This window comes from Balaenoptera ricei, chromosome 13 (genome assembly GCF_028023285.1).
Source record: "Balaenoptera ricei isolate mBalRic1 chromosome 13, mBalRic1.hap2, whole genome shotgun sequence".
In the NCBI taxonomy this organism is placed as follows: domain Eukaryota; kingdom Metazoa; phylum Chordata; class Mammalia; order Artiodactyla; family Balaenopteridae; genus Balaenoptera; species Balaenoptera ricei.
In genome coordinates this window covers 2,348,335-2,461,080 of record NC_082651.1, presented here as the reverse complement: position 1 = coordinate 2,461,080, position 112,746 = coordinate 2,348,335, and the positions used below count along the sequence as shown (strand labels likewise).

Below are 112,746 nucleotides of genomic sequence, written 5' to 3'. Positions count from 1 at the left end.
CCAGGGAGGAATCAAAAATATTACCGCTTAACCACTGGGAAAAGAGCAAAATAAATGTATCAGTAACCCTAGGAACGTATACAAATAGTAACAGAAGTAATAAAGAAATGAAGTAAATCCATGGCATTGACAGTTTAAAATAATTTTGAGTATAAGTGAAGAAACAGTCATTTGTAGTCACTCTATATTTCTTTTTTCTGATGCTTCAGGTGTTTGAGCTACTGAAACGAATATGCCTTGCAAAATTGGTTATTATCATTTGACATGTTTTTAGACATAAAATTGATCAAACTTGTAATCAATGTTTATATTCTCAAGAAACACTGGTTTTCTAAATTTTATATTAAATATATGAATTTATCAAATTGAGCATTAAACAAATAGTAATGAATATTCTACTTCACACACTTTAAAGAACGTATTAATTGTTTCAGTGACTGTCTGAGACCTTTTTTAAAGGGAGAGCCTGCTTTGTTTTCCCACTTCTCCCCTTGCAGACCCCTCCTTGAGCTGACGGGGTGGAGGGCAGGGTGTCCCAACCTCCCTCCTCAGCCTCTGTCTGAAAGGAGTTAGGACTTTAGTCCTCGGCGCTGGAAGCCAGTGGGGTCTTCCTTTTCTGACATGAGGCTCTCAAGTTTATCCACATCGAATTACAGTTAACTCCAATCTGTATCAATTTACAATTAAATCAGATGTGCAGTCATACTTAAGAAACACCATTACGATTTTAATGAGGCATTGATTTTTATGGAATAGATATTTCACTGCAATGCCTCATTCTCAATTCCTGTTTCTTCCACAAAATTGTATTTTCACGCAGAATAGGAATAAACACCTTTTCCCAGGAGTATGGTATTTGCTTTCATGAGTAATAAATTTGTTGTTTTTTTTCCCTCTGAGAACTTTTCTAGGCTCTCTACCCAGCTACTTTTTTTTCTAATTAATTAATTTAATTTTATTTATTTTTGGCTGCGTTGGGTCTTCGTTGCCACACACGGGGTTTTTTCTCTAGTTGCGGCGAGCGGGGGCTACACTTCATGGTGGTGCGCGGGCTTCTCATTGTGGTGGCGTCTCTTGTTGCGGAGCTCAGGCTCTAGGCATGCTGGCTTCAGTAGTTGTGGCACGTGGGCTCAGGAGTTGTGGCTCATGGGCTCTAGAGCGCAGGCTCACCAGCTGTGGCACAGGGGCTTAGTTGCTCCCCGGCAAGTGGGATCTTTCTGGACAAGGGCTCGAACCCGTGTCCCCTGCATTGGCAGGCAGATTCTTAACCGCTGCACCCAGGGAAGCCCATACCCAGCTACTTTTGATGTAATGATTACATCCATATTTTTACTTTATTTTCTGATATTCTCAACAATGGTTCTGAAATACACCTGGCTTCAGTTGTTGAATGGATACAAATTGATGCTCCCGCTGGAAATGGGTACCCATAAAATGGCAGATGGTGCGATGGGTAGAAATATTTGTTTTCTCCTCCAGCAAGTTGATTCAGACGCCACTGAGAGCAACTTTAAAGAAAAGTTGTGCTCACTTTTTCATTTGTAGGTTTTTATTCCTGGGAGAAGGATAAGAAAAGATTCCAAGTGGTGTTTGCAACAAAAGAAAATTCAGCATAGAAATGTGACACTCTTTCCAGATTGGGCAGTAATTGGGGTCATACTCATCAGGGGAGCATGAAACATTGCTTAGAGATCACTGGGGGAAACAGGTCCAGGCCTGAAGTCCAAATATGCTCTGTAATTGTGTCTCATCATTGTCTCATTTAATGGTCTAAAGACATCATGAACGTTTTCTCTTTGCCTTTTGAAATTTCTGGGTGCTGTCCTCTCATTTTATAAAAAAGTGATGCATCAAGAAATAAGATGCAACAGCTCCTTGGAAAGAAAGCTACTCATTCCTTCCTGCGGTTTATAGTTATCAAGCACGTTTCATGACCAGGAAGGGGCCTGGCCCCTGGGGTCACAGGGATGGAGAAGGTGGGAGGCGGGCAGTGTCCCTGTCACCATGGTAGCGTGTCTGGACCCAGGAAGATGGCTCTGCATACGCGCAGCTCCTTCAGGCCTGTCCCTCATGGCGCCTCCCTAGCCTGTGCTGATTAGCGTGGGGGAGCATTTCAGGACTCAGTTCAACAAGTGGGGGGCAAGACTTTAACTTTCCAGGGGTGGAGGAGGCCACCAGACGTGAATACGTGGACGGTCCCAGAGAGTTAGGGGGAGCAGAGAGGGAGGACTCCAGGGGTGGTTGACAGGCACGCCGGACGGTCACACTGGCTTCCGGGACCGGCTCCACCAGGTTAGGAAGGACCCTGCCCACCATCACTGCGGAGGTCAGCAGATACCTCTGTTGGCGACATGCAGCCTAACAAAGTGTCCCCCTTACTTCCCCACGTGAACTTGGTGCAGGCGAAGCCAAGCTACACTTGAGTGACCCTTGCCCCCGTGCAAAGGGACCCGGGTCCCTAAGGAGGAAGGGGTGAGGCCAGGACCCGCTGGCTGACGGCCTCCCGTTCTCTGTCTGGGGTCCACTGGCCTCCGCCTGCACGCCGACCCCTCTGGGCAACTCCTCAGTTATCTTCCCGATTGTCAGGGCTGTAGCACCCACGCTGGGAATAAAGAGTCACCCCCGGGACCCGATGTCATGGAGTCAGCGGACGTGCTTTCTGGGAAGGTCAAGGAGGGGTGGCTGGCAGAGGATGGCTGGCGTCAGACACAGAAACCACAGCCCCAGCCTGCTGCTTGGCCACGCTGACCGACAGCCGTTCGGAGCCTCTTCCAAGGGCAGCTGGTGGTCCAGAGCCTCCTCGTAAGCATTTCACAGCATCCCGTGTGGTTCTCCAGGCAGCTGCCCGCTGCCACATCCACACCAGGCATCACGTAGGGGAGAAGGGTCAGAGCACTGTCTGAGCCAGCAACAAGCCCCCCTCCTGCTTCTTTGGGGAATCTTCTCCCTTTTGGACTCTCCTTTTATTTGTGATGTGATGGCCGGCAACAACTTCCTAGCCAGGCTCTTCAGCCTCAGTACTTGTTTTTCTCTGTTTTGTTGCCTCCGTCTGCCCTTAGACAACGCTCCTCCTTTTCACCTGGGGCTTGAGATCTTCTCCCACACCTGTGTCCGTCCCCCTGGAGTGGGCTGCTCCTGGCCCCACCAGGAGGTCACCACTGAGGCCACCTTTTTGTAAATGTCAAGGAACATCACGATATGGAAAAAGGAGTTCAGCAATTTGAAAACGAACATGACTGAAGACTATGTGCTTCTGATTGTAGGAAAAGAAAAGGACTCTCCTGGGAAATCCATGCTGTAAGAAGCTTTAAGAAGAATGAATGAACCACTGCAACGGCAGGAGCAATAGACGCTCCATGTCACAAATCAGGGCAAGAGACTAAATGCCATAAATGTAATGTGTTTTTCTTAGAACGTTTCACCTGATGAAATCTGCATGGCTTGGCATGTCAACACTGGGTTTCTAGGCTCAGCAGTTGGTGTGGATCTGTTCTAACCAGCAAGACTTACACCAGCAATCCAGACACGACATCTTTGCCGGCTCACGCTGGTCCCAGGCTGCCCAGAAGAAAGATCCAAGGACTTGAGTGACTGGGGTCACTTTTTGGGGGTGAATTACATGAAATGACAGCTTGCAGATGCCTCCTTTTGGAACTGAAATTTACATTGTCAAATCGCTTTGATATTGCAAGGTGGGATCTTAATATTTAGCAAGTATTTATAATCTACATTATTTAAGCAAACACCTACCTGTTTTCCATAAAACGAAGATACTGAAGAAATCAAACACAGTGAAACCCAAGGCTAAGTCCTCGTGCAGGTCATCACTTGCTCTTTTGTGCTGTCGGCCGAGTCTTGGTCACTGTCTACGACCACATAACTGATGGAGTAAGGTCAAGAGACTCAGAGCTGAAATGGGAAATATGATCACTCGTGTAACAAGGTTCAATTTGATACCGACAGTTCTTGGCTTCACTGCACTACAAAATTCCCTTATTTAATTTCCACATCACATTTTCTCTTATCTAACATAAAATTTAAAATGTCAGTGTACAAACGGCCCAGTTAAATGTCATTTGTGTTGACTTTGTCTCAAAAATAACTTAAAAAGGAAAATACCAGACATAGTCAACCAATGTTAAAGTAGGAATCAGAGGCAATGTGCTGCAAAGAAACCATGCAAATTCCAGTTCAGTCCAGTATGGAGAACACTGGCAGTCCCCTGTATGTTATGTACACGCACATGTGCATGTGTAAATATTTAACACATATTAAACTCCGCCCAGTCGTCAAGCCTACCCATGCAGAGCACATTAAAATGGAGAAACCGTTTGTCATTGGAAAAGGAGCATAAAATGGCGTCTGCAATATCTGTAAGGTATATGGATCTTTATAAAGTCTAGTGATAAATATGAAAGAGGCAGGATGGAGTGAAGTGTTCTCAAATTCAAATTACTTTAAGTGCACAAATTACTAAGGCTGGGCCGACGTATTTCCTGTTCGTTTTCACTCACACCGTCCATGAGTTACAGTGACAGTTTGTCTGAGAAGCAGAGGATTCGCAGAGCGGTGATAAAGTCCTCCACTGTCCCCAAATGAGTATGTACCCGACAGAGCTGCATCGTCCTGGCCCCTCTCCTTTTTATAACCATAGGCACAATGGATGATTTGCTTTTAGTTACTATTTTTGTGCATTCAAGATAGATATTTTTTGGAGGGGGGGCTGGAGGATTCGATTAACCCCTCAATAAGCCTTCACATATTTTTATAAAATTGTTTTAAAATTATAGTAGTTGGTGCACATAAAATGATACCTGGAGTCTGCACTCGTTTCTGTAAGTCTTCTGATTTGATCTGTGGAGTTGGCATTCTGAAGCTAAGGAAATCGTTCTGTCCTTTCCAGGAGCTCTGATGATTGTGACACGTGCTTCTGCTTCTTTAAGAGATGCTTTCAATCGTCCTTTCCTGTGGCAATTCTCCCTTAGGTACCAGGTCTTGGAACTGTTGTTTGAAAGTTCAGTAAATTAAACCTGACCTTGAGTCGTTACCCTCCTTAAATCTGACATTCCTGTTTAGGACTCATCACTGTTTGTCAGTGTTTTTAGAATCAATGAAGTAAATGACCACGTGTCCTAATGGTGGAGAGCGGGCGGAAGTGGAAGGGAAAAGTTTGGCAAATGCAAGTTTCTCTCTGCTGATGAAATGAAATTCATATTTTATGAAATTAAAAAAGTTTTCTTTGCCCATTTGGGCCTCCCCCCCTCCCCGTTAGTGTGTACTGTGCATCTGCATTAACCAGACCTCCTTAGGGGATAACACTCCTTCTCAATCTCATAAAGGGTCACAACTCCTTAGGAGATAATCTTCCTCTTTCATCTCATAAGGGGTCAGGATGAGCCATACTCTTTGTACCTGTAGGTCTCGAATGTATAAACTCAATAATCTGTCATTTGACATGTGACCCTTTGTCTCAAAAGCTTGTGTAACTGTGCTTTGACCTCTAATGGGCGGAACAGTCCTCAGGGCCTTCTGAAAGACTGTCTCCCGCAGTCATCATCCTCAGGTTGACTCGAATACAATTTTCCCTTTCTTTCTTAGATTGACGACTAATTTTTTTGTTGACACTGGACTTGCATGTTCAGTATTCCTGAAGGTGGGGATTTGGGTCTAAAAAGAAGGAGCGGGGGAAGCCCAATACGAGAATTGCCTCCGAAAATATATGTGTGTGAAAGCACACCAAATGGTCCTATAGGGTGGGGCTACATTTAAATTAATCTCTACAACATCTCCTAATAGCCTAGGGTTCCATTTAGAAAGCTTTTAATTGCAAAGTAAATTTTCTTAAGATTGCTGCATTTTGGAGGAAAAAACTAAAAATGTTTTCTGAGTATCTGTTAGGATCTGGAATTACAAGTCATTGTGGTTCTACATTCCAGAGAAAAGATGCAATGCAGCTAGATTATTCTCTCTCTCTTTTTTTTTTTTTTTTTTTTAGATTCTTTTCCCATATAGTCCATTACAGAGTACTGAGTAGAGTTCCCTGTGCTATACAGCAGGTTCTTATTAGTCATCTATTTTATATATAGTAGTGTGTATACGTCAGTCACAATCTCCCAATTTATCCCTCTCCCTGCTTATCCCCTGGTAACCATAAGTTTGTTTTCTTCATCTGTGACTCTACTTCTATTTTGTAAATAGGTTCATTTGTACCCTTTTTTTTTAAGATTACACATATAAGTGTGATATCATATGGTATTTATCTTTCACTTTCTGACTTACTTCGCTTAGTATGATAATCTCTAGGTCCATCCATGTTACTGCAAATGGCATTGTTTTGTTCTTTTTTATGGCTGAATAGTATTCTACTGTATATATATGTGCCACATCTTCTTTATCCATTCATCTGTTGAGGACATTTAGGTTGCTTCCATGTCCTGGCTATTGTAAACAGTGCTGCAATGAATATTGGGGTGCATGTATATTTTTGAATTATGGTTTTCTCCAGGTATATGCCCAGGAGCGGGATTGCTGGGTCATATGGTAGTTCTATTTTTAGTTTTTTAAGGAACCTCCATACTGTTCTCCATAGTGGCTGTATCAGTTTACCTTCCCACCAACAGTGCAAGAGTGTTCCCTTTTCTCCACCCCCTCTCCAGCATTTACTGTTTGTAGATTTTTTGATGATGGCCATTCTGACCAGTGTGAGCTGATACCTCACTGTAGTTTTGATTTGCATTTCTCTAATGATTAGTGATGTTGAGCATCTTTTCACGTGCTTTTTGGCCATTTGTATGTCTTCTTTGGAGAAATGTCTATTTAGCTAGATTATTCTCTTGAATGACTAGGAGAAAAGCTGATTGTATTGCTCTTTGAAAACACAAAATGTTATGGAAATGCTGAAGAACAAAGAAAATGATGCTACTGATTCTGACTGTAGTTTTGATTATTATCAAAACTTGACTGACAAGTGATGAAGGTCAGTGAGCGGTGAGCATGGAATCAGAATTTGCTGATGGTGAGTTTCCATTTTAACAAAGAGCTATACTTTGGACGTGTATTTATAGGGCTGACTGTATTTGATAAGCTTAATAACTCTGATGAATTTATAGAAGAATGAGGAGCTAATACATGAATATTAACAATATGCCATTTAAAACAATCCATGAATTGAGTTTATTTTGTCATCTCATTTGAGTAAAACTTCCATGTCAAGAATAATCGTCATTCTCTATTTCCTTGAAGGAACATGCACCATTGCGTCATTTAAAAGTCCGTCTAGTCACTGACGTTTCACTTTTTCAGCAGGAAAATGTGAAAAACGTAAGAAAAATTCTTCCTTAAAAATATCTGAATGGTAGAATCTAGGTGGTAGATATATAAGTGCTCACTGTAAAATTCTTTCAACTTTGCCGTAGGTTTAAAAATGTTTGTAATAAGATGTTGGAAAAATCTGTCTATTCTTAAGGCTTTGTAACCACTATTGATCTTAGACCCAAGGGGTCTTCATAGCACCTGGCCAGTCTAAAGCAGTAGGATGTCCCAGAGTGGAAGATCTCCATCAGCTGCCCCCCAAGACCTCTTTCCAGCCCAACCCCTCCCCTTCACGCCCCAGATGGGAGGCCTGGCTTCTTCTGCGCTGTTTTCAAGCATGGCTTTATGATGGAGTCTGCCCCCTTGCTGAGGCATCTAGAAAATTAGAAATTTGGTTCTCAACATCAAGTTGAAAACTTCTTCCTTCTTGGTTCTGAATTTATTTTGTACTTTAGGACAGCGATTCTCAGCCTTGGTGCCACAGACCTCTGGGGGCAAATCATTCCTTGCTTTGGGTGTTGTTGGGCGTTTAGCAGCATCTTCAGTCTCTACCCACTAGATGCCAGTGGTACCCGCTACCTGTGGCAACCAAAAATGTCTCCAGACGTTGCCAAGTATCCCTTGGGAGACAGAATCGCCCCTGGTTGAGACCCACTGCTCTAGAGCAATTCCGAGAATTTTTTAAAAAAGTGAAATGCTGTTGAGTAGTTGGTGTGTAATTAATTTTTTAACATAAAGCAAGAGGTTTACTTTTATTTGTATTAAGTTGTATCTGGTTGATCTGGATACATCATCCAGCCCATTGATGTCTCTCTGACTTGCGATTTGTACTTTGTAAGCTCTCTCTTCCTTGGCAGGACCGTTAGGCAGGCTGACTTAGCTACCGCTGCTTCTGTGTCAGTCCGGGTCCCAGTAGAAAAGAGATGGCTTGCTCACTGGTAACTGAGGAAATTTTGATACAGGAATTGCTCTCAAAGATAGAGGCTGGGCTTCAGAAATCAGTAAGATTTTTTTTTTTTTTTATAGTAGCCAAAATGTGGAAGCAAGCCAAGCGTCTATTGAGGGATGAATTGATAAAAAAAAAATGTGGTCTGTACATTCAATGGAATACTATTCAACTTTAAAAAGGAAAGAAATTCTGACACCTGCTACAACATGGATAAATCTTTTGTTTTTCCTTTTTTTTTTTTTAATTTGAAGTATAGTTGATTTACAATGTTTCTGCTGTACAGCAAAGTGATTCAGTTATACATATATACACATTCTTTTTATATTCTTTTCCATATGGTTTATCACAGGATATTGAATATAGTTCCCTGTGCTCTACAGTAGGACCTTGTTGTTTACTCACTGTATATATAATAGTTTGCACCTGCTAATCCCAAACTCCCAATCCTTCCCTCCTTGGCAACTACAAGTCTGTTCTCTATGTCTGTGAGTCTGTTTCTGTTTTATAGATAAGTTCATTTGTATCATATTTTAGATTCCACATAAAAGTGGTATCAAATGGTATTTGTCTTTCTCTGTCTGACTTACTTCACTTAGTATGATAATCTCTAGGTCCATCATGTTGCTGCAAATGGCATTATTTCATTCTTTTTTGTGGCTGCGTAGTATTCCATTATATATATATATATATATATATATATATATATTCGCCACATGTTCTTTACAACATGGATAAATCTTGAGGATATTATGCTAAGTGAAATAAGCCAGACATAAAAAGACACATACTGTATGATTCCACTTACATGAGGTCCCTGGAGCAGCCAGATTCATAGAGACAGAAATGGGAAGAGTGGGTGCCCGGGGCTGGGGAAGGGACTGTGGAGTTATGTTTAATGGGTACCGAGTTTCCATTTTGTGAGATGAAAAGCATTCTGGAGACGGATGGTAGCAATGGTTGCACAGTTACGTGAATGTGCTTAATGCCACTGAACTAACTGTTCTGCTGCCTTTGCTCCTTCTCAAGGGTCAGTTGGCTACTGTTTGTCACTGGGTCTGTGTCCAGGCTCTCTATCCTGTCCTGTCCATCTGTTTGGTCCGTTCACGAACACCAAACTGCTTTGATTATGTAGCTTTACAGTACATCTTGAAGTCAGGTCCCACTGGTCCTTGTTAGAAGCTTTGGTTTCTTGTGTAGAGCTCTCATTTCATTCTTTAAAAACTCTGAGATGACCACAGGGTGCTTGGTGCAGCCTCTTTTTTCTTAGCTTATTTCCCACTTTTTATTCCATAGTTAAATTCCTTGTAGACGTGTTGCTGAAATTTTAATTGTGGTGCCCGCCCCTACCTTTACTGCATGGTTATCTCTTCATGGTCAGTTAGGAAGGCAGGTGCATTGTCGGAATGGACGTGTCTGAGCATGGCTGTCGTGAATGATCTTGGACGACCTCAAACAATTTCCTGTATTTGCAAAGGGCCAGCTTGAACGTGGCGATTTAGCATAACCAAGTGTAAATCGGCAAACTTCTGCAGATGAGCTGCAATATATCCTATTTCCTCTTTGATAGTTGTATTTCATAATATATAATACTATTATTATTTAAATGACATCATACATGTTCATAAAATACTATTACATACCTAATGTTAATATAGACAAAAATCAGTGATGTATTCAAATTTGAAAGGGATGGAATATGAATCTAATTTCTGGGGCAATGACAAGATGGGATCAATAAAAAGTTCCAAAGATGGCATCACTTCATTGATATATATTCCATGTTACTCAAAATAGGTCCCGCAGTTTTTGAGACACAGATGCAGATGCTAGAAAAGCCTGCTGAGATTTGCATTTTAATATTTCCTGAAGATTCAAGTACATCCAGCTAGAATTTGCAGGAAGAGACTTTCATTTGAGCTATGATTTATCCAATGGTCTCTAGGCCTTCAGTGTTAATAATTGTTTTGAACATTGCTGTTCTCTCTCAAGTTGCCTTTTTAATCAGCGTTTGTACAGCTGCATCCTCATAGCTGTTTGTCTGTTGCTCTTTCAAGCTGGAACATTTCAGGCCCTCTCTCTTTTTATTTTGTTTTTCAGAGTCAGCTTTGTGTTTGCAGTGTCAAGATTTACATTTGAAAGAGACAGGCAGGGAAAGGAGAGAAGATAAAAACCCTCTTCTCAGAGACCCCTCTTTTTTTTAATTGAAGTGTAGTTGATTTACAATGTTGTGTTAATTTCTGTTGTACAGAAAAATGATTCAGTTGTATATATATATAATATTTATATATATATATATGTATATTCTTTTTTGTATTCTTTTCCATTATGGTCTATTTCAGGATACTGAATATAGTTCCCTGTGCTCTACAGTAGGACCTTGTTGCCAAGGGGGAGGCGAGGTGGGGGAGGGACGCACTGGGATGGTCAGGGGTTAGCAGATGGAAACTATCACGTAGAGAACGGATGAACGACCTCTCATTTTCTTTGCGATGAATTTCACAGTGAGAAGGATGTTGGGCACTGCTCCTTTTCACTTCTGGAAGCTTTCAAGAGTGTGATTTTAACAAGGTCTTGTTTTTCTTATTTTCTTTTCCTTTTTTATAAACATGAACGTAGCTGGGTTAATTTTTTCATTCTGTCAAGTGAACATGCAGGACCAATGCCTGGGTAACATGCTGCAGAGTATTTTCACAGGGATGTCACCTTTCAGTCCCTCAGGGTGACCAGGTGTGCTTTAGTGAGTGATGGCGTTGCTTCTAAAGGATGCCATTTATACCACTGACAGCATGGATTTTCCTATTTTTATAACAAGAGTTTTCCAGCTAGTGGAGGTAGTGTTTTATCCTAATAAAATTAATATATCATGGGAAATTTCCGATTGTGGGAGTGAAGTGTCTTATGCAAGGGGCACCTCTTTTTAAATCTGTGCAACTAAGGGGATGATTCTGGTCACCAAGGTGAGGCTCACTGGAGGCAGAACAATTTTGGAAAAAAAGAAAGTTCTTGGGTTCAATTTTTTTTTTAAATAAATTTATTTATTTATTTTATTTTTGGCTGCATTGGGTCTTCGTCGCTGCACGTGGGCTTTCTCTAGTTGCGGCGAGCAGGGGCTACTCTTCGTTGCGGTGTGCAGGCTTCTCATTGCGGTGGCTTCTCTTGTTGCAGAGCACAGGCTCTAGGTGTGCGGGCTTCAGTAGTTGTGGCGCGCAGACTCAGTAGTTGTGGCTCGTGGGCTCTAGAGCGCAGGCTCAGTAGTTGTGGCGCATGGGCTTAGTTGCTCCGTGGCATGTGGGATCTTCCCGGACCAGGGCTCGAACCCGTGTCCCCTGCATTGGCAGGCCGATTCTTAACCACTGCGCCACCAGGGAAGCCCAGGTTCAATTTTGATCTGTTAAAATTGTGCAATGGCAAAGTCAAGAGGGCAATTGAATATATTCCAACTCAAATTAGGTTAGAGATGAAGATATAGGAAGAAATAGCACCTAGACAACGGCGCTGATGTGGTAGTGGATAAAACCACCCAGGGGCAGAGTGTAGAGTCACAAGAGAGGTCCAGCATTGGAGGAGATCCAGAGTTTCATATGGGCCAGAGGAGAATCAGCCAAAAGACTGGGGGGTGGGGGAGGGGGCGACCAGAGTCAGGAGGAAGGGTGCAGCTGTGTGATTTCAGGAAAGCCAGGGAGGAGAGCGCTTCCAGGAGGAAAGAGGCGTCCTAAGTGTGACGGCTGCTGAAGGTCCAGGTTGAGAATGGCAAAGCGTCCCCAGGCTTCAGGAGCAGCCGTGAGAGCCAAGATGCAATGTCCTGGGAAGTGCCTGAATGGTGGTCAAGGGGAAACTCTCAGAGACAGTCACCTGTGGGGGAAGGAGAGTGAGGGGTGGTGACTGAAGGGGGGAGGGGGTCAGGGGAGTGGGTTTTCTAAGCGATGAGAAAGATTGAAGTAGCTGTTGGGAGACAGCTCTTTACGGCTCTCTCAAATGTCTCATGTCTGCAAGCAGAGGCATTGGCTGCCTTTGCTCTGAACTGTCTGAGTAGTGAAGAGCTTTGCAAGGTGCAGCATTTTCCTCTGAGCCGAGGGCAGATCTGTCCAGTGACCACTAAACAAGGTCATGTCTCCCTCTGGGACAAAGCTCACGCAGGCTTCATGCCCATCGTAAAATACCTGGGTTCCTGCAATGCATCCTGTGATGAATGCAGGTGTTACCTGAACCTCTTCACCTGGCCCTGTGAGGATCGGGGCTCGGGGAACAAAGGCGAGCAGGCCAATGGTTATGCTGCCTGCTGTGCTCTCAATGATAAAATCATTTGTCTTGGACCCAGGAGTTTGTGTCTTCTTGCATCATCTGTAAAACTGTGGTGAGCTCCTTGTTTGTTTGTAAGACGGTCCTAGTTATAGAAAGGGTTTGGCATTTACTACTTCAAAGAAATAATTTTCCCTCGAAGTCTTACGCCAGTATATGTGTGTGTATGTGAACTTCTCATTTTCCGCCAACCGGATTACTCTGAAGGAGGCTCTCTTTCATGTATATTGCACATTCTCTCTTGAATTAACCCTTCAGTCACTGTGGAAAACAGTATGGAGGTTCCTCAAAAAATTAAAAATAGAATTACCACATGATCTAGCATTTCCACTTCTGGGTTTGCATCTGAAATAAAAGCACTAGCTCAAAAAGATCTCTGTGCCCCCATGTTCATTGCAGCGTGATTCATAATAGTCAAAATGCAGAAACAATCTAAGTGTCTACCAGTGGCTGAAAACACACACACATATATATATATAGATAGACATATAACATTTTCTTTATATATATGAATATTATTCAACTATAAAAAGGAAAAAAAATCTTGCCATTTGTGACAACATGAATGGAACTTGAGGGAATTAGGCTAAGTGAAGTAAGTCAGAGAGAGAAAGACAAATACTGTATGATCTCACTTATATGTGGAATAAAAAAGAAAGAAAGAAAGAAAGAGCTCATAGACACAGAGATTGGTGGTCGCCAGAGGCAGGGGCTGGGGGAAGGGGGTCAAAAGGTACAAAATTCCATTTACAAAATAAATAAGTCATGGGGATTTCATGTACATAGTGACTGTAGTTAATAATACCATCTTACATATTTGATATGCTAAGAGAATAAGTTTTTGAAAGTTCCCATCACAGGAAAAAAATTTCTAACTATTTATAGTGACAGATGTTAACTAGGTTTATTGTCGTGACCATTTTGTAATATATACAAATATCAAATCATTATGCTGTGCATCTGAAACTAATATAATGTTATATGTCAATTAGACCTCAATTAAAAAACAAATCTCCAAATCAGAATACCCTAATAATCCTGATCCTGCAAATTCATTTCCCCCACAAAATTTATCATTTTCCTTGAACTGAGAAGTACTGTCATAATTTTCAGAAAAATAAACTTTTTTGTTCATTTTCATTCAGAAAAATCAACCATTAAAATTATTTTTGCTTTCAATTTGGAATTTAAATGAAATTTTAAGAATATTTAACCTAACAGAAATAAGTTTTAAAGATAAAATATGCTTTAAGATAATTCAAGTTCATATACATTGATAAAATAATTCCGTGACTGTCTTGAAATAAAAACCATTATTTCTCCTACTGGTTCCTTGGCTGATGCTTCTGTTGTACAGATCTTCCTCAACTTACCATGGGGTTACGTCCCAATAAACCAATGGTAAGTTGAAAATATCATAAAGTGAAAATGCATGTAATACACCTGACCTATCAAACATCACTGCCTAGCTTCGCCTACATTCAGTGCACTCAGAACACCTAGGTTAGCCTATAGTTGGGCAAAATCATCTAACGCAAGGCCTATTTTATAATAAAGTGTTGACCATCTCGTGTAATTTACTGACTACTGTACTGACGGCGGAAAGCAAAGTGCTTGTCTGGGTCCGTGATGGTTGCATCTGTCAGCTGTCTCCTGGCGTGGTCGCATGGCTGGTGGCGAGCTGGGGCTTGCCACCCAGCATCGGGAGGAAGTGTCTTTCCCCATATTGCGGGCCCGAGGAAAGCTCAGAATTCAAAATTCGAAGTAGTTTCTACTGAATGCGTATTGCTTTCGCATTACTGTAAAGTTAAAAAATCGTAAGTTGATTTTTCTTCCTTGTGAAAAGTATATTCAGTCACTCAGTAATACTGATTTCTGTTCAAGAATCCTATAGGCGAGTTGGAGAGAAAAGATGAACACACAGGAGGAGAGGCAAAGAATTTTACCCTGAAAACTGGTTGGTATAGCGTGCTGTAGGATCTCAGAGGGAAAAGAATCAACACAGGGTAGTCCTGGAGGGCTTTACGGAGGAGGTGGGAATCGAGCTTGTTCTTAGCGGATGGTTAGTATTGGAGCAGCTGGAGAGGACAGAGGGAAGGCGTTGTAGATGTGGAACAAGACGCATAAAGCGAGGAGGTGAGCAGAGCGCTGCGTGCTTGTCCCAGCCAATCCTGATGAACTCAAGTGATTATTCAGAACCGCTCCCGTGGGGTGTCATCTCCATCCTCAGGGACCCCAGGAGTGGAGGCAGAGGACAGGTGGCGAGGAACGAGCGCAGCCCTGTGCCACGGGGAAGGTTCACCCACTGCTCCCGGATGCCGAGGGGGAGGGGCTCCGTGGAGGAAGGGATGCTGAGGCGGGGCCAGCGCCGCACAGATGCAGGGAATGGGGGGCGGGGCTGGTGTGAAAGCTATTAGAGCTCAGCCCCGCGCGTGCGCACAGAGAGAGGCGGCCCCACGTGGACCCCTGCGCAGGCGGACAGGCAGGTGGAGAGGGCCAGGCCAGAGACGCACGCCCAGTGCTAGGGCGCGCCCCTGTATTTCATTAATCCTTTAGCGCTTCCCTTAAACAGGTCAAATCCCTCGCCCCCAGTCTGGGGGGTTTACCGATTTTTGTGGTACCAGAATTCTGCTGAGTTACTAAAAATCCATTTCCAGTTTATAGGAGCGAGATACGAAACAGCTGTCACTCAGCCTTTCTTTATTGACTGAGGAAGTGAAAAAAAAGCCTTCAGAAAACAGAGGAGAGGAGGAAGAAATTGCATGAATTCTTCAAACCGTAGCCCTTAGAGACAAAGCCTTTTTCCTGCTCCACTTTCCAAGTATTTGGTGGAGGGTTTAGGAGGTGAGGTTTTGTCTGCTTCTATTTCATTTTCCCTGAGTCTGTTTGACTTGGGTGCTAGAGGTGGGCTGAGCTGGTAATTTATGCTTTTGGAAGAACATCAAACAGACCGCAAAGTAGCTCATTCCCTTCCGTCTCTGAAAGGACCAGGCAGTTCATGAGGATGGGCCTGTGGCTTTGATGTGAAGCAGGGAAATCTTAAGGAGTTCAGGACTTTTCAATACAGAGAATTTTTCAGAAGGAGATCTAGTTCACAGTTGTGCTGTGAGTGATTCTAAATAGCAAAAACAGCTGGACCATCAAGGCTGCTGGATCTGAGAAGCACAGCTTTAGACGTGGATGGAGGTCTGTGTGCTCATCCCTAAGGCCCCCTCCACCTCCAGACCCCTCCCCGTGCTAGCCGAGGGTACTTTGTTATGTCAGTGTCTCGGGCTGCTCGGGGCTGGTACTCACATCACGGGAGAACTGGCCACCAAGACGCTACCTTGGAGGCCCACAACTTGGGGCAACCGTCCACTGCGGCTTGGAGAGTGGAGATCGCCTAGCTTCCCGACACTGGCTGGTTTCTTGAGAGATGGTAACAGCTGAGACTGTCAATTCAGGGCTACATCCAGCTGTGAATGACAGAAATCTGATCTGGGGCGGCTTAAACCAATTAGGGGTTACATTTCCCCTGGAACGAGACGACCAGAGGCAGCATCCCAAGGCTAGTCCAGAGATTCACGATGTCATCAGAGACTCAGGCTCTTTCCGTTGCTCTGGTGACCTGCGCGGAGCGGGTGACGGGCTTGTTCCCTGTGCTTAGAACGTGGCGTCTCTGCCTGCAGCGTCGGGCACCATTCCTGCGGGTAGGAGGAGTAGGGAGCCAGCACGCCTGCCAGCAACCTCGTCCACCCAGCACTCCCACCCTCACCCACCGGCCAGGACTGCGCCTTCCCTCCTGAGGCAGGCTGGGAAATTGGGTGCCTTGGGGGCACACACCAGTGCCCCCCAACAAAACGAGGCGGACACAGGGAAGGCAACTAGCAGTGTCTAACAACAACAACAACAACAACAAACTCACAGAGCCAAAGGCAGGCAAGAGGGAAACAAAAAGCAAAACCACAAAACCCTCACCTAGCAGATGTGGCCATCAGAGCGGGGGGGGGGGGGGGCTCAGCGAAACACTTGGGCGGGGAGAGGGCTGCCACTGAAATTTAGCGGGTAAAGAAGTCACAGCTTTCGGGCAACAAAAAGGACCAGGAGCAATTCAGAGGATTTGATTAGGTCAAAACAGAGGTTTCTCGAGCCAAGACACATGATTTTTAAAGGATTTATTTCATAAAATGCAGGAGAGGATATTCACGTTACTCAGAAGAACTGGCTAGAATTTGAGTGTTCCAGAAGAGAAAAGAAGGATTTGGGGCGGCGTGTGGAAAGGGTTTATCACCTCCCAGGTAGGATGAACTTCTTTGGGAAATCCTGAATCACAAAGAAAATCTTATAAAAACCAAGATCTGGACAGAAAAAATTACTCACAAGGACAATGGCCTTGGGGAGACATCTGCAGGACCAGAAACCAAAAGGTGGTGGGTTCACACCTGCAGGCCTCACCTCCCTATCCTGGTGGGAGTGAAAAGGGCTTTTGCAGATGTAAAAGGATTCCAAGAGGATATCATGGAATATATTTAGGGAAGTACACTAAATCAGATCAACTGCTTGTTTCATAATTATGAGAAACTAGAAGTTATGAAGATTGTGAGTTTAAACTAGCAATTACAGTAAAAGTAAATCATTGAGGGACTTCCCTGGAGGTCCAGCGGTTAGGATTCCACGCTTCCAATGCAGGGGGCACGGTTTGAACTAAAATCCCACAAGCTGCACAGAGTGGCAAAAAAAAAAAGAAAAGAAAAAAAAAAAGAAAAGAAAATCTTTAGAAACTTCCATTGATCATTAAAGGTGAAATAAAGTGAAAATTTCAGTATTGCTCTGAGATGTTTTTACAACCAGTTCAGTTGAAGCTTCCCACCTAAATCAATGGGACCGTTTCTTCATATGCTCAGATAAGAATTCTAGGGATTCGCTGTGACAAACATTCAAACAGAGAAAAAGCCCTCAAATTCAGGGTGAATGAAGAGCGCTAGATTGCAGAGGTGTATGGGAGAAAATGCAAATGCAGAGTTTAAAGTAAGTAAAAGACGTAAGGGAGAAACATAGGGGAAAACAGTTTCACATTCATCTGCTGGTGTTTCCCGAAGACCTGGTCCATGTGAGGCAGGGAACAGGGGCAGGGAAGGAGAGGCTGAAGATCAGGGAAATTCAGGGGCTTGTTGATTGCTAGTGACCCTCGACGTGGGGTTCTGGAGATCCCACTTGTGGGGTTGCATCTGGGGAGCTGAGAATAGGAGCAGTGATGGCAGAAGATGCAGCAAGTGTAGGCTTTAACCCACAGACGATGAAGGGCGAGTGTAGGGCACACCCGCTACCGCAGCCCGCACCAAGTCCAAACGACACTGAGAGAACACGGAACTCTTTCCGCTGAGCCCACTCTTAGCCTCAAAGTCCTTCGAAACACGTGTCTCCAGGCAGCCCCTACTAATTGGTCAGAATTGGCACAGAAGATGAAAGATTGACCACAGTTGCTATAAATGATGGGCAGCCACTGAAGATGAGAAGTGACACAAACACATCTTTGTCTTCACTACATTGGTCCAAACTCATGGCATCCCACTTTCCCATCAAATGCAGATGTGCTGGCCTCTGCCTATTCGCCCTGGGACTGGTCCTCCCCCTGCTCTGCTCTGCGTCCCAGGGAATCATATTCCCCAGGTCTCCCTGCCTCTGGCATTTATGCAGGTTCAGCCAGTGGGAGGCGCCTGCCCGAGACTGGAGGGCAGGTGGGGGGGGTGGGCGTGATGCCAGGGTGTTTTCCCTCCTCCCCTCGGCTTTGTGGCATTCCTGGGAGGGACCGAGTCCCCTCGATGGGCCTGGGCGCCCCGGGAAGGCCCCGGCTCTGTGGGCTCAGCTCTCACTTGCTGGCCGGCTGCAGTTCTGGCCTCTGGATCCTGGACCCCATCCCTCATCCCTCTGGCCCAAGGAGGGACAAACCACCTGGTTTGCCTGACCACCCACGCTTTGGGTCCTCAGCTCTTTTACTGCCTGCATAACCGATTCACAAAGTTCAATGCCTCTGTTTGAAATGTCTTCTCGATGACCCCTGGCTGATGCACCTGTGTCATTCCCCCCCTGTCTGGATCCCCTTTCCTCTGTGCTCACCAGCAGGTGACCTCCCATCACGCGTCAGTACTGAGTCTATCAGTGTGTGCAGTTGTGGGCCCAGGAGAAGAAGGATGGATTAGGGGCAAGAACAAGATGGAGGCTGGACTTGAGAGAAAAAGGCTTTTCCGTCCCCGTTGACATTCCAGGCAGTGGCTCTGGACAGCGTCCCTCAGTGGAAGTTTCCTTCTGAAGACACGATGCTGTCACCTCCCCCCCACTGGCCCAGGCAGGCTGGAACTGTGCACGGTGCTCTACATTAGCAGAGAGAGCTAATGAAAATCTAGAATGTACTGGGGAAAGGACTTCCCATTCCTCTAATCGATGCCCATTTCACAACTTCTTGGAGAGAGACAGAGTAGTGGGCACCGTGGTGTCAGCTCAAAACTGAAAACTGTCTGTCTCTCTCCCTCCACCTCCACCCGCTTATTCCATCACAGCTGGAAAGGGTCCGAGAAAAAGGTAACAAAGACAATGGCCTAGACGTTCTTCAAGTCCACCTGGAAATTTTCCTTCTGGTTAAAAAAGCCCACAGGAAGGACGATGACCTTCTTCTGGTATTGTGTTTCCTTCTGCGTCTCTGCACGGTTCCGATTGTGTGAAGATAACTTTTTAGTGGATTTTGAGGCACCTCAGATTTTATTCGGTAACATATAGAAATGTGGTTTCTAAAAATTCATTATCCCTAAAGGATGAAGTCGACGATGTCAGCTGACTTTGATTTTAGGTAACAGTGAGTAGTTCTGCTACCTCAACTTCTGGAACGATCCTTCATATCTGCAAATTCTCTTCTAAATCAATTATTCTCCATGCAAGAATAAGTTTTTTATTTTTCATTTTAGGAATAGCATTTCTCACTTAATAGAGCTTTCCTTGTCACACGCATTCTTCCCCCTCCCCCCCCCCACAATCAGAGGGAATAGGACCCTTGAAAGAAGAAAATCACATTTGTCTGACTTGTCTCCTGAGGGTACTTCTACTTGGTGTGGCTCAAGGACAAGGGAGCTCCTGCTGAAGGTCTTATTGGGCTGAGGAATCAAAGGTCAGAATTTGAATATTGGAAAAAATTCAGTTTATGTTTGCAAAATTGAATTTGAGATACTTAAAGCTATTAAATAACATGAAAGAACTAACTTTGTATATGTTATGGTTAAAAAGGTCCCGAGTTGTGTGTGTGTGTGTGTTTTGTTTTGTCATTGGGCTTTTTTTTTTTTAAGTCAAACTGATCAGGTTTTGAACCCCAGTCATTTTGCCAACATCTCAAACATCACATATTTGCTTTTCACACTCATTCTGTTAAATTCTTCTGGGATATACAGCCAGGTGTCTGTGGGAATTTGAATCCAGGGGGAGGGGGGAGCAGCTTGTAGGAGCCTTTGTAACTTTATTAGTAAAGGTCTTTCTCCCTTCTGTTCTTTTATCCACTTACTGGACATTAAAATATTGACATATATCATCAACTTCAAAATAGCTGATGATAGTTTCAAAATAGCTGATGGTAGTTTCAAAATAGCTGATGATATAATGGGTTCTTGGGTTTCTAAGTTTTCCTTCCCATTCAGTGGGTCCAGGAGCCGACGTGGGAATCGCTCCGGGTACTGAGGAGAACTAGTCCGAGTACGTGTCCTCCTGTGGAGCCAGGAGAACAATTACAGGAGGGGCTGGGGCCCCATGTCAACAGCTGCGAGGGGAACTCGGGTCCACAGTCCCACAGACCCTTTACTCGTGACCCCCCCTGCTCTGACCAGAGCACGAGAGTGATGTCCTAGGGCCCCAGGAGTTGGCCATTTTTTTCACAACTGTATTCAGGCATATTTTACACATCATATAACTCACCATTTCAAGTGGACAATTCAGTGACGTAGTAAATTTACTAATTTGTTGTCCAGCCATCACCATAAATCAGTTTTAGAGCATTTTCATCACTCTAATAAGGCCTCTTTTGCACACAGGTAAGAGAGCTTACTGGAGTCATGAAAATATCATTAAATAGACTTTGAAAGCATTAAAAATAATTGCATTATATTTCACCTTATTGATGATCATAATTTATTTAACCATGATTAACATTTAGATTAACATTTTGTGATAATACATGTAATGATGTGATGAATATCACAGTTTGTAAATATTTGTGTGCATTTCTTAATATACAGCTAGGAGACATTTCTAAAAGTGGAATTAGTGAGCACTGATACTGTAAAGCAGAAAATTATAAAAGCTGTGGAAGTCTGAACGAAGAATAAATGTAGTGCGAGGGCCTTTTCTTACTGTGGCTTTTGGCAACCGTGTCAGGAGGACAATTATTTTCCGTGACGGCCGACATCTGCTGATGGAGGAGGAGCTCTCTTGCCCCCATGGGTCCTAACGGGAACTCGAGGTGGTTCTGGGAGGTTCTCTCTGTGCTGAAGTCTCTGCTGCCAGGAAATCAGTTCCTGGGGAACTGTCTGATAAGCTGTGCAGCCTGACCGTCCCTTGACAAAAGCCACACAAACGGGCTAAGGTCTGGGCCAGAGCGGGCAGCTGTGACTTCTTTACCGCACTTGCTCGTGTGTCTGGTATTCAGTTTTTAGAAGACACGGTTTATTCCCTGGGCCCTGGTCCACCGTGAGGTGGCATCACGGGAGAAGCAGGCCTCCGGGATCAGGAAGTGCGGGGCGCTCCTCAGACCTGCGGCCGGCCCGGCGCACAGACTCTTCCAGGCTGTTCAGACACTCGGCTGCGTCCCGCCCTAGAAATGAGGAGATGACAGCTGACCCTTGGCGTTGACGGGGGATCAGGGAGCGTTTGGCAGAAGAGGGAGCTGAGACGGCCGCTTCCTTTCTCAGCAGTGGCCGGTGCCACGTGTCCCGTGGTGGGGTCTGGTGGGGCTGCGAGGGCAGGGTGGGGGGCATGACCTTAGGATAAAGCTTGAAATCATTCCTCCCCTCCATCCTAGCCAGCAGGGTCTCCGTTTGTTTTTTTTTTTTTAATTGAAGTATAGTGGATTTACAAGGTTGTGTTAATTTCTGCTGTACAGGAAGATGATTCAGTTACACTGCACATACATTCTTTTTCATATCCTTTTCCGCTGTGGTTTATTACAGGATATTGAGTACAGTCCCCCGTGCTCTGCAGTAGGACCTTGTTGTTTATCCATCCTATATAGAATAGTTTGCATCTGCTAACCCCAAACTCCCAATCCATCCCTCCCCAACCCCCCTCCCCCTTGGCAACCACAAGTCTCTAGGTCTGTGAGTCTGTTTCTGTTTTGTAGATAAATTCATTTGTGTCATATTTTAGATTCCACATATAAGCGATATCACACGATATTTGTCTTTCTCTGTCTGACTTACTTCACTTAGTGTGATCATCTCTAGGTCCATCCATGTTGCTGCAAATGGCATTATTTCCTTCTTTTTCATGGCTGAGTAATATTCCATTGTATATATGTACCACACCTTCTTTATCCATTCCTCTGTTGATGGATATTTAGGTTGTTTCCATGTCTTGGCTATTGTGGATAGAGCTGCTGTGGACATAGGGGTGCATGGATCTTTTTGAATTACGGTTTTCTCCAGATAGAGGCCCAGGAGTGGGATGGCTGGGTCATATGGTAGCTCTAGTTTTCGTTTTTTAAGGAACCTCCATGCTGTTCTCCATAGTGGCTGCACCAACTTACATTCTCACCGACAGTGCAGGAGGGCTTGGAGAGAAATGTCCTATAACATCAGTAGCCAAACTTGTCTGCACTGCTGGTCGTATATCCAGGGATTTCGGTTAAAAGTTTGGGGGTGAAGAATTGTAAGACACTGAGTTCAGGAGCACTGGCTCTGCCCTGACTCAGCTGGGTGAAGTGGGTGACACAACTTGTGTCCATGGGGGAGCCAGGGTTGGCTCTGAACCGACGACCCCAAGCGTGTGTCTAACCACACAACAAGGTTTGCTCCCTTACAGTAATAATTCAGGCATATATTGAAAATTATAGACTATGAAGAATTCCTATAAATTCTTCCAGAAAGCAAATCACATATATTGATTAACTTTCCCGAATTCTCAGCATCATCTGTTAATCCCTTAAAAACAGTTCCTTCTTGATAGGAAGATAATGGGGGCAATAAAAACACACCTTACAGCTTCGTTAGGAATTGTATGTTTTGTCTCAAGCCTCTCCTGAACTTCTTCCACTGACTTAGGTGATAATGACAACCTGAAAAGCATACAGCATGGAGGCAGGGACCAAAGAATCCCAGGCAAGACATCCGAGCAGATATTCGGTTGGGATTTAAAATGAAATGGGAGAATCAGTGAGCTAGAAAACAGCCAGGGAGGCTGTTGACAGCCTGAAGTTTGCAGCTGCAGCAGCAGGAGGGGGGGCTCAGAGGGTGGGTCTGAGCCGGTGAGTCTGGGCCAGAGTGAGGAGTGGCAGGATGAGACAGGACACAGCAGCCTTCCCAGGCTGTGAAGTGGGTGTTGGTCACGGCGTGGTACCACCGCCTTTTGAGGGAGTGGACCCACTCATCCTTCAAGAAAGGACTACAGGAGACAGAGTTACTACTGCAGTGACGGGGCTCTTCGGAATTTAAGAACAAAGCGTGGTATGATTTTCCGTGTTGAACTATCGTATCTTGAAGTTCAGAAAAGAAACCATCCAGTTGATGTGGCCCCAGTGCACTAAACCCGCAGGACGTGCATGTTGGCTGCTCAGTTGTGAGAGACTTCCAACATTCTTTATTCAATAGCAAACAGTAATTGTATGCTCATCCTGTGCCGGGTTTAGAACGATTTTAGTTTTCAAGTTGTTTACGCAGAAGGCAGGTAAGAAAGAAAGCAGGGAGACCAGTTAGAAGGCTCCTGGAATATTCCTCAGGAGAGAGAGAGGTGGCTTAGACCAGTGGGGATGGTCAGGACCTGACGAAGTTAGGAGACCGACAACATTTGCGGAGGCGTTGAACATGGGAAGTGAGAGAAAGATGATTTTGTCGGACAAATAGAAGAAAGGAGATTGTATTCATCAAGATGGGGGTCTGCGGGGGGTTTGGGGGAAAAAGACTGAGATCAGCTTCAGATATGTTAACTCTGAGGTCCATTCAAGGAGACATGTCAGGGGAATTCCCTCGTGGTCCAGTGGTTAGGACTCCGCACTTTCACTGCCTGCCGAGGGCCCGGGTTCAATCCTGAGTCAGGGAACTAAGATCCTGCAAGATGAGGTGCAGCCAAAAAAAAAAAAAAAAAAGACATGTCAGGAGACACACGAGCCCAGAATCCAAGTGCTGAAGAATCAGTTTGGGAGTTGTTGGTATTTGGAGAGCATTTCAGGCTCTGAGACTGGATACGATCCCCTAAAAAGTTACTCAAGTTAGTATCTGAAATGTCTGTTGAGTAGATCCAAGAAAAATGAAAAGACGTGTTAACTTAAAAAAATTATTACCAGAGGAATAATAAAGACGGAACTTATAACTGGCCTCGTGAGAGAGGTGGGCAGATTTGTAGGAGACTGGAGCCGGGATATTCCCTAACCCCCAAGACAGACAGTGATTGTCTAATTCATGTCTGTGCCCCCGAAGTGTGGCAGAATGCCTCAGTGTCCATTCATTATCCCACAGATGAATGGACGAGTGAGTGGGTGAATGAATGAATGAATGCAAGCCTGGTGGAAAGGCATCAGGCTTCCCAGAGACGGTGCTGGGCTGCCTGGGGTCCCTGGGTGTAGCCACTGGGTGTCCCCGGCTCCTCCTCGCCGTCTTCACTGGATGTTTTCTCGGCTACTTAGGAGCATTTCTTTTCCTTCCTTCTTTTTTTTTTTTTAAAAACATAAGCTGATTCTTTATTTTATTTATTTAAAAAAATTATTTAATTTATTTATTTTTGGCTGCATTGGGTCTTTTTTGCTGTGTGCCGGCTTTCTCTAGCTGCAGCGAGCGGGGGCTACTCTTCATTGCGATGTGCGGGCTTCTCGTTGCGGTGGCTTCTCTTGTTGCGGAGCACAGGCTCCAGGCGCGCGGGCTTCAGTAGTTGTGGCACGTGGGCTCAGTAGCTGTGGCTTGCCGGCTCTAGAGCGCAGGCTCAGTAGTTGTGGCGCATGGGGTCAGTACTTGTGGCACATGGGCTTAGTTGCTCCGTAGCACGTGGGATCTTCCCGGACCAGGGCTCGAACCCGTGTCCCCCACGCTGGGAGGCGGATTCTTAACCACTGCGCCACCAGGGAAGCCCTTATTCTCTCTTTAAATGAAGCCCTGAGACGCCTTTAATTCAACCGGGCTGCTGCTGCAGAGCAGTTTTCAGGCGAAGGAATCGGGAGTCTTTTATTTGAGAAAAAATAAACCGTCCTGGGGTATCGCTTTGTCACCAGTCTCAGAGGATGGCCGAGGGGACAGCCACACCCGGGGAGGACCAGCCCCACCCCTACAGCCCTACTCACAGGGAGAGGTCACGATGCCCTCCGTATGCAGGTGCAGACCCGGCCACCACTGCCCCTCTGAAACCCACCCCCTTCCCTCTGCGTCTGCATCGGGAAGTGAGGACCGTTTAGGGGACTGTTGCCTGGAGGGCTGGCGGCGGGCCTCAGCAGCCTGGCTTAGCTTGCTGGGACACACCTGGCTGAGCACCTGGCCGGGCGCCTTCTGGGCTCCCCCCGAGGCTGGTTCACTGAGCGTCACCACCCCAAATGTCGGTGCTGTTCCCGTAGCCTGACTGTACAGAGAAAGAGACCCCTGGGAGCTTACGTGGTTTACCCGCTGACACGCTGCTGGTGTCGGAGCAGGTGTGGACAAGGTGCAGGGTCCACACAACAGACCCAGAGTCTCTGTGGTTTGGATGCTGAATCACTCGCACGCTCTCTAACTGGACATTTTGTTGTTCTGTTATTTCCCTGGACTGTAAGCTTCTAGAGGTCAGGGACCCTTGCAGGACACTCGCCCTAGAGCTGGGGGCGCCACCTGTGCTAACGGGAGCCCCACAGTGGTCACCTGGGCACCCACCTGGCCGGGCGCTCCATCCTCTACTGCACTGGCATGGAACCCCGCATGGACCGCACTTCCCAATGGAAAGTCCTCAGGTACCGCGATCCCACTCCTCCAGGGAGGGTGTCCCTAAGAGCAGGGACCCGCGCTTTCCGTCTGCCAGCCTGTCTCTCCTCCTGACAGACCCTGGGGGGTGACCAAGCACATCACCCTCCGTCACTGTGTCCCCTTGCTTTTCCTGGCTTCACAGTGTTGGCCAGTGCGGTGTCATGGGAGCGAGAGAACAAGGAAGAGTGTTCTATTTGTTGACACTTAATTTTTAGCTCTTCTGTGAGATCTCCAGAGAACGGAGACTTTGTGTTTCTCTCCTCCGAATGCCCTGGCAGATAGTATAATACCTGGTGCACAGGACATGCCCAATACTTATTTTTTGTATGAATGCTTCACACAGGCACCCACGTACAATTTCTGGTCTGTTCAATGCTGATGGTTATTTTCCTTTTCTTCTCTGATATGTTCCCTCTCCATTGTGAGTGGCAAAAACCCGTATTTTATTCAGGAATTTTTTTAAGAGTACAGTTAAGAGTAAAATGATTGAAAATGAATCCAAGGCTAATGCGCTTAACTGAGACACATTTCATAAACAGTATAAATAATGCCTCCCAGCAAATTTAATAGTCTATCACCTATCGTTATAAACTGTGGCATTTTTTTTTAAACTTTTTCTTTTTTTTTTAAATTTATCTATTTATTTTTGGCTGTGTTGGGTCTTCGTTTCTGTGCGAGGGCTTTCTCTAGTTGTGGTAAGCGGGGGCCACTCTTCATCGCGGTGTGCGGGCCTCTCACTATCGCGGCCTCTCTTGTTGCGGAGCACAGGCTCCAGATGCGCAGGCTCAGTAGTTGTGGCTCACGGGCCTAGTTGCTCCGCGGTATGTGGGATCTTCCCAGACTGGGGCTCGAACCCGTGTCCCCTGCATTGGCAGGCAGATTCTCAACCACTGCGCCACCAGGGAAGCCCTAAACTGTGGCATTTTTTAATTGAAGTATAGTTGATTTAGAACGTTTTATTAACTTCTGCTGTACAGCAAAGTGACTCAGTTATATATATATATATATATATATATATATATATATATATACACACACACATACACACACATTCTTTTTCATATTCTTTTCCATTATGGTTGTTTTTTTTTTTAATTTATCATCTTAGTCTTTTTTTTTTTTTAATTATATATTTATTTATTTATGTATTTTTTGGCTGTGTTGGGTCTTCGTTGCTGTGTGCGGGCTTTCTCTAGTTGAGAGAGAGCGGGGGCTACTCTTTCCTTGCAGTGTGCAGGCTTCTCATTGAGGCGGCTTCTCTTGTTGCGGAGCATGGGCTCTAGGCGCGCAGGCTTCAGTAGTTGTGGCGCACAGGCTTAGTTGCTCCGCGGCATGTGGGATCTTCCCAGACCAGGGCTTGAACCTGTGTCCCCTGCATTGGCAGGCGGATTCTTAACCACTGCGCCACCAGGGAAGCCCATCCATTATGGTTTATCACAGGATATTGGATATAGTTCCCTGTGCTGTACAGTAGGACCTTGTTGTTTCTCCATTCTATATGTAATACTTTGCATCTGCTAACCCCAAACACCCACACCATCCCTCCTTCACTGCCCCTCCCCCGTCCCCATCCGTCCTATGTGGGAATGAGATGGACCGTCCAGCCTGGGTGACTCCACAGCTGCACGTAGCCCGGGAGGCCGCCCAGAAGCCAGCAGAGGAACTGCCCGACGGACCCTCGCAGGGGGAGGAACAGCACACGGCTCCTGTTTTGAGCCATTATAGCTTGCTTTGCAGCAACAGATAACTGATACACCAACAGTGCGAACGTTCAAAGAGGGCAGAAAGCTGTGAAGAAGAGAAAACAAATAGGAACCGAGCTGTTTACAACACTCGTTGCTGCTTTATTCCGTTTAGTGAGAGTTTGTGTGTATGCTCACCAGAGTCATTGCGGGATGAGTAACAGCTCCCTTGGGGCAATAAACCGCAGGCGTCCTGACAGCAGGTGCTGACCCTCGTGTGGGGACAGAAGGACAGAAACAAGAAAAAAAGAATCCCAAACATAGGGACCTGGGCTTTCTTATTTCATGAAAGAGGATTCCTGCCGAGTTTTGTTTAGAGAGCCTTGAAAACAAATCATCACCACAAAGACATAGTTTTATTTTACCTAAAAAATTTAAGCAGATGAAACGTCCCTGAGAAAGCAACCGTCTGCAATGTTTAGCATCCGTGAATGTTCTCTTCTAGTAATTATTTAGATATATTAGACTGAGGAGATCAAAATATAAAAATAACAATAACACCAGCAACAACTTCACTAGGTGTCAGGCTCTGTGATAAATAATTTACATGCACTGCCTAAATTAATCACTGCAATAACTCAGTGAGTAGGCACTGTTATTACCTCTTGCACATATTTTGCACATGAGGAAACGGAACTTCAGAGAGAACAAGTAATGTACACAAGTTCGCATAGCTAGCACAGGAAGCAGGCACTGACTTTGCCTTTCTAATCAATAATGTGACCCCAGGTGCTTGCCACAGGGTTTGATTGCAGTTGGTGGTGACATTGCTGGGTGCTGGGTGATGAGCTAGCCTGTAGTGCTGCGAATATCTGGGGGGCTCTGATCCCCTGTCATACCTGGATCACATAATTGAATAAACACAAAGCAGGACATGGATTTTCTTCTCTGACCAGCCACGCTGTCAAAGCCCATCTCTTCCCACTAGAGCACAAGACCTCCTAAGTATTTTTAAAATTTGCTTTTCGTAATTATATTCAATAGATCTTTTAAAAATGTGTAAAATGAAGTACAATTAAGATAAGTAAGATCATAAGATATAAACCACCCATTTTCCCACCATGCAGAGATAATCGCTTGTTCTAATTATTTTGGCATATTAAAATATTTTTAAGTCATCTGTGTATTTACGTATGGCTCATATATGTGCATATGTATATAAATGTGTAAGTAATACATGCGTATGTATGTGTACATACATGAGAAAGACATTTTAATATACAGTTTCTATCCTATTTGTTGACCTTAACATCATACCATGCACTTTCTCCTATCTTATTGTCTTTTTAGCCATGGTTTTCATAGCTGTGTGGAATTCCCTGAGGCTTTGTACTCGATGGTGTGTCAGCAAAGTTGGGTTGTAGAAGAGTGAAGGACATTTCCTTGGAAATACTATGAATTCATGGCGGATGTCCCCATGTCTTCGGCATAGGGCAAGCCCCAGTGTTTATCCTTGGAATTCATTTTGTTCCTTAGACAGAAAGGTTAGGTGAAACAATTACAGACTTTGGGTTGAGAGGACCTGAACTCAGACCCTGCTGTGTCACGATGAGCTCCGTCCAGTCCAAGGCTCCTGGGGCCTCAGTTTCCTTGTGTATCAAATGGGGGTGACGATCCCTCCCAAGGGTGTTGTTGAGGATTCATGGGATCACACTGGGCCAGAATCTGCTACACACTGGGTGTTCAGCGCCAGGTTCAGTGCTGATTCCTTTTTCCAGATTTCTTTTTCCTTGGGGAAGGGTGAGGGTGGCTGGTTTTCAGATTCTGATTATTTGTCTCGTGACGACCGTTAAGTATGGTGGTCTAGTGGGCCTGGCAGCTCAGTGGTGTCCTAGTGGCCTCCTTCAAGCAGCCGGTGACACAGAAGCATCGCAGCAAAGTGAGTAAGGGCTGTGGAACCAGCTGCTTGGATTAGATCTTGCTCCTGTCATGGACCAGCTTTCTAATTTTTATTAAGTTATTCTGCCTTCCAGTCTCTCGGAATCACGAATACCCCTTCTATCTCAAATTTCATTTCAACGTATCAATATAACAAAATGACTGAGATATTTTACATTCATCTTTTCATGCTAAGTCTTAGAGATCCAGGGTGTTATGTTACACTCCACGTCTCAGTTCTGATGAGACTCAGCTGTTCCGTATCCTCCGGTGGCGTGTGGCTACTGTGTTCACAGCACACACCGAAGGGTCCACTAGTTTAATGACAGCATTTTTGTTTGTAGTGGTTCACAAAAGACAGGTGCATCTCATGCTGAATGATGTCTTAGATTAGATGAAAAATGGTAGTTTTCACCTTGTGTTGAGAAGGGGATTCAAGACAGAAATTAAGTTTAGTTATGGAGAAAATAAAGTTACATTTCTTTTTGTTGTAACCATTTTTAAATGGGAAGAATAATTAGTTTGCAATGTTGTGTTAGTTCCAGGTGTAGAGCAAAGTGACTCAGTTATATGTATATATTCTTTTTCAGATTCTTTTCCATTATAGGTTATTACAAGATATTGAATATAGTTCCCTGTGCTCTCCAGTAGGTCCTTGTTGGTTATCTAGTTTACATATAGTAGTGTGTATCTGTTCATCCCAAACTCCTAGCTGATCTCTCCCCTCCCCTCCCGAGTCACATTTCTTCTACCTATTTGGGGGTGTAGTTAGATGACAGCTGTCCAGGTCCCCCTGCCTGCCCGTTATTCCGGATGAGCTCCGAGTCAGCCTCTCTGGTCCCTAAAGAGAGGCAGCGGCTGTACCATCTCTGCTGGCTCTTCTTCTCCTGGGGCCCAGCGTGGCCGCCAAGGCCTCCGAATGTCTCCTCCGGGTTTGCCAGTGCCCTGCTGGGCTCCTTCCAACCGGCTTCGTAGATGAGAACGATCCCCCATCCCTTCGTGCCAGCATCGCGTTAAAGCGGACGAGGGCCACGCGGCTCTTCTAACCTTCTTTCTCCTCCACCCTCCTGGGTGCCAGCAAGGCAGCCGTGACAGGAGAGGATGTATTTTCAAAGTCATTGATTTTTCTGTCCCTTTGACTTTTGTGATCATTTCACACCTCGTGTCTCATTTTCCAAGTCTGCTCCTCCAGCATGACACTGTGTAGTTAGGACGGGAGCTGGGAGTGGAGTTGATGGGTGCCATTCCCCTGTGCTGGCTTTTCTCCATGCACATCAGACCTCCTCCTTCCACTGGGCTGTGACAAACACAGAGACTGGCTTCTGATCGCAAGATAGAAATTGCCCTTGACACATGCTGTTCAGATACCTGTTAGTGTTCTGGGGATTTAGAGAACTCTGTTTGCTCCATAAATTTCAAAGCACAATTTCTCAAAATATTCAGAGTATAATGAGCCTCCCAGAGCTGGGTCCGTGGGGTATCTGAGAAGCAGAGCAGCACCTCAGGGAGAGGCTGCTTTAAGAAGCCCGTCCACAAGGACCTGCTGGAGAGCACAGGGGGCGCTAAGCAAACATCTGTAGTAACCTATATGGGAAAAGAATCCGGAAAAGAATGGATATATGTATATTTATAACCGAATCTCATTGCTGTACACCTGAAACTAACACAACACTATACTCTAACATAAAATAAAAATAAAATAAAATAAAATAAAAAGCCTGACATAAGGGTTGCAAGTGGGGGCTTTGAGTCAGACGGGGACCGCAGGCCGGGCTCTGTCATTTCCTGGCTGTGGGATTGCAGGCTGATGAATTAACCTCGCTGACCCCAGCTTTCCTGAAGCTAATATTATACCTACCTTACAAAGTGGTTTGTGAGGACCACCTACCCGGCATCTGCCACAAGGCTTGCCTAACTAGTCTCATATACTGTACTTACAATCGGGGCTCTGCAGATCCTTTCCGTAAAGGACCAGATAATAAATATTTTAGGCTTGGCGGCTATACGGTCTCTGTTGCAACTGCCTGACTCTTTGTCTGGCGCAGCCACGGCCAGGATGTCAACACACGAGCGTGGCTGCGGCCCAATAAAACTTTATTGACAAAAGGAGGCGGTGGCCACCGTTTGCCAAGCCCTGCTCGGATGAGGGGTCAGCGGAGGCTTGCTGCCGGAGGGCCTCCCTCCTGCTGGATTCTGTGCACCGGGGGTTTCGTGAGCACAGCACGGAGCGCCCAGGGCCGTCACCCCGACGCGTCGCCAGCCTCAGGCAGAGGTACTCAGCCCCCCTGCTCCTCTGTTTGCTGCCACGTCTCCTGTGCACACACCTCGGTCCCGGGCTGCCGCATCCCGGCATCCTTCCAGGGCCCCATCTTCAGTCCTTGTGAATCCGGCCTGCATTTTAATTACCTGGAAGCAGGCATCTTGCAGCTTGCGGGGAAAGAAAAATGATGGCAAGCCAAGGTGTGGGTGTCCCCTCGGAGCCAGCACGTCCTGCAGAGGGGGTTTAGGGCCCCCGGCTCCCCAGCTGCTCACATCCTCCCTCACACAGAACCCTGGACGCTCCCCTTCAAGGATTCTTCACATTCTAACCGGAAACAACAAACCTCTGGGAATTTCCTTCTAGGAGCCTAATTAACTGATTTGCCTTCACGTGGCAAGTGTGAAAATACCAGGGCTAATGTGACATGGTAGTGGGTGAGTCTTCCCTCTAATAACTTCTTTATATTCTCTAAGACTAAGAGCTCTGTCACGCTGGCAGCGTCCCTCAAGGCAATAAGTTACTCAAAATGCTGGCCTACCAAGTCAACATCAGGACCTGTTAGCCTAACTTTGCCTTTTCTGCTGGATTTCGCCGTGGCCTTTCTCCTGGTCTGGCAGTGAACCCTTGGGTGAGGAAAACTGACCCGACCTCTGTTTCAGGCCGGGCTGTGTCCACGCTCAGAGTTTGAAGGCCTGCTGGTATTACTTTTTTTTACAGTCTTCCAATTAGGTCTCAACTTTGTGCCATTTTTTTTTCTAGGGGTGGCTCACTATTTTGTGCAACTTCTACAAATTAAAACAGAGAAACTTCTAGACAAATGAAAGCGTTTTATTTACAAGAAAAAAGCCTGTACACTGTGTACACGTAAAAATATACAAAACCAAACTAGAAAATTTCAAAGTGTTAAAATGTGTACAAACACTTTTAAAAGGTGACTCCTGGAAAACCTCAAGCCTTAATTCATTTGAAGAGTACACATCTCAATTTTAAAAATTATCATACAAAAAAATTGCCAAAGCTGTTAAAAAAGTTCACTGGTTTCCACTGGAAAAACTTCATAAGGATTTTTATCTAGAGTAAAACAGGCTGTGTGGTATCATAAATGTTAGGTTTTAACAGTTGCAATGCAGTTAATTTGTGTGAAACCTACCAAGTAAGAAGACTATTTTCCATAGAACCAAATAAGTGTTTCTTCCCCTAATCTTGCAAAAGCCATGAGCTGTAGATCAATTACCCATCAAAGGTCAGAGTTCAATTAGACTTCTGGCAATGATACAACCTTCAGGTCATAGTTCTACCCTCAGAGCACCTTTTTAATTTTTCTGCCAGACTTTTTAACGTAGCCAGAATGTGTGAAATATGAGTGCGTGGGAAGACTGGATTTCTGTTTGACAGAAGGATATGTAACATTTGCTTACTTCTCGTAAAAAATTGGTGTTTGCATAATTAAAACAAAATTTATTGTAAAGGTTTCAGAAATAAAGTTTGATGAAAAAAGACAATATAAAAGCAACCATGTGTGTAGATACGTATATATACAATTATATAACTATATCTACATGCACACTTTTTATAACAAGAGTAAGAACTATATCAATACCTTTAATTCTTTAAATTCCATTAGCCCAAGCTAATTTGTTGGATTTCTTCTTACTAAAAACGCTTCATTCACTTAATAAAGCAAGAATCAGAACTTACAGTTTAGTTCCTTGAAAGATAAATACCTTTCATTTACCAATTGTGTAAAATAATTTACCAATTGTGTAAAATAATGCCCGAGAGACAGAAACATGCAGAATAATTTCACAAAGGAAATATCTGGAGTACAAAGCACGAGTTTGAACTCAGGTACACTTTCCCTAAGCACTGAATTTCTACATGCAGCTGCCCTCATCAGCTGTGGAACCACTGGGCAAGAGTCCTAAAGGATCAGAAAGTGGGAAGCCGACACAGACAACCTGAGTGAATATATGCAGACCCTATCTGGCCTGTGCATTCAGTCACGTGTTTCTCGATAGTCACCCCACCTCCTGGCTCCGTTTCTTCCCACAGCTAAGCAGCAATGAGACCAGGTCACTTTGGCCACCAGTCTCAACCACGCACGGTGCCTTGATCTCTAAGAAAAAGGCTGGAGAGAGCGAGCTTTCATTATGTCATTTGTGCACACGAAGTTCCTCCATCACCTACCGTTACTCACGTGAGCCCGATCCCACTGCCGCAGCCAGATGGGACCTAATTAATTCAGTGATTGTAAGTGGTCCTGCCCGGAAGGGTCAACCCACAACATCAGGTATTAATCTGTTCCACCAGAACGAACCGGCTCGTGATCATGTAACAGAGTAACCCGGGGCGGCTTTAAACACTTGATTTCATTTCCCAATTTGGAAGAGGCTAACGCTTATTTCAGCATTGCTTTGTGCAAGTGCTACGACTACCATGACAGAGGATTACTGGGGAGCCCAGGGTGGATTAAAGGTCCGGCTGCCGGCCGAGGGCGAGGGACACATGGGGAGGATGGGGCCGAGGTTCCTTGAGCCCTGCGTCCCGCAGACGAGGGTAGACCCCGGGACCGAAAGATGAGCCTAAGCCCCTCGCGGGCCCTGAGGGGGCAGGATGCTTACTTGCAACTCCTACCTGCCAACCCGCGGGCCCTGTGCCCTGTAAGGCGACACACAGGACCAGCGCTGGCGTCCCTGGGGACAGTGAGGGTGCCACACCTGTTAGACCTTCCGCTTGTGCCTGGGGAAGGACCTGGGTGCAGGTGAGCTGTTATTCTTGGTCCGTGTTGGTTTCACTGTGACAATAGCAGCAACAAAAGATCAAGTGCAGTTACCTGGAGATGTAAAGCAACGTGACCTCCTTCAGTCCTGAGAGTGAAGAAAAGGGCCACCTAATAATGGCTTCGGTTTATCAAACGTCCCTCCTCAGCAGAGGGTGAAGGGTCTGGAAGAGGCGAAGCCCGGAAGAAATGCAGCTGGGCGCCGTTCCCTGTAACTGCTCCACGGAAGGTCGGGTGTTTATTGCCGTCGTGGCATTTGAGGGCTCCATCAGTGTCTGGGAAGCACTGCCTCTTAGGGCCGATCTCGTTCATACTAGAAGCAGCGGCACATCAACTAAAACCTCCGAATACTTTTAAGGAGTTAAACAATTTAAACTTTTAAATAGAAGAATTGCCCAGCCCACGTTGTAGTAATACGTGTACCCCATTTTCTCAATGTTTAGCAGACCTTGGTTCCCAAGGGTCTTTAAGGCCATGATAAATCCAAAACTTTTAATTAAATTTTCTTTACTGTCTTCAATCTTATAACCTCGGTGACACTGAAAGTACGTTTTTAAAAGTACATGTGTCACAATAAAGGGTATCAATACTTAAAAGCTCTTTGCAGTGTTTTCTGGGGCTTTTGAACTTGAATATTTACATTGACCCCCAGTAAATTTTCTTCCACCTATGCTCTCATGCCACCAGAGGGGGCCGTCCTGGACATAAGGAGGCCGGTAGGGAAATCCAGTAGGAAGATTATTACAGAAACTTCAGTGTCGTGGGCCTCTGAAGGCAGAGCCTGGAGGGTCCGGCGGGGGGGGACCAGGGTGGCTGGACCGCTCACCCCGTATCAGCCACTTCCCAGCGCCCAGAGTCACCAAAATGTTACTCACCGGACACCGGACAGGAGCACGCTCTTTCAGGAAACCAGGAAGGAAAGTGGCCTGGCCACATCTGCTCAGACGTAAGCCAATGCGCTGAACAGAATTCCCATCCCTTCTCACAGATCCGGAAGCAAAGCTCTCAAAGTGGGCTTCTAGTGGATATTGTCATGACTAAAGTTTTTCAATGACACCCTCCTTCACTATAACAATAAGCTGTAGGAGATGCTTGGGACCCAACCCAATATCTGCTGAGTAGACCAACCAAACAGCCACTCTTGCTCAGGAAAAAAACCAATCCCGGAACACAAAACCTTGTGCAGTAAACTCTCCTGACGTTCACACAACTGCGAAGGAGAACATATTTAATTAAGCTGCTATTGTCATGGCCAAGAAGTCTGAACTGTACCACTGAGATAGGTTTTAGTTATAGATTGAAATTGCATGTTTGACTAAGGTATTCCAAAATGTTTCCGTTTCACTACATTTACAGCCAAAAAAAAAAAAATTTTTTTTTGATGTATCAGTGACAAAAGTTGAGATTACAACAAAACCAACTGATACAGCTAACACGCTGGGATGACAATCTTTCGCTGCCTCTCCCTCTGAAGCACATATTCATACTTATTTTCCTGTTTGTTAAAGAGCGATGCTTTCACACAACTGTATTTAATTACATGGCTTTGTTATGTTGCTGACATAAAACAGGTCTGGGAAAACAAGGGTGGGCTTCCTAAACATCTGTCTGTAGGAAGAATCAGTGAAAAATCAGTGTATCACCGTCAGGATCCCAATAGCTGATATTAACCTGCAAGAAAAAAGCGTGAGAGAGACAGGTGTGCATCCCCAGAAGCCCAGGGTAAAGCGAGAGGCTGGACGCCACCGCCCACATCCCCGGGGTGTCCTAATCGTCAGCGCCTGTGGTTACGAAGGCTGTGGGGAGGGCTGGCGGGTCAGGAGGCCAGGAAAGCTGCGGCCCGGGGCCGTCCTGCCCTGGGCTACCCTGCAGCCCCCGGTTTTGCATTCACCTGCCAGGGATGTTCCTGTCCGCCTGGGGGCGTTGCTAGTCAAGTAAGGAAATATTGCAGGAAAACAAAGTGCTTCCCCTGTGCTGCTCTTCCGGGTTGGCTTTTTCTTGGACTGCTCAGGAGGAAGGCTTTATGGTTTTAGAAATGTGTCTGATACACAAAGAGCAAAGCCTTCGGTGGCAGCTGGGAGCAGAGATGGGGATGCCGAGGGCTAGAAACCCCTCGAAGGATATACCCGCGGCTTCCGCTGTTAGTGTAAACATGCCTGGGCGCTAATGCAGACGTTCGTCATCAACTCTAGGCTCTTTCATGACAAGTGCATGTACAAGTGGCACAGTCGATGGGACATGTACTGTCCCTCAGCATGGGTGCTCCCAGGTACAAACTGTGTCATCCATCAGGTGTATCCCTGACACCTGCTGCTGAAACCAGCCCTAGGAAAGAGAAGACTAGCATTCTGGAGCTATTTACCCACTTGTTATACATTTGCTTTTTTTCTAGCTATTCTTTACAAAAGTTTTTTGCAACTTTCTAGTTTATTTCTTTGAGTTCCATTTCTATATTCAAAGCAGTCGTTAATACTCAATGGCTTAGAAAGGGAAGGAGCCCCGTGGCCACCACGAAGTCACAGCTGGCGACCGAAGGCCGCGCCACCTCCAGGGCACCTTCCAGCATCTCCGGGACTCGGAGCCCGGCCAGCCCCTCAGGCTCCCGGCGGGCAGCGCACGGCCCGCAGCCCGGGCAGCACGACCTTGCCCTTGCGGTGCAGGTCGCCCTGGGCGCCCGTGTTGAGCCGCTGCACCAGCAGCTTCTCGTAGAGCAGCGGGTGGTAGGCGCCCAGCGTGCAGGCCGCGTCGTAGTAGGGCTCGTGGTAGTGGCACAGGTCCGTCTGCCGCACGGACGGGATGTACTCGTACACGTGCACCTCGCCGCATAAGCTCATCATGAGCAGGATGCCTGCGGGAGAGACCAGAGCCGTGAGCGACTCGGGAGGGGGTACGTCAGCCCTCGCGCTGCAGCCGGATTCTGCGCTCATGTCTTCCCTGTCTGCGCATCTCTCTGCCCTTCTGACCGTGACGTCTGTGGAACTGTCTGTTTACAGTCTGTCTTTCCCACCAGACAGCAGAGGATCTGAGGGTCAGGGCTGGGCCCCATCCATCTTTCTGTCACTAGTGGCGAGCACAGTATCTGGTGGAGAGTTGGGGGCCCATGCTTGTTGAATGACTATAAGACCTGCTTTCTTGCTTTTTTTAAAGGTAAGGTAACGAGGTGGGGGACGTCTTTGAAGGGCTGGGGGTGGAGGGGCACGGCCGGGGCAGGAGATTCCTGCTCTGTGCCCCCTTCCTTGTCGGCTTCACCTTGTGGCTCTAACTTCCAGTGAGTGGCATGTGTGCAGTTTGGGGGCTGGGGGCGTGTTAAGACGTGATGCTATTAAACATTCACTTGTCCAGTTGACCACTGGGGGCCCAGGAATGAGAGAAGAAAAGACAAAGTGATCAAACTTAAGGAAAGGACAGTCAGCGCCAGATCTGCATCCCCAAGTCAGAATATCATGTACCACCTTCGACATGCAGGTCCAACCGATTTGCAGCAGGAGCACTGTGATATACCAAAGAGACGCATGTTATAAAAAAAACTGGGGCTTCCCTGGTGGCGCAGTGGTTGAGAGTCTGCCTGCCGATGCAGGGGACACGGGTTCGTGCCCTGGTCTGGGAAGATCCCACATGCCACAGAGCAACTAGGCCCGTGAGCCACAACTACTGAGCCTGCACGTCTGGAGCCTGTGCTCCGCAACAAGAGAGGCCGCGACAGTGAGAGGCCCGCGCACCGCGACGAAGAGTGGCCCCCGCTCGCCGCAACTAGAGAAAGCCCTCGCACAGAAACGAAGACCCAACACAGCCATAAATAAATAAATAAAATAAATAATAATTAAAAAAAAAACTGATGCTAAAATAGTTGCTTAAATGAAAGAAATGGAGACACAGAGTTCAAAATTAATATTAAAATTATTTTTCTCACTGGAACTATCAATATTAAAGTTGCTTTCATTTCTTTTTTTTTTTTTTTAATGTTCAAAATAGCTATAAAACCATATGATCATTGAGCAGATCTCGTTCTGGATCTATGCTAAAGAGCGTTCTTTTCCTAGCTCCACCATCATCTTTGTTAACATTCTTTAAACTTAAAAAACATACGGACTTCCCTGGAGATCCAGTGGTTAAGACTCCACGCTTCCAATGAAAGGGGCGTGGGTTCGATCCCTGGGCGGGGAACTAAGATCCCACATGCCGCATGGCGCGGCCAAAAAAAAAAAAAAAAAAAAAAACCCCAAGAGGAAAACAAAAGAAAAAAAAATATGCTTAGTCCTTTTATGAAAGGATATCCCTTGTTATGAAAAACACATGGAGTCACACAGTTAGCTCCTGTTACAGACAAGGTTTCTCTGCAGAGGACAATCGTATTTCTAATTGATCAACTGTGCGTGCATCATGAAAATCCCCACAACGGGAGAAAGTCTGGCACGAGGGGCCCAGGGGAGCAGTGGGAAGGGCCTGGTTTTGCCTGGGGATCCAGAAGGGTCCCCAGGGAGGTGAGGCCTGAACCCGCAGGTACCACCTTGGGCAGGGCGGGGCGGGGGGAAGGAGGGGAGGGGAAGCAGAAAAGATGACAGAGAGGACCCTGGTGTCCTGTTGAGAAGACGTCAGGATGTGCCTTGAGGGCCACGAAGTTGCTGTGGCTGAGAGTAAACCACGCTCCTAACGAGAGACAGAGATTCTTCAGGTCAAGGTCTAGGAAGCGACGCTGTTCCCAGGAGCTGCGTCGGAACTTCAAGTCCCTGGTCAGTCCCCCTCTTCCTCCCAGTTCTGCCGGCTCCCTTCTCCCCTCCCCGTCCGTGGGCCCGCCCGCCCGCCGTGCCCGTGATCCAGGTGGAGCCAAGAGAGGACCGAGGACCAGCACCTCCTTCCTCAGGTCACCGAGGGGGTGGGCACCAGCCCGCATGGCACAGGCGATGAGATCTCTGCCTCTTTTGTTGTTTTTAATTCTTTTTCAAATTCTTTTCCCACTTAGGTTATTACAGGATATTGAGCAGAGTTCCCTGTGCTATACAGTAGGTCCTTATCGGTTATCTCTTTTAAATATAGTAGTGTGTACGCGTCAATCCCAAACTCCCTAACTATCCTGCCCCCTCCTTCCCCCGTGGTATCCCTGCTCTGTGTACATTTCTCCTCATCCTCACAAAATCTCCCATGAGGAATTGACACAGTGGATGAGAAAGCCATGTGCCCAGAGAGTTACATTCGTTTATTCCCGTGACTTTAAACCTTTGATGAGCAAGGCCGCCTCTGCCGTGTGCGTCTCTGGGTGAGAGTCACAGGCCTGTGTCTGTGGAGCCGAGGACGCTTCAGTGTTTGCCCATCAGGGCTCGCGCTGGCCGCCCGCCCTCCCTTCCCTTCCCTGGGCGTGGCGCGTGGCCAGCTGTGCCCAAGGAACCACATCAAAGCATCCCAGAATCCTTCACACCCTGAACATCTTCCCTCCGTATACTTATTACAACAGTTTTCCTGCAGCGCACTGAAGAGGCTTCAAGGGTATCTTTTTCTTTTTTTTAAATAAATTTATTTATTTATTTATTTTTGGCTGCATTGGGTCTTCATTGCTGTGCACAGGCTTTCTCTAGTTGCGAAGAGCGGGGGCTACTCTTCGTTGCGGTGCGCGGGCTCTAGGTGCGCCGGCTTCCGTAGTTGTGGCATGCGGGCTCAGTAGCTGTGGTTCGCGGGCTTAGTTGCTCCGCGGCATGTGGGATCTTCCCGGACCAGGGCTCCAACCCGTGTCCCCTGCATTGGCAGGCGGATTCTTCACCACTGCGCCACCAGGGAAATCTCCTTCAAGGGTGTCTTTTGCACAAAAGCTTCTGATAAATGAGCGTGGAGCTGTGTCTAGAAACCACACTTCCATTACTGTCAGCCCAGAACACAGCCTCGTCCATGGGGGCTGCGACCGGTGTGCACTAGCTGTCGCCTTTGCCACTCTGGTCTCCAAGTGCATGCCTTTCAGAAGCCACTGTCATTCCTGCGAGATGCTGTTGTCCTCCCTCGAGAGCAGTTCTCAGCCTTCAGCGTGAAGGGACGACCTGGCAGCTTGTTAAAATGCAGATTCCCGGGCTTGTCCCTGTCCCTAGAGACCTGGGCTCCCTGGTGTATGTTGGGGTCCAGGAAATGGAATTTTTTTTTTGGCCGTGCCACGTGGCATGTGGGATCTTAATTCCCCGACCAGACCAGGGATCGAACCCATGCCCCCTGCATTGCAAGGGTGGAGTCTTAACCACTGGACCACCAGGGAACTCCCAAGGAAACGAAATTTTTAACAAGCATTCCTAAACTACCTGTGGTGAAGGGCCATTAAAAAAATTCCTATCCATCACAGACCAATACTTCTGTAAAATACACGAACAATGAACTACTAGAAAAATGATCACATATTAGGTTGCCATGCTATGTCAAATTGCTATAAAGCCTTCCAAATACTTTCAGTTTCTACACTGATCTAGTCGTAGACTAATAACAAACGTTCCTGGACCAATGCTGGTCTGCTTACCACGCTTGGAGGACCAGGCTGGTCTCACACACGTATCCTTTGAAAAACTCTACCGTAAGGATCCCGGAGGTGTCTCCTTAGTAGCTGACCATTCTGCATGTTAGACAACTAACCTAGAGTTAAACTGCTACCCACACCCAAGTAAGAAGAAGTTTGAGTAATTTTTCTAGATGTCCTTGCTATCTACTTGGCTTCAAAGGTCTACTAAGTGCTCAAATCTGGTTATTGTTTTCTGGAAAGTTTTCCAGAGGCAAGGTTTCCTCTTACTGTTAGTGAACTACTATCAATACATTTTAAATCACGTATTTATTGAATAGACAATATAGATTTCATCATATGACTGGGCAAAAAGTTATGGTTTCACTGTAAGTAAATAGGTATATTTTTGCATTTTCATATATAAATACTTTATATATTTTTTTAATTTATTTATTTTTATTTATTTTATGGCTGTGTTGGGTCTTCGTTTCTGTGCGAGGGCTTTCTCTAGTTGCGGCAAGCGGGGGCCACTCTTCATCGCGGTGCGCGGGCCTCTCACCATCGCGGCCTCTCTTGTTGCGGAGCACAGGCTCCAGACGCACAGGCTCAGTAGTTGTGGCTCACGGGCCCAGTTGCTCTGCGGCATGTAGGATCTTCCCAGACCAGGGCTCGAACCCGTGTCCCCTGCATTGGCAGGCAGACTCTCAACCACTGCGCCACCAGGGAAGCCCAATACTTTATATTTTAAAGTGACTTCTAGAGCTTCAGAAATACTGAAATTTGCTAGGTAGTTCACGGCTGTCCAAACTGAAGGCTGACAGAGGTTCAGGAAGTGTCTTATTTTGAGTTATCTGTGTACGTCCTCCTGGTTTTTGCATCTCATTTTGTGCTTCCATATGAACTTGTGGGTTCCTATAACCATGAGCCTTGGTCCAGAGCACCCTAAAATGTAAGCTAGAGCCGAATCTGCTCTAAGTGATTAAATGACAGCCAGCTGTAGTACTGATAACAGAATCGGTATGGCAGCACCTTCAAAGGGAAGGGAAAATCAATTTATAACTCATTGGTACATGTGAAAGGTGGACAAGATTTATGAAATCAAAGGTGGAGGATATTTTTTCTTATTTAAAATTTTTTTTAGACAGCATGGTCATTTCATTTGGCATACGTATACTCTGCTTATTAATTTATTAAGGCCGATATCACACATAAATTTGAGTTTAGATTCAGACTCTATCATATAATAAATACTGAAAATCATTATTAAATGTGGTTATATCTGCACATTACTTTTCCTAGGAGTTAAGAGTACTTAGTCACACACAAAACCCTGAAGATGAAACTCCTTCATGTATTGCAAAGGGGACCTAGGTGGACCTCAGTGTCAGGAGGGGTATAACAGTCCTGGCACAGCTCGGGGCATGTGTGTGGGGAGGAGGGAGTGCGGGACCTATAGGGTTGGGACCAGAGCTGTCAAGCACGGTTAGAAGCCTTTTCAATTAAACTCACACATATTCAACTGGGCACAGTGCTGAAAACTGGGGATTTGGAGAAAGTTTCTTTAAGGAAAAAAATAAGTAAACCCAACTAAAGAATGAAACTTTAAGTTTCACAATAGGTGGCAAGCTCATAAGCTACAGTTCTTAGGACAACTTGGAGAAAGCGTCTTAACTACTGTACTGAGAACAGTGTCTGAGCACTGCCACCAGCATCTCTTCTGACGTGCTGTGATGCTGGGTCCTGTCATCCACAAGTGACGTCAACACCAGCACGTGGTCCTCAGATGTTCTCTGAGGTACACTGACAAGGTACCGTGCTGGGAGGCCCCAGCTTACTTCTGGGTTTGATGATTTGCTAGGAGGACCCACCAGACGCAGCACATAGCCAACGATTTATTACAGGCCTGCTGTGCCTGGCACACACCAGCATTCCAGACTCCAGAAGGAAGCAGGTGCTGGGCGTGGACCCACTGCCGCATAAGCACCTGGGCACAGTGACCCACCCTGGCACTTAAGGGGGCCTCCCCAAACCCAGGCTTCCAGATGCCAGCCAAGGGTCAACCCTGCAAGCAGGGCTCCCAGCCATCGGCAGTCAGGCCTGCCACGGTGGCTCTTTTCTGCACAGATGCCGTATATACCTGGAAATTCACAGTATCACGTTAGCTCCTAATCATTTCCCCATGCCAGGCCGACACGGGGAATTCACAGCTGGTTATGCTAAAAATGTTTTTTTGTGTGTTTTTCATTTCCTTTCTTAGGACTGCTCAGGATTACCCAAAAAGCGAAACGAATACAAACCATCTAATGCTGTGCTATTCAGTAAAGAATTTTTTTAAAAAATCACTTAAGGAACTTTTATGTTACATAATTTTGTTTATGGACTACCAAAAAGTAACTGCTTTCATCACTAATAAAATTTTACTGCTTTCAACGTGGAGCCAGACTTTTTGATGGGCGGTTCAGTACTGAGACACTTTTTAATGTATTTTTCCAAGCCAATCAAAATGGGCATGCAGCCAGTTCTTAAAAATCTTTGACCATAATTCATAATTCAGTTAATGTTAAGCTTTTTGGCCAGTTTTTACAAATGAGGAGGGATTCATTTGAAGAAAAAAAAGTGCAAATTTTCCTGGGCAATTATGACTCAAGAGGCATTCATTTGCCAAATGACAGGTTTTAAAATATTGTATAATTCAATATAATTATCAAACCAATTAAAAAGCATTTCCACTGGTCTTAATAAAATGTCACATGATATGACTCAGCATAACAAGCAGTATGTACACTCATTTATTTGTCCAAAACCTGGATAAAAAGCAAACTTCCACTCATGTTCAGATGATCACAGATCCTGAACGAATGAGGTTCCCCTGTAAAACTCTACTTTGCATATATACAGATGCCTTTGATACGTGTCAGAGTCCAGCAGAGTTTAATCACTGAGCCTTTACCTTAATTGTGCTCACACGAAAATCGTCTTACTTTGCACCTGGCAAAATATTTAAAGTAACAACACCCCAAATCGTTCACAGTAATAGAATTTTTTCCTTGATGAACGGATCCTTTTAACGTGGAGCAAAATAAGCTATGGATATAAACAGAACCTAATGCAAGTGACGGGAAAAATACTGGCTTTCATCCATTCCAGGTAACACTTGAACATAATTCATATGTGAGGTAAACTAGAAATTTCTGAGCATGTCCAATAAAACACTGCAAAACATGTTTCTGAATGACGGGTGAGGGTGAAAGGTTAAGTGTATTGAATATGCTGATCTAATGGAAATCTAGCAGCTATTCTGTGGTTTCCCCATAAATTCATCATAAGACAGAAAATTATGAGAACTATACTTAAGATTATTGAAGGAGCACAAATGACATTTTAAGTGATAATTCCAGAAAACATCTGTAATTAAAAGGTGGTTTGGAAATTTGCATTTCATGAAATAAAATAATTTAAGAAGCATCTACTATATTAAGTAAAATCATGTAATGCATAAATAATACTTGAAAGCCAAGTTTTTAGCTCATTTATATTGTATTATTTGATAAGGATTCACTATTTACAGGGAAATGTAAAAAACTGTTCCTGACCAACATAATGTGATTGATTTTACACACTCATAGATATGGATGTTAAGCGGCTTATTAGTTTGGGTTAATGTGTCATTATTTTGTGTTAACATCTGAGTTTGGATGATATATTGGAAAATTAGAACCCCAAACTCAAAATAAAATGGAAAAGAAAGGAAGTTATGACCTGTTTTTAAGCATATTATTCTTGTGCATGTATTAACTAGGCTGAAATTACAGCGTTAGCATCTGTGAATTCTAGAAACATTCCTTATGATATAATCAGTAGAGGTAGGAGGAGGCATTGGGGGTTTGTACACTAAAGGCCTTGTCACCTGTAGGCTAGAGGGGTCCCCGCTCTATGCTGCTGGTCGGGCCGGTGCACCAGGCCCGTCTGCCTGACAATGCTCAGCCCCGAGCCCCGGGGGGTGAAGCTGGGCCTCCTGCTTGGCTGGAGGCCCCACTACCTCAGGTGGCAAAACCATCCGGCCAGGCTGCAGGACCCCAGACGAGCTCACGGGCCCTCTATGACAACATCCGTCTGTATGAGAGCTACACCGAAACAATGGGATTCCAAGGAAATGATTCCCTATCCTCAGCCAGGCCATGGTGCGGTCAAAAACCACCTCCTAGTACCAAAGAACGAGAGAAAACCTCCAGCATCCAACTGGGGATGAAAGAGAAATGTCCCTCATGTGTGAACAAGCAGCTCCCAGCGGGCTGAGGGTGAGGGCCCTAACGAAGTGAAGGAGTTGTTCCAGAGAAGCTGGTCCATGGAGCATCTAAATCGCCTGGATCCACGCTCCTTCCTTCTAATTTTAAAAATACAGGTGCAGTGCCGGAGGGGTAAGAATCCCTTCACTGCTGCTCTGGAGAAGCGGACGGTTCACGGCATACGCCTCTGATGCACTTACTATTGTAAGGCTGTCCTTCTGTGACCCGGGAGGACAAATATGGCCTCTGGTCAGAATTCAAAGGAAAAGCGGTAAGTCAGCACTTTCCAACAATGATCGACACGCCATCCCCTTTGCTCGGCACTCATACTCCTGGGAATTTATCTTCAGGAAATCTGATTGATAATCGCAAACAGCTTGTATCACGTGTGTCCCCACCCACAGGGCGCAGTGTCCAGTGGGACCCTGATACCTTCTCCACGAGCTCCCTTTTCATCCTTTTGCGGTCAGCACGATGTGGCAGTGCTGTCCTTTACAGCCTTCCCTGTGGTGGAGACGGTCTCCGTCTACACTGCCTAGGACTGAACCACCGGGAGCACATAGCTTTGAGAGTTTGAAATGGGGCTCGTGCACCCAGGAAGAGAAGTTTTCCTTTTATTTAATCCTAATTAACTTAAATCTAAGCAGCCACCTGTGGCTAGTAGCCGCTGTACTGGACAGGACAGTGCTAGAAAATAATAACGATTGCGAACGGCCTGATAAAAAGGTGTCGTTATGACTCCCTTTTCTCCCAGGAGCGCAGGGACTTTCCCACGAGTAAGTGACTCGCCCATGGTTGGAAACCCAGTGACAGCAGAGAAGGACTGTCGCTCAGCCCAGCCGCCACCCCTGCAGTGACATCCAACGGCAGTCCCCTTCATCCCGGAAAAGATGCCACCCAGGCAAGCAGCAGCCCCTGAAAACTCCAAACAAACGCTCAGGAAATAGCTGTGAAAGGAAGCTGTCCACACGTGACAGGATTTCTTTCAACACATGAGGAAATAGTGTTCTCCAGCTACGACTATGTCAGTGGAAACTTTCAAACTGCACGTCGACATTAAGGGTACCTGACAGCCCTCACTGGTCTCCCAAGCTCTCGCTGTAATCAAATATCGGCCACAGGAATTCACGGGGAGGCACGGATGGGAAAATGGCTTGATCAGATGGCCGCGTCCTGTTATGCTGTCTCAGCATCATTCCACCCCGTTACACATTCTTCCCTAAATCCGCAGGATTCCGTGAAACCGCACAAAAGATACAGCACTTAGGATTTCGCAAAGTGACTTGGAAACAAAGCATCTTGACGGCACGACATAAAATGGGTGGGAGGAGCTATGCTTGAGGAAAATAGCACGCAGTGTCGTTAATCTGTCTTGAATTCTGCGTAAAATATTTCACATTATAGTACCTCGAACAGGCGTCAAAACCCACAAGCCTCGCTTCGGATACTCCTGCGCCTTGCATCGTTCACCAACCCGTGTCACCTCCACAAATGCTCCTTTAGTCATGGGGACCTACTGTGCACCCGAGTTAAGGTGCAGGGTGGAAATTCATCCAAGTTAGGGTGGAGAACATTAGCAGTGGTTTATGGACAAAGTTACTATCTTCTGGTTTCACTGCAGCTTTCATATTGCCAAGGGGATCTAAGACCTCCCTTAATATTACCCTATTCAGGTAAAACCAAGGAAATGTTGGGGCAAGAGGCTGAAACACAGGAAAAGAAGTGTGTTAAGACCACAAACTTGTGGATCGAAGCCTGGCTGCAGAAAAATACACAAGAGCCAAGTGTGATGCCCTTGTTACAGGAAGTCCATTCTCAGATCGCAGCTGGCGGGTCTGCTGGAGAGAGTGGGACATGGCCCTAGAATCCGGCTACTCAAAGCCCAGACCTACCAGGAAACTTGCAACGTCTGGGGTGTGGTCCTCTGGCCACAAACTCCCATCCTCGATCCGGGCCCATATCAGCAACGTGCACGCAAGTGGGTGGTGGGTCCCGGGTGGCCCTGGGGTCTCCAGCCCTTGAGTCTCTCGGTGACCCACAGAGAGTCCCCAGGCCTCCACCCTGAGAGACCGCAGCTTCGATTTCCTGTCGTTGGAACACTTGCCAGGAGCCCTGAGCTTCCGTCAAGGGTCCAATTCCCGTGAGGCCACCGCCTGCAGGCACACGGTCACCAGTCCAGCTGAGCCGGCCTCCCAGCCGTCCCCACCGAGGGGCCAGGCAGGGGAGTGAGGCCACCCCATGACGCAGCTGAATACCTGCAAGTGACCCCACGAGGCCTGTGGAACGAAGGGGTCACCCAGCCGGGCCCATCCTGACCCACCCGTCACGAGGGAAGGTAAAGCAGTTCTCGTTTCACCCTTGGAAAGGTTGGGCTGGGGGAATTGTTACGTGCCCATTGGAAACTGGGACAGTGTCCTTGTGCCCTTTTCAGTTCATCTGTGTTCCCTCTAAAGCCACCTTCTAGGTGCTCTTATCATCTAACATGAATGTATACTTGCTAAACCCTCAGCCTCACCCCGCCGCCCAGCCGTCCCACCTTCTGGCATCCGCCTACCAAGGAAGCCCGAGGACGGCGGGTTCGGCTGGATCTTCTCCTTCGTGTTCTCCTGGATGATGTCCCAAAGCTGCCAGATGAACTTGGGGTGAAGGATGTAAAACGGTTGGTCTGGGTTTCTCTGACGGTGCTGAACATATGGAGTGAACAGGTTGTAATCTGGCTTCTTGTACCACTAAGAGGAAAAAAATAACACAGTCAGAGGACCACGCCGGGAAGAGGAAGCCGGGCAGCGCCCGCCTTGGCGGGTATTTAGAGGCTGAGGGGCCGGGCTGGGAGGGGATGCGGACCCCCTCTTCTGCAGGCACTTCTGCACTGGATGAGGGGGTGAGTACAGAGGTGGGGTCTGGCCTGGGGGACTGGTGCCTTATTCTTTAGTAAAATGAGGGAGAAGGGCTAGGGCGGGGTCACTGGACTTTTCTGGAAAGGGCCAGATAGCAAACACATCAGGGTTTTAGGGCCATAGAGTCTCTGCTGCAACTACTGGCCTCTGCTGTGTATTTACTTGGAAAGCAGCCACCGAGGGTACAAGATGAATGGGCGAGGCTGTGTTCCAATAAAACTTTATTTACAAAAACAGGGGCAAACCAAAAAAAAAAAAAGAAAAAAAATAGAAAAAACAAAAAGAAAAAAATGAAACAAAATCAAAAAAACATGGCCGGATGGCCCACAGCCGTAGTTTCAATCACTGTATTTCAGAAATATGTTTTCCCAATCTAATCTCTAGCGCAGAAAGATGTCAGTAATCGCCTGGGTTTCGGGTCGGGTCTGGGAGACGGATGGGTGGGCACAGGGGACTCTGGAGCAGTGGAAAGATTCTGTTCCTTAATTGTGGTGCTGGATGCAGGACTGTATACACTTGCTACTACCCATCAAAATGTGCACTTAATCGGTTACACATAAATTACTGTAAGGAAAAAATTAACAATAAGGTTGATTTAAAAAACAAGCCTTCAGAAGTGTCTCAGGTGCCACCGAGAAATGGGATTTGGAGGTGTGTGGGGAGAGGCTCGGCTCATAGGGCTCTGACAGTCCTTTCAAACAGACACCTCGGGCAAAGATGGGCTTGGATGAAGATCCCAAGGAAGAGTCCCTGGTTGAATGGGGTCTGTGGCTTTAAAAATTTTGACAAGGACGGGCCAGATCATCTTTAGTGAACTGTGCCCCCAAACCCCGGGGCAGGGAGAGGGAAAGCAGGGGCACCCCGGGGCTCGGAGTCTGCGCCGTCTCCCCCAGACCCTCACACAGCAGAATCAGAGCCCGTGCCCCTGAGAGCAGCCAAGCCTCTGTGCCCACGTCCATCGGTTGGACAGCCCTGTGCCCTGGGCTGGGCTGCTTCCCGTGCAGGAGGGAACACGGGCCAACAGCCGGAGGCTCTCATGGGTCCACCAACAGCAAGAAAGCTGTCAGAACTTACAACTACAGAACCTCAGGCTGGAAGGAAGCTGACAAGTTTAAATACCCAGTTGATGCTGGTTCTCAGGAGATGGTGTGTAGGAGAATCAACCAGAGAGCATTCTCGAAAACACACATGGGGGACTTCCCTGGTGGTGGCTCAGTGGTGAAGACTCCGTGCTCCCAATGCAGAGGCCCTGGGTTCGATCCCTGGTCAGGGAACTAGATCCCACATGCATGCTGCAACTAAGAGTTCACATCCCACAACTAAGGAGCCCACCTGCCGCAACAAAGACCCAGTGCAACCAAATAAATAAATAAATAAATATTTTTAAAAAACAACAACAACAAAAAACCACACATGGAGGCTGGACATGCTCGGATTCCTGGGAAATGGGCTCTGACGGATACTCTGAACAGTGATTCTCCAGATGATGCTGATGTGAACTCCTGGCTGAGAACAGTTATAATCATGCCGGCTATGTGTCCAGCCTCCGTCTTAGGACGCATGGTGACAGAATGCTCCTTCCAGAGGGACCATCGACTGTGGGCAGCTCTCCTGGATAGTTACCCCCTGGTGGGGCTGAGATCTGTTCCCACATTAGTCTTAGGAAGCTGGCATCCTCTCGGGTCACGGCAGAACAAGTCCAGAGACACTGGCACAGCTGACAGCATCGCTCACGGGGCTAAATCGTAACCGATCTTCCCAGCCCCCTTTCAGAACAAGTGCGCTGACTCTTCATGCCAGGTTTCACCACAAGTAGAGAGGCCGTGAATGTATTGATAACTTGCTTTTATTTATATATATATATATATATATTTAAAACTAGCTTCCTTTTTTTTAAAAAAATTAATTAATTAATTAATTTTTGGCTGTGTTGGGTCTTCGTTTCTGTGCGAGGGCTTTCTCTAGTTGTGGCAAGCGGGGGCCACTCTTCATCGCGGTGCGCGGGCCTCTCACTATTGCGGCCTCTCTTGTTGTGGAGCACAGGCTCCAGACGCGCAGGCTCAGTAGTTGTGGCTCACGGGCCTAGTTGCTCCGCGACATGTGGGATCTTCCCAGACCAGGGCTCGAACCCGTGTCCCCTGCACTGGCAGGCAGATTCTCAACCACTGTGCCACCAGGGAAGCCCCAACTTGCTTATATTTTGATGGCTAGTAATAACCTTGTTTACACTGTATCGTATAAGAGTAAAAAGATTTGGAGGCAGAAGCCAAGAGTGGCACACTCAGGAAAAGCCTGTGACACGTTCCATTTCAATAATAAGGGTTCACTAAGATTAGCCTTTCTTGCCAAGAACTTCCCATGTATTTCAAAAAGTCTTGTAACTACTTGAAAGGTGATGTAACCGTCTCACAATGGAAAAATTCGGAGTTTAAGCAGCCCAACCTCTGGTGTCGCTAGGACTTTCTGAACATCTAGACATTGTACATTTGTTTTTGTTTTTGAAATGCTCCAGAAAAACACTTCAGCATCAGAGGGACTTTGCTCAGCAAGGGTGCTACTGCAACCAGGACTCAAACTGTGTGAACGTTATGTGAATTTAATTCGCACCCACACTCGGTTTCATTCTGCCTGTCAAAGTTTAATCCCTGACTCACTCCCATTATGTATCAGTCAAAGGCCACTGTCTGACCCTCAAGGGTAGGGGCACCAAGGAAATACTCACCAGGTGAAGATTTGCAGAATAAGGAGCTGGGTCCCAGGCCACCAAGATGACATCTTTATACAACGAACTGTCAATGAAGTGATGCCTGGGGTTGGTCAGAATCTGCAAATACATAGCAGAATCATTTCAAAACAAGGGTTTGGGCCTTCACAATTATATTTTAAAAAGAGGTAAAAATTTTAAAAAGAAGTTTTGGAGCAAGAAAAAAGAATAAATGTTCCTCAGACTTTCTGGGGGGAGGGAGAGAGGCAGGCTTTACACGCTAACACACTCAGGAAATATTTAGACAAAGGAGGGCTTTCTTTTTTAAGAAAAGAACCAGGGATTTCCCTGGCGGTCCAGTGGTTAGGATTCTGGGCCTTCACTGCCGAGGGCCTGGGTTCAATCCCTCTTCGGGGAACTAAGATCCCGCAAGCCACGTGGCGCCGCCAAAAAAAAAAAAAAAAAAAAAAGCTGCACTGGAGTCATCTAGAGGCACGAGCTCCTGATGGAACTCCTGGCTGAGTAAGACCCCATCAACGACAACTGCCCTCACTGGCCACTGGAGAGACAGCTGCAGGCCTAGAAGGACGGGGTTCTTAGGCACCTGCCGAGTGCCAGCCTCAGGACAAACTGGGCCCAGAGGCCAGGAGACGTGAATCCACCCGGTATGACTGTCCCCCCTCTGGGCCACTCTCTGGTCCTGAGTGAGTCCTTCAGTCTCACCGGCCAATCATCACCTTTTGTCAACTATAGTCTGGGGGGAAAAGGATGCATTTGATTTGCTTCATTTTTAAGATGGAATTTTCCCACAGTTTTTAAGATGCCCTCTTTTCCTTGGCATTTTAATATTTCTGAAGTTAGGGTGTATCTCACAAGGGACCTGTATTTTAATTTGCTGGGGCTTATCTCCTCCTCTCTTAAAAGCTCTCGTCAGACAGATGAGGAATCTTCAATCAGTGGCGTCTCTGAATTCAGGAAACCGGGGCCTGTTTCTCACCTCGGCAGGCTGCGAGCCCAGAGCCCGACGAAGAAAGCTGATCTTTGGTTCTGCAACAAACTCACCATAAATCGCTCATCACCCCATTTTTTTCTATACAGTTTGGAACTCTAGAAATTTGTGCGGTTTGTTCTGAGACTAATTTTGCTATGAATTTTGGAAAACATTCTTATTGAGAACATACAAAAAAGAGATATTTTCCTTTTTAAAATGTTCAAATAACAAAGTAAAGTTTCTGAGCTGTTCTTCTGATGCTTGAATTCTGTTCCTTTGCTTTTCTCCCCTCCATCCCCATGATTTACTCTGTTTACCTTTCTTTTCCTCAGTTCACAAAATGCAATATGCTACATATACATATTTGTACCTCTACTCTGATTTTTCCTTTTGATCTTATTTACTCTTTTTTCCTACTCACAGGACACACGAATTCCCATTTCTCTGCATTTTCCCGCCCTAATTCTTTATAATTACAAGACCTTTAGAAATAAGCAAGGCCGTGGTCATGGATAACTGGGTGATTTCTCTTCATTCACCCAGTTAAGCTATTTACCTATAAAACAGTCCACCGTGAAAACAGTCCACCCATCTTACCTGGGAATTAATGATGCGGACGGTGGTTTTATTTCCAACATCCTTCTCGTAGCCACGTGTAGGAGCAGAGTTAAATCTCAAAACTGCATCATGGGAATCTGAGGGCACATAAGTGACAAACTTACTTCTTTTTTTCCCTCTGCATAAAAATCAGCATAATCTAGGAAAATATCTTAAAGCAAATCTTTCAATACCTGAAGCTAACTCGACCCCAGTAAAATTCAGATACCCACACACACACTGTTTGGCATACTATTTATTTAGAATGAGATCCTGGCTGGGGGCAAATAAACATAAAAACATATCAATCCATTACAAGTGGTCCTATATCATCTAAGTTATATTTAGATACTTGGTATGTGTTCATGGTCTTTAAAGACATGCTTTACACAGGAAATTTCAAGACATACGTGTGTATCTAGACTGCTTTGTGGAGTCTAATGTGTTTCCCAGAAACAGGGCTGAAAGCAGAGTTAATCAGCGATAGGGAATTTCTATGCGTTTTCTTCAGCTTCAAAAACCCCATGCACGTTCCTAATTTAACTTGGAGCAAACAACAAAGCCTGTCTGTGAGAGAGTGAGAAGTGCGATAACGTATCTCTGATTTGTCAGAGAGCCTTGTAGGTCCACGCTGCATGCACTGTGGCCAGAGCCTGCACCAGCCCCTAAAGCAGCCGGCCTTCTTGCGCATCTGCCATCCCTTCTGAGGGTCTCCTTGGGAGGAGGCATGCCATGTCAGCGGGCATGCCAGCATTAGAACCACATTACGAAACAGCCTGCCCTTCTCCACAAGCTCAGAACTCAGAAGAATTTGGATGCCAGTTTTGGGCATCAAAATCACTATACTTTTGGAACACATGCCATCCAAAAATCCTACAACATTCTTTTAGGGGAAATTTTCCAGGAGTCGGCAAGCTATGGCATATTTTAGTAAATAAAGTTGTACTGTAACACAGACTCACTGGTGTTTATCTGTCGTCTGTAACAGCAGGGTTGTGACAAAGTCCCTATGGCTCACACAGCCTAAAACATTTACTACCTGGCTCTTAAAAAAAAAGAAAAGAAAGGTTTGCCAATCTCCAGATTTGACGCGATCTATGCTTTGCGTAAATGATGCCAAAACCCCCCAATACTTCCAATTTTCTTTACTTCACAATTTAAGCACACATTTGCAATTTGGGTGCGTAATGATTTGCCTTATTATTTATTATTATTAAATAGTATTTTATCATAAAAATTCAAATGATACTTGAGCTAGAAAAGTCAGGTCACCCACAGCAGTGGTTCTCACTTTTTGGTCTCCGGATGCCTTTATACTCTTGAAAATTACTGACAACCCAGAGACCTTTTGTTTATCTGGATTACAGATTTCAGAATATATCACATTAGTGAGTAAAACAGAAAAATTGTAAATGTTTATTTATTAATTTATCTGTAAAATAACACATTTTTATGAGAAATAACTACATTTCAAAAAATCGTGAGAAGAAGGGCACCGTTTGAAATGTTTGCAAATCTCTTTAACGCCTGGCTTTTTAGAAGAGTTGGTTTCATATACCTGTTTCTCTATTCAATCTGCTGCAATATATTGCTTTAGTTGAAGTATATGAAGACTCAGATATATCGCTGAAAATGGTGGGAGTATTTCAAGAGTCTTTCCAGATGACTAGGAATATTCTCCTCTGATACTTCATCGTAACTCCACAAGAGCTAGTTTCTGAAAGGTTAGTGGCAGTGTGGAATGTGAAACAGTATCAATTTTTGTGCTCTGTTACACTAAAATCCATTAGTTAATCTTGCTCTTAAAATGGATGATTCATCAAGAAAAACAAACGACCCAGTCAAAAAATGGGCAGAAGATCTAAACAGATGTTTCTCTAAAGAAGACATACAGATGACCAACAGACACATGAAAAGATGTTTAACCTTACTAATAGAGAAATGCAAATCAAAACTACAATGAGGTACCACTCATACAGGCCAGAATGGCCAGTACCCAAACGTCTACAAATAGGAACTTCCCTGGCGGTCCAGTGGTTAAGACTCTGCTTCCACTGCAGGGGGTGCGGGTTCGATCCCTGGTCGGGGAGCTAAGATCCCGCATGCTGCACGGTGCGGCACGGCCAAAAATTAAAAAAAAGAGAAAAGTTTACAAGTAATAAATGCTGAGAGGGTGTGGAGAAAAGGGAACCCTCCTACACTGTCTGTTGGGAATGTGAGTCGGTGCAGCCACTGTGGAAAACAGTATGAAGGTTCCTTAAAAAACTAAAAATAGAGTTGCCATATAATCCAGCAATCCCACTCCTGGGTATTTATTTGGAAAAGACAAAACTCTAATTCGAAAAGATACACGCACCCCAATGTTCACTGCAGCTCTATTCACGATAGCCAAGACATGGAAGCAACCTAAATGTCCATCGACAGATGAATGGATAAAGAAGATGTGGTCCATATATACAATGGAATATTACTCAGCCATAAAAAGAATGAAATGACGCTATTTGCAGCAACATGGATGGACCTAGAGATGATCACACTAAGTAAGTCAAACAGAGAAAGACAAATATATGATATCACTTATATGTGGAATCTTTAAAAATGATACAAATGAACTTATTTACAAAACAGAAGTAGACCCACAGACAGAAAACAAATTTATGGTTACCAAAAGGGGAACGGGTGGGGGAGGGATAAATTAGGAGTTTGGAATTAACATATACACACTACTATATATAAAATAGGTAACCAACAAGGACCTACTGAATAGCACAGGGAACTATATTCAATATCTTATAATAACCTATAATGGAAAAGAATCTGAAAAAGAATATATTATGTATGTATAACTGGATCACTTTGCTGTACATCAGAAACTAACACAACATCGTAAATCAACTATTGGGTTGGCCAAAAAGTTCTGTAAGCTGGTATGGAAAAACCCGAATGAACTTTTTGGCCAGCCCAGTATATTTCAATTAAAAAAAAAAAAAGGATGATTCAACCATGTATATTTTGTAACACTGTGCAACGGTCATTTGGAAGCCATCAGTTCAATAAGTAATGCAGATCTTTCAAATATTGAAGCATTTCATTATAAAGTATCAAATATCATTAATGTCACCATGGATCTCATCACTTTTTAAGTTTGGGAAGCTTCCGAGCTCAGGGTTGAAAGCTTTAATTTTATCATTGGCAACAAACACTGTCAGTTATTTTCCTAAAAGTGAGGGCTTACTTACTTCCTTTTTGAGAAAATATCTGCCAAATGTCCAAGTCTAAATTACGTATGTCTATCAGTCATCTGTTTCAAGTTTGTGTTTTGTGACAAAAGCGGCTAGTGCCACTCACAGCTCAATCACATCAGTGACCTTCCATCGGGGGTTGGTTTGCAGAAATGCTTTCATGTTATTTCCCATTTGGTCTTAAAAACACATGTACTTCAGAGACTGAACTCTAATAAAACGAATCATTTTTACTGCTTCATTAAGGACATCCATACGTGGAACTGGCATGCTTTGCTTTCACTGCTAAGCTTGGCAGGAAAACATTCCGTGGGGACTAGTACAGTTGGGTACCACTGCCTTGATCTGTGCTAAGAAGCAGTTTTATCCACTATTGCTCCTGCATCATCCGTTCCGATGTCAACAGTTAAAAAGACCTCTGAGTACTATGATGAAAATTGTTCTCACCTTGTGAGCCCCTGAAAGGATCATGGGGGCTCCAAGTGCAAGGCCAGACACTATATGACCTGCTCACCTGGGGCAACTCTCCCATAGGCAGGGAGTGAGGGGGGGGCCCAGACAGTGGGGTGGCCTCCTGGCACTCAGAGGTAACCAGGATGGCACCAGGGCAGGAAGCAGGATGCTGGTACTCCTGGACCAGTTCTCCCACCGAACCACGCCACCCTTAGATACGGCCTCCGTCTAGAGGTAAGGTGAACAAACTGAGAATGCCAAGCAGTGGGTACATTTCTAATTGATTACGTAGAAATTCCTAACGAATCATATCACCCCGGAAAATGTCCCAGCTTTTAAAAGCTGGTGTTCTACACTGAGGTGTGTTTTAAGCCTTAGAACAACTTGACAAAGCACAGGGCGCAGAAAGGTAATCTAGGTTCACTCCTTTGGAAGTCGTATGAGGCTGAAGAGTTAAAAGCCAATTTCATGGAGGACACAGAGGGGTAGGTAGGGACAGGGCTGCTGTGGATGAGACTGAACTTCCCCCAGCTGGCCGGGAGAAGAATGCACCAGGATGGGAGGGGACGTGTGGGGAGGACGAGCTGAGAGAGTCCGTCACGTGGACACATTCGTAAATGTGCACCTGGCTGTGCTTCTCCCAGATAACCACCTTCAAAACTAAGCTGTCCATTCACATTTACGGAGGGAGGAACGGATCAGACAGCCGGCACAGGGGAAGAAAGCAGAGCGTCATTTTTGGAGACGGCATTTCCAGGCTGGAGCCATTTCACGTTGACCTTGAGAGCAGAGCCAGCCTAAGAGCATCATTGAGGAAGGTGAAAACCCTGCAAGGAGCAGCCAGCCAGAAGGCGGAGCAGCGCGAAACCCCTGCCCAGCCCTGGGCACTGCATCCCCACCTCCCCCTTCCCTTCCTGAGCTCAGGAATCTGCAAGGGCAGCCAGTGCCTTGTCTTTGGGGAACGGGGAATGGCCTGCCAAAGAGACGATTCTCCTCTCTCCCAAACCCACCGCCCTGGTCTGTCTCGCCTCACTGGGACTCCTGCAACGTGCTTACTCCCATCTAGGCTCTGCAGCAATCTTTCCGTAAAGAAACACTGACCCATCACTCCTCTGCTTCAAAGATTTCAGTGCCTCTGCACCACGAGGCCAAGGGGCCGGAGCTGGAGTTTCTGGGACCCAGACTGGGGTTCAAAGCCGGCTCTACCCTCTGTGTCTCTGGGTACCTTGGTTTCCTTACCCATAAAACAGGAATAATCGTGTCTGTCACTTGGCATCGCAAGGCTTGTTCACAGATAAAAGCATTGAGGATGAGACCTTCCCTGCAGTAAACACCCTGTAAGTGGTATCTATTATTACAATCATTATGAGAAGTCTAATTTCTGGGGAATGACATCCAGGAGCAAGAGGCGGCTGACCTCCTGCCCCCCCCCACCCTGTCCAGCTTACCTGTCTGCTCCCCACCCCCAGCCCACAGTGGTCCCCAGCCCTTATCACCCACACACTGCGCTGTTTCTCATCCAACTGCTCTGCTGGCCTTTGGCCTGGATTCCCCTCCTCAGACACCTGCCCTCGCGGCGGGGCGGGATTCCGCGGTCATGTCCTCTGTCTGTCTGTCTGCGCATCTTTCTGTCCTTCTAACCGTGATCCTGGAATTGTCTGTTTATAGTCTGTCTTTCCCACTAGCAAGCAGAGGATCTGAGGGTTAGGGCTGGGCCCCATCCATCTTTCTGTCACTAGCGGCGAGCACAGTATCTGGTGGAGAGTTGGGGACCCATGCTTGTTGAATGACTACATGACCTGCTTTCTTGCTTTTTTAAGGTTAACGGGACGCCAAATCCCAAGCTCGCTATGGGAAGATGCCCCCTCCCTACACAGCCTCCTCCCTACCCTCCCATTTCCCACACACTTCCCAGAATCTGAGTTTCAAGTAACAGATCCTGACCTCCCATTCAAGGCGACAGCTGTAAGTTCAGAGTCCTTTTCTCATCTGCAGTGTGTTTCCACGGGATTGCTGCTAGTGATCTCACTACCAGATTATTATTATTTACAGGAATGGGTGAAAAAAAGATCATCTCACCACTCTAGAAAAGAATGTTCCATGTTTCCAAAACAGTTCAGTTTGCTTTTCAATAACATATTCAAAGTGGAGGTGTTTAAACAATTACAAGGTATGACTCAGTCTAACAGAACTGGGGAAACAGGACAGCACTGCCCAGGGAACGGCCAGCAGAACCACTTGCAACCCTGGCGCCTCCCTGGTCCCCTGGGGGAGGGGCAGGGGCTGAGCCCTCAGGAAGGGCGGGGAGGGGGGGCAGACAGGGGGCAACCCGCAGGAACTTTCCTAGCTCTGCCCTCAGTTTTTCATAAAACCACGACCTCGTGCAAGACTTCGAATCTTCACTTAGCCAATTCACAAGTAGATGCTTAGGGGTGAAGATGAATTTAGCTAAATAGTACAGCATGCCCGGTTCCAAGTTTCCCGAAGGACTCTGCTATGTGAATTTGTTCTCATTAGGAGAGGTGTTAACAGCTGTGTGTTGATAAGCCTCTGTATGTTCAGGAGAGTTGGAAGGAGAGATGTCAGCACATGGCAGGCACAGGGGCTGATGCTGAGAGATGCCAGCTTATAAAAAAGCGAGACTTCTTGTCTTTACAAGTTGAATTGTGTTACGTTACATACTCTTAAAAAGGTATCGATAGCTATAAAATTGGATTCCAAAGAACAGAGGCAAAACACTAGAGAATTTAAAAAATTTTCTGAGTGTGTTTGTTCTTCAGTTACCTTTCTACGATTCTAATCATGAACCTTTGTAGAAGTGCAGATGCTATCAATTAAATGTGGATACTAGAAACTAACAAAGATATAAATGACGTGCCATGTTCCCCAGAAATGTGGAATTCCCAGTGTCTTTCACACTCTCTTCCAAATTCTGAATAGAGGAGAGTTTACAAGACTCCGGTCAGGGGTCAGGGATATTTACACCAGAATAAAGAGCAAGGGAATTCTCCCAGGCAGGTGAGAGCGCGGCAAATGTGCAGCTATGATGCGGTGGGGCTTAAAACAAAGCAAAAAAACCCCCAAAAAACCAAGAGCAAGTCACCGCCTGCTTTAAAGCGTGCTGCTTAAATTCCTTCTTCCATGATTAATCATGGTCCTCGGAAACCAGAGAGAAGTGTGGCTTTACTTGGCCCTGGGGGCCTCTGAACCAATGCTCCTTCCTAATTGGTAGCAGCGGCTCGACTCGGCTTTGGCTGCAAGCTTATGTGACACACAGACAGCGTGATTACGAGTCTGCTTAATGTCAGCTCGGGGACACTGGGACCCCAGGCTGCAAGTTCAGACTTGGGCCTTGTTTTTTCAACTTCTTAAAACTTTCACATTCAGCCTCATTCCCAAGAGCCTGTGGGAGGAGGTCTGGGCTATGCAACCTGATGATAAGGGTGTCACCCTATTTCAAGATGGCTCTGGAGTATCAGCCACTCTTCTTCTTCTTCGAGGACACGGAACAATGAATGGGCCCCTGAAACAACGATTCCTTTCTATCAAGTGGGCAGTGCCCCCTGAAGGTCACGTCCAGGTCAGCTACGAGCTAACACCATCCACCTGTGAGAATGTATGTTTTACATCTGGCCTCAAGGCAGACGCTGTGTCTGATCCGCACTTGTTTTCTTGGTACATAGCACGGAAGCCAGCACAGAGTAGACGCTACACGCGTGTTTGCTAAATGGGCCTAAAGGGTCACGGGTGCAGCACCCGGATGGGCTGGGCGCTGAGGGGACTCAGGGGCGTTAGACTAGCCTGCAGGTTCCTGGGGAAGAAGGGCTTCTGCATCCAGATGCAGGAACCCTCCCGAGCTGCCTGTCTGCCAGCCTGCCCCGCAGATTTGGGGCTTCAGGCAGCAACATCAACTCTTATCTGCATTTCCAGCCAGCCTACCTTCCCGCCCTGCAGACTTCAGATCTGCCAGCCGCTAGGACGGCAGGGGCAAGGCCTTAAAGTAAATCTTTCTCTCTACACATATCCCACTGGTCTGTTTCTCTGGAGAGGCCAGACTAACAGGGCTGTTCTCCAGGGCTCAGGCATGGACTTGAAGACAGTTCAGAAGGGAAGATGGAAGCCCAGGCTGCGACTGGTTATCTGCCATCCTGGAGAAGGCCCCTGGGAGGCGGCTGGGACCCAGAGGCTGGGTGTGTGCCAACCTTGGAGGTGACGGTGCCCACCGGATCAATGCTCTCACCAGCTGTCGGGCTCTCCGCAGAGCCCAGGGACAGGGATTTTAGTCCTTGAGCGAGTTAAAATGATCATCCTGCAAACTCCTCTTTGGAGCTGCCCCCTAAGGCTCGTCGCCAGCGGGGTTTCCCCTGCTGTCCTTTCTGCTCCCCCATAATCCTGCCACGTTAAGGGTTCATCAGGGGTGCAGGCCCGGCTGGGAGCTGTCAGTGCAGAACGTGGGCTCTGCAGGAGGTGGCTCCTGAGACAGGGGCGGTGAGAGGGCCGCGGGCTTCCCCTTCCCGGGCCCCCAGCTCCCGGGAGGATGCCCGTCTCTGCTCCGAGTCTCCGCAAAGGAGACCTCTGCTGGGATTCCACCCGCCGAGGCTCACTCCGTCCCAGGGAAGGAAGAAGACCTAAGACCTTCCATTAACACAGTGCCGGAGCGGCCACCCTGGGGGCGGGGGGCCGCGGGGACCCACCTATCTCTTCGCCCAGGGACGAGTTGAGGATGGCGCCGGCCGACGTGACCACGGCGCAGGTCCGGAGCCCGCGCGGGAGCAGCCGGCCGAGCGGCACGGCGGGGACCAGCGCGCGCCAGCCGAGCGCCGAGAAGGGCGGCTCGCTGCCGTCCAGGGTGCGCAGCCGCACGCGGCCCCGCAGGGCGCACAGCAGCTCCGCGCGGCTCCGCCCGGCCGCCCGGCGCCCCCGGAAGCGCACGCCGTGCTTGTTGGCGCGCAGGTAGGCGCCCATGGCCTTCTGCAGGCGCGGGTGCAGCATCCGCGCCGACGCGTCGCCCTTCCAGAGCCGGCGCAGGAGCGCCCGGGACGCGGACGCGTACAGCCGCTCCCCGTCCTCGCCCACCCCGGGCGCCGCGCTCCGGCTCTGCCTCCGGGCCCCTCGCTTCGCCCGCCGCCCCCGGGCCCGGCGCGCCGACCGAGCCCCCTCCGGGCCCCCCGACGTGCCCGGAGCGGCGTCCTCCGGGGGGAAAGCGCTTTGCGATGTTCTCCCCGTCTGGGGCGAAAGGAAGTCGTCTTCATTTTCAAAGCCGTCTGGGGCCCACGCCCGCAGGTCGCCCGGCGCCGCGGGCAGCGGGCCATGCGGGTGTGTGCGGGGCAGCCCCCTGCGAGCGTCCGTGCCCTCGGGCAGGCCCTCCGATGCGCCCATGATGGCCCGCTGCCTTCCCTGCGCCGGCAGCAGCCTCCTGGTCTCCAGGAAGGAGAAGGAGCTGGGCGCGGGCTGGGCAGGGTTGCTGTCGGTGAAGTACAGGAAGACCACCAGGAAGAGGAGACCCCAAGCGAATATCCCGCAGAGCGTTCCTTGTCTCCATTGCTTCAAGTGTGGTTTCATGGCAGGTCCGCGGGGTCAGCACCTGGCGTCCCGAGGCGGCGGGAGGCGGGATGGACCTGAAAAACAGCCGGGTGTCACGGTGAGGCGCGCGGGACAGCGCTGGGGACGGTCTCTTTAGAGGGTCTCGGGAGGGTTAGAAGGGGCATCAGAAGCCAGGATCATCCGGAGCTTCGGCTAAATTCAGGGGTCATATGCCCCCCACCCTCATCACGTCTGCAAGGCAAGGGGTCCCACTGAGGCAGGACGTAGATGGCCTCCCCCCCCAAGGTAAGCAAGTGGAGATTTGTTCCCTGTGGCCCGATACTCCCAGACGAGAATAGCAGGACAATCGACACAGGAGGCTGGGCCCTGCCCAGACGGAAGGTAAGAGACCACATATTCCTCATTCTCGAAGTCAGGAGACTTCCCTGCCTAGAAAGCTCCTTGGAGGTCAAAAAGGGAGTGATGTCAAGTCTACCCATAGGCCTCTCCACTAGAATCCATCTCGGCTAAGAGATGCACACACACACGGGGGGGACCCTGAGATATACCAAATACAGACTCTCACCATGAGCCTCTGAGATATACCAATCGCTCTCACCATGATCCTCTGATGGAATAAGAGGGACAAATGTCAAAATCCTAAACACGGGAGGAGATGAGAGAGCTAGGTGAGCCTCCAACCGGGAAAGGGTGAGGAAGGAGGCTGAGATGAAAGTACAAGAAACAGAGTCAGGGAGAAGGGCCCTCTTCTCCACTCAGTAGCGCAGCCCAAGATCATCGCTTCTTTGTTACTCAGGTAGCAAGCACAGTGCTTGGCACTAAAGGAAACGACAAAATATCAGTAAGAAACGCACCTAATGCGGCTGATAGCAGATCACGAAGTTGTCATGGTCGCACTTGCTCTTTTCCCCGTCCCTATATGAGCCAGTCTTCACAAGGGGCCTTTCCTATCAGTATGGAGGGTCCTCAAAAAACTAAAAATAGAGTTGCCATATGCTTCTGCAATTCCACTCCTGGGCGTGTATCAGGAAGAACTCTCATTTGAAAAGATACATGCACCCTTATGTTCACAGCAGCACTATTCACAATAGCCAAGACATGGAAACAACCTAAATGTCCATCAACAGATGAATGGATAAAGAAGATGTGGTACGTGTATACAATGGAATACTACTCAACCATAAAAAAGCATGAAATAATGCCATTTGCAGCAATATGGATGCAACTAGAGATCATCATACTAAGTGAAGTAAGTCAGAAAGAGAAAGACAAATACCGTATGATATCACTTTTATGTGGGATCTAAAATACGACACAAATGAACTTACCTATGAAACAGAAACAGACTTGCAGGCATAGAGAATAGACTTGTGGTTGTCAAGGCGGTGCGGGGAGGGAAGGATTAGGAGTCTGGGGCTATTAGATGCAAACTATTACATACAGGATGGATAAAAACAAGGTCCTACTCTATAACACAGGGAACTCTATTAAATATCCTGTGATAAACCATAACGGAAAAGAATGTGAAAAAGAATATATATGTATAACTGAGTCACTTTGATGTACAGCAGAAATTAAACACAACAATGTAAATCAACCATACTTCAATAAAATTTTTAAAGAAAGAAAAATAAAAAAAGAAATGCACCTAAGCTTTAGGAATGCAAGGAAAGCCTCAGAAAAGGACAAACATAAGGAATGCAAAGTGAGCTGCGGGAGCTTTAAGCTGTGGAGCCCAGAGCCCAGCACAGGCCGGCCCTGAATAAGTACTGTTGAAAGAATGATGTGTGTGTGTGTGTGTGTGTGTGTGTGTGTGTATGTGCGTTGGGGGTGGGAGCTGTGTGTCTGCAGATGTGCACAGCTGTGTGTTGGTGACGGTGTTGGAAGAAGTGGGGAGACCATCTGGGGGAAAAGCAGGCTGGGAAGCTGCCCCTTCCAGACTTGGGGGTGGGGATGGGGGCCTACTGGGAAGTTGGGGCCATGTGCTGTGTGAGAAATGGGGAGGAGGGAGGTCTCTGAGCAAGGCAGGGAGGTGGCAGGGGCTTTCAGGGAAGTGGGGGGCAGGGAGGAAGTGGGGTAAGGGGGGCCTCAGCAGCAAGCAGACATTCTGGAAGCCCGTCTGATGGGAGGGGCTCGCAGAGGGGACTCCTCCCCCACCTCCACAGGCTGAACGGCCTCCAGGAAAACCAGGAGGCAGGTGAGGAGAAGGCCGTAATGCAAGGGCAGGGGGTTTTACTCAGATAAGAACTGAAATCAAAGTGGGTGATCCCCAGGTCCGTGTAGTCACCTGGGGAAGCTATACACCGTCTCTGGTGGAAAAGAAGATGTGCGAAAGTGAGAAGCCCACATGCCTGTTACAGATGGACCCGGTCCTTTGCCCTCTTCCCATGGAGAGGTGAGTCTGTGTCTCCCCGCCTTGAGCAGCGGGAGGGCTCTGACCAGGTACCAGGCCCAGGTCCAGCAGCTTCCACGTCCTGCCTTTAAAACGCTCACAATGGGGGAAGTAGCCACCAGCAAAGACAGACGTCTCTCTCACCTGAATCCACCATGCAGTGAGGAAGCCCAGGCTAGCCGCGTGGGAAAGGCCACGTGGACCGAGAGATGCCCAGCCAAGCCCGGGCTGTCCAGCTGTCCCAGCCTCTCACTACCTTGGACTCCAGCCCAGTGGAGCGTTCAGATGACTTCAGCCCTGGCCAACCTCTGGCTGCAGCAGCACGTAAGACCCCAAGTGAGAACCCAGCGGAGCCCAGTTAACCCACAGAACCAGAAGTGATCATGACAGGTCGCTGTTCTGAGCCACTAAGTCTCGAGCTGATTTGCTGCATCAGAAACGGTGACTGGAGCAATGCCAGATGAGAGGAGCCCAGAATGCATCCAACGGTCTAGCCTCTCCGAGGGGTTATGTGAAAGCCACATTCGGTGACCTGTTTAAGTTATGGCTACTTAACAAGTGTTTGCTTGACCTCGTAGTCACGTGAAAGCAAGCCTGTAGGTTACCCTCGCAGCCATACATCAAACCCATACACAGAACATGGTCTCACCAAGCCAGAAACAACGATGCCAAGAAACAAACATACAAGAAATAATGCCAGGGGCTTCCCTGGTGGCGCAGTGGTTAAGAATCCACCTGCCAATGCAGGGGACATGGGTTCGAGCCCTGGTCCGGCAAGATCCCACATGCCGTGGAGTGATTAAGCCCGTGTGCCACAACTACTGAGCCTGTGCTCTAGAGCCCGCGAGCCACAACTACTGAGCCCGCGTGCCACAACTACTGAAGCCCGTGCGCCTAGAGCCCGTGCTCAGCAACAACAGAAGCCATCGCAATGAGAAGCCCACGCACCGCAACGAGGAGTAGCCCCCGCTCGCTGCAACCAGAGAAAGCCCGCGCGCAGCAACGAAGACCCAACGCAGCCAAAAATAAAAATAAATGAATAAATAAATAAATAAGAAAGAAATAATGCCAGCAGTTTACTTGCTCCGTGCCAGACCCTGTGCTCACTTAATGCTTTTCCTGGATTATCTCATTTGGTCTTCCCAGCACCTAGTAAGGTAGGAAATACTGCGATGTCCATTTTATAGATGAGGAGGTTGAAGCCCAGAGAGGTTAAGTAACTTGCCCAAAGCCACAGAGATACCAAGCAGCAGATAGCACATAAAAACCCATCTGCTCACACTTTTACCACTAAGTTCTGATTCCATCTGACTGTACCAGATGAGGCCATCTATTCTAAATACGCCTTCTTAAACTGTCTGTGGGGAAGGATCATTCTCCCCCTAAATTGTCGCAATCTGAATACCTTCACATTTCCATTCCTGACCGTCTCGGCAATGTCCCCATGCTGGAAAAGCTTCTCAGGGCTCACCAAGTTCTGTCCATAGCTCATCAACGAGCAGCGTGCAGGCGGGCACTGCCTGGGGACCACACTTTGAGCAGCATCTGCTCAATGATCTTCCTAAACCTGTCCATTGAGGAGCCAGTGCTTCAAACCGTGATGCTCCAGCCTGACCATCTAAAAGCTGTTTCCGGGATTTCAACATTTGTATTAGAAATCACAAAATTACCCTTAATAACAGTTATCCTGCTTCCCCCCCAGCTGAGTGCCGTGCAATACAGCTCTGACACCAGCCACTGCAGTTAGCGGGCACCCCACGGGGAAAGGACTCAGTCCCACGAGACTGACCCCGCTTCCGACACCAGCCTGAAGCAGGGTCCCCAGGCCACCTGCGCTTCTTGCAACGGGGAAGAGCCAAATCTGACTACCTGTTGGCTCCTTTTACTTTCACCTTTGCTTTCTGCTGCCTTTGTTCACTGAAAGGAGACTGTACACAATGGCCTGCCTTGGGGAACCCCGCCCCTCTGCCTGAAGGTTAAACCAAAGTGCCTTTGTCCAGGGAAACATCCGGACCCTGTCCACCTGCGGATGGCGGCAAGGAACAAGAAATTAACACATCCCCTCCCCGAGGCTGGCCATTCCAGGGGATATTTGCAAATCTTATGGTCTTTGTACTTTACTTCCTCATCTCCTCCCCCTCTCTGTTCTATTGAAGAAACTGGCATCCAAACCCCGATAAGATGGTTATTTTGAGATGCTAGTCTGCTATCTTCTGGCTCTGCCGACTTTCCGAATAAAGTCGTATTCCTTGCCTCAGCACCTCATCTCCCAATTCATGGGCCTGTTGTGCAATGAGCAGAGCAAGCTTGGACACGGAAACATTCTGACTGTGTAGCTACCAATTTGGGGGCTTCCCCATGACACCCTCAGGTTTGAAAATTTGCTAAAAAGACTCGCAGAACTCAGGAAAGCGCTAAACGAATGATCACGGTCCTTTGGGAAGGGATACACAGAGTTCAAGGTCTGGGTGGGGGTCATCCCAAGGGCAGAGGGTCCATGTCCTCTACCCTTGGTGTTGAGGAATGTCACCCTCTTGGGACATGAATGTGTCCACCAACCACAAAGCTCTCCTGAGCAGTGGACCCCAGAGTTACGCTGGGGTTTCATTAGGTGGACATCACTGAGCTAACCGTTGGCCATGTGACTGAATTCACACTCCAGTCCCCCTCCCATCCCCAGAGGTCAGGCTGGCCCAAAGCCCCTCATCACAGGGTTTGTCTTTCTGGTGATCGGCCCCCATCCTGGGGGTCACCAAGAGTCACCTCATTAGCATAACAAAGACACTCTTATAAGTCAGGAAATTCAAGGGTTTTAGAAGCTCCATTCCTAGAACCGGGACAAAGACCAAATCATTATACCACAGCAAGGCTGTAGTAGCTAATTTAAAAGGCAGTCTTTCTGCTTCTGGCTGGAAATCCTTATTACCTGGCTGCCTGCACTGAGAACAGCTCTGAGGCTTATCCTGGCGGGTCACTAAAGAAGAGGAAACGGAGGTTTCTTATTCCAGCATTCGCTTGAGAGACTATTTTTAAAATCTCAAAGTGAGGCGTGTACCCAGGGCTGGGGTGGGGGAAGCCTTGACCTGCCGGGAGGAGCCGGGGGCCAGCGCACCCTGGGCCAGCCGACCCCCAGCTGCCTCCATCCAGTGGGGTCAGGAGGCCCCGGGAACTGGGCTGGGAGGGGACCTGCCACATCTCAGGGCAGGACTCAGAACATCACACACAGAGCCTGCTTTACACGGAAACGCCTGGCTCCCAGCCGAAGGCTCGAGAAGCTGTTTCCCTCGTGGGGGGATGAGAGACATGAAAGGGAGCGAAGTAATGAGAGGAGGTGCGGGCCACTCAACGGGAGGAAAGGAAAAGCCCTGCAGGACGGATGGGGCTGTGAGGGGCCAGGACTCTGGGGGAGCCGGGGTCCCCTCCACCTGGTGCCCCGGGAGGTGGAAAGGGCAGGGTCTGTGAGGCCTTGAACGCTGAGAAAAGAGCAGCACACCAAGGCACAGGATGCCTTCTGGTCAGGGGAGACTTGCCTGATGCTCGGCGTGGGCTCGCAGCCTGCGCTCCGGGCGAGGCTTCAGCTGTCAATAACACACAGCCTGCCCTGCACCCTCTGTCACTGCAAACCTCTCCTGTCAACTGAGGGAACATCCTCCAAATCGATGAAATCTCAAGGCAGCGCAAATCCTCTGCTAGCAAAATGCTGTAGGAATCATAACATGTATCATGGCCCCAGTCACCAGCATTTTTGCAAAAATCCAGGACACAGAGAGGTGGAGGATGCCGTCCAAGTCCGAGCCGTGGACCAGTCTTTTCCTTAAAGTAACCGAACAGCCTAATGGGAAGAAATGTTGGATAAACAACAGAAAAGACACACCTTTCCCCACTAGTGTAGCACATCTGAAATGCTGTAATGATACAGCTCAAACAGGTAGCGTCTGTTACACTTGCCGCTCCATCCCATCATCAGCAGGGGGACAAAAATTGCATCCGGGAGATACAAATAGAGGCCCCCAGGCGATGATGAAAATGGGCCCCCGATCGATCACGGGTTCATGCAGCCTCGTCGGGGATGAAGACAGTGACTGAGGCTGCTGAGGTCCTGCCAGGTCCCTGGGAAGAGGACTGGCAAAGTTAGATGCATCGTCTGTGCCGTGTGGCTTTCTCGTCTCTCCCATAGCAATTCCCAACATTACCACCCGGCCGTGCTAGGGCATAGATTTCAAGTGGATGCTCTCTGCCTATTTGAACCAATTTTCTCTGATCCCACCTTTCCCCACTTTCTGTTGCCTTTCTAGCCAAGCCTCTAGGAAACCTGTACAATAACACAGAGACAATGATTAGAGACAAAACAAAAAAGTGACCCACTGCTAGAAATCATTTTGATGGTTCTACCTGCTCTGGAATTACGCTGCCCAAATCTTGGACACTAATTCTCAAAGAAATGCGTCCCACTGCTGCATTGATGTTCAGAGGAGCGTGAGAGTATTTAAATGTTTCTTCAAGTCATTCAGAAAGAAATCACATTCCCCAAAAGGCACAATTTATGACAAGCTGTCCAATGAAATTATGAAATGTAAGCACCACCACAGACAGACATTACGTACGATGCAGCTGTGGATTAATACCTTCTTATTTTGTTAAGGGTTAGGAGAAGTTACTTCTGGGCTCTGCCATTTGAATGATGTGCTTCCTACACCCTGAGGTTGACAAGCTTGGTCACTGGTTTTCTTGAATGTAGAGTTTTTTTTTAACACACGTTGATTGATGCGTCTGCTACAACTGCCATCTGGCCAGCTTTTCTCTTGGTTGGAGAAACACTCGTGCCTTTTTTTGTGTATAGAAGTTGTCTCAGTGATCTTAAATCTAAGTATTTGTTTTAACTCTGAAATAATAGTAAACAAGATTTAGTGTGTGAGCTATAGTGAGGCACTCATGGGTCTTAATAGCCTTCAGGAGTCATTTTCTTTCAAGAATCATTTTTCTAAAATTAGCTCTCATCACATGTCCAAGAACACACTTGGCCTGCAGAGCACGGGGAGGGTGCCGTCCCAGCCTCTTTACCGCCTCAGGGGGGTCCTTTCACAAAGGACCCAGTTTCTTTTCTTTTTTCATTTTCTATAAATGTAAGGAGTCCTCAAGGCCACTAAGGGTCCACCCCCTAGTGCATTATCTCTCCATCCCAGCCCATTCTTAAGCTAATGTCTACAAGAACAGAAAGAAAAAGTCAGCAGGGTCGAGCAGAGCTCAGCGGTGGTGGGAGGGTACCCCCTTCTCTGCACCTCCCGCCTCAGCAGGACTGCAATTCATCCTCCGGAAGGAAAGGGCAGCCCCACTGCTGGCGGCTTCTGGCCAGTCTTCCCGTGACCCCAGGCCCCAGAAAGAATGGAGCAGTCCCGGATGGGAGGAAGGATGCCGCAAGGGCTGGACCACTTGAGGGAGGTCGCTTGGCAAAGGTGTAAGTTACAAAAAGCAGTGCCAGGCTTTCCCTTTGTTCAGAATTTGGATGCTGGGGCAATGTCAGTGCAGGTGAGTGTGAGCTGCTTGAAGCTGTGTGAGCGGCTCCCAGCGAAGGTAACTGGTGTCGTGCAGTCAGGTTAGGTCAGGTCGGACTGGGTTGCTATTATGAACGGTAGCTGTCAGGGTGGTGGACCAGACCAGCATCACTCTCGGCCATCACCAGGTGCCCCCATGGGCCAGACACTGCACCCAGGGCCTCATCTACACTGTCTCATTTTAATTCTTCATTTTTAGTTTAATCTTTATAACAAACTCCTTACAAACATTATTATTCTCATTCGGCTCTGAGCGGTTCCTTTCCTGTACATTGTTCCAAAACCCTGTCTTTTTGCACTATATCTTGAAGCCAGGGAAGGTGCACCATGCTTAAAATTTTAATGAGATTTTTTTCCCTTTCTGCCACAAAGTAGCATGCTGAATTTCAGCCTAGCTCCCTGCCTTGATAATAAAATCCCGTTTTCCCTAACATCCCTCTTTATGTTCACTGGATACACTGAGCCTCCCAGGTGGGCCTCAGAACCACACAGCTCCACACTGGCGGCCACCGCAGACAGCTTCGCCTGGCACGTCAACCATGCGCCTTCTGCCCAGTCCGAAGGGGAGGCCGGCTCCCTGACATTGCCAGAGAGGCTCCAGGTGTGAAGGCTCACGATCGCAGGGGATTTGCTCTCTCGGTAGGAAGACAAATGATGCTTCTGACTGCTTCCTCTGTCCCAAGATGGGTGAGTGTGCAGAGGAGCGACCAGGACCGAAGTCATCCTGGGCTGCGTCAAAGAGGAGGGGACCAGAGGTGGACACTGAGGGACAGCGCGGTGTGGGAGGGGTTACCCACCTCCAGCCAGGGCCGTACCTGCGCCAGGGCTGCCTGGTGAGCAGACGGGTGACCAGGAGCGATGGGATCTGCAGCCGGACAAGGAGGTGCCCTCTCCTTGAGGCCCTGGGGCCATCTTTCTGGGTCAACTGGCCAGCAGTCCAAGGTCTGCCCTCGGGTGGCAGGGCAGACGGGAAAGGGTTTAAAAGGCAAAGGCTCGCACAGGCGAGCGGCCCTGGGCAGCTTTCAGCTTTCGGGGCTTTCTGCAGGGAGGCGGCAGGCGCTAGCCGGGCAGGGGGCGGCGTTCCTGATGCCCGTTACTGGCTGTGCAGCGGTGCGCAAGCTGCCCGCCAGCTGGGGCCTCTGGCTGCTCAATCACAGCCGGCTGCTCCGGACACAGTGGTCTGTTTGTTTTACGATGATTATCATTGGAATATTTACACTTTGTACCAATCATGTGCCAAAAAGGCTCACGGCTGAAGCAGTAAACTCGCTTCACGCTCATGCTGAAGAGTCAGGATGGGAGACTGCATACCTGCCACTGAGATGTACAACTTTTCCCCCGATCCCTCAAATGTAAGCGGGCTTCGCAGCGGGAGTGTAGGTGTCCGGCAGGTGGTTCTTACAAGGAGGCCTCCGTGGCAGCAGAAGCCCCCTTCCTTAGGAAGAGCGGGCCCCCACCCCTCGTCCGATAGGTGTCCAGAGCCTCACTGTGGGCCGGCAGGGAGTGGGGTGCAGTGGTGAGGGGTGCTGGCACCACCCAGGTGGCAGCTCAGGGCCACCGTCCCCGGTCCACACTGTGCGTGTTGGACTCTACAGCGTGTGGTTGACCAGAAGGCCCTGGGATGGGAGAGGCTGTTCACATCCTCCCTGTCACCTCGGGTAATCCTTTAAGCCTCAGTTTCTTCATTCAGCGAGTGTCATACACAGCCTGATCCTCGTTGGTCTACGAGACTTAGCGCAGTGACTGGCTCACAGCGAGAGCTCAAGAAATAGTATTTTTCAGTCCAGGTTTTGGATCTCTGTAAAAGCAATCCAAGCCTGGATTTCCCTGTATGAGTATTGGTCCCATGTGTAGACCCTCGAGGGTTCACTGGTGGGCATCCCTTAAATGACCCCAAATGGATGTGCCCTGGTTTAGACAAACACCTGGCCCCGATCAAGCTGATAAGCACTAAGTGAGCCCCCCAGTAAACCCCCTGCCTGGCGTTTCGGTCGTAAAAAGTAGACCCATCGTGGACTGAATACCTGATGGGCATCTTCTAATGGCTTCGTCCTGCTCAGAAGTTTATTGTAATTTATGCGGCTGTAATTCAGCAAATAGTTACTAAACCTAATGTCAGATTGAATAGATATCACCTGATTCTTTGCCCTTGAGGAAATAAAGTACATTCTTGGGGAAGCATTAGATTTAAATTCTTGAGTAGCAGACGAATGAACGAAAAGTACACTGAAGATTCAAAATCCAAAATCTCTCTGCAGTCTGGAATTGGGGCATCTCACAAGAGCCCAGAGACGAGAGGGTGCTTCGGAGACCCCCCTCTCGGGAGACTTCGAACACCCCACGTGGCACTTGAATCCCGTCAGAAGGAAAGTGTCTTATGTGGGCAAAAGCCGCCTCTTAAAAAACCAAGCTCACTGCTCTAGCTCCATCTCCAAAGACCAGCGCAAATAAATCTCAGAGAAACGTTGAGGGAAAAACAGGAGCTGCAAAAACAAACACAGCACATCCTACTGTTTATGTAAAATCTGACAACCCGATACAAGCTGCAGCTAGAAGCTCCTCTGAGGAGGGAGGGAAATAGCTTGGGTGAGAGGAGGGGGCAGATCCTGAGTTATCACTCAAATATGTCCTGTCTCATAAAGACAAGATCTGGAGGAAAATGGCAAAATATTCACATCTATTCAATCTGGGTACCAGAAACTCTCTTACTATTTTCTCTATTTTACGTGGATTTAAAGTACTTATGATTTTAAACATAACAAAAGTTGTCAACATAAAACTTGTCCTGAAAGTTGTAAAAACAAGAAGGAGAACTCATTAATTGTGTTTATATCTATGTCTCTATTTCCTAATCTCTTTAGGTCATGATTCCTGCTAATACATCAGCACAAAATAGAAATCTAACATTGTACGCTGGATGCCAGCTTTGGTTAAAACTTTCATGTGACAATGTTATCAGTCTGCAAAAGAAAAACTTAAAGCTAAAGTGATTTACGAAGGCGTAAAAGAGCTCTGAGCTCACAGTGGGCTGGGAGAAACACATTAATTTTTGTGTTTTAAAACACATATACACACATATCACGGAGTCAAATAGAAAATCAACCTGAAGATTTAATATAAAACATGAGACTTCAAAGACAGTTCTCAGTGTGGAGCTTTCAACTCTGCCCTGTGAGCTCCAAAGCCACGTTCTCCATCCGCAGAGCCCCCTGTGCAAAGGTGTGAGGGGCTGGAGTGGACTCAGCGGACATCAGGGCAACCCAGACATGGTTCGGATGTTTTCCCTCTAGCGTGCTTCTCCAGTTTTCATTCTCAAGACCAGTAAAAAGTTTCCAGGTTATGAAATCATTTCTGAAGTTTCTAACTCTGAGGATTGGCCACTCGTTACAGCACACCCTAATTGTCACCCACCCTAGGTCACGGCCAGTCACTGGGTCACTGTGCCCATGTCAAGAGCCGAACAATTGTTTTTGTATCTGGTGCGTGTGTGCCCACGAGCACAGCGCTGATCTTCCATTACTTCCTTCATTCGTAAATTCCACAGACATCTGGACACCTGCTACGTGCTGGATTCCAGGTATACGATGCTGAGCAAATCAAAGAATAAATCCCCCCTCGCTGAGCCTAAAGTGATTTGGGAAAGACAGACACCAAGTACATAAGTAAGTCTGGCAGGACACTGTGCATCCTAACTGATTGTTTCCACGTTCCCTTTTGCCCCTGACTTTCCTGCCTTCACAGGGACAAACAGAAGACTTCCCATGCCCAAGGATGACTGTCACAGAGGAACCAGGAGCCCAGTACGTAAATTCTTGGAGTTTAAGTTCAAAAGCTGTATTTCAAGGGGTGGGGAAGGGGAGGACAAAAATTTGGAAGGATACTTGCTGAACCGGTTTTCTCTTGCCCAAGGGGAGATAAAAAGTCTCTCTGGGCTGATGGAAAAGGAGAACGGGGATTGAAACAGAAGAATGAGACACGTGTGCGTGTGTCTGTTTATTGAAGTCTAGTTGACTTACAATATTGTGTTAGTTTCAGGTGTACAGCACAGTGATCCGTATATATATATCTCTATCCCTATGTGAATTGAGTAGAGTTCCCTGTGCTGTACAGTAGGTCCTTGTTGTTTATCTATTTTATATGTAGTAGTGTGTATCTGTTAATCCCAAACTCCTAATTTATCCCTCCCCACCTTCCCCCTTTGGTAACCGTAAGTTTGTTTTCTATGTCTACGGGTCTATTTCTGTTCTGTAAATAAGTTCATTTGTATCAGGTTTTTAGATTCCACACATAAGCAATATCATATGATATTTGCCTTTCTCTGCCTGACTTACTTCACTCAGTATGGCAATCTCTAGGTCCATCCATGTTGCTGCAAATGGCATTATTTCCTTCTTTTTTATGGCTGAGTAAGATTCCATTGTATATATGTGCCACATCTTCTTTATCCATTCATCTGTTGATGGACATTTAGGTTACTTCCATGTCTTGGCTATTGTGAATACTGCTGCTATGAACATTGGGGGTGCATGTATCTTTTCGAATTAGAGTTTCATCTTTTCCGGATACATGCCCAGGAGTGGGATTGCTGGATCACATGGTAGTTCTATTTGTAGTTTTTTCAGGAACCTCCATACTGTCCTCCATAGTGGCTGCACCAACTTACATTCCCACCAACAGTGTTAGGAGTGTTCCCTTTTCTCCACACCCTCTCCAGCATTTAATGTTTGCAGATGTTTTGATGATGGCCATTCTGACCAATGGGAGGTGATACCTCATTGTAGTTTTGAGTTGAAATTCTCAATTAATTAGCAATGTTGAGCATCTTTTCATGTGCGTGTTGGCCATCTGGATGTCTTCTTTGGAGACAGAGTGGAACTTTTAAATGGAGATTTCATGTAGCTGGTTGCTTGCTCTCAACCCTCCTTTCTTCTTCCCCCTATAAGACACGTGCGGTCTTGACCTCCACGAGGTACACGGCGTGCGTGTCCCGCTTGTCTCTCTGACCTCACTTCCCACACTTGGCCCCATGTTCCCAGGGGGCCCCGAGCCCCAGGAGGCAGACCTATCTTTCCTAAATGCTTAGCCACTCGGGGAACGTAAAGAACGAAGGACTGGGAGACCAGGGCTTCAGGGCACAGCTCAGATGGGGGGCCTGGGGAGGTCATGTGCAGGCAGTGAGGTGTTAGCCCAGGACAAACTGATGTTGGGAAGTCAGGTACCTAGCGGCCAGGTGCATCACACACCGAACAAGAGCTGTGGAGGCAGGGCGGGGAGGAGTTGGCACGCTGAGAATTGAAATCTGGGTAGCCTCCGGGTATATCACAGACCTCCCATAAAGTTCAAACCACCTGTTTCTTAATCTACACATACACCGGCTTCTGTGAAGTATATTAACAAGAACTTGTGAGAAACACTATAATTTTAGTGTCTTCATCACATCTAATGACAGCAGTAAAATGCAGTGGGTTTCAACCTCCCCGTGCGAGCTCAGTAAAAACCTTCCCTCACAGATAGTTTTAGCTAAAACCGAACGACATACAACTGAGATTTGGGAACTCAGACGTATGACTTCTGGAAGTTCATTTTGTGACATATGGAACCAGGAAGAAGAGAGAAAAGTGAACATAATAATATATCCACACTCCCCAGCCTTGACTGATGGCTCAAAAGTTTTGCAGGGCTTCAGCAGAACGGGGTGGTGGCACCGAGGATGCACCCACGCCGAACGCTGGAACCCGGACCCGCCCTGGGGAGAGGCCTGCCCAGCTCAGGAAAGGTCAGGGGCAGAAGTTCAAGGAAGACCAGAAGGGTGAGACCACAGCTGTGGCAAGTCACCAGAATGTGAACCGAAAGCCAACTAGGATGACAGGGAAACAGTCCATCAAAGGAGAGGAAGGATGCTATCTGAAAACTGCGAGTTTCTGAGGTGATGGATGGGGTCACATCATCTGAATCCTGGTTCAATATCTGTGCCAAACACGTAATCTGGGAATCTCCCCACCCCCGCCCATCCCAGCCCCTCCTCCTGCTACTGTAATTTCTCTCTGGCCTGGAAAAGCTTTCTTCTAGCTTTCTTCTAATTCTTATTTAAGTCGTGGCATATAAGCTGCCTATCCACTCCTGATGGGAATTCACACACACACACACACACACACACACACACACACACACAATGTACGAGCAATTATTATATGTCCAGGCACTGTGCTAGACGGTGGGGATTAAAAGGACAATACGACACAAGTCTTATTCTCCGTGATTCTACAATTTAGAGAGAATAACCGCTAACACTGTCTTCATGATGCCTGTGTCAGCCAAGAGTATTTCATTATTAAGTGGAAATGATGTTCATTTCTTCTTCTTTCTTACTCTATGTAAATACACAGGTACTATTATAATTAGGGTCTCTGTTTCTACTTTCCATACTAAGTGAAAGTTCTGTAGCAGAAAAAAAAAAAATCACTGCTCCAACATTTATTCACTCCTCAAACATCTCTTGTAAGGCACACTCTGACCTAAGATTATTAGCAGTCATACCATATTAGTACATGCAGCTTAACCAAGACGCCAGCACCACGGCCCCACGGTAATCAAACAGCTCCAATCTTTCCTTTGCCTCTCCCACCAGTATGCGTTTGTTCATTTTATTTCTGCTCTTGGCAAGATTTAAATAAAGGCTTATTTCTTTGTTCTACAAATGTTTGCAGCAGCTATGTTACAATGACTTAACACAGCATTAACTCCAGTACAAATATACACTCCCAGATTGCTTTTTGAAAAAGGAAAATGTTTACGATCTTTACCACAGAAACACTGAATTCATCCGCCTAAAATTTATTTAAAATGTCAGATGAGTTTGATAAAAATCTGTATCTGGAATTCATTTCTGAACAGTGTACAGTTATTACCTTGAATTCAAAGAAAAAGAATACACCCCAGAATATGTTCTGGCTTTCTCAGAATGTCAAGTTCAAGTTCAGCCATGTATGGCTCCTGTGGGTCTACTCTGCTTTACAGGCTAAAAAAGCACTTCTCACTTGGTTGCCCTTCTCATTTTACCATAAATTTTTAGTCCCACTTCTACAGTAAAACGAAGTATCAGTTCTAAGTGAAGACAACTGAGAAGCGTGGACTGAGATGAATGCAATTTTATTATCCTTTACATTTAGTGCCTTTACGCGGGTACTAAACAGGTGGGTCACATAAGTAGAACGAGGTTCTAGAGGAATGCAGAGCAGGTCAGGAGAGAAAAGTGACTCAACACTTGAGAAAACACATCATTGAACTACTTTAAATCTAATTAATTTGATGAATAAAATACATTTCTATTTTACCCACCCCCAAATAGACGAACACAATGATAGAATGATGAGTTCATTGTTCACAATGTAAATGTGTTGTTTGTCCTGGAAAAGCCACAGAACATGAAATTCGTGCTGATAATTTTTTCCCCTCCATCCGGGAGACTTGGGAGCTTTCACAAAAGCTGGGGGAGACCTTACAAAAACTCCCACTTCCTCTCTTTTGCAATGAGGTACCCACGGTCTGGGGACACGCAGTGCGTTATCTGTGGCTACAGAGCTGGCTGGTGGTGGACAGAATGAAAACACAGGTCCCCGGGCTCAAGCTCACACCCTCGTTCTGTCTTGTTCTCTGTCATTAAGAGATGGAAATGGATGGAAATACCTAAAACCCACAGAAATCTCTTCTACTGGCATTACACTCCTTGTCATCTAATGATACTAAGTAGATCGGATCATGGATTTTACTTCCACTATTTTATAAAGTTCAGTAGCTGAACAGAATGCTGCGGGAATTGAATAGGAGGAACATTAAGAATCAAATTACTATGCTGTAAAGTCTGTAGAATCATCCCAATGGAGCTCCAGACATCTTGGGGAGCCCAGGTGGTCCCCTGTTCAAGGCACGATGGTTCTGAGGTTGGCCTCGGAGCAGACTGCCACGAGGTGGCATCCAGGGCACATGGGCAGGACTCCTGGGGCCTGTGTCCCGAGGAAAACACGCTGGCAAATGGGGAGAAGTGTGGGTCCCCCAGGTGCTATGGCAGGACCTGTGCTCCTTAATAAACCTCTGCCGTCTCTGTTCTCTCAACTGTAAGATAAGGAGTAACGACCGCTCTGAACATCTCACAAGGTGATCGTGGGGACAGATGGAGACTGGGTGTCACAGGGATGTGAAGCTGGGAAGAGCCTTATTATTACTGTGTGTGTCCTCTCTTCCTGGTGGCGAAGACACTGAAGTTAGAACGACATTTCTGTGTGTACTGTTGCACGTATGTTAAAAATGAAACCTCCTGGGTTCTGCTCCAGACTTGCTGAACCAAAATCCCAGGGGCAGGGACCAGACACCTGCATTGCAGAAGCTTCCCTTTGGATGTTGGCCCTCGGATGGGCTGTGCGAGTGAGTGAAATCCAAAGGCAGGAGAGAGGATGGGCACTGCACACTTGCCCCACCGTGCGGTCAAGAAGTGGTTCGCAGAAAGCCCCAAACCACCCACAAAACTACCCACAGAACTACCCACAGAACTACCCACAGACGCCTGTCTGACCACAATCTCACAATCCCCGTCACCTTTCCCCAAACCAGCCTCCACCTTGACACCTGCAACCCTGGATCCCACACGCAATGCCCGGCTCACATCTAAGTGCCTCTGCAAGGGCTGTTTCCTCTGCAGGAAAACTGGGGCTGTCACCTTTCAAGAACCAGCCTGGGCATCCTTCCCTGGCCACTTTCTGTGCTACCCGGCGCTGCACCTGTGCCTGCCTCTCCTACAGGCAGAACCAACAGCGGGACTCTCCATGCCTGATGCACAGATAAATGAATGAAAGGAAAAAGAGAGTGTAATTATACTTAGAAAAATTTTCCCAGAGCGCTGAACACTATTACCTTTGCAAAACATATTCAGATTTCCATTCTACCGAAGAAAGATGTTAAGGAGCTGAGTCACAAACACCTAAATTCAAATACTTTTCCGACATGCATTTCTTCACTGATAAGCTGTATAAATAAGGGCAAGTTATCCAACCAGAGACCAGGTTCCTCCCCTGCAAGGCTGAGGTACCGTCATACAGCTCAGCCAGACTTTCAGAGGATTTTCATTAGATTCTATACCAATCAGTGTACTGCCAGGCAAGATGCTCCAAGAATGTTCATCCCCTTTTTCCTTTTTCCCTTCCCCACACTTTCTAGTGGGTTCTGGAATAGTCCACAATAGACACAGCTTGTAACAAACCTTCCTAAAGGAACTTCTCTAAATTTCATCCCCATTCAGTAATGTGCTGATAACAGTTTTAAAATTGGCTCTCGGGGAAGGGGGGTGGGGGGAGGAGACCTGATTTTTAACATCTGCCCATTTCTGTGGTGTAAGTATTTCCACCACGGCCAATTCCAAACTACTGACGTGTCGTCACTGAACTCAGAGTTGGGAAGAGATGCACAGAAGCTCATCTCAGGTCAGTGTTTGTATCACACGGATGCAAATAGATGTAAAGGACTCCTGGAAGAGAGAGGACAGAAAATGTGACGAAATCATTAGGAACTGATGAGTTTTGAGAACTGACTACCTTTGTTTTTCATATAATTTAATCAGTGGCTCACAAAGTTCCGGAACATTGACAAGGGAGCTGCAGCAAACTAGGGCACCTCACCCCACCCAGAAAAAGCCGACTGTGCACAGTGTTTACGCCAGGGCACCCTGTTGGAGGGCTTTATACACGCGGGGTCCTTTAAACAAATGCAGGAAGTACGAGTTCAGACCTTCTACGTGGGTGCGATAACGGCTACAAGACAGCCGGTGTCTGTATGGCGGTGACAGGTGCACGTGGGCAAAGCCCCGGCTGTGGGTAGAGGGTCTCCAGCTCTACCGCTGCCAGGGCCCAGGCGACAGGACGGCGATGATAAAGCTGGTTTACTGGTGCCCATCATGTCCTGTTGTATACACTGCTATGTCTTTGCTTTTATCTTAGGTCCAGCCTCCTTGCAAGACTGGACCTAAGATAAATGATGTCCAAGTTTCAGGACCCACGAAGCCTCTGAGGCTCTCACTTTGCAGGTGAGAATGCTGAGATGCAGAGGAAGAAGCCAGCTGCCACGGGAAAGGAACAGGGGCTGGAAGCCGGGTCTTGTACTTATATGAAACCACTTGCTCTTCAAAGCACTGAAGGCGCTCCATTTTATTCGCTGTTCATTTGTGCAGACACTGACTCATTTCCAAAGGGCTAATAAGATTTATCCTCCGTGACTTATAGAAGCCTCTGTGCGGCCTGCTCGGTTCTGGACGTGACACCGAGTGGCCCCGGCTGCATCTGCACCAGGCCATCTGTGTTTGAAGCCTCGCTCGGCAGTGGAAAGGGTAAAGCCCACCAGGGGCCAAGTGTGCCACTGTGTCAGCAATAAATGGAGTCATTAAACCTGAGGACAGCCTATGAGTTATAGGTACTATTAGTGCCTCAATGTTACAAAGAGGAGACAGAGGTTAAGAATCCATCAGACATCACTAGGGCCGGCTTCATGGGCACGTGGCTGGTAGCCCCATGGGAACCCACGTGCAAAGAGCCAGCCTTGGTTCTCTGCTTCCCTCTCACTGTCTTGGAGTTCTTCACAGCTGTGTCTTTGAGTCTGTGTGTTCTAAGTGAAGCTGGATGGGAGAACGGGACCACGAAGCATGTGCTCCAGCAGAACAGACGTGCACAGCACGCGTGTCCCACGTGTGACCACCAACCCTTGCTGCCTCGTCCACATACAGCAGCCATGATGCCCCAGGAGCACGGACCCCCGGGCGCCCACTGTGCACGGCAGCTCAGCAAGACTCAGAGTGAGTGCACGGTGACATGTCACCTCTGTAACTAAGTGGGGGACCCCAGAGCCCCGGGAGGCCAAGCTTCCTGTTAGAACCAGAGCTTGCTCCCAAAGTGGAAAGAAACGCGATCGACCAAGGGCCCGTATCATGTCCTTTCTTATCTCCCTTGGGGTCCCTCAGCCAGCCCGCTGTCACATGGCTGGTAAGTGGCAGAGTCAGGATGTGAGCCAGGTTGACCTCACATCCCGTTGGCTTTGGTAGGATCTCCTTCAGCCTCCCTCGAGGGGCCGCGGGGTTTGCGTAGTTTCGGAAAATGTTGTGATTCCACCGTTAGCGATCTGGACATCTGACCCTTATGTGTTTACCCCCTTTGACTTTTTTCTCTTTTTTCTTATTTTCTCTGCATCATTGAAGCTGCATTTTCTCCATTCACTGAGCAAATCATCACTCTGACCCAGGAACACACAACTATGTCACCCAACGGAGAATCAGCAAAGCGTCTACTTTCAGAGACAAGGACGGCTGAGGCATTTCTAAAAATCCTACTAAAAACAAAGAACTGATGAGTTTCATGTAACTTCAAAGTCTTTCTGCTTCTTTTCCCCAGCACTTCATTACCTGGTCAAGGGGCTGTGTTTCATGGCAGGTGGAATCTCTCCAAGGATGAGGGCAGGGCTGGTGGGGAAGGGGGCGCTGCTGGATGAGCACATGCTGATAGGCAGACATTCATTCCTCCTCAAAGGGGGCTCGTTCGGGTGAACACAAACGTGGGTGCGAAGCAGCGGGTGAGCATTCTGTGTGCTTGGGTCCCACAGAGGCTCAAAGTCTGGGAATTTCCACCCCACGACCTCTGCGACCCGAAGACCCCCCCCACACACACACACACAATGTAAGTTACATTGTATGTGTGTAACTTACACCACACACAATGGGCTGTAAGTTACATCAGCTGTAAGTCATGCCCCTGGGATAAGGTGTTGCATAAGAAGGTAAGGAAATGACAAAACAACAACCTGAAACCTTTAGGAAGGTGGCCTAAAGCCACAAAAGCCATAAAGCATTTGCTGGTCATACAGCTAATTCCATGTCCTTTTACCACTGTATAGCGATTGTGTTCTAGTAAAAATAGCTACAGATGTCACCCTTGGGCCTGGTGCAGACGTGCTGATGGACACGTAAAACTGCTGCTTGTCAAAAAAGACCCAGATCATTGACTCTCATTTTACAGAGGAGGAAACTGAAGCCCAGAATCTGGTTAACTTTTTCCTGCTTTGTTATAACAAAAAGTAGAAGAAATCACAGACATAGATGTAAAACACAAAACTGTAAAACTCCCAGGAGATAACACGGGAGAACACCTGGATGACCTTGGGTGTGACAATGACTTTTTAGGTACAACGCCGGAGGCACAGTCATGGAAAGGATAATTGATAAGCTGGATTTCATTAAAATTAAAAACTCCTGCTCCATGAAAGCAACGTCAAGAGAATGAGAAGACAAGCCACAGACAGGGAGGAGAAAATATCTGCAAGAGACACATCTGATAAAAAACTGTTACTGAAGTTATACAGAGAAATCCTAAAGCTCAACAATAAGAAAATAAACAACCTGATTAAAAAATGCGCCAAAGACCTTAACAGACACCTCACCAGAGAAGATATACAGACGACAAATAAACCTATAATAAGATATTCCACATCCTATGTCATCAGGGAGAGGCAAATTAAAACAACCATGAGATACCACTGCACACCTACTAGAACGGCCAAAATCCAGACACCACCAACACCAAATGCTGGTGAGGATGTGGTGCAACCGGAACTCCCATCATTGCTGGCGGGGACGCAGAATGGCGCAGCCACTGTGGAAGATGGTTTGGCAATTTCTTTCAAAACGAAACGTAGTCTTAACACACGATCCAGCAGTTGCACTCCCTAGTGTTTACCCAAAGGAGTTGAAAACGTACGTCCACACAGAAACCTGCACACGGATGTTCACAGCAGCTTTATTCATAATTGCCAAAACTTGGAAGCAACCGAGATGTCCTTCAGTAGGTGATGGATAAAGAAACTGTGGTCCATCCAGACAGTGGGATGTTATTCATCACTAAAAAGAAATAACTATCAAGCCATGAAGAGACATGGAGGAACCTTACATGCGTATGACTAAGTGAAAGAAGATGGTCTGAAGAGATTTAAGTACCATAGGGTCCCAACTAGACGACACTGTGGAAAACACAAAACTACGGAGACAGTAAAAGACCAGTGGCTGCAGGAGCAGGTGGGTGGGAGACGGGGGCGATGAAAGGGCAGAGCACGGAGGATTTTTAGGGCAGCGGCACTACTGTGTGTGAAGCTATTACGATGGATACATGTCCTTACGTGTTCGTCCAAGCCCATAGCATGTACAAGCCCAAGAGTGAGCCTGAATGTAAACCACGGACTTTGGGAGATTATGATGTGTCAGTGTAGATTCATCAATTGCAACAAATGTACCATTTGGGGGGATGCTGATAATGGAGGAGGCGGTGCGCGTGTGGGGCAGGGGGTGTGGGAAATCTACATTCTGCTCACTTTTGCTGGGAACCTTAAGCTGCTCTAAAAGTCTTTTAAAAGAGCAGAAAAGAGAGGAGAAAAGAAAAAAGAATAAGACCCATAAATACCCCCAAAGTGGAGGCCCTGGAATCTGAGACTCGGTCTGCTGGCTCCAGAGCCTGTGTGTCTTGCAGGGACCGCCCGCTACAGTTTACAAAGGGCTTCCCTATACTCTCAACTCAGGGCCATGTGGATTTCAGATTAAATGTCCAATTCTGACCTCCGTTACACTGCAAAGAAACTTCTCGCAGGTCATAAATTGTGAGCACCTGCCGTAAGAAAGCAAGCATCTGTGTACAAGTCCCAAGGCAGAGATCAGCCCCTGGAATCCCCCGGCCGCGTCTCCACAGAGCTTGTGTTGATGCGGATGCGATGACGTGACGTGTCGGAGAAAGACAGAGAGAGAGGCAAGGACAGAACCCAGGACGAAAAGCCTCGCCCACCCACCCTCAGGGTAGAGTCTGGGGGCTTCAGAGACAATCACAAGAAGCCAACTTGCTTCTCTTCTTAAGAAGGAAATTTCTAACCTCAGAATGTACCTGTTCCCACATGTGTTCGTTATGGCTGAAGAGCGTGAATCAGGGAGTGGGTGCGGCAAAAAAAAAAAAAAAACCCTATGAAACGCAGAATTCTTGAAGGAGAGCCATGCATCCCTTTCCGAGACACCTCAGCCACGGGATAAAGAGTCGGTGGGTGGGGACTTGCCCGGTGGTCCAGTGGTAAAGAATCCACCTTCCAATGCAGGGGACGCGGGTCCCATCCCCGGCTGGGGGACTAAGATCCCACATGCCGTGGGGCAACTAAGCCCGCGCGCCACAACTACTGAGCTCTCGCGCCTCAGTGAGGGAGCCCGCATGCCACAAACTACAGAGCCCGTGGGCCACAACTAGAGAGAGAAAACTCGCGTGCCACAACTAGAGAGAAGCCTGCGCACCACAATGAAAGATCCCGCATGCCCCAACGAAGATCCCGCGTTCTGCAAGCAACTAAGACCCGATGCAGACCCAAAAATAAAGAAAATAAACAAACAAATAAATAAATATTTTAAAAAATCATTTAAAAAAGAAAAAAAAAAGAGTCGGTGGGTGGAGCTCCATGCCCGATGGCAACAAGCCCGTGTCTGCCATGAAAGGAGTGTCTTTGATTCAACAAATATCTACAGGAGGAATCTTCCAGCCCCTGGCGACACAAAGGTAAATTAGATAAGCTCCCACATCTAGGAATGGTCGGTGGGGGGGCGTTGGAGAGGGTCTGGGGAGGTGGCCAGGATGCCACAAGCATAGGACGGCCCACAGGAGATGTGAACAGCGCTGAGACAGTCCTGGGGAGGGAGGTCCCAACTGACGCCCTAGGGTTCTGGATCTGGATCAGGGTCTGGGTCAGGATCTGGATCTGGATCTGGGTCTGGAAGGTCACCGTCCCGCGGGGGCGGCGGGGGAGCAGGGGAAGGCGGCCGCGTGTCCGGAGCTCCCTGCGCACAGAGCTTTGCCCCTTCCACTCAGACACTCCGGGAAATACCAAACCCAGGCAACTCTGTTCATTTCCTCCGGCAAACAGAAAACACATTCCGTCTCCTCTTTTCCTCCAGAAGCCCCCAAACGACACTTGCCCTTTGAACTCTGTGATAACCGTTCTGGTCCCGGGAGCCTGCTGAGATGGGGGCAGAGGGACCCCTCCGCCTGTTTTCTAGGTCAGGGAGGGAGAGGCTGCGTTTACACAGGGCCGACGCCCCTGCCGCCGTCTCCCCTCCCTGGGCAACTTCAGAGCTGTCAGTCAGACCCTTCCAGAAGGTAGAAGAACCCTGGGGAGGGAAGAAAGGATCTGTTTGCTTTTTAGTGCTTCTCATTAACTCAACTGAGAGCCAAGGCTTTGCTCTCAGCAGTGCAGGGATCTGAGGCTGAAGCTGAAGCCCCCCCAGCTCCGGGGTACCCCGCTCCCCGACACCTGTGCCTTTCCCCTTCCCGACACGCAGGAGGGCTAGACACAGCGGGTGCCGGGCCTCTGCGCCTGGGAGACAGATCACCCTTATTCACCTGTTTGTCAGGACTGCGCTGGGGCCGCCTCGCTTGGAGCCAGGTCCCCCTTTGCCTGGTGTGGTCGACGGGCTTGGGGTGCCTGTCAGGGGGCCCGTCTGCAAAACGGCCAGCGGGGAGGGGTAGGGAGAGCCACCGGCACAGGCACCTGGGGGTGTCACTCAGCCGCCGCGTGACGAAGAATCCTCCCGACGGCCCCACAGTGAGATGCTCCACCTTTCACCCGGCCGAGACCTGAGGCCAGTGTGCGTATCACCTCCGCCCCCGGACTCAGAACAAGGCCTTCCTTTCCAAAAACAGAACGGGCACGATTATTTTGGTGAGCAAACTGAATGCTTCATAGTAATTCACTAAGAGGGCTTGAAATGTTGAAATTTCCACCTACTTCAGATATTCCTGACATGTAAGCAAGGGAAAGGCAGGACCGTTTGTTAGATCTGAGTTATTCATCATCAGTTTCTCGGAGGCCACAAAATCGTCTTGACTTTGAGGCTCCCTGCCTGAGAGTAAACGTTCTCAAGGAGTCTAAATCAGTTGGAAAAAAGAAAACCAAACAAATAAACAAGCAAAACAGCTAGCCCGGTACAGAGGTCTAGGCTGAGTTCGCACCCTCTCCTAAAAGCTTGGGATCCACCAGAAACCAATTTCACTATCCGACGGTTCTGAGTCCCCAGAAGAGCACAAGATAAGCTGGGTGGGTTTTATCACAGGGTTAGGCCTTCCTGGCTGGCACCAGAATTCCAGAAACCTGTAACAGAATGTTCTAACCGCGTCCAGCTATCAAAAACCTTGCGCAGAACGACAACATAATTAAAAAGTGCAGAGAAACCCACCGATAATGCACACGTTATTAAGCTGGCACAGCGTGACTCACAAGGAAAATTAAAAGGGCTTGAGGGTGTGCAGAGAGCTAAGGTCCTTAAAAATGGAATACTTTTCACAGATTTTTCACATTGTAATATATTACCATAAATATCAGTAACACCTGATGCTCTGGGACCCAACCCAAAAAGCCTCCTCTGCCGGGTGTGTGTCTCCAGGACACACCTTGGTCTGTGAGACTTTGTGGAGACCCCGGGCAGTGGGGGGAGGGTGTCACCAGGTGGAATGCCGGGTGTCACAGCCAGTGGCATGGCGGCTAATAGCCAACACACATGAAATCATTAAAATCCACTTAACTAGATGATGAAAGTGATTGAAAAATTATTTCCTTGGGTGAGAGGAAAGCCACACTTCGGTTCCTCTCTCTTCATTTGCAAGTGATATCCTGTATCTGAAGCATACGTAAGTGGAACAAGAGAACAGTTCATTCAAATGCCCCATGTATTTGACACTCCATGTGCTTTCATGAAATTACTGCAGTGTTCTACTTACCACTGAGAATCACTTGAAGTCCCTAACTTCAACCACTGGTAACTTTTTTTTTTTTTTAATAAATTTATTTTATTTATTTATTTTGGCTGCATTGGGTCTTCGTTGCTGCGCTTGGGCTTTCTCTAGTTGCGGCGAGCGGGGGCTACTTTGTTGTGGTGCGTGGGCTTCTCATTGCAGTGGCCTCTCTTGTTGCGGAGCACGGGCTCTAGGCGCGCAAGCTCAGTAGCTGTGGCTCGCGGGCTCTAGAGCGCAGGCTCAGTAGTTGTGGCGCATGAGCTTAGTTGCTCCGCGGCATGTGGGATCTTCCCGGACCGGAGATCAAACCCCTGCATTGGCAAGCGGATTCTCAACCACTGCGCCACCAGGGAAGCCCACCACTGGTAACGTTTTTAATTTTAATTCTAGGATGGGCTCAGAGTAAGGGAAAGGGTCCCTTTAATTAACTGACTCACGCAGGCCTGCCCCGAGCTCTCACTTGACCTTTTGGGAGAGAAACGCCCAGCGCTTAGCACACAGAGGATGAGTCCAGGATGATCCTTTGAAAATACAGGAAGCGCCATCTAAACTCTAGTGACCCAAATGCACGCTGTCCCTCTGTCACTGCAAGGTGCCCTCAGCCTGGGTGGAAGCGCCGGCAGGTTAAGGTCACGGCCACGTCTGACACTCACGGCCACGTCTGACGCAGGGGAGGGGAGGCACAACACAGCACCACCCTCGGCTTCCCACCAAGAGTGTGTGTTACCTTCCCCACGTGCACCTGGTGGGTCTGAACTCAGGGTCAAGGCACTGAATTTAGAATTTTTCATAGAGAGTTGATATTTTATACTTTCCCTTAGAAGGACATTTTCCAAATTTTAATATCTCTTCACAGGTGACTTGTGGGCAGGCAGGAAAAAACACGGCCCCAACAGAAACACCACCGAGCCCATCACTGGAGAGCCGACTTGTTATCACACCAGGTGCTGATAACATATGTGGCTCTAATTGTTAGAATTTGATACATTTATGAATCGGAGACAAGTGCTTTTATAAACTCTCCCTGGGCAGATCCTACCCAGTTTATTTACTAATTACTGACCAGTTACACATGTCCCTCACTTCTGAATGCTTTGTTAAAAAAAAAAAAAGAACAAAGATACTCAACTACGTTTGCGATAATTATGAAAAGAAAGGTGAATTTCAGGTTTTCTCTCTGAGATTCACAGAAGCATAAAATTAATACGGTTGAATGGTTTGACTCTGACTTCCTAACATAGCTCGTAAATGTGCTTCTCCGAAGGGATGAACTGCACCTCGAAAGATAATGTATGTACAGAATGGTCCACCTGATGCACGGTCCCTCGTCCTGACAAGGTCCTGTTTACCACTGGATCGCTAGAACCGAGGGAGGTATGTACATGGGGATTCAACTTGAAAAAAAGACATAAGATCCTGCCCTTTCTCTATTTTCAGAAATCATGTTTAGGGAGCGGATGGTGGTCCTTTCAATCTGATAGGATTTCAGCTGCAGTCAGTTGACATGGATCAAGCATGTGAGCTCAGTCTGTGGGGTGTGTTAAGTGCTCTGGATGCAGCTTCAGGGCTGCCTGCAAGGACCTCACAGTAAGGAGGAGTGAGAGAGGTGTAGACGGAAGGGCCCCACTCATTCACTGTGTGTGTGTGTGTGTGCGCGCGCGCACGTGTGTAACGGAAGCCTTGGTGATGGAGGGAGAAGAACCGGGGTTGTCCTTACATCCAGCCTAATGTGGTCGGAGCCTAAAAGTGGGAGGGCGGAGACCATAAGCCGGGGGCCAATCCAGAAGCACACGATGCTCTAAACATCCCAAACTGTGTCCTGGAAGCAGTATGGGCGCCTGGGGCAGCTAAGGAGAGGGGAAGGTAGAGCTTTGGGTTTGTCCAGTTAAGGACGATGGACGGGGGTGCAGGAGGCGAGCAAGAAGGGATGAGACACCTGTGAAACAAATCCTAAGACAAAATGCTCCTTCCAAAATGCTCCTGCAGGCTTCTCCACTTTTCTGTAAAGAATATGATAAACACCAGAGGCTGAAGCCTGAGACACCCTTTGCCCTCCAGATACGGTAAAGGCCACCGTCTCCATCAGGAGGGAGATTCTGGCGGGCACACGAAGCGGAGTCATGCATTTTGAAGCCACTGACGCAGCACATGCCCAAGGGCGCCCTGTAGAAAAGCCAGCATTGTCGGGGGCAGGTCCCTGCACACCCTCTGGGCGCGGCTGCCCCACACCACCTGGCTCTATCGGCATCTGGCTTTGGGTTTAAGCCGATCTCTTTGGCTTTAGGAAAATCCCGAACTTATACAATACAGTCTGAGTACATCAGCTCTTCATGAAGCCATCTGCCTGTTACCCTTTTTACGTTTAAAATCACATTTCAGTTACTTATTCTCTTCTTTTCTACACATTTGAAGATATCATTCTACCTTTTCTTTACATCCCTTTGAACTTGAGTGTCTGGTGCAGTGGAAACCTCTCTCAAAGTTGGTCCGGGTACTCCAAGTACAGCCCAGGCCACTGAGAGCCTGTACTGAGGTTTCAGATTTTTCTAGTTTTTAGATTTTTATTTATTGTTTCCAAGTTGCAGTGTAGACTAACTCTGTGAGGACAAAAAAACCTGAAGAATCTATAGAACTTTAATCTTCCATGTCTTGTGGAAATTTCCTTCCTTCTTTCCTTCCTTCCTCTTCCTTCCCTTTCTTCCTTCCTTCCTTTCCTTTCCTTCATTTCTCCCTTCCTTTTTCTTTCCTTCCTCCTTTCCTCCCTCCCTCCCTTCTTCTCTCTTCTTTTCCCTTTCTTTCTTCCTTCCTTTTTCTTTCTTTTCTTTCTCTTTCTTTCTTCCTTCCTTTTTCTTTCTTTCCTTCTTTTTCTCCCTTCCTTCCTTCCCTCTTTTTTCTTTCTTTCCTTCCTCCCTCCTTCTTTTTTTCTTTCTGAAGTATAGTGGATTTACAACATTGTGTTAATCTCTGCTGTACAGCAACGTGACTCTATTTTACACATTTATACATTCTTTTTTAATTTTCTTTTCTATTATGGTTTATCCCAGGAGATTGGATATAGTTCCCTGTGCTGTACGGTAGGACCTTGTTGTTTATCCATCCTGCTGAAATTTTCTACAAGCCGGTTCCTTAAGAACATCTCCTAAGAGTGTCTAATGATATTATATAAAATGTTTCATAGAACTACCCATCTACCGGTGTCCACTTGCAATATTAAAGTATACCAATTCACAATTCAGAGGCTACAAGTTGCCAAATGAAATTAAATAGTTAGTAAGGAAAACTTCATTTTAAAGTGTTTTTTTCCATATAAATGTTATAGAATCACCTTTATTAAACTGAAATATGGTAAAATATGTCTTCAAGCGTTGAGCACAATGCACTCACTAGCTTTTAGCGCATTTTAAAATTCATGTTTGATCCTGTGGTTGACATGAGTTGAAAGAAAGACCTATAGCACCCAACAAATGGCAAAACCAAGCTCCTATGTTATTAACAACAAAATGCACATCATGCAGCACAGACATTTCAATGATGAACATATGTCAAACTTTCTACTTTAATAGCATAACAAGTATTTCATTCCAGGTTAACTCTGCCTTGACTCTAGAAACATACACTAAATGGTTAAAAAGTTATTTTGTTTGAACTTGAATGTAAGCAGGTGACACACAACTAATCTATTCTGTTAGAAATCAGGGGAGTGGTTATCTTTTGGGGACAGAGACCGGAAAGGGGTACAAGGAGGCTTCTGAGATGCCGGTGATGCTTGCTTCTTGATCTAGCCAGTTACACACGTAGATTCCGTTGATGGAAAGTCACAAACTTTACCCTTCTGATCTGTGTGTGCGCAGCTGGCATTGGCAAAGGATTTAATAATTAACTTTTCTATGTAGCAATCCTCTGGTTAGAGAGACACAGCTGAAGGAAGCAGGAGTAAAACTGAACCTTGGAGAAATGACACAGCTTCCTCCCAACTATATACATGGATGCAGGAAGCCCAGGAATGAGGAAGAAAGTCAGAGTTCTGAACTCTTGGGAGGAAAAAACTAGTGGCAGCGGGAGGTGAGGTGAGGTGGGGATGTCAGGTCTTTATGCACCTCTTTTCTTTTCCCAAATCCCACTGGACGGCACCCACTCCTGCTTTGAGGACCGGTAAGGAAAGAGGCACGAGGGCTAGTGTCCCAAATCAGGATGTTTCGGCGAATCTCGTCTGGCCTCTCTGATTGGCAAGGGGACCCTAAGCTTGCTTCTCCCCATCCTTCTGAGATCCCAGGAGGTGGCTGGGGACATTGTTTCCCCTCTATCTTTTGTACCTGAGGTTGATAAAATCTGATACATGGGCATACATGAAGCTGGCAAGAACAACATCACAGGAAGGTCAACGTAGTTTTGTGAATTAAAAAAAAAGTTGAGAAAAGACAGACATGCTCCAGACCTGTTGTGTTCCGTGTCACTCCCCCCGGCATCTAGAGTTCAACAAACGCATGAGGCTTTGAGCGTCTTGGGGTGAACTTTACCATCCTTTCCCCCGTTCTCCCCACACAAGCAACGGGGCCGTGACAGTCGCTGTGTTTTGTCCACCCTGCAAACCGCCGGCACCAAGGGAAGGACATTTAATTTTGAGGTACACAGGTGACTGGACATCCCCAGGCACTGGACTTTATCTCTAAGGAAAAATGTCCTTGGCAAGTACACAGGGTAACAAGGGGAATGTCTGCATACCTAATTGTAACCATCAATCCCGCTTTTACCCACGGTGTAAAAATACAATATAAAGCACACCAACACACACATCTGACCTTCCTCCTATAATCCTGCCCTATGTCTACCTTTCCGCACATAGAGAACTTGAATTCTCACTTGAGAGAAAAGAGTATGTGGGCTTATAGGAAATATATGCTCTGGAAAGCAAATTAATCAATCCATGCACGCCTTTCAGTTGGGCAAGGAATGGCTCTAAGGAATGGCCCTCCGGCCAAGCTGCTGGGGTCCAGGGGTGCAGGGACCTGGCTGCTGGCTGGAGCCGTCACCCCAAGCATGTGGCACTGTCACCCTGCATTACATGGGCACAGTAATTCCCAAACGTGTTGGCCACCATGCAGGGTCCCTTCATTTTTTCCATGTTATAAACTCACCTCTCATTTTCAATACGGTGTGATAAGTTCAGTATAGATCTAATTTGGGCAGCTGAGAAGCAGGGACCCACATGGAGGAGATTTGGGGTAAAGCAAGTTTCATTTTGCCAGGAAAACATGCATTCCACGCATCTGATCACACCCACGGAGTTCCACGTGAAACTGGGTTCCACGAACCATCCAGAAACACAAAGGCCCCCTGGTCTCGGATTCCTCTGACTATTCCTTAAGCGGCACATTAATTAATACAATTTAAAGTTTTTTTTTTTTAAATCCACTTCTGGTTTTACATCTAACCCTGTGCTTACCAGTCATGAAAATATTGAAAAAAAACTCAAACCAGAAATTAATTCTGCTCTTCCTTTGTTTGTATCAGATAGCAGTATGTGGGGTATTACTAGGATATGACTATATTTAATACAGTATGTTTGAATTTTGCGGTGGAAAGTATATAGAGTGAGGCCAGCAGGGACATGCTTGGGTGTAACTTACAGAAGCCAGCACACCTTACAGCCATGATCCTCCTACTGTCAACACGATTCTGACACTCACTCTCCCCCCTCAAAGAGTTAATGAGTTAATTTCTTTAATGGCCCTCTCTGAATTCAGTCATTATAAAGTACCAAGCATCGAGTCAGGCAAATTACTTAATTAGCTCAGCTCTCCCAGCTACTAAATTTGAACACAGCACAGAGGAATACACTTTGTAACCACACTATTGACTCGAAGGGGGAAAACTGCCCTTTGGAAAATGGAGATTATATACTTCCATACACATTACATACATGTACATACACGTGTATATTAACACCAAGTAAGCCATGATGCACCGTCAGCTTCCCATTATTCGTCATTTGCTCAAAAAGTATTAATACCTTGGGAATTAGCGGGTATAGTATTTTTTTTTAAAAAAGGAACAAAACACTTTTGCTTATGGTCTTCATTCTTTTACCTAAAGTCTGAAGTGATTAGAGGACTTTACGATTCAGGGCAACTTGAAAGAGTTAGCTGTTCCCCAGGAGAGAGAAGGACTTACCTCCACTTTGGCCAACTTCAAGTTGACCTGAAACACCTAAAACGGCCCAACCTCTTTCACGGTAGCCAGGAGCTAATTGATACCAGGACTCCAGTCACCTGGCCCGGCCCAGCACCCCCGATGCCCTGCTAGAGATGCCTCTGGCGGTCAGTCCCCAGGATCAAACACATCCTGCAGGCCACCCTGGGTACCTGAAGACTCTGACGTTATAAGAACACTCACACTGCACACACACAGAAATAAGTGTGTTCCCACACATATTCTACTTATAATAAACTAAGAGTACAGTTTAAACACTAACCATTTTTGAGATCTTTCTACCCCACTGGTAATTTGGAATTCTCCAGAGATTAGTGACATAGGAAAAAGAACATTCTCTCAGTGAGAAGGCCAGTGTTCGAGTCCTTCCTCAGTTTGTTTCTCAACAGCTGTGAATCCCAGCCATGAATACTTACGTGTCCCAATTCAAGTTCTCTCCCCTCATCACTGATGTAAAAACATATCGATGCAGGGATGTATTCCTGCACTGAAGTGTGACTGTGTGCAAATGTGTGTGTGTGCGCTCGTGGGGTTCTTTTAAAAGGCAGTCCTTTTTTTTTGTATTGAGATTTCTCAGGGGATATAGTTTTCCCGACTGTAAAATATAATTTACATAGTAAGATCTCTCTTCTAATAGTAAAAACAAATTCATTCGTTTAATCATGCACCTTGAGTCTGACATTGTCATTGTATTAACTGTATCAGTTAGAAAACAAATCCTGTATTAATTGTACTTTTTTCTACCTATTTGTGGCCAGAGGTACAAATATAGGTTTTTAACACATAATATATTTCAAAAAAGTCATCAGTACACTTTCCAGGAAGCTGCTTTTCACATTTATTTCTTTTTTTTTCTTTTCATACATTTATTTACTTATTTATTTTTGGCTGCATTGGGTCTTTGTTGCTGCACATGGGCTTTCTCTAGTTGTGGTGAGCGGGGGCTACTCTTTGTTGTGGTGCACGGGCTTCTCATTGCGGTGGCTTCTCTTGTTGCGGAGCACGGGCTCTAGGCGCGCGGGCTCAGTAGTTGTGGCTCGCGGGCTCTAGAGCGCAGGCTCAGTAGTTGTGGTGCACGGGCTTAGTTGCTCCGCGGCATGTGGGACCTTCCCAGACCAGGGCTCGAACCCGTGTCCCCTGCATTGGCAGGTGGATTCTTAACCACTGCGCCACCAGGGAAGCCCCACATTTATTTCTGAATCAGGAAAGCTATTGGATTATCTACGAGATTTACTCTTTCCCAAATTTAATTTAAAGCCAAGTCATTTTAGAAGCCACAATTACCAACAATGCAAGAACCTCTACTTGAAAAATTTGTATAATTTGAACATGCAAAACCAATTGTTCTAAATTTATTAAAGCATTTTCCTCTCAGGCTCAAATCCTAGAAGCAGCCTAGCGTAGGACTAGATGTGTGAATTATAAACTTCTGAAAACAGAGGCTTCTGATCAAGACGCTGCAGGATTTTTCTTTACAGTGTTTTCTCTAATGCTTTAGCCAATCCATTTCTAAATGTCCCAGGAGACTACTTTCTAAGCTTGTGCTCTTCACTTTCCCAGTAACTCAAAGCACAGGGGTAATTCTCTTGAAACTTAGCTGAAATTTTTCCTTGGAAATTTCACTGCTGTATCACCTTGTGAGCCTGAGTTTCATCCTAACACTGCCAGCCTGGCGATTCCAAATGGCAGGAGCCACCTTTGAACTGCAGCTCAAGCCTCCCTCGGCCTCCAGGTTCTGGAAGACATGGGCTCCCCGTCCCCCATCTGCAGCCTGGAAAACCTTCCGGAGCCAGCACGCCCGGCTGAGGCTGGGAGCTCCCGGTCAGTCTTCTTCTGGCTCCAGGACAGCGAGAGAAGTCCGTCCCCTGCCTCTGCGTGGCGGGACCTCATCTCACTGCACGGCCTTTGGAGACACAGGAACCCAAGCTCAAATCCCAGCTTTGCCACGTTCTCACTCTGGAGGCAGCCACTTCCTCCTTCTGAGCTCAGTCTCCTCATCTGTAAAATGGGGATGATAACCGCCCCCCCCCCCAGGTTGTGGCCAAGGTACCCCTTGGTGCCCCGTGCAGACCTCGAAGCAGTGGCTGTTATTATTCTTGGAAGCACAGCTCTCCCTGGGGCTACGTGGTGTTGGCAGGGATGTCCAGCATGAAAACTAAATGCTCGTTCTCTTCTGTGCAGGGGAATCTGCTTTTCAGTACACCAGAATACACAGTGTTCAATTCCACGCGATCCCAGCACCGGAGGACACATTGCAGAGGGGTTAACCTGAGTCTTTATCTTGCAGCCCTGGAAACCACGCGCCGGTCACCGCAGGACTCGCGTCCAGGAGGTCTCCTTGCTGCTTCGCTCTGAGAAAGTCCAGTGCAAATCCACAACCCCAATCCTCACACCCTTGTCAGGAACAACATCTGCCTGGAACTGGGAATTCTTTCCTCGAGAAGACCACAGGGGGCAGCAGAAACCAGGAGGGGCACAGACAGGTCTGTGCAGACAAGTCCCTGAGAGTGGGCAGTGGTCTGATGTCATTCCCATCCACAGAGCAATTCCTCCCCAAAGCAGGAGGGACTTGGCGCTGGGGGACAGCCCGCAACCTGCACGCGGCCGAGTGAAGACAGTAGCCAGACCACTGCTGGGGCCCAGCTTTTACCAAGTGGCAGGTCTAGGACGGATGCGAGTACTGGACCAAACCGCTAGCTTAGGACTGGCCAGGCCACACCTCACCCCTTTATACTACAACTACCACTTCACCCGCAGGCCAGGTGGGCTCCAAGCATTCTGAATTGCGACTCTACCCCATCAATTCGGAGGGGGGGCTTGGAATTTCAGATCAGGATCGGATTTGGCAAGAGTCATAATAAATCCATGTTGCTGCACTGTGTATTTCATAATGTTTACAAATTAATCTCTGAAAGGTAGAAAAATGGCAGATGTATTAAATCGAGAGTCTGATGTTTATAGACTAACAGTAGCTGGTCACCTTCTACAGCACATTCAGGGTTTGGACTTGACACCAATCTGTTAAGAACGTTGAAAACTGTTGTGTAAATTACACCTGCACTGTCCTGATTCCAAAATTAGTATCTGATTCTATAATTATTTCTCTTACTGTCAGTTGTCAATTTCATCCCATAGTTCTTTTTTAAGGAGACGCTTTCAATGCTTAAAATCTCAAAGCTTAACATACACCTGCCTTGAAGGCACTATCTTTCACTAAGACATTTAAGCAAGTAGTTCACTTAATTAATCAATTAAAATTTAAGATCACATAACAGAAGGTCCAGGAGGGGGAAAAAACACTGTACACTTAAAGAGACGTGAATATTAAAACAAAGACTGTCCCAATTATCAATGCATAAGATATTTCTATTCAAAATTATCAAGAATGAGACACCAAATCCAAAAATTGATTCGAAGTTTCTCAAAGAGCAAACATCTCCAAGTTTCTGGAAAGGAACCCATCATTTGCTTAGCTAAATGGTAGGTACAGAAGCCTAGAAATGAGTTTGTCACTGTAGGGCGGGCTGGAGTACTTGAGAAATGCTTGGATAAACTGTAGACCCAGAGTATAAAATCCCAGTTAGTATAAGCATTAGATCAGATACTCACACACTTAGGTCATCTCAGGAAGAGGAGAATCTCAGAAAAAGAGCTCCAGAAACAAACATCTACAGGAATTTCTCAGCAACCACTTCCCTATTTAACCAGTCTCGCTGGCTACCCACAAATCCTTCCCTAGACCCAACTTAAGTCTTCACGCCTTGAGGAAAGCCTATCCCTCTTAATTATCCTCATCAGAGACGGAGCACAGTTGATTGCCCTTCTCTGCATAATAAATCCATTCACATTTTTTCAAACATTAAATTATCTCAGCCTTGAATCCTCCAGTCTAAATGTCCTCATTTCTTTATCTTTACTTCCCAGATCACGTACATAATACACTCACCAAATGCTGGTCTCCGCTCTGAACTCTCTTCCACCATCTCCCCTTCCTGTCTAAATTGCGGGGCTCAGAACCCCACCAAGAGCCGAGGCTCACACCACAACCTCTACAGAGATTCAGCTCAAAGCTCCAGAAGCTTCAACTGCACCAAGAAAAAGGTAAAATGCTCGTTTCTATCACTCACAACAAAAATTGTATCAAGAATTCCAACATGTTTCAGTGACTTTTTTTTTTAACCTAGCTGTAAAATTCAAGGCAGTTCACCCATTATTTTAGAACTCCTCATTTTGATCACAATATCCTTCCCCTACTGTCAACTGTTTCCCTGAGGCATTAGTGGGAAATGCGAGCCTTCAAGTGTGGTAAAAATTCTGGTTGCCAGTTTCAGAAAAATAACAGGGTAAAAATAAGTTCAAGGCCATCACTTCTCCTTTGAAAAGAAAATGTTAGCCCCGAGTTTGCAACAACAGAGTTTCAATTTTTGAAACTCCTGCTTCATGAATTTTATTTCAATGTGGCAAAGTATGTTGACCAAAATGTCAAAAAATGTAAGTATCGAGCAACCCGCATGAGGCTTTCTAAAACGTTCAGAAAGTACTTAAAATGCCTTCCGAGTCCGCCAGCAATGTCCTCACCAAGCAGACGGCCCGCCGCGCTGAGGATCGGCTGGCCCCTTCACCGTTAGAACGCCAACCGCACAGAAAGCAAAGATTTCGACCAAATATGGTTCGTCTCTCCTCAAATTTTCAGCATGACCACTAAAAATACGTTCACAAAAAATCCAGCCAAGCATTACTTTTCTCCCAAAGTGCTTCTCGGATTATAAAACAGCTTTGAAAGTTCAGCCTGACAAAACAAATATGGTACTAGGAGGAGAGACCTGGAAGGCGATCACAAAAAGTCTCATTTAAATTCCTGGAAAGCACGGCTTCTTCGAACAGCTATTCAGATCGCTTTGGAAGGAGACATCACTTGCTTCCCTCAAGCCAGGAGTTTAACTTCACTCCGTCCCCCTGCATCGCAAAATCCGAACGAGATGGATGTTACATGCCGTACCCCCAGTGCATCAAATCTCCCCTCGGTACACGGTGGAAAGTAAAACAACTCAAAAGCAGTTTTCCTCGCGCCAAGTGCGCAAGAATGAATACCCGGGTATTCAGGATTCTAAAGATCCCTTCTGCTCCTAAACGCCTCAGCTACAGAAAACTAGGAATCAGTGGAACGCACTTTAAGCTTTAAGAAGCTCAGTTTTGCCTGCGGGCGGGGTCGAGAAAGACAATTACAGACCCCTATTCCCTTCCAGAGCCCAAAGAAAAGATCCCTGTTACTGAGCCACTGGGGCACACTGGGTCCTCCGGTCCCCGAAGCGCAAGCCCGCCGTGGGGCTCACCTCTCTAAGAATTTCCTGCTTCTCCCCCGCAAACCGCCCTCAACATCCCGCCCACAGGTCTGCGTGCGGGTCGCCGAGTCTAACCCGGTGCTTGAGCTGCCCCCGGGCTGCGGCGACCCCGCGGCAGACGCCTGGCACCGCCCGACCCCGAGCCCCCGGTCGCCCACCTTCTCCGGACGCCGCGCCTCCCGGCGCCCGACCCCGAGGCGCTGGAGCCGGGGACGAGCGTGTCACATTTTCCTCTCCGGCGGCCGCTCGGGCGCGCGCCACGCGCTCCCACAATCGCGCCAACTGGAGCGGAGACGCGGGGCCCGGGCGCCAGACGCGCGGGGCTCAGTGGCTCCCGCCCGCCTCCGCCGCGCAGCCTCTCGATGCCGCCCCGGAGCCCCGGCGAGCCGCCTTCGCGGGTCCGGATCGCTCGGCGCCCGGCAGCGGCGGCGGCCGGCGCGGAGCTGCGCTCAGCCCGCGCCGCGCGCCTCATTGTTCCCGGCGGCGGCGCTGGGCTCCCGGCCCCCGCGCCGAGCCCGCGCCGCGCCCCGCCCCCAGGCCCTTCCGCCTCCGCGGCCGCCGCCGGCCTCCCCTCCCGGCCCCGCTCACCTAGCGGGCGGCCACCGGCCCCGGGAAGTTCCCGTCGACTCCCCACGCCCCCGGCCCCGCTGCCCTGCCGCGGCGGCGCAGGGGGTGCACGCCGAGCCCCGCTCCTGACACAGAGCGATCGCAGACTCGGGCGGCGCGGCGGCCTCCGAAGGCACGCCTGTCCCCGCCGCTGCCTCCAGCCAGCCCCGGTCCTCCGGGGGTCACCTGCACAGGCTCCGCCCGGCACGGCGCGTGGCACCCGCGGGCACTCGGGCCCCGCCGGCGGCAGGGATGCAGGGATGAGGACGGGCTGTGAGTGGCAGAGAGGGTGTCGGGGCGCCTGGCCCCGCGGAAGTGAGTCTTTGTGCGCCCCTCTCCGGCACACCCTCCCGCGGCGCCGAAGGCCGGGCTACCTGCCGGCGAGGCAGAGCCCGGGAGCCGGCCGGGTGGGGCGCAGCGGGGCGAGCGCACTATCTTCCCGGCCCGCTGCCTCCCTTTGTTCCGCCCGCTCGGCCGGGGCTCCGCGCCGCCGCCCGGCGCTCGCTCCCGGGAGCTTCTCCGAGGCGCCCGGGGTCGGGGTTGGAGCGGGAGTGGGCCACCTGTCCCCGGGAATTCCCTAGCGCCCTGTCTGCCCGGCCTCCCCGCCGCCCGCGCCCGGCCCCGGGAGGGCCGGCCAAGTTCTCGGGACCGCGGCACCCGGGCTGCCGGCCCGGCGCGCGGAGAACCCGGAGCGGGAGCCGCGGATGGGGCCGCAGATCGGATGTCCGTCTGCCCGCGTGCGGAACGCCCGTTTGTCCCTGCGGCCCTCTTCCCCTCCGAGGGGACCGCAGCTGGTCCCGGGACGGAGACCGCGCCGCCCTTTGTTTGCTGGTGAACACGCGCCTTTGAACTTCAAGGCGCTCCCAGCGTGTGCGTGGGAGGCGGTGGGCCGCTGGCTGCGCGGGGGTCCTCCCGCGGACCGACGGGGCTGTTGGGGTGCGGGTTGACGGGCCCCCCGGGTGGAGCCAGGCTGCGTTGAGGAGTTGAGTGACACTACCAGGTAGTACCCATCTCAGAGGGACAAAAGTTACCGCTGGCCCCTCCGTCCCGGGTCGCTGCGAGGGCTAACATTTTGGAGACACAAATCCTTCATTAAAAATACTACTTTAAAATTCGCATGTATTTACGTTCATTGACCTCCCTGAGGATTCTTAGAACAAAAGCAATGAACTAGACACCCGGTTCATTCAGTATTTATTGAGTGCCCGCTCTGTGCTGGGTACTCTGGGTCGGCCAGTAGCCATGCGAACGTGAGCAGAATCTCTTTCCTTATCCTCTAGAAGCTTGCAGAAATTTAAAACGTCACAGGGGTTCAACCATTGATCAAACCGACTGGGCAAAATGCGCTGCCCTCAATCAAAAGTGTGGGCCGAAAACGCTTCCTCAGTGTTTCCCCAATTCTGGTGACAGTTTCTGACACCTGGAATTCGGAGGAACTGCATGGAAAGGACAACTTGGCACACAGGCTTAAGGAAGAGTGTTCCGTAACAGTGAAATAGGGGCAATATGGCTACAGAAAAGTGACGTGACAGAATCCTGGGGCTAGTGGGCACGGGGGTAATGCTGAAGAATCCGCCCCGTATCCCCCAAGGGACGCCGCGCAGGTCGCAAACTCTATGGGCCTTGGTTTTGTGTTTTGCGTAAGGCACATAACAGTACCTACCTTCAAGGTTCATGGTAAGAGTAGAGGTCAGGTGTTGAAATGTCTCCCTAGTGCCTGGAATGTGATATTTAATAATTGTAGTAATTAATAAATAATAGTGCCATTATTAAAACCCCTTAACCATGTAATAGAAAAATAATTTATATGCTCTTCTTTTAGTGTATATGTATTTAAACGCTGCAGAAGTTGACGCCTTGATTACCTTCAGGAAAATTTAATGAGAAGCTCAATAAGGGTGGCCAAATAACTTTATGCTTGTAGCAGAATTACCACCTGCGGGCAAATATGCAAATCATTGTTGTAAAATTTTAAGTGAATTTATTATTTATGGTTGGGGTAATCAGTGAAGTGGGGCTAAATGGACTTAATCTCTGGCTTCCTAAGGAAATCACAAAGCTAGTTGATATATATAAAGCTATCAACTGATGATTGTTTCTGTCAAAATGTATGGCAAATAAAATGTTTTGACATCCTTTAATTGCTTAGAGGCACCCAAAGTAGGAGCAGATTATTTAATTTTTTTTATCAGTCTACGGATTTGCTAGGAATTCCCAGCCTCTTCTGGCACTTTAATATTCCTTTCTTAAAATAACAACAACAACAAAACCCAAAAAACCCAAATAAACTTATTCCTAAGCATCAGAAACCCACTTGATGTTATCCATTTGCTCCTAATAACCTGAATTTCCTTTTCTGTTTTTAAACTCAGGGTCCACCACTTTTTTTTTTTTAATCCACTGTTGACGGATGATGGGCTGTGCTTACAGGGAACATTCCTTCTGTTTTCTGAACCTTTCTTTGTTTAGCAGTCAAATCAGGAAGTTCCGTGAGTCTCCCAGCTCTGAAGTATCTGGGTTTGGGTAGGAAGTGAGGAAATATTTTCTAACGGTACCATTGCTGAATCTGGGGTATTTGTTTTCACTTAACTACTGTTCATAGAAAATATTTCTCTCCTATTATTATGCCATTCAGCTCTCACAATAAACCTCCAGATTATTTTACAGATGGGGAAACTGAGGCTGACATATATATATATGTGTGTGTATATATTTATATATATATATATATTTTTTTTTTTGGATCATTTTCCCTAAGCGTAATGTCTTCAGGTTCTGATTTACCTGAGTTGCCATTCTGTAAATGAAATTCATACCTCAGGGAGGAAAATAACCTACAGACGTGTTCTTCATACTTAATCAGTGAAACAAATTTGTTAGTGGGCAGTGCAAAAATGAATTTCAGATACTTGTTTGGAGCCCATTAAACAATGCTAACATGGGAAAAAACATTTTTTTCCCAGCCAACTCATAGGTTTTCTTCTTTCAAACTGTCATTTAGTCTTTACAAACGTTAATGGGGAGATGACCACTATTAAGAAGAAACAGGCTTAGGATTTTGGATGCATGTAGCGGCCAGAATCCTGGACGTGCAGGAGCTAACACCTACAGTATTTTCAGATGGGGAGAAAAAGATCTTTTTTAGCATCAGATGTAAGTAAGATGCCTTTTCAGCATCCGATGCAGACAAGAAGACGCTGAGGTGTGATTGGCTGCCCCTGGGTTGCTGTAATCCATTCCTCATCTCCCCATCCTAGAGGTCCACTGGGAGGCTGACCTGGCCTCCGGTGGGGTCAGGGGTCACAGCCACACTTGCAGGACTGAGCCTGCGGAAAACAAGTCCGGCTGTGAAAGAAATTCCCCTTTCCTAAACTTTCCCTTGCAGCCCACAACCTAAAGTTAAAGGGACAGGACTCACATCTGGGAGATCTGGATTTTCCTCCAGCCTGTCACCTTCGTGAAGCTGTTTGAACCTTGTGTTGCCTCAATGACCTTGTCAGCGATGCAGACTAAGCCTGCTTTACAAACACCTACAAGACCCTGAGCTCACATCACAAGCTCACAGACATTCACAAGGGTACAGCACTTCACAGTTTATGTAAAGGCTTTTGCCCCACAACTCCGAATTACGAAGTGAAGGTATGAGGGGATTAAAGGCCATCTAGAGGTGGCCCTGCCACTTCTGAATTGTGTGACAGTAATAATACCTAACACTGATATTTTAAGGGCTATGTTCTAAGTCCTTTATAAATATTAACTCATTTACTACTCATAACAAGGGTTTTTTTTTTTTAACTTTATTTTGGAATAATTTCAGACACAGAAAATTGGATAAGCAATACCTTCCCCCAGATTCCCCAAAGGTTGGCACTTGACTAGGTTTGCTCTATCATCCTTTACTTCTGTTTGTTTTGTCGTGAACTGTTGGAGGGCAAGTTGCTTTGTCCTGCCCTTTTCCCCCTAAATACAGGGACCCCCCGCTTTCCATAAGTTTGCTTTAAGCCACTTCGCTTTTAGAAAAAAACCTACATTAGTGCCTGTTTTCATTAACAGAAAGAAATCCTAGGAGGATTTCTCACTTTTACAAAAAAAAAAGGCAAAAAGTGAAAGTTGCGTCCAGGTGTTTTGCACGAGTGGCCCCGCCAAGCTCCTTCCTGGAACCACACTCAGCATCCAGCCCCCAGGGCTGTGAAGCACCTCTGTGAGCATCTGTGCTTTTTCTCTTTATTTTGTGCACCAGCTAGCAAGACCTGTCCTAAGGTAACTTCTTCGGCTTACGAAAGCTTCCTTGGGAATGCTCTACTTTCAGAGAGCCGGGGGAGGGGCGGGGGAACTGTGCTTTATTTTATTTTCCTAATAACAGGGACATTCTCTTACATAATAAGGGAAATAATATTGTTATACTATGATCTAATCTTGGACTTTATTCACATTTTACCAATTGTCCTGTGAATGTGCTTTATAGCAAATAATAATGATAAACAATAAAGGCCAGGACCCGATCCAGAATCATCTGCTCTACTTAGTTATTTCTTCTCTTCGATCTCTTTAATCTGGAACAGAATTTCCTTAACCTTAACATTTCTGCAGAGTTCAGACTATTTCTTGTGTTAAGTGCCCTCCATTTGGGCTTGTCTGTTGTTTCCTCACAATCATCTTCAGATTAACCTCAGATTATGCTGTTTTCTTTTTGGCCAGAAATACCCCAGTGTTCTGTCCTTCTCAGAGCATCATTTCAAAATTACGTACTGGCTTCATTTGTTCCAATACTATGAGCTTAACTTTTATTACATGGTTAAGGTGGCATCTGCCAGGTTTCTCCACAGTGACTTTACTGTTCCTTCCTTTATAATTAAAGGTAATTTGTGTGGAGATACGTGGAGAGTATGTAAACGTTCTGTTTCTCCTCAAACTCCTACTCGCTGGTTTAAGCCTCTGATTGTGATTCTCGCCTGCAAGGACGATGATTTCCTCGTTCCATTCTCCCTTTGCACGGAGTGGTTGGCATTTTGCCACAAGGAAGAGCTTTTTTCATTTCCCCCATTTCTTGATTTCATAACAAGCTTCTGATGCCAGTGTTTTTTTTTCCTCCGTCTTTGGAAAGAGGAAACTGAAAGGTCACAGACAAAGAGAGCGGACTGTCCTGGGTCACACATCCAGTGATGGAAGAAACCTGGCAAGGTAATAACTCGGAAATCATCTCCTCGCCTGTAAAATGAGAATAAGCATCCACAGGGCTGTTCAGTGTGACTTCAAAGTGCCTACCCCGATCGCACACCTAGTAACTGTTCAGTGAACGGCTGTTGTCAGGAGGATGGAGCGTGCTGATTTCTAGATAAGAAAAGCCGGTCGTAGAGGGTGAGAGGGATGCTTGTTACAGAGGAGCATTCCGACCCGAGTCCTCTCCTTCAGCCACTGTTTGTCGAGTGCCAGCGCTCAGCCAGCCAGCTTCAGTTCCAGACCGGCAGACACAGACGTCGTGACACAACAGGTGCTTCTGTTTTTTCCACATCAGACTGAATATACAAACCCATGACAGCAGACCATATATGACAGTAAAACTCCGCCCCAACATCTGCAGCACCCCGACCAGGAAGCCAAACCCAGCCTGTGTACAGTCAGGGCTTAATAACAGCCAACTTCTCAAATGTTTGCCCTCACTTCCGACGTACAGCATTCCTAGAAAGCCACATATGCTCCCCTAACCAACCACAGAGGATGCCCCATTTCTAGTTAGCCCATGACTACGGGATAAATTACATGCCCCTAAAATTGATACTGTAAAGCCTAACACCCTGTACCTCAGGAAGTGACTGTATTTTGAGATAGGGCTTTTCGAGAGGAGATTCAGTTACAATGAGGTCGTTAGGGTGGGTGTTAATTTAGCATGACTGCTGTCTTTATAAGGAGAGGAGATTATGATACAGAGAGACCCCAGCGATACCATCTCACAGAGAAGAGACCACACGAGGACACAGCCAGGAGATGGCCGTCTACCAGGCAAGGAGAGAGGCCCAAGAAGGAACCAGCTGTGCCGACACCCTAATCTTGGACTTCCGGCCACCAGAATGTGGGAAAATAACCACCCACCCTGTGGTACTTCGCTATGGCAACTCTTGCAAACGAATGCACCCACATGCAGCCTCCCCAGGCCAGCAGTCTGCAATCAGCGCATCCCTGAAACCTTCCATTTTTCCCACTATCAAGCTCTCCCACTCTTCTGCCTGCCTTTGAGTCTCTGTCAAAACCAAGCAATGATGGCTGACTCCCTCGCTACTGCCAGCTCTGAATATCAGCCTTTGCTGGTTCTCATTTGGGTGGTCTTCATTTATTTCCACACAGGGAGAGGGGAGACCCATCAGAGAGTTGCCAGGGGACACATAATTCCATCCTTAATCCTTAGGAGGATTTGGAGATGGACCGAAAACTAGTCAAGAAATTACCTTTTTAAAAATAGTCTTACGAGAACAAATGGCCCATATGTGATGTTTCTTTGATTACCTTTCCAAAGACCTCTCCTAACAAGCAAGCAATATCATTAATTAAAACCTACCTCCACTGCTGAGTAATTTTCCCATTGATTAGCTCTGCAGTTTATCTTTCACAAAACACTCATCATTTTAAGGTGAAGCCGGCTGTACTGCACACAATTACAACCGAGTTTAAAACAGCATTCCAGTTCAGAAGTCTAAATCCTACAGCAAGTAAAAATTTTTTCAACCAGTGATAGAAATGGTACAAAACAGCTTTAGTTATAGAAACTAATGGGTAATAATTGCACTAATTTAAGAGACAGCAGAAGCATGAATGCAAAGTGGAAACTTTGGACCATTTTTTAAAACTGTATTAGTTTTTTTTTGGGCTTCCCTGGTGGCGCAGTGGTTGAGAGTCCGCCTGCCAATGCAGGGGACACGGGTTCGAGCCCTGGTCTGGGAAGATCCCACATGCCGCGGAGCAACTAGGCCCGTGAGCCACAACTACTGAGCCTGCGCGTCTGGAGCCTGTGCTCCGCAACAAGAGAGGCCGCGACAGTGAGAGGCCCGCGCACCGCGATGTAGAGTGACCCCCGCTCTCCGCAATTGGAGAAAGCCCTCGCATGGAAACGAAGACCCAACACAGCCATAAATAAATAAATCAATAATAATAAATAAATAATAATAATAAAAGGGTACCATTCACATTTAAAAAAAAAAAACCCTATTAGTTTTTTTTAAAGAAGTACTAAGTTGTCTGATACTTCTCTTGTTCTACTCAAGCTATTCTTTCCAACATATTTCTAAGTCTCCTTTAACACAGTTCAAAATCAATACTTGCATCTATATGCATCAAAGATATTGGCCTGTAATTTTCTTTTTCAGTAGTGTCTTTGTCTGGTTTTGGTATCAGGGTGATGATGGCTTCATAGAATGTCTTTGGGAGTGCGGAAAAGAACATGAAAAAGAATGTAAATAGATGGATAACTGAATCACTTTGCTGTATGGCAGAAATTAACATTGTAAATCAACTACACTTCAATAAATAAAGTTAAAAACATCAATACTTGCTTCCCAAGAGAATTCTCACAGAACTGGGATGGGCGGTAAGTTATATATTCAATAGCACATACCTTTAGATAGCCATACATTTCTTAACTCAAATAGCAACAAGAGCCAAAAAGAATTGCCAAGGTAAACGGTATTACATTACATGCAAGAAATAAATTTTAAATTTTTGAGTGACTTATCTGAGGGGAACCAGTTATCCTGTGACAAGAAAAAATATCAGAGGGACAGATTGATCTCTTTTGCCTTTTAGTTCAGCTGTAACTTACGGTGGCAGCATTGATGTCATACTTGTTCTTCTGAAAAGGTTAGCAATTTAAACATTTTATCTTCTTTTCCTTTATAGTTTACGTGGGTTGCAGAGGATGTTCCTGATGTATCGAATCACTGAGAAATGATAAAAGGAAAAGTGATAAAAGTACACTCATGATTTTACTTTTTTTTGAGAATGATAACATCCACTTACGAGCCCTCTTGGAGGAAGAGTTCAGAGTCATCAGCGTCCTGGGTTGTCCTCATGCAGTCAGGTTGTCTTGCACGGACACCTTCCCACATGACAGCAGGAGACCCTGAGTGTGGCTCAGGTCTGGGGGCCTCAAGACCCTCTCAAGAAGGGTTCCCGAGGTCAAAACTATCTTCATAATAATGCTAGAGATTAGGTTCCTTTTTAATTCGCGTTCTCTCGTGAGTATATGGTGGAGTTTTTCAGGGGCTGTGTGGCGTGATTCTGCAGCAGATTGATTGCAGAAGCAGCTGTGAAAATTCAGTTGTATTTTAAGCCAGACATTAAAGCAATTTGCAAAACTTAAAGCAATGTGACTCTTTTTCCTAGTTTTTTTGTCTTGCTTTGTCTCGGGAAACATAGTTACATTTTCACAAAAATGTGTGACTCACGTGAACAGGTGATAGCTTATTATTATTGTTATTTTTAAGTGAATTGAGTGTTTTAAATTTTTCTTAGTTTTAATTATGGGAAATAAGCAATAGATATAACCTACATAAATAAATATGGTTGAAATGCATAGGTCTACCCATATAAATAAAAGCTCTCTGGGATCCTCAATAGTTTTTTAAGAACAGAAAGAAGTCCTGAGATGAGAAAGTTGGAGAATCCCTCTGCTGGAGGGTTGGAGCCTGTTTGCCCATGAAGATGTTCTCGAATGCGGGGCTCCCTGGCTGGCGGACAGCAGCCTGAGCTCCACCCGCCTGTCTTCCGCTTCACCGCTCCCCCCCCCGCCCCCCGGAAGCGCCCCGGACCCTGCCTTCGCCCCTCCAGGCTGGCCTGCTGCGTCCCCTCCCCCGCTCCCTGTGCCTTCTCCCTGGTGTCCGCCCTCCGCCCCCTCCAGCCCCTTTCTTCTCATCCTTCACATCTCAGCTTAGAGAAAACTTACCGACACCCCAGACCAGGCTAAGTCCTTCAAAGATATAACTTCACGGCACATAGTGTTTTTCTTTCGTCACACGTAACAAAACTGTAATTACAGTGATCAACTACTGTACAGTCTGATCTTCCTGATCTCAGAGGAACAGCAGTGAGCGGTCCTGAAGGGAGATTTAGTTCCCTGCCCAGGAACTGAACCTGGGGAGCCTGGATGAAAACCAGGAATCCTAGCCACTAGACCACGAGGAGCTCGAGGCTAGAGGTACAGTTTCCCTGGTTCTTACCTCTGTTTGAAAGCAAGAATGTTTCAAGGAGGCAAAAACTGTAAAAACAGGTACAAAGCTTACTGTTAGAGATACAGCACAACGTATGGGAGAGCACACAGAGAAGCAGTTTGTTTAGTTAAGAGAGAAGCTAGGCAGAGATACCCACCCTGAGAGAAAGGGTGTGGGCGTCCCCCCTAATGAGAAGGAGCCCAGTAAATAGGTGATTAAAATCACTTATATAGGACAGTCCTTCCAGGTCTTTGTTTACCTTTGGCCAATTATCTTGTTTCTTTTTTCACACCTGACGGGTCCTAGGACCCTCCCCAAAATGTGTGTGCAACTTTTTGCTAAGATGGATCCCACCACAGTGGCCTGTGGGTGCATGTCCACACTTATTATGGGGTGGCGCCCCCCTCCCTTTTTGACCCCCAAGGAGCCTTCCTGCGCATGTGCAGACAGGGAAGTTTTCCTTGACCTCAGGAGTACTCATCTTATCCCTTTACTTCAGCAGAGCTCAGCTTCTGCCTTGGAAGAAGCTTTGTCCTTGGAGTGTCTGGGTGAGAACAAAGCTTCATTGTTACCCCACTTGACAAACACCAGCTGTCCGGCCCAGGGGCCCATCTATCTCCTATCTCATTCCTACCTCTAATTTATCCCCAATTCAATCTGTCCTTCATGGCCACCACGTTGTGTTCCTAAAAAAAAAAAAAAAAAAAAAAATATATATATATATATATATATATGTATATAATTATATGTGCATTTATTTATATACTTATGAAGGCATTTATTTATATATTTATATTTATATATTTGTTTACATTAAATATATACTATTCATGTCTATTATGTTTATATTATACACAAATATAAACTTATCTACTCCATGCATAGATGAATCTACATATCAATATTATATAAACATTTATGTACAGATTTGCCAATCTGCCTTTCCCTCTCTAAGGCCATCTTTGGTTCTTTAATGCCTTCAGAATAAAAGGTAAACACATTTAAAGTGGTGTTCAAAGCCTTCATCTGCTAATTCAAACCTCATTTCCCAGCCTATTTTCTGCAAAAAAAAAGGAAATGCAATTTTTTCCATATTGGGAAAAAAACAAAATTTGTTCTTTATTAAATAAAATATTCAATTTCACTGTGTCTTTATTCTTTCCCTAATTAGACCCATGATTCTCAAACTGTGTGGAGGTGACCCAGACAGCACAGAAACTCACTGAGAGGCTGCAGGATAGTTTAAAATTTCAAGGGAAACACAGTGATACTTGATGCCTGTGGGATAACACGGTTTGACAGCCTCAACATTACAGCGTGCTACACTGTCACTGGCGATATCATATCTCTTAGAAACTGCGGTTCCAGAAGTTGTTGTGATTAAAAGTAAGTATCATGTGAGAACCAACGTGGAAACAGAAATGGAGACAGCCTCGCTCCGTCTGATCCCAAGCTTGGGAAGCCACGCAGCTGCCAACAGGCACACACATTATTAAGTAATGTGGATATTTAGGAACGAAGCAAAAGTATTTTTCTCTTCAATCCATAGGTATTGTTTTTCAAATAGCTACACTCGGTTCTCAGTTATTTGTAGTAGTAATGTTTTAGAATGTCCCCATGAACCGTGGATTAGCAATACTGAATCACAGCGCCATGTGAAACACAGGATTGGGTCTTGCAAGTTCCTGACCACAACATTTTCATGAGCTGATCAATTGATAACCTTTTAAATTTGTGTTTCTGTTTAAAGACATCTGGTATAATATATATTGTCGACCCATTAACATTGAAGCACAGCTGAGTGCGTCAGGGCACACGCCTGAAGGAAGCAGTGTCTCGCACATGTTTTTAGTTTTCAAAAGTTTGCCTATAATGTGTCTTAGCATGTGTTTCTTTGGTTTTATTTTGTTTGAAGATTGCTCATTTCTTGATGTGTAGGTTTACACTTTTTGGCAAGTTTAGGAAGTGTTCAGTCTTTATTTCTTTACGTATTTTTTATTTCCATCCTCTTTTTGATCTCCTGGGATTCCAATGACATACACGTTAGAGCTTTTGTTATAATCCCACGTGTCCCTGAGACTCTATTCAATTTTTTTCCATCTATTTTCTCTCTGTGTTGTTTAGATTTGGTAATTTTTATTCTTCCATCTTCAAGTTCACTTATTGTTTCTTATTTCCTCTCCATTCTGTTGTTGATCCCATCACTGAGCTTTTTATTTTGGCTATTTCATTTCTTAGTTCTAAACTTTTTACTTGGTTCTTCTTTATATCTTCTACATCTTTTCTGAGATTTTCAATTTTAAAAATTTGTTTCGACTTTTTCATATTTGGTCAGCAAAGCATTTTTATGATGGCTGCTTTAAATCCTTGTCAGATAATTCTAACATCTGTGTCGTCTTGGTGTTGATGTCTACTGATCATCTTTTCTCATGTAGTTTGAGATATTCCTGATGTTTTGTATGAAAAGTGATTTTTTAAAAATTAAAACCTGGATATTTGGGGCAGTATATGGTTCAGGATCTAATTTTAAGTCTAGTGTTTTGGTAGGGCTCCTCTGATACCACTCCAGCGGAGGTAAGGGGATGTTACCTTGTGACTTCCAGGTGGTAGTGAAAGTTTAGATTCTCCACTTGGCCTCCTTGGGGGCAGGGTTTGACTCCTTGGATTTCTGGGTTGGGGGTGAGGGTTTAGTCCCCCTAGGACTCTTGCTGATACCACCTTGGTACCTGGCATACTGTTCTTTCTTGGTGTATTACAAATGATAGATCTAAAATATTTCTCTGTCAACAATCAACTCACAAGCCAAGAGGGAAACAATGTATTTAGACCAGATAACTATCCTGGCTGATTCTTTCTTGAGAGAATGAGATAGTGCTATGAACAGAGAGAGCTTTTGCGAATGCAGAGCTAGCAGCCATTGGGCAGAGGGGAGGTTCTTCTTCCAGATAACTTTGCCAGTTGTTTTAGTTTGGTTTCCCCAGAAGCAGACCTTGAGACAAGTGCAAGGTTTTCTGGAGGAGAGCCCAGGAAACATCAGCAGGAGGGGGCTTGGGGAAGGAAGGCCCGTAAGCAGAGGCAGCCACTAAAGAGCGCGTTGTGAAGAAGATAACCAGTGTGGGCGCTCAGAGCTCAATGCTGCGGGGGTCCTGTGGGCGCCAGCAGAGTACACTCAGCTCAGAGCATGATGAAGCCAGGGCTTTTAGGCTTTAGTTCCTGCCAGTCTCTGTTCAAGGGCTGCGTGGGGGGTTGGGAGGGGGTGTTAATTCCTTGATGCTGCCTAACGAGACTCCAGCTGCCAGAAGAAGTCCCCAGGCACAGGGATGAAGTGGTGACGGTTGGAAGTCAGCCTGCTGCGCTGACACGGCCAGGTCTGATGGGTACGAGCAGAGCACCGACAGCATTACCGCCACCAGCCAAGCAGGCACCTAGAAGGGGCCTAATGCTGCACTGGCACATTTTGGCACAATCTGAAATACCCAGTGAAGAAAACGCCTCTTTTAGCTGGGGCCCTCCCTCCATGTTTGTTTCTTCTGCATTTGTTGCAGGAACACGGTTCGGCAGGATGCTTATCTTCCCTGGGTCTTGTTTCAGCATCTCCACTGCCCTTGTGTGAACTTTCCCTATTCCCATCTTCTTTGAGGACAGGTCCCAAGGCTCCTCTCTCTAAGGCAGCTTGAGACAAAGCCACGCTGAGAAGTTACCACTCCAGGCTGAGAAGGGAAGGAACGCGTGTCTAAGGGCAATTCCAGGCACCGGAGCGGCTGAGAGAGGCTGCCCGCTGCAGGGTGGGAGGGGAACACCGGTAAGTACAAATGGGTCCCCTCCTACAGCTGTTCTGGAAACAGTCTCCTTCTGGCTTCGGTTGAAGGGCAAGTAGCGCCCCTGCGAAGATCTGATTCAACAGGGGAGCCGTGTGAATGAGTAAATCCACACTAGGGCCTGGTGTTCTGACACAGATCCCTGAGAGGCAGAGATCTGCCCTTTCCTGAGCCACTGAATGCTTTGGTGGGAAGTAATGTTGAGCTGCCACACTCGGGCATTGTAAGAATCAATTGAAAATACAATTGTTTAATTTTCCCTATAATCAATAGGATGCTTTCCTTGCTGGGAACCATGTGACGCTTTACAAAAGGGAAGTACTATTTCTGCTCCTTGGTTGCCAGAAGCCTTAGAAAAAATTGTAAAAATATGAAGAAGCCAATTTAAATGTATGGAGGAGACTCTGTCCTCTATTTCCTGAAGGGAATAATAGCAATTTTACCCATTCTCCTTGTTTTATCTTGGCCTGTAATATAAGAATATGAAAACCAAACAATGGAAATACTTTTAAATGCCTTAAGCGCATCTGTCAAAATACTCACATGGTTAAAAACTCCACGTAAGAAATCTGAAATTCTATTTGAAGATAAAAATTCCCTTTGAATTGCTCTTGCTCTACCACTTCTAGTGGCCGTCAAAAATGACATTGCTTTTGACTTAAGAAATAGGATTCAAAGCCAGTCTGGGAAACCAGGCCAAGACTTTCCCCAAATCTGGCTTAGCGTGAAAGAAAATATTTTTGGATAAGCACCAAGCATTTTGTTGGATATTCTTTTAATGTCAGACCAAGCATTAATACAAGCAAGAAGTTGTTTTTAGGTATATACTTCCTATAGCCAAAATTTTGAATGATTCCACAAATGAAGTTTTTTATTTAGCGTTTATATTAGTTTCCTAGGGCTGCGGTAACAAATGACCACAAACGTGGTGACTTACAGCAATAGAAATGTATTCTTTCCCAGTTCTGGAAGCCAGAAGTCTGGAATCAAGGTTTGGGAAGGGCCTCTCTCGCTCTGAGGGCTCTGGGGGAGGTTCCCTCCTCACCTGTCTCAGTTTCTGGTGGCTTCAGGTACTGCTTTCTGTGGCCACATCACTCTGATTACTGTCTTCACATGGCCGCCTCCTCTGTGACACTGGTCATTGGATTTAGGGCAGATAATCCAGGATGACCTTGAGATATTTAATTCAACTACCTCTGCAGAGACCCTTTTCCCAAACAAGGTTACATTCATAGGTTCCGGGGGTTAGGA

At 47.0% G+C, this 112,746-nt stretch overlaps 1 protein-coding gene across 2 annotated transcripts; it reads right to left on the bottom strand.

Annotated features, from left to right (window-relative positions):
• Nucleotides 1-35,701: 35,701 nt before the first annotated feature.
• ST6GAL2 (ST6 beta-galactoside alpha-2,6-sialyltransferase 2) lies at nt 35,702-98,531 on the bottom strand. Of its 2 annotated transcripts, none has more exons than XM_059942425.1 (6): nt 98,463-98,531; nt 60,694-61,617; nt 52,305-52,402; nt 50,735-50,836; nt 47,670-47,844; nt 35,702-37,211 (listed from the first exon to the last, which is right to left on the bottom strand). In XM_059942425.1, exons 2-6 carry the CDS (start codon nt 61,559-61,561, stop codon nt 36,958-36,960), a joined length of 1,497 nt encoding a protein of 498 aa, XP_059798408.1. In that variant the 5' UTR covers nt 61,562-61,617; nt 98,463-98,531; the 3' UTR covers nt 35,702-36,957. The 2 variants fall into 2 exon arrangements, with proteins under 2 accessions (XP_059798408.1, XP_059798407.1); XM_059942424.1 differs by lacking the exon at nt 98,463-98,531 and adding an exon at nt 98,033-98,115.
• Between the last annotated feature and the right edge of the window lie 14,215 nt (nt 98,532-112,746).

What these genes read in the sequence shown, in the direction of transcription:
- ST6GAL2 (XM_059942425.1), bottom strand. Translation starts at nt 61,561, where the DNA reads ATGAAACCACACTTGAAGCAATGGAGACAAGGAACGCTCTGCGGGATA. An exon ending in TCCGCATCATTAATTCCCAG is followed by an intron (nt 50,837 to 52,304) that starts GTAAGATGGGTG and finishes ATGTATTTGCAG; the next exon opens with ATTCTGACCAACCCCAGGCA. An exon ending in GCCGTCCTCGGGCTTCCTTG is followed by an intron (nt 37,212 to 47,669) that starts GTAGGCGGATGC and finishes TCTCTCCCGCAG; the next exon opens with GCATCCTGCTCATGATGAGC.